This window comes from Meles meles, chromosome 4, assembly GCF_922984935.1.
Source record: "Meles meles chromosome 4, mMelMel3.1 paternal haplotype, whole genome shotgun sequence".
Taxonomy (NCBI): domain Eukaryota; kingdom Metazoa; phylum Chordata; class Mammalia; order Carnivora; family Mustelidae; genus Meles; species Meles meles.
Window position 1 is genome coordinate 161,255,096 of NC_060069.1, and position 135,121 is coordinate 161,390,216.

General features: G+C 56.9%; 2 protein-coding genes across 2 annotated transcripts; one reads left to right on the forward strand and one right to left on the reverse strand.

The window, feature by feature from the left end:
- The first annotated feature begins 30,395 nt into the window (after window positions 1-30,395).
- On the forward strand, window positions 30,396-87,448 carry UMODL1 (uromodulin like 1). Its single transcript, XM_046002702.1, has 22 exons — window positions 30,396-30,471; window positions 33,821-34,063; window positions 39,597-39,758; window positions 40,677-40,795; window positions 42,661-42,847; window positions 44,666-44,806; window positions 54,414-54,668; window positions 56,966-57,078; window positions 58,399-58,618; window positions 62,445-62,576; window positions 63,026-63,571; window positions 64,709-64,966; window positions 66,743-66,855; window positions 69,295-69,508; window positions 71,668-71,805; window positions 73,172-73,509; window positions 77,742-77,887; window positions 78,402-78,638; window positions 78,869-79,028; window positions 80,796-80,880; window positions 86,694-86,894; window positions 87,422-87,448. Exons 1-21 carry the CDS (start codon window positions 30,396-30,398, stop codon window positions 86,873-86,875), a joined length of 4,065 nt encoding a protein of 1,354 aa, XP_045858658.1. The 3' UTR covers window positions 86,876-86,894; window positions 87,422-87,448.
- Window positions 50,822-51,478, reverse strand: LOC123940178 (60S ribosomal protein L10a-like). Its single transcript, XM_046002703.1, has one exon. It carries the CDS (start codon window positions 51,476-51,478, stop codon window positions 50,837-50,839), a length of 642 nt encoding a protein of 213 aa, XP_045858659.1. The 3' UTR covers window positions 50,822-50,836.
- Window positions 87,449-135,121: the final 47,673 nt, after the last annotated feature.

A 135,121-nucleotide genomic window follows, 5' to 3' on the forward strand; every position in this document is an offset into this window, starting at 1 on the left:
GGGCTTGCCCCTGTCCTGGCCCAGATGCTGCTCCTACCACCTTCTGGATCTTTCTTTGGGAGGTGGAGCCAGGCTGTCCTTGCTCGGGCCAGGAGATGCTGTTCCCGGGGGGCTGGTTGACTCCCTTGATCTGCAGATGCCTGTGAGCAAGCAAGTCTGGGATTTGGGTCTGGGAGGGGGTGGGGGTCCCAGCCAGGGCTCAGAACCCAGTCTTCCGAGAGCACCCCACGTGCAGCAACACTTTCCCAATGTGACGTGGGCTCCCTGCACACAGGTCCCACCGCCAGGGCGTTTCTGCCCATCGCAGCGCCTCCCTACCACACGACCCCGGCCCGGGGACCCCGCGCTGGGGGACACCCACGGTGCCATTTGTCGGGGAGAACCTGGGCTCCCCAGAAGCTGATATGCTGGTGCGCCATGGCGAGAGCGAGTGCTGGACGACGGCCCTGGGTCCCAACGAGGGGGGCTCTTGGGATCCTCAGCTGAATGTCACACCGGCTCAGTTGCTGCTAATCTTTTTTTCTTTTCTTTTTCTTTTTTTTTTTTTTTGACTGTTTTTTTGGAACAGTTTTAGGATCACAGCAAAATTGAGGGGAATGTTCCGAGAGCTCCCATCCCTCCCACGCCCGCACGTGCACAGCCTCCCCCGCTGTCAGCAACCGTCCTCCCCGGAGCCACGCACCTGTTACAGGGCGAGAACCTGCGTTGACCCGCCTTCGGCACCCAGAGTCCACAGCTGACGGCGGGGATCCCCCCTCATCGCTCCCTCTGTGGGTCTGGGCGGGTGTGTAATGCCCTGCACCCGTCACTACACTGTCACAGACTAGCTTCACGGCCCGAAAATGCCCTGTTCTTCCCTCCGTTCTCCCCAAACCCTGGCAACCACTGATCTCGTTACTGTCTCCATGGTTTGCCTTTAGCTTCCACTTTAAAATAGCAGTTTTGATGGAAATCACTTGAACCGAAGAGGAAAGTTGCAAGTGACAGGAAGAGTACAATGCTACCCCCGTAGCTCAGACCCCGACCACCTGCCGTCAGGCTTGCCCTGTCTGCTTGAGCCCTCGCCCTCCTGCCCTACATACACGCGTACACATGGATCTGAATCACTGGAGAGTAAGTCGCATACGTTTTGAACTTCGTGTGTGTATTTCCTAAAAATAAGAATATGCTCTCGCATAAACACTGGGTGAGATTCCTGGTGAGAGACACTGGAAAGCTCCTCCCAGGGAAGGGCATGCTTCCCTTCTTCTCCATTCTGCTCCTTTTCTCCAGGAATCTTGTCCCATTCCCAACTACTTTTTCTGGGGTCTACTCCAGTTCCCTGTCCTGTGCCTCTGAATTCTCACAGTTGGGTGGCTCCTCAGTCTCTAGTCCTGCAGAACAGCCCTGTACTGTTGTGCAGTCTGTGCACTGCATAAAAGTACCTGGATGAAGGGATCTGCCTCACTCTGCTCTGAAGGGGGCTGGATGCTCATGGAGCTTCCTCTGCCCAGAGTGGTCGGTTTCTCTAATCCACAATGTTTGAGAGAGTCATCCTATGGGCCAGAAGTGATCAGCAACCAAGTGTCTAGAAGGTGAGAGTGATCCATGGTGTCCCATGCTGTAGAGTCCAGAAAGAGGCCTGCCTGGCTATCTCTGTTGGTAGAGTACGTGACTTTTGATATCAGGGTTGTCACTGGTGATCTTAAGATTTGCTTTGGGGCAGTGATGGAGGGGGCAGCCTCCCCAAAATTGGTCGAAGAATTCAAGGAAAGAAATTTGAACAGCAAGACTCTGTGTGTGTGTGTGTGTGTGTGTGTAGTGTGGCTGGGGAACAGAGAAGGCAGGATGGTGTCCAGACGGTATGTGAAAGTTAAGGGTTTTGTGGTTTTGCATGGGGAAGGAGTCTAACTGTTGGGCGATTATTTTTTATCTTTTATTAATTTTTTGTAAAGATTTTATTTATTTGCTTGAGAGAGAGGGAGCACAAGCAGGACGAGGGGCAGAAGGAGAGGGAGAAGCCCACGCCCCTCTGTCCCAGGACTCTGAGACTGTGACTGGAGCGGAAGGCAGACGCTTCACCAACTGAACCGGCCAGGTGCTCCGGGTGATTGTTCTTCATATTTGAACAACAACACATGGAAAAGCACTTAGCAGTGTGCTTGGCACAAGTCAAGGCTTCGTTACCATGAGCTCCTACTATTACAAGCACAGCAGCAGAAACGCGGGCAGCTCCTTTGTGCCTACGCGCCGCGGAGACCCAGAGGCGCTCCCCCACGCTCCCCCTCCCTCGCTCACCAACAGCGGTGGCACGGCCGGCTGGTGGCCAGGCAACCTTTCCTTTGGCCGACAGCCGTCGCCTGTGGCTTTTAGCATCGAGGAGAGCAGCTTTGTTCTTCCAGAACGGGCCTAGGTCTGGGTTGGGGGAAGCAGAGGCCCAGACCTGGGAGAGGTGGGTGGGAGGACCTGGGCAGTCTGCCGCAGGCAGTCTCCACGGGGCCCAAGAGACGCGGGGGCCCCCACGGACGCGTGGTGCTTTGAGTTGAGAATTTAAGTATCATGAGAAGGTGCCAAAGTCTGTAGAACGTGGACTTTCCTCCCCGTCTCCACCCCCGCCCCTGCCTCTGTGGCTGGACATCTGGGGTGACCGTGAACTCCAGGCGCATCTTTTACAGGTTGAAATTGTCCTTGGCGACATTCTCTCTCCTCACCATCTGTTTCCAGACATGACAAGCGCCCCGTGCACAATGGCGTGGAGAGCATGACTACTGGGGTTATTTTTGTCTCCTTATTCATTGTTAAACATCTTTTACCCTCTTAACTGCGCAGACGTAAAATCCTTTTTCATGTAATAACTGTCTGCGCTCAGAACAGCCAGTGGTGTTACTCACCGCCACCAAAACCCAGACGGTATGTTTGTTCCACACTCAAATTGGCTCCGGCATTTCTTTCCAGGCCCTGAACGCGCCTTAAAATTTCCACGGATCGGGTCAAGCTGTTCTTTAATCAACCAGAAAATGCAGGGCACGTGTATGTCTCGCTTCTTCCAAAGCGAGATGGATACAGATTTTTTTTTTAAAGCATAAGTATTTATATACATTTTAAGAAGAGGAAAGAAAAGAGTCCTCCCCTCCCACTCTCACCGCAGGTCTGCAGATGACCGAGGAAGACGACGGCCTGTGCTGCCCCTCCTCAGGTCCAGACCAGAGCTGCATGTCCCCACGCGGCGTCCCCATCCCGTGGGGGACAGCGCTGGGGGGCTGGGGCCTGGGGGCCCAGGGGGTAGCGCTGCGGCTGTGGAACTCCAGGGTTGAAGGGCATGGTTGCACCCTGCAAGGCCCGTTAGCAAACCTGGGGAGAAAAGTCACAGGACTTTGGAGATGGAGAGAACGTGCGTCCTTTCTTTGCCCTTTGCTCGTGTTCAGACGGGAGCTGGGCGCGGGAGCCCGCCTACCTGGGGCAGTCCGGAGACTCAGCTGTCGGGCCTTTGCCCCCAGGGCTCCCGGCTTCAGGGGTAAGAAGAGAGAGAGCACTGTCCACCGCTGGTGTTCCGGGAAGAGCCCTCTTCTGCCCCGCGATGAGGCTGTTCGTGACAGGTTTGAAGCACAGGAAGGTGATTCCGAGTGAGACGTGGCGACGCCAGGTTTAGGGCGTGGGCTGACCTCATCCTGAACTTGGCATCTCCTTCTCCTGCCCTGGATGTCTTTCCAGATGCTGGTCTTGGTGCCACCCGGCCCCCAACATTTGCCTTCAATGATAAGTCCTACCAGTGAGCTTCAAGCCCCGGGCTTCATGCCCCGAGTAAGCGCGGCCAGACACCTGCTCCTTACCGCCTGGTCAGCAGACGGGACCATGGATGCAGAGGCTGAGCAGCAAGGAGACGAGTCACAGCTCTCAAGGCTCCTCCCGGCCTCCTCTTGCTCTTATTGATGCCCTCATCTCCCTCAGAAACAGTGCTGTTGTCACCAACGTCCCCAACATCACCAACGTCCCCAACAACCGTGGACTCTCCCCTCAGGACAGCTGTGCAATAGAGGAGACACACACGGATGACCATCTGGAAAGACTTTCTTTCCTATAGGACAGTAAGTGCCTTCGAGAGACTGCTGGAACCCACCCGACATCCACCATCCCCTTCCTTCTGAGGAATGGAAGTGCGATTTTATCTGGGGCAGCATGGTATCCAGTTAAAGGACTCCCTTTTCCAGCCTCTCGATTCTCCTGGCTCTCATGTGATGCTCTGCCAAGACATATCCATGGAAATAGGCTTTGGGGATTCTGGGAAGTCTGCCGAAGGGGGAGGGGTCAATTTTCTCACATCCCTCTGCCTCTTTCTTTCCATTGCCTAGAATGCAGATGTGAGGGCTGGAGCTCTGGCAGCCATAATGCTCCAACAGCTGACTCTGAGAAGAGAAGCCACATGTGGCCAAACAGAAACACAGAAGCATGGCATTCAGATGACCTCATGAAGCGGCCCTATCTGACCCAGAACGCTCGCATTCAGGCTTCCTTGATGCTCAAGAATTAAACTTTTCTGGTGTCAGATTTTTGCTAGATTCAGCTGAACCTAATCAAGATCACATGAATTCAAGATCACATGAAGACATCTTGTCTTGGTACAGAGGTTGCAACACGAGTATCCATTTGGTGACTACAAATTCCTCTTCTTTTTCTGCTAGCTCTGTGGGGCCCGAGAACCATTGAATTCTACTGGCCTTGTGAGCTGAGATCAGTGGGTGCCCTTCCTTTCCCACATTCATGTCTAGAATTCTTCCCCGTCCCCGGTGGGAAGGGAAACCCTGAAGGAGGGTCCCCAGTTGCCACTCAGAGAAGCCCCTTTAATCCCAGGCAGCCCCACATCCCCCCAGAGCAGTAAGGGACATGACAAGTAAGTTTTCCTTTCCTTGTGTTCTCTTTTCTTGGCTTTCTCCCTGCCAATCCAGGTTGCATGTCTGTGTGTTTTCTCTGTAAAATGAGTGACTGGAGGTCAGTTGCCGCTTGGTGGTTTGAAGTGGGATGAAGAAGAGGTGGGCAGGGGCTCACACCAGACCTGTGAGTGGTCCTGGACTGGGGTCTTCAGCACTAGCCCCTGCTCCCCGCAGGCACATGCAAGCCCTGGGGGGTGGGGGCAGAGAAACCCCCAGGGGACCCAGAGTGTTGGCTGTGCAGAGGCTCCCCGCGGGTTCAGACCGGGAAATCTGGCCCACTTACAAGTAGGAAGGGCTCCTGGGCTACGGATAAAGATGGGGGGAGGCAGGAGCCCGGAGCCCAGTGGGCACTCAGGAACATGCTGTTTGTTGATTGACTGATGGGGTTTGTGGGCAGTCTGTATGACTTCTTTCTTTTTTTTTTTTTAAGATTTTATTTATTTATTTAACAGACAGAGAACACAGGTAGGCAGAGAGGCAGCCAGAGAGAGAGGAAGGGAAGCAGGCTCCCTGCTGAGCAGAGAGTCCGATGCAGGGCTCGATGCGGGGCTCGATCCCAGGACCCTGGGATCATGACCTGAGCTGAAGACAGAGGCTTTAACCCACTGAGCCACCCAGGCGCCCCATGGATGACTTCTTTCAAAACAGCAAATTGACAGGCACAGCTGGGCTTTTCATCCTTGGTCTGTCCCCCTCTCTGAGGGGTAAAATCCCTTCAGATCGGAGGGAGCTGGAGGCTGAGTTCAGCAGGTGGTTTGTAGGGACTGCTCTAGTCTGACCATTGCCCCCCAGGAGTGGGGATTGGAGAGGTAAGGTCCGGAGCAGGAGCCCCTGGGCTCAGGCTTTCCTCTGGGGATCTCTGTCCTGGTTTCGGTTTAGTGCTGGGGGGCTGGCTCCGTGCCCCACCCTCTCATCCAGTCCAGAGCAAATTAACTCTCACGGCCCGCCCAGCAGGGCCCCAGAGGAAAGCTCTCTGCTCTTGGGCATTCCCGGGACTGGCCTGACCTGACAGGCAGGTGCCGCGCCTTCCTGGGGAGTGGCTCACCCCAAACCTGCCTTCTGTCCCCAGCAGGGTGGTTGGCACCCGCCTCTCCCCACGCCCCACCCCTTTCTCCCCAGCTTCAGACCAAGCACCTGGGCCTTCCGTCTCAAAGGTCATCTGAAAACACAGCATCCTACAGATGACCAGATGTCACTGGTTTGCAGAGGTCAAATATTTAAAATACGTCCTGCCCAGTTGGCCAGCAGCCTGCAGAGCAGCGTCTTGAACCCGCCTGGCCTACGAGCGTGGGAGCGGTGCCCTGAAGAGAGCAGGTCTTAGCCTCATCCTGGCAGGGGACAGAAAGGCCCAGGGAGCTTTCCCAACACCCGATGACCAGACCTCACCCGATCTGGGGTCTCCACTTATAAGCAAGCCTGGGCAAGTCCTTGCTCTGAGCCGATGTTCTCACTGATCCCGGGAGGACAGGACAGGCCCCCTTGAAGGCTAACTGTGAAGGCCGAGCGTGAGAGCAGCAGGTGGGCACGCAGACCCGCTTCTGTTGCGTAGTCTGCGCTGGCTTCTGGGTGGGTCGCAGGTGCCCTTGGGGGGTGAAGGTCCCCAGGCCCCCTCCCCTTCTATCTTCTGGTTTTTCCGTGGACTCCCTGGCTCCTGGTGGATTGCTGTCTCTCTGAAGGCCGTGCTCTCCTTGCAGGCTCGGCGCCTCCCAGCGTGCCCTGAGACGTGGAGGGGTGTCTGCCGCGCTCCCCCTCTCTGCCTTTTCTCCCTGCTGACGTTCCACATTTCGAGAACTTGGGTTTTCTGCTTCCTTGCAGGGGCTTTCCCTGGTCTGTGCCCCTGTGCTCCTGTCCTGCCGCAGCAGCTGGCTCATTTATTACCCCCGCTTCCTCCTTGGCTCCTTCCAGACTGTTCTCCACTCACTAGACCTTGTCCTCCCCACTTCCAGAACTCCAGCTCACGTGACCTTGGTTTTTCTCCCTGCATGGTTCCATCTGTGGGTCTGATGTACGATCGTGGCTGTGACCTGGTGGGTCATTTCATGGAATGGTCCCCGGGACGACCCCCCACCCCAACCATCCCTTCCTTCTGCCATTACCCCAGGGGCCCTTTGGAGGACCAGACAGACAAGGCTGTGCCACACACGTGCATGCCTGTGTGTGTGCACGCCTCTATGTGTGTGTGCATGCCTCTGTGTGTGTGCACGCCTCTGTGTGTGTGCACGCCTCTGTGTGTGTGCACGCCTCTGTGTGTGTGCATGCCTCTGTGTGTGTGTGTGCATGCCTCTGTGTGTGTGCACGCCTGTGTGTGTGTGCATGCCTCTGTGTGTGTGTGCATGCCTCTGTGGGTGTGCATGCCTCTGTGTGTGTGCACGCTTCTGTGTGTGTGCACGCCTCTGTGTGTGCACGCCTGTGTGTGTGCACGCCTGTGTGTGCCTGCCTCTGTGTGTGTGCACGCCTCTGTGTTTGTGCATGCCTGTGCATGCCTGTGCATCTGTGTGTGCCTGCCTGTGTGTGTCTGTGCCTGTGTGCACGTCTGTGTGTGTGCCTGCCTGTGCGCATGTGCGCCCCTGGGGGCGTGTGCGTGCCTGTGCGTACACAGGCCGATGTGCACACATGCGTGTGTGCACGTGTGTATGGGCACGTGCGTTGCAACCTGACATTTGAGCCCCATGGCTCGCTTCTCCCCTGTCGCCCGCCCCCCGTTCCCTCGCGGTGGGCGCCGATGTAGGTTAAGACGCCCACTGATTTCCCAGCAAATGAACAGAAACAGTAATACCTTGATTTCAGTGGGTTTGGTCCAATGAAAGGAAGCCCAAGTGAGAATTTCACGTTACTCTGCTCCAAGGGAGGGAGAGATTTACTCCAGGAGTTTTATAACGATGGTGTCTGGGTGTGGGCATCGCACCCGGCAGCATAAATCACGGTGCTGTGACTGGGGCTTACACACCAGTTCTTGAGTTTACAGACGTTAAAAACTCCATCCTGTGGGGGCCCTGGGCTGGTAGCTGGCGGCGAGGCGGGCTGGGTCACTTCCCTGAGGGCCGTCCGGGCCTGCGAGACAGGGTTCATGGTTAGGCCCCCGAGGAAGAGCGGGCGTGCACGGGGTTTGGACTGACGCCCAGGCCCACATATCCTCCGACCGCAGTAAGAGGACAGTAACGGCCAGTTTCCAAGAGATGCGAGCCTTAGGCTGCTTCGCGGGGAGCGGGGTGCTTCCTGTAGCTCTTGCTGAGGGAGACAAGGGAGGGATCCCCTAGGGCAGCACCCTAGAGGTGGTGGTGGGTGAGGCAACCGTGCTTGCCCTGCCGCAACCAGACACCGTTCCCTGGTGAGAACGAGGAACTCAAGCAATGGAGCCGTAGCGCCGGTCGCAACGAGGCAGGGACACCCACGTGGCCGTCCACAGACGGACGGGAGGCCCAGGGTGCTCCCCCGCACGGCAGAACACCGCTCAGCCGTAAAAGGAATGCATACGTACCTGCGTTAGCAGGGACGACGCTTGGCAACTTCCGTTAAGTCAGAGAAGCCAGACACAAAGACCACATGTCGTGAGATCCCGTTTCCACGAAAACATCCAGAAGAGGCAAATCCACAGAAAGAGAAAGTGGATTCGTGGTGGCCCAGGGCTGGAGGGCTTGGGGGAGCCCGGGGAGGGCGGGGAAGCTGACGGCGGAGCAGCGTCTTCTGGGGCGATGAAAGGTTCCCGACGTGACCTTGGTGGTGGCACAACGCTGCAGGTGTGCTAGGAAGGACTGAGCCTCACGCTTGAAACGGGCCAATTGTACGGCACGGGAAAAAGATCTCCTAACAGCAGAGCTATTACCAGCACAACAAAAACAAACGGGCAGGCTCAGGGGCCCGGCCGGGTGTCACCGACGCTGACCCGGGAGGCCCCCCACTTCTTGGACCTGCCGGCGCGCCCCTCTTGCCCCATCTGTTCTATGTAGGACGTGTTAGCCGGCTAAGTTCTCATGCTGCGCTTTCGTCCTGCTGTTGGCTTCCAAGCCCTCGGTCCGAGGCTTCCCCTCCTCGGGGCTCTGTCCTGGACATGGTGATGGCGTCCGCTTGGGTTTGCCTGCTGAGCCCGCTCCCGGCGACCCCGTGGTTCTTCACAACAGGGACATAACCCCTTTTCGTGCTCAAGGGCTGTGGTAGACAGAATCGTGTCCCCCCAGAGAGGCCCACATCCTAATCCCCAGAGCCCGTGAATACGTTCCCTTACGTGGCAAAAGGAACTTGGCGTTACATGATCAAGTTCAAGGTCTTTGGAGGAGACTATCCTGGACTGTCCAGGTGAGCCCTGCATGTGACCTCCAGGGCCCGGGCGAGGAAAGGGGGAGGAGGGAGGATCAGGGAAGGCGGTGTGGTGAACAGAGCAGAGGTCAGGGAGGAGAAGTCCCGCGCGGTGGGCCTGGAAGGTGGAGGGTCCGCGAGCCACGGAGGGCAGGCCCTCGAGACACAGCAGAGGACGAGGAAACAGGCTGTCTCCAGGTTGCTTCTGGAGGGAATGCGGCCCCACGGACGCGCTGATTTTAAACTTCGGACCTCCAGAACTTTGGAGGTCGCAAATCGGTGCTGTTTGAATCCATGATGTTTGGAGCAATTGTGGCAGACGCGACTGGAAACTGATACGCAGGTTTTACTATGGACCGAAGCAGGAAGCAGGCACAGGGGACCTGTCAGAAATCCCAAGTTTCGGTTTCTGCTGGACGCTGGCCTTCCCCAGCGGCTGCAGGCCCTGGGCGGCTTCCCGGGGCTGCTTCCCGGCTCCGAGCTACAGCCCGACTAAGAGTTCCCGACTCCCGCCTGCGCCAGCCTTGCCAAACCCCACCCAGGCCAGAGCTGGGGCCAGGTGACCTGCTTCCTTGAAGGAGATTCTCACACTTGGCAGGACCTGTCCTGAGCGTGACCCCTGTGCCCTGTCCTGAGATCCTGGGATCCCCCACGCCTTCCCAGGGCGTCACAGCTCCTGCCCCTGGTGGCCCACCGGGCCCCTTGGGTTTCCTCTTTGGCTGGTCTTGGGCGGCTCCGCGGTGACCTGTGGCTTTGGCCTCTGAGAGGGTCCCTCCCTCCTCCTGCTTCTGTTTGTTTGGGTTTGCTTATTGGCGGCCTAAGGAGGCTGGCCGTTTCCTTAGCTAAGTCTCAGCTCTGTCGTCTGTCCTAAGCTGATGTCTTGTCAAAGCCACCGTTCCTGGCCCACGGGAGGGAGAGCGGGAGCCAAGCGCCCGTGTCCAGCTGCCTGGAAACCCGTCTGGCCAGCCCTACAGACTCCTGTCCCTTGTCACCCGGAGCTGGTGCATCCAGGTCTGTGCTCCACACGGGGCAGTGTCTGCGAGCTCCCAGGTCCTGTGAACACCCAAGTCTGACGAGAGCCAGACAGGGAGCTCCCAGCTCAGAGGGGTGTCAGCCGTGACCTCCGCAAATCCCGTCTAACCTGTCCTTGGGCTGTTTGCCTGGTGCTTTGTCCACCGGTGCTTGGAACCAGGGGCTGGGGAGTCTGGCTCTTCCGGCCTTTGGGGTGTGCACGGTGAACCCCAGATGGGTTTGAAAGGATTGGCATTCATTCACTCATTCATTGATTCACTTGGGAAGTACAGAGCGCCCAGGCATCAGGATAAGGGATGGAGTGTTTGGTGCCTGGCTGCCACGTGGTGCGTGGACCACGGGGGCTGCAGATGCTGGCAAGACTGGAGGAAAGACTGCCTTCGTGGCTTGGGCCACAGTGGTGACAGGGAGAACAGAGGCTGGTCGGAAGAGGGTTCAAGAGGCCGCTCGCCCAGCACTGGGAGCTGACGGATGATGAGGGGTGAGGGTTTGGGGAGGGTCATGGTGACCCCCGTCCCTGGCATGAACACCCAGTCGATGGCAGGGTCCTTCCAGGAGGGCAGTGGGCACAGAGAAGAAGCTGTTGGGAGTGGGGAACTGTGGGTCCTCTTCGGACACGCACACCCGTGTGTGCGCAGGGCCCCAGAGCTGGGATGAGAGCGCCTAGGGGAGGGAGGGGAGGCAGCGGAGAGAGGAAGGTTCCAAGCCTTTCTGGAGAATTCTGATGGGATCGTTTGTCGGCCCTGAAGCTCTAAAACCCACAGACAAATGAAAGCTCTAGAGCGAACCGAGCGAGCTCCTCCCTGGTAGGCTGTCCGTACCCAGCCGCCTCCCGCGGCCCCTCCCCCAGAGATGCCCGGTGGCCGCTGCTTGGCCAGTGGAGGGGGGCTCCCATGCACGCCAGCAGGATCCCACTCCTGTGTGTGTCCCATAAGCACACGCTCCGAGCTCCGGCGTGAGTCTGTCCCGCTCACAGGACATGCCGAGGATGGTGAGTTGAGGCCCCAGGAGTGACCCCGACCAGTGGGGACAACAGTTGCTGGAGAAATGCCTCAGCTCCCTCTTGCCTGCTTGGGACAGTTCTCAGGTGTGTCCTGCTTGTTCTCTCAGTGGGCCCCGAGAGGACTGACATCGGTAAAAGTCCCCGTCGTGTCCTCGCTCCTGCCCTGGGCTTCCTGGGACGCCGCCCAAAACACCTCCTACTCGCAGATCTCGGGCGTTGAGGACAATCCTGCGTACCGAGGTCAGTTACGCCCACCGGGAAGATGAATCAGGGCACCACAGTATATGTGTTCTGTGCGCTTAGCTGAGAAGTTCACAAGGGCACATGGTGTCTTAGAACGAGAAGACGCCGTCCCAGCCGTCGTCCTGTCACGAGGAGCCAGTGTATTCACCGCGGTCTTTGGGGACAGCAAGACGTCTGGAGCTAGGATTTTCCTGACACGTAACAACTCATTTCTAAATTACCTCCCCGTGGAACGGTGCAAAGCTCAGACTGCCCTCCTACTCAAGGAGTGTAGGGGGAAGAGGACATCAGCCCAGCCCGGATCTATCCAAGGTGGGGGCCTCCTACCGTGTCGGAGTCACAGTGTGGAAGCCACGGCCAGCTGTGTTGGCACCAGAAGCCGCTCTGACCTTCAGCGTGGACATGACCCTCTGTTGCACCCAGCTGGTGTCTCCTGCAGGGTGAGAGCCGAAGCTGGTTCAGACCCAAAGGGAGCCGCTCGTGTGGGAAGGCAGCTGCCTGCCAGGACCGTCTACCCCAGAGCCCGGGGCTGGCCGCCCACGCGTGTCGGGCCTCCGCAGCGGTGATGAGGCCAGAAGGCAGGGCCTCTGCTGGAAGCCCGCTCAGAGCCGAGGACGGGCAAAGGCTCTGTTCTTAGCCAGCCTCCCTGCTGACGTTCGGGTCATGACGTCACCGCAGCCCCAGAGCAGAATGAACCGTAGGTGGCCGGACACAACGTGATTCACTGCGTTTTGACTGGTGCCGGCTTGCCTGGCTCGCTCCGACAGGTGGCAGGTGGGTCCCTGTCGGCCCGCTGGTCCTCGTTGTTCTGATCCCCCAGCAACCATTTGGCACCAAGCTATCTGGTTACACCATTAGTCGTGTATCCGACCACATGAAGAACAATAGGGATAATTAAAAGCACTTACCTTTATGCCGTCTTCTCAGGCTGCGGTCCCTGGATGCGACCGTGACGGTGGGGTGGCGTGGTGGGGGGGGCCGCTAGGTGTCATCCCTACATCCTCATTTGGCCTGAGACGCAGCAGAAGCTCCCAGAAGTGAACCATTTCATTAAAGGCTCACAGAAGCCCCAGGTCCTCCTCCCTTTCAGCGGGGAGACGCCTGCCGGCCGTGTGTCCCGTCCCATTTTCCTTTCCCTCTTACGCAGCGTCGTCTTTCAGCCTTGGCTCCCCCCGATGTCCCCTGGGCTGTGGCTTTGACCCCTGGCATTCCGCAGCATCGGAGGTGTTCTGAAGAAGCTGGACCCCCCAAGTCTATCATCGTACAGCTTCTTCCCGGCTTCAAGGTCTGGACTGGATGCAAACACGTGCAGGCCCCCGTCGCACTCTGTCCTCATCTGCCTCCTCGAGCCTCCTTCCCGGCTCAGCAGCACCCCCCCCCTCCATTTCTACTCAGTTCTGTCTCTGTCTCATCAGCCGGGGACCACTGAAGACCCTCTCTTGTCCACCTTGGGCCATCTCCACGCTTCCCGGGGCCGTCCGAGGGCTTGTTCCTGCCTGTTTTGGGGTTCGTGGGTACAGAGGTCCCTCAGGGGCTGGCTGGGCAGGGGAAGTGGGGAGGTGGCTGTGGACAGGGTAAAGGACACACCCAGGAGACAGAGCGTCCGTCCTGACCCCCTCAGTCCTCCAAGCCCAGGACGGGCCGCCAGACGCACCCCAACCCCTGTAGTTCCTGTAGCTTCCCCAGAAGGAGCCGCCCTGCCTGCTGTGTGCGCGGGCGGGCCCGATACCAGGCATTTTCCCACCTAAAGGCTTTGAGACCCCTGGATCCCGCGCATCCTGGCCTTGACTGTCCTCCCCTCTCCAACCCCCTGTGTCCGCCTCGGGAAATGCCTCTTGCCGGCATGTCTGCTCCAGAACCTCGATATCCCTGCGGTCCCTAGAGTCTGCCCTTGAGCGCGGTGTCTGCCGGGAAGCAGAAAGAGCCCAGGGCCTGTAGGAACGCAGGCCAGAGTGGTGGGATGACTGGCTGGGAAAACAGAATCAGCTTTGTTGGAGTCGAGAATGAGATGCAAATCCAGCCGGCTCTCGGTTGTCGGAATCGATGGCCGAGAGTAGAGCCCAGGGAGGTAATGGTGTGTGTTTGTGGGCAGCCCTTCCCCCCGCCCAGCAGCCCCACATTGCCAACTCCGGGCTGCGATGGGCCCGTCTGGCCTCCGCAACACCCCCAGGAAGGCACGGTCCGAAGACGGAGGTGTGATGGGGGGTGGGGAGGGTCGTCAGTTCAGCCTGTGACGTGGGGTGCGGGGCAGAGGCAGCTGACTTGGAAGCAGACTGGGGAGAGCCGCCTCCAACGGGTTAGGAGTGAGCAAATACGACAACCATGGGTTCCCATGAGGATGGGAAGCGGCCGGTCCGGCGAGGGAAGTAAGGAAGCTCGTAGACGTACATGAGCGAAAAAACATCAAATGGCATTGGAGATGTTGCTTTCTCTGTAAACCTTGATTATGTGTCGTGCTCATTCCCTCTGACTGCCCTAGTTTCCCAGAGGATTCTGGGAGCCTCCATTGTCAAGGTCACTGGACCCGGCAGGTGACCTTGGGGAGGTGTGGGGGCCCCTCGCCCCATCCCCGACTGCGGCCTCCAGATCCCTCTTTGCCGGAAGCACACAGAGGCCGGCTGCGCGGCCAGTCTGAGACGTTGTCCTAGTCCCCTGCTCATCGCCCCAGAGCCGAGGCCAGCCCTCCGCTCGGCGGCCACCGCTTCTTCCTGCCAGGGCCGGGGGTGACTCAGGAAGAAGTCGTGCTTCCTGGAGGTCAGCACCATTTTGGGACAAAGACCGTCACCTATGACTCTCCTCTTTCTGTGCCTCCAAGTGCGGAGGAAGAGGGCCGGCCACTTGGGCAGCTTCTGGGCAAAGGCCGCGGGTGGGTGGAAATCACAGCCGTGAACATTTGTTTTTCAAACAATGAGGCAGGATTTGGGGATTGGCAGCCGCCCATTCCATGTTTATTTAAACGTGGTGGAATCTTTAAAGCAGGATTTGTTTAAAACCTGTCTCTGTTGGGGGAGAGAAAATAATTTGGTTTACCAGGGGCTGTGCTGGGGGAGGGAGAATGCTGGGAAACCACAGCTGGGTGAAGGCATCTCTAGTCCAAACAGTTGGGGAGCCATTGGTTTGGGCGTCTGTCGGGGACTGTGTGACCTCACCCTGCTAGATGCGGCGTGACCACGCGGCAGGGGACCCAGGCCACCATTTCTTGGTCCACGGGGACCAGACCCACCATGCAACGTAGAATGCAGACACGGAGGGAAGCGATACCGAGGCGGGTGCAAGCCGTTTGGAAATTCAGTGTCTACGAATGGAATGTATTTTAAGCCTCGGAATTCACCAGCACCGTCCTTTGCTTCCAGAGTGTCCTGTGCTCGCTGCCCTGGAGACAGAGAGAGCTCGCTGCCCCTCCAGCCACCACCACAAAGCCCAGACAAAGCCAGGTGTGAAGGCACTGGCTGGCCGCTGCCCAGGGCGGGTTTGCGACCCAGATCGGTCACCCGGCTGCATGGCCACCCTTCTGGATCTCAGGCTGATGCTTCTAGTGTGTCGGGAGCTGGGCCGTGAGGGGTTCGGGGAGGACCGGGGGTTGGAGCCGTGAAAGTCACGGCCAGATGGGGCCGTTCTGTCCTGCGGGTTCATGAAAGCAACCTCATTGCTTTCTTTCTCCTGCAGTGACCCTGGGGGGTTGGGCTGCTCTGGACCCACCGGCCAGCTGCCTGATGGATGTCCCATGGGCAGGAGTTTGGGTGGGAACCTTGGCAATCAGACCTGAGTCCGACCTTCTCCCGGCTCCCAGGCTGCCTTTCTTGCTTAAAACTTCCATCGCCTCCCTTCCCCGTAGCAAACATGCCCTAAACCCATCCCTTCTCCTACACTCCCGTGCACGTGGGACTCCGGACGTCTTCAGAAACCACAGCGGGCCCTGGAGTCCGAGCCGCCCGGGAGCTCTCTGGATGCTGCTACCGGTCCGGGGACCACACGTGGAGCAGCCAGGCCCTATGCCTTCTAGGACTGCAGGAGACTTCTAGAGCTGGTTCCCGATACTGTTTCCTCTGTAGCATTGTGCTGTCCCCACATTGGGTTAACTTCCCGTGTTATCTGACAGGTCAGCACATAGACATCACGGCCCCGGGCTAGGGAACCGCCGCGATGCAGGAAGGTCAAGTCCGAGGGCCCAGAGGGGGCCCTGCGGGACTGGCCAAACTCCAGCCGGGAGGGAATGAGAGCAGAAGTTATCAAAGCTGCATGGAGACAACAGACACAGACAGACCAACAGATGGTCTAGGAGACTCGGAAAGGAAAGGGAGAGCGTGTCTCCCCTTTGTTTGGGGCCTGGGGTCTTTATTGAGGATGTGACCTGGTGTGCATGTCCTCTTAGGCATCCAGGAACTGGGTAGAGCAGGGGCAAGGGTCCAGGTGTCCTTCAGGAGTCACTTAGTCCTTGGAGCCAGGGCCCTTGGCGTAGAGGTGTGCAGCGCTGGTGACCTGGGGTGAGTGTATGATGGTTGCGTCCGGTCGTTCCCCTAGAAGTCTGCTGTGTGAGAAGCTCTAAGGGGGTCCTTCAGTCCTTGTCCCTTACAAGGAGGACGCACGTTGCATGACGAGGTGTGTGTGAGATGGACTGCAGGTCCTCGCAAGAACAGAAGCAGGTCTTTCTGTTTCCCTGTCTCAGCAGAAACATGGATGGACAGCAAGGTCCTATGTGCAAGAAGGAAAGGAAAGATGGACTGACCCGTCAGCCAGGAAGGAGACTGTGGCAGCGGGAGGAGAGAAGCCACGGAGGGGAAGTGAGACTCAACAGAGTGAGGAGCTCCGGGCACGGAGGTGGCCGGGGGAGGGGGACAGCCGGGTCCAGCTGGGAAGGGAGGAGGAAGGATGCTTGGCTTGGGGAGCCGAGTGGGGCCCGGACCAGCTCAAGGCCGAGCTGCGGAGCACCAAGCGGAAAAAACTGTCTTTCCTTGAGGACCCTGCGGAGTCCTGATCTGAGCCGTCACCACTGTGACGCAGGGGCTGGGGGCTCACGGCCGCTTCTCAGTCACAGTGTCTTGAACTCACGGAGTGGAAGCCGGGCAGGAACACAACAGGAGTCAGAGCGACTGGGTGGCGAGCGGGAGCCCATGTACACTGATGGGACGCCTGATGGCTTTTCCTCCTGCTGGAGTTCTGCTCCCAAGTAGGGCATTTGTAGGATGCCTGGTGGGGAGAAGGACCGTGGGAAATGGGCTCAGAGAGTCTGGGTCTCTGGGGGGAGCAATGGTGGGGGCTTGGTGCAGGTGCTGGGGGTTATCGCTGTGGGACCTGGGCCCTTGTTGTGGCTTTGGGGGGTCGTGCTGCTCCGGGCTCTGACGCGGTTGGCCGGCCCCACCTGGGTGTGCGACTGCAGGCCCTTGGTCTGAGCAGCTGCTCGGATGGGCCGGGTCACCGCGTCCCCTGGAAGCGTCATAAACTGAAGCACCGTCACGTTCTGCTGCGGCATCTGATGTCACGAATCTGCCCCGGCCACGGAACGAAAGAACGGCACGAAGAAATTCCTGGACCCTTCAAGTGACTCACCGACGGTTAGGATTTCATCCATTTGCTCGACAGCTTTCTCTCTTGGGCATAATCTCTCTATACAGATGCTTTTCACATACATTTCATAAAACACCTATCTTTGTATGTATCTTACAGGCATGGGATGACCTCTATCTCTCTCTCTGTCTTCCGTATATGGAGAGTATAATTTCCGTCTATGCATATGGGTCTTTCTTAGATATGCGATACGAGCTTTCTATGTGTTTCTATATATATTATGTACTTACAGTATAATCTCTATGTACATGTCCTTATATATACATACATATATAGAGAGAATAATATGTCTTTATATCTTTTCATACACTGGTGTCCGCTACGCTATGGCTTGAAGGTTTCTGTCCTCCCCAGATTCCTATGTTGAACCCTGACGCCCCACGTGATGGTGTTTGGAGGTGAGGAGTCAGGAGGGTAGAGCCCCCCTAGCGGCATTAGCCCCCAAATGAAAGAGATCTCACAGAGCTCCCTGGTCCCATGTGAGGACACAGTGAGGGGATGGCTGGCTGTGGACCAGGAGGCGGGCTCTCCGCGGACGTCCAACCCGCCAGCTCCTTGATCTGGACCCCCAGCCTCCAGAAATGTGGCAGACACATTCTATTGTTTATGCTGTTGGCCGGAACGGACTCAGATACTCCGTCTCCGTGCATCTCCACGTGTGTATGACATGTCTCTTTCTCTGCATACAGCCTCGCATAAGCGGGTAATGTCTCTATGTCTCTGTGTTCTCACTCTCTTACTTCAGCACCGGGCGCTCATCAAAATCAGGAGACTTGACATGACTGCAAGCTCGTCTCTAACCCGCTGCCCGTATTGGAATTTCAAGCCCCTTTTTAAAGCTGAAAGCAGGTCGACGCGGTTAACCTTTAGCATGGCTAGAAGTCAAATTAGAACCTTCACCACCAGCACGTTGGTTCAAATGCAGACGGCAGCAGGGAGTCCCAGGAACAGGAGGACACGACGTGGCCAGGTTCGCTGCGACCCCTCCCGCCGCGTCCGTGGCTGCTGCCCGTGTGGTCCATGGTCACCGTCCTCACGGATTCCCGTCCCAGGACGAGTGCGGGAGGCTCGTTTCCCGTGTCTTCTCCATCGCAGAGGTCTGGAAGGTTTGAAAGACTGAAATAATTTCTTGTCCGGAGATTACTTCCTTTGGGGAACAGAAGGATGCTTCTGGCGGGGGGAGAGGCAGCCACCGATGTGAGTGAAATAATCAAGCCCCGCAAATGAGCAGAGCTTTCTCGTCGTTTCTATAACGCCCTTTATGCTTACTTCGTTACGCAGTCCAGGCTCTCTTCCAGGAACACGGAATTCAGTTGTCCCGACTGCGGTGATATGGAGGAAGGCGTTCTTTTCGCTTTCTTCTGTGAAATGTAAAACGAGACCCAGCCTCCGGCATGATGTTGGCGGACTCGGAATCCACAGCCCCTTCCATCGCTCAGCAAACAAAATCAAACCCAACCGACCTGGGCGGGTGGCACGTGGCCGACACGTGGCCAGAGCCTGTTTTCGGGTCTGTCCTTATGAAGCTCCATGGTCTGGACCCAAGCCTGCCCTGAGTCCGTTATTCTGACTGTGGTGCCCCGTTCTCAGCTCCCAGAGCCGGTTCCAGACTCTGCTCAGGTGTTGAAAGGCGGATTTCTGGCCAGGCTCTTCGACTGTGAATTTAATGGCCAATCTCGCCCTAGCCGTGAAGGAATGAAAGCTTCCCGGCTCAATGGAAGTCATGTTTGCCTGGGTCGGCCTGTCCTCCCACAACTGAAGAATAAGCCTTTGTCCAGAGCCATGCTGGTCACCCCCAACCTTGGTGCCCTTGTGGGGGGCTCCTGCGACCAGTGTGGGGTGGACAGGGCCCGAGAGGCGAGGGGGCGCTGGCCACGTGCTCTGGGCCCCGAGCCAGGGTGGGATTTAGACAGAGCCTCCTGCTTGACTCAGGCTGAGGGCTCCTGTGTCCCTCCAGCTACGGACCACGAGCCCCCTGGAGATGCGTTTTTACGCTGCCTTTTATCTGAAAAACAGCTTTTTAGCATTTATTACACTCTGTCTCACAGCAAAAGGACACAGGTGCTTTGGAAGTAGCTGGAGGACACTCGCAGCTTGGCTAGGTCTGGCTTGGGTCCCCCACTCGATTTTTTGCCGGACCCACCTTGCTGAACGTGCGTTGCCAACGCCTCGTGCGCACGACAAGAAGACGGAGCTCACAGTGCGGGGGACGCTGGTCTCAGGTGACCCCGCTGGCGAGGGGCAGAGCCAGGCTGCCTCAGGTCCCCACCTCAGATCAGAGGTCGGCACGCCAGCATGGGGGCGTCTTTTTAAAGATTTTATTTATTTATTTGACGGAGACCACAAGTAGGCAGAGAGGCAGGCGGTGGGGGGGGGGGAGCAGGCTCCCCGCTGAGCAGAGAGCCCGATGCAGGGCTTGATCCTGGGCCCCTGAGATCATGATCTGAGCCGAAGACAGAGGCTTAACCCACTGAGCCACCAGGCGCCCCCCGCCATGTTCTCATTTTTTATTTCCTTCCGCATACGTCTGTGCTTTGTCCCCGTGACAGACTTTTCAAATGCTTGGCATTGGCCACCGTGCCTGCTTCCGTTCCTCCTCCCATACATGGGTTCCGGAACCCTCCGCACGCCCCTCTCGAGCACGTCCACGTTCCATCAGTGTGTTGCCTCTCGGTGGGGACGTCCACGAGGGTCACTATGGGCCCAGGAGGATCCGAACTCTAGCTGGTGTCAGCCAGAGCGCAGTGGGGTGTCCTGGGTGGCGGGTGGGCGGCCGAAGGTGCCCAGTCTGCGGTGCCCTCGCCCCACAGCCCAGCCACACACGGACAGACCTGGCGCCCCAGGTCTCGAGGGGTCGGTGAGGGGTGGTGGGGGTTGTGCAGGCAGGAAGACGCTGGAGAGTTTGGAATCGGGGGGAAGACCCCCAAGAACGGTAGAGTGAAGCTTTGGTGGCTCCCACGGCCCTGGACTGCCCACGGACACGGGTAGAACCACAGGGAATGCCACCGGACAGAGTGTCCCCCCACTCGGATCCTCCATGCGGGGAAAGGAGGGCGAAGGGGGCCAGATGCAGCCCCTCCTCCCCTCCCCTTCGTCTTGGGGCTCCGGGGACTGGTCGTGGAAGGGTCTCTTTCTGGTTCCTCCCCGTAGACAGTGATCTGGAGCTCGGGCGGCCGTCAGCCTTCTCCGCTGGGCTCCCCACGGGGCCCCAACAGGCCCGCAGGTCTGAGGCCGGAGCCGGACCCCCTCACGGAGCATAGTGTGGGAGGAAGGCCTGGCCCGGAGGAGGGAGCCGACTTTCTGGGGCAGCCCCCCTCGGCCTCCTGCCTCCCCCCTGCCTCCTTTCTGCTCACCTAAGGGATGGCGTTTCCAAGAGGGTGTATTGGACGACCCAAAGGCCGTTTTATTCTGTTTCATAAGAACCGAGAAAAGGAGACTTTGAAATTCTCGTGCCTCGCTGGGTGTCAGCTCGTGGAGGAAGGCCCCAGAGGCCGGGGCCGAGTCGGTGGCTGCCCGGTGGACAGGCGGGCCCGCTGTGGGTGTGTCGCCGACGTCATGCCCTGCGTGTGGCCCTGCAAGACCTCGCCTGGCGTGGTCCTGCCCAGGCCTGCAGCCCTCCTCCGGACGCTTCTCGACCAAGTGCCGTCTCGCCTGTGTGGCCGAGAGGCTCCGGGCGAGACAGACGGAGAAGGCAGCACCTCGCCTGGGACCCTGCGTCCTCGCGGGCGGGCCCCACAGGGCTCCTTGGGACCTTCTCAAAGACTTTGGAAGTCTTGGGAGCGATTTTCTGAAATAATCTGCCCCCGGAGGGGGACAGGGGGGAACTGGGTGGCTCACTGGGTTCAGCGTCCGACCCTTGTTTTCGGTCTCAGGTTGTGATCTCCAGGTCGTGGGATCGAGCCCAGCCCTGGGCTCTGAACTTCGCACGTGGTCTCTCTCTTGCAAAATAAATAAATAAGATCTTTTTAAAAAAAAAAGGCGGTCAGCAGCCCCAGAAGTAGCAGACGCCGCCAAGGAGCCTGCCTGAGCCCCGTGTGATCCTTCCTTTCCATTTGCAACGGCGTCCTTTGGTGGCTGCTGGCCGGGACAAATTACCACCATATTTGTGGCTTCAAACAACAGCAATGCATTGTCTCTCCGTGTCTGGAGGCCAGAAGTCTGAGGCGAAGGTGGGGGCAGGGCCGGCTTGCCCCGAGGGCTCCCGGGGGAGGGTCTCTCCTGCCCTGTGGCTGCTGGGGTCCCCCGGGCCCGGCTGGTGCTCTCGGGGAGCCGGCTCTGCCTCCTCTGTGTGTTGGGGGGTGGCTGGCGGTGGATTCGCCCCCCGATCTGGGGTGTTCTCATTCCGGAGTCCTATCGTCAGCACATCTGCCAAGACCCTATTTCCAAAAAGTGACCTTCTGAGCTGCTGAGCGGACCTGAACCTGGGCGACTGCAAGTCCTCTCAGGGCACCTCCTGCCCTTGGCCGTCATCTATTTCTCCTCAGGGTGCCCCCGACTGGTTGGAACTTGTTGGAACCCTCTGTCGCGATGATCACATGAGGCAGACGCTGCGAATACCGTTTCTCTCTAATGCATTCGGCAGCAGCCCTGGAAACCGCGCTGGAAACACGGCACTATCTGTCTCCTTCTGGGACGGAAAACTGCCCTCCGTGGCCCGCCCCCCGCCAGTGGGACATTCCAAGCTGGTCTTTCCACTTGGACTTTCTCATCTGTCTGTCTTTTATTTATACAAGCCCCAAACCACAGAATCCTGCTTGGTAAACACTCGGTTATTTGCTCCGCAAATGCTGGGATTGGAACGCCAGTCCCCCCCCACCCCACCCCTTCCCTGGAAAAGCCTGGGCAGAGCCTTTGGGAAATAGAAAAAGACTTAGTCATCTGGAAGGAAGTTCCCAGTTTTGAGAACCCATTACCAATCCCCGCAGGGGTGGCTCGCCGCCTGCTTTCCAGTCCCTGGGAAGCCAGGACTCCACCTCGAGGCTGAGTGTCTGGTGACTTCTGCCCCATTATGCTGCTTAAATGCTCGCCCACGGTTTCCCAGGGCGGGGTGTTGGGGGGTCGCCTTGCTGGCCCGAAGGAGCCGCCCTATGGGGCCAGCCTGAGTCAGGTCCTCCCCAGGCCAGCTGGCCGCTCGCTTGGGCGAGCAGAGCATCCGGGGAGATGAAGGTGAGCGGCCGGCTTCCAGCTACTCTCTGTTCTGGAAGGCAGCCCGGCCGCTTTTCCTGGATTTGGGATTGTAAAGTGGTGGAGGGAAGGGAGAGGTAGTGTGGAGGACTTGAGAATTTAAAATACATAGTAAGAGGGGCGCCTGGGTGGCTCAGTGGGTTGAGCTTCTGCCTTCGGCTCAGGTCATGATCTCAGGGTCCTGGGATCGAGCCCCACATCGGGCTCTCTGCTCAGCAGGGAGCCTGCTTCCCCCTCTCTCTGCCTGCCTCTCTGCCTGCTTGTGATCTCTCTCTGTCAAATAAATAAATAAAATCTTAAAATAAATAAAATAAAATACATCGTAAGATTACATTTCAGTCTATTTCTAAGACCGGTGCCCCCCTGAGCTTTGGTTTCCCAGCCGGGAGGGACTCCGTTCACTCTTGGACCCCCTTGCCAGCAAGCTGGTGAGGAGCGCTGCTGGGAAGGGGCCTCCCCTCTGGGGTCTCCCAGGGACGGGGACGGACGCCCGAAGCGCCACAGCAGAGTCTGTGTGCCATAGTGCTCCTGTCTGTTGCGGGGACCGCGGCTGTCGGGGTATCCGAAAATCCGTCGCCCTCGGAAATGGAGGCAGGGGAAGGCCACGTCTCTTCTGACGATCCCCTCATGTCCAGGAGGACTGACCCAAGCCACTTAGTCACCAAGCACTTATTGAGCTCCTATTGTATGCTTGACACTGGGCCGGGGACCAGGAGGAGGTAGTCTTGGCCACAATGTCCCCCGTGGTGTTGGCACCGTCTCTCAAGGCAGGTATAAGGAATACGCACATGGAGACAAAGGACAGAGGGGCCAAAACCCAGAGGGAAAGGGATGGGGCCAGCTCGGAGGCAGGGCAGGAAGGCGAGGCAGGAATTTGCTTTTTACCCGGGGCCAGTTGGACCGATGTTTGCTTCCTTGTCGGTCCAACGCTGACCTGATGGCCCCCCCAGGCCTGGCCCCAATTGTGAGACCTGACCTTGGCTTCCTACCTCAGGCGGCTGGCTTGGACCCTGGACCCAGTTCCTGCCGCGCGGCTCTGCGTCTGTCTGTGCTCTGGTCGTGACCGTCTACTCAACGGCCCACGCTCTCCCCCGACAGCCCTTGTCACTTCCCTCTCAGGGTCAGCAGGTTCTGGGCCCAGCGCCAGCCCTGCCTCCACTGGCTGACCTCCCTGGGGCCAGCCACCCGTCCCCCGGGCCCAGCGCAGGCCAAGCCTTCCCTGCTTGCTTCCCTAGTGGGGACGGACGGCTTCCTAGCGCTGGCCGGCTCCCATCTGGTGCAGCGTGGCCCCTGGGCCTGCCTGCCTGTCCCCAGATGACCTGTGCAAGGAGTCCGTTCGGCCAGTGGGTCCCCCACATGGAGATTGACTAGAATTGACACTCACGGTCACTTTTGTTCTTAAGCTTCGTAAGGAGGGAGCGAGGACCAGCCTCGACGAGGCACACAGTCCTGTGTTCAGGGCCGTTGTGAGGGGGCAGGGCTCCCTGTGTGCAGACGGAGACACAGCCCAGGGAAGGGGGTAGAGTCCGGGGGTGGAGCTGGATCACGAGCCCAGGGGTCCCCGAAAGTCTTCCTTTTCTTCTAGACCGGCACCCATTCCCTCTGGTCCGCATGCTGCTGTCCGGAGCTGAAGCCACGCGCTGGTGAGGCCGTGCTCAGACCCCGCGGCTGGCGGTGTGCACGGGGGGCCTGTGGGTGTGCCTCCGGGGGGGTGGCATGGGCGTGGGGAGGGCACCCCACCTCCTCAGGCCGGTCCCCTTGGTGCCAGCCGTGCCTCGTCACAGCCTCTAGATAAGGCATTCCGGGGCTTAACAGGCCTCATTATCTGACCCAGATACCTGCTGAAACCAACCCGCCCAGAGGGACACGGAGGCCCCAGCTCGCAGCCCTGAGGGGTCAGCCCCTCGCCACAGGTGCAGGGGAGACGCTCACTGGAAGGGGGGATGTGGCCGCACCTGCTCCCTCAGGGCCTCGGGGACTGTCCCTCCCCCACCCCCAGATAGGTCCTTGCAGGAAGCCAGCTCTGCACCCAGAGCCTTCCCAGGCTGCGCCCGCTCCCCACGGGTCTGAGCTCTCGACCGTGGGGACACAACGTGTCATGAGCTTGTTCAGGGTCTGTCCTCGGCATCGTAGACCTCGGGAGCTGCCCGGGAAAGCGCCGCACGCTGGGGGCTCAGACCAATACAAGTGGGTCCTCTCGCTCCCTGGAGGCCCGAAGCCCCACATCCGGGCGTCACAGGCCGCGCTCCCTTCTGTGGTGGCTGCTGTCCTGCCGTCCCTGGGCCCGCACTGTCAACCTTCCAGTCCATGCCTCTGCGGGGACACAGCCTTCCCTCTGCATGTGGCTGGGTGTGCGCGGTTCTCTTTTAGGAGGACACGGTCCGTCTGGATTGAGGTCCCCCCAAGTTATAGCCTCCCCCTAACTCAGCGACATCCGCTACGACCTTATCTCACACCTACCTGGGTAGGCTTGAACATTTCCCTTTGGGGACAAGATGGAACCACAGCAGACTGGGAGGCTTTCCGAGTCTGGGTCAGCCCTGGCCACGGCTGTGTTCCTGCCGGGGGGGGGGGGGGGGGCTGGAGGGCGCACGTGGACGGCCCGGGAATGAGTGCGCGAGCAGGTGGAAAGCTGATTCTGCAAGCAGGTGTCCCTGCGAAGAGCCAGTACTTAGGACAGTGTGATGCCGTCGACTTCTGTCTTGTCCTCTCCTTCTCCTGTAGCTTTGAGTCTCTGCACGCAAGCAGCCCTCTCCCGTCCCCATTCCCCGTTTCCTGCCTCCGGCTGAGCGCTTCCAGAAGTCACAGCAGCACCCACACCACCACACCCCTGGACCCCCCCCGGGGGAGAAGGCACGGGGCTGCCCTGGTAAGAGACAGTGACCGTGCTTTCTCCTGCCCCCCCTGCCGCCCCACACGTGTCCCCAGCGGCTTCCTGGGTCCCCCAGGGCTACTGGCATCCTGGGCCCTGAGCGGCTCGTGGGGAGAGAGAGAGTGGGACGCTCCCACAGTGGCTGGCGGGTTGTGCTCGTGGCCCCTCGGAGGCTGTCTCTGGCTTTGATCTTGGGAACTTCCTCCTCCACCCCAGAGGCTCTGAGCGCAACGCTGGCTGCCTCTGACCGAGGGCACGGGTGTTTCCTGTCACCAGACTCACTTGCTCCTTAAATCACTCCGTCTTACTTGGCTGCGGGCTGCAGTGACAAAAGGCCACGGCCCAAGGGACCCAAGGAACAGAAAGGTGCCATCTCTAGGGTCTGGAGTCTGGGCATCTGAGTTCAGGGTCCTGCAGGCTTGGTTTCTAGTGAGGACTCCTCTTGGCCGGCCGAGGGCCACCTTCTCGCTGTGTCCTGGTGTGACGGAGAGACAGGGGGAGAGATCCGCTCCTGTGGGATCAGGGCCACACCCACACGACCTCACGACTTCCGACTCTAAATGCAGCCCCCGGCGGGGAGGGGTGAGGACTTGCACAGCCGGTCCTCCCCGTGCATGCTAGTTTTTTTTCGGGACAGAAATGCTATTGTCTTTGACCTGCGACCTTTAGGGGCTGCGGCAGGCAGGGAGGCAGGGAGGCTGGGGCAGGGTCGGGGCTGGCTGCCCCACGCTGGGCATTCTTAGGCCCTGCTCAGGCTGCTGTGCTGAACCCACACCCTCCATCTGGGAGGAAGGCCGCAGGACAAGGACGGCTCTCTCTGAAAGTGCTCACGGTAGAGGTAAGGCAGAGCCAGAGAACGTGAGAGGTTTTACAAGTGAAAGCCGGGAAGCTTTGTGGAGAAGCCTTGCGGGCAGGCCCAGTGCCCGTGACCCTGTGGGGAACCCCCTGAGAGTAAAGCACATAGTGCTTCCACACAGAGGTGGGCCTCATCCAATCAGTAGAAGGTTTGCATAGAACAAGGGCTGACCCTCCCCTAAGTAAGAGAGAATTTCTCCTGCCTGACTACATTTGGATTGAGACACAGTTTCTCCTGCCTTTGAACTCAGACTGAAATATGGCTTTTCCTGGGTCTGGGGCCTGAGGAGCCTCCGACGGAAACTCCATCCTTGCCTCTCCCAGGTCTCAGACCTTCAGAATCAGACTGGGGTTCTGGAAGGCTTTTCTGTACCCCGTTTTTCCATACGCTGCTTTCCCATACATTAGTACTGACCAAATCAGAAGACATTCATGCACTCTAAATGGGAAGGCACAGTTATTCCCATTCTGCAGATGGGGAAGCTGAGGCCCAGAGACGCACTGATGATAAAGCCATCTGGTTGTTGGGAAACAGGGATGGACCTGGGACGTCTGGCTGTTGCCCTCATCATGCCACTATGAATACCCCAGGCCATGGCACCCAGCTGAGATGGGCACGGTCGTTGGCCTTCCCAGTCTTCTGTGGACCTCTGACAGCCGGGGCCTGGCCCGTCGCACCCGGCCCCACAGAGCCCCCTGCAGCCACATCCCCAATGGCTCAGGGTGCCTACGTGGGGCAGGCCTGCTTCTCCCTAGTCCAACCTGCTCTGGCTCGAAGTCAAAGGAGCCGTGTGTCCCACACGCTCCTGGGGGCTTGGGGACAGCCTCCCGATGCTGTGCTAGACTCTCCCTTCCCAACCAAGCCTGCTTGGAGGGCAACAGTGACCACAGCGGAATGTGGAAAAGGGCCCCCAAATCTTCTGTGCCGTGATTTTATGATGTTGAGGGTTTGCAAAGCTACACATTACAGGAAGAAAAGACGACGATAAAAATCATGCATGTCTGGGGCGCCTGGGTGGCTCAGTGGGTTAAGCCTCTGCCTTCAGCTCAGGTCATGATCCCAGGGTCCTGGGATGGAGCCCTGCATCGGGCTCTCCACTCGGCAGGGAGCCTGCTTCCCCCTCTCTCTCTGCCTGCCTCTCTGCCTACTTGGGATCTGTCTCTCCGTATCAAATAAATAAATAAAATCTTTAAAAAAAAACCCAAACCAAAAACAAAACATGCACGCCTGTGTGTAGATCGGAGACCGTGGAGAGAAATCACACCAGTGACAAGGGAGAGCTCCCCCGCCAGCCAGGACTCTGGGCAAAGTTCTCACCGTGGGTCCCCACGCCCCGGGACAGCCCTGCCCCTGTGCCTCTCGCTGCGCTCACACCCCACCCGAGGCCAGGCAAGGCGCCTCCCGGCCAGGTCACGTGCTGGATGGTCATTGCCAAGGCTGCGCGTCGAGCAGGGTTCCAGGAAGGGGGCTGCGAGCAGTGAGTGATGCCACAGGCGTCATCCCTGCCCTAGACCACCATCGTGAGCCCCTTTTCTATGGCCGCTCACATCCGTCCCTTGGGACACAATTGCCATGTCCCAGGACAGTGCTGAGGCACATACGTTTTGGCTGTAGGATAACGACAGACGCGATTTTGCTGTGGCACCTGCTTTTCGCGGGACCACGGATCTCAGAACCCTTCTGAGGTCAGCTCGTCCCCATCTTCCTGCCAGTGGACAGAGCCCAGGGGCCACACCGCCACCGAGGGCAGAGACGGGGTCATGTCCTCGGAGACACGCTCTGGGGACGGACGCGCAGCCTCGTCCCGTGTGCTTGTGTACGGCTGTGTGCGTGCATACATGAGTGTGCACGCAGCAGAGCACGTCTGCATTTGCATGCCTGAGAGCGTGAGCGCAAGCATGTGTGTGTGCGTGCACGCGTGAGGGTGTGAGCGTGCAAGCAGCCGAGTATGTCTGTACTTGCACACACGAGAGTGGGAGTTGCAAGCACTTGTGAGTGTCTACATATACACACGAGTGCATGAGTGTGCAAGCAGCCAAGCACGCGTGTACTCACTCGCACACGTGAGTGTGAGCTGCAAACACGTGTGCGTGCACGCAGGTGAGAACATATGTAGGCATGTGAACATCCGCACTATGCATGCACACCGAGTGTGAGTGAGTGTGCACACAGGACAACAAATGCGTGCACACAACTCATGCACACGTGAGTGAGTGAGTGAGTGCGTGTGAATGAGCGCCACCGCACCCGCGCCTGCCCCCAGATCCCTGGTCCTTGGAGACCGTGTTGGGCGGACGCCGGGTTTTCTGCACGGAGACCCCGCGTGAGGAGAGGGGACTGCAGGGCTCTTTGCCGGACGGACAGGCCACCGACACTCCTTGGAAGTGATGAACGTGACACCCGGGAGGGCCACCCCTCTCCGCGCTGGGTTACAGTGCAGGGTTATTTTCTCCTCAGAGCGTTTACATGGAGAAGGAGCATGTGGAAAACCCCTGCGGCCGCCATACAGAAACGTGCGCATCCGTAAGAACCGGAGGGAAGACCTGTCGTGGTGAAGGGGAAACAACACACATGGTTTTCCTGGTGCACCTGCAAGGGAAGGCGGTGGAGGGAGGACCCAGCGAGCAACAGATGGTCAATTTTGAGAGCTTTTTTTAACCATGTGAGTTTTAATATTAAGGGAAAGCGTGTTATGACGATGTTTTATGGATGATTCCGAGTGAACGTGACGTGCTGTGCTGGAAAGATGTCCGCCCTGGCCGCGCTCTCTCGTGCATCTGGCTGGACGCTCTCTTGATTGGAACTGCGACCAGACGGTGGTCGTCGGGGGGTGGAGTGCGAAGAATTCAGGCTTCGGAATTGAATGTCCCGGTCACAGACTCGGCAGCCTCTCTGACCCTCAGTTTCTTCATCTGAACAATGGGCACAAGGGACCTACTTCCTAGACTGGTTCTAAAGATGAGAGAAAACGGGGCACAGAACCGATTTCAACTGAATGATATAACCCTTAACTGCACCTTCAGACTTCATAGGAGCATTCATGTGCTTCTATGATAGCCAAAGTTCTAAGAAATAAGATCATGGAATGTTGCAATACGGATTCATGTCATATTCCTAAATGTTCAGGCTGACCTAAATTACAATACTTTCCTGTTTATTGTTAGTGTTGATTAAAGCCTATTTTCTTGAATATTATGTTATAGCTTCAAAATGCATTCTTCTCTCATTGAATTTTTTTTTTTTTTTTTTTAATCACGACATAGTCTATGAGTCAATCCTGCCTTACGGACTTTCCAAGACCCTCGTGAGAGCCCCTCGGCTGAGTGACGATTTGCCCCTCCTTGTTTTTTTCCTCTCATCCTGGCGTCTCTCGTTTAACCACTAACCATGCAAATGCATGGTTCATCCGCTCACAGGTCACTCCACGGAGGAGGAAAGACGCAGCTGCTGGAGGTCCCTTTGGGGGGGCTGTTTTGCTTCTGGAGCACAGGGCATAACTCTCAGGAACCCCGCAGCCACGATGGGTCTTCGTTACCGCATTTGAAAGCTTTCTCGGCAGAACTCACGAGGTCTTCATCTCACGGTGGAAATGCGCTCCGGCTCTGAGCCCCGAGCCGTGAGATACGACCCAGCGGGGGAGCAGGGCAGCACCACCGACTAGAGATGTACAGACCCATTTCACCGGTGATGTGCGGGCCCCTGATATCAAACATAAAGCGCTCGTCCCCCCGTCACCTGCACGGTTCCCTTTTACTCCCATGGCCCTCTCTGGACGGTGCCCGTGTTCACGGAGCCACCCAGAGTCATCGCTTGTGGAGATGGGGTTTACGAGGGAATGTGTTGACTTTAAATTGTCTCCCCGACTGCGTGACGTGGCGTCTGGGGCTCTGCGAAGCTCTGCGCTCCCATCCCTGAGATGGCTCGCTTTGACGCTCCTCCGTGTCAGACGCTGACGGGGAACGGACCCCTCCGAAACCCCGGCGGGGGTGGGGGCTGGAGGAGTCTGAACACTTGGATGGCTTTGATCTGTATTGTCCAGCCGGCTGAAGGGTGCTTTTCGGAACCCACTTTGATGTGGCGCCGTTCTCCTGCCAGGTGGCCCCGATAAGGAAAGAGAATACTTTGTCCTTGATGGAGGGAGTCAGATTTGGGTCTGAAACGGGTTTTCTGCGTAACAGCGAGATGGGACCTGGCGATGCTGGCTGCTGGTCAGGTGCCATCTGTCTGGAGAGAGAATGGGCTGTGCCCCGCGGGTTTCCCGAGGGACACGGCCATGGTGGCGGCAGGTGTCAGCCAGCAGGCATAAGGGACTGTTCGTTCCCTCGGAGCACACGCCCTGAAGCCATCGCCTCCGGGCGCACCGGGAACAGCAAGGCCCTTTCTCCAGGCCCCTCTGCGGGGCTGCTCAGGGGAGACCCAGAGCCCTACCCTGGTCCGACCATGCTCAGGACCCTGCGGCTGGCCCTGCTGGCTCTGGTCAGCGCGGCGGGCCTGAGCCAGGCCAGTGGCTTCACAGGTGAGGGCTCGGAGCTTGGCGTGGGTGATGCCGGAGAAACGGGGGGTCCGGGGCACGGTTCAAGCACAGACTGTGAGTCAGAGGGTCTGGGGTGGCACCCAGAGCTCTGCATTTCTGCCGCCGGCACGGGCCGTGCCGAGGAGCGAGTTCCTAGAGAGTCCCAGTCAAAGTCTGCCAAGTCTCAGGTCTCGGAGCGTTGTGTCCCCAGCTGCGGGTAAGGGGAGGGAGACCCAGAGCGGGAAGGGACTCGCCCCAGGCCACACAGCCGGCAGCGGGCGGAATTTCCACCAGGGTGACCCTTGCCATGGGCCCTGGCTCCACCCTGCTTCCCCTGCCAGGGAGGCTCGGGGTCGCAAAGTGGACCCCAAGGGAGGGTCCCACCTCCCGTGTCCTCTTTGGTGCATGAAGGTGAAAAGTGGCCACCGGGGCGGTGAGGGACCCCGCGAGGTCGCCTGCCCAGACCGTCTGCCAGGCCCACGGTCCTGCTGAGAGCACGGCCGGTTTCTGAAGCCCCAGACTGCAGAGACCTGAGACCTTTACCATCATGTCCCTTTGAAATCTGTCCTACTCCGCTGGGAATTCGCACAAATCCACTCGGCTTCTACTGTTGGCTCAGTGAAGCCCGGTTTCACGTTTTTCCCGCGGCAAGCAGAATTCTGGTTGTGATTTCTTCCCTTTGCTTTTTCCTGCGCGATGGGTTCCATGTAAACCGTACAGCCTCGAGGAGCTCCAGCGGTCGGGAGGTCCCCCTCGAGCCCCTCGCTGTGCCCGTGGGGACCCGGGGAGCAGGGGCTCAGGGCGCTATTGGCGTCACCCAGCTTCCTGCCCTTCGTGCCGGGGACTGCCTTTCCAGGCACTGTTTCATTTACTGAATTCCAGGACGTAGTCAGCGTTTGACAGATGACAAGATGGGGTCGCCGGGAGGGCATGAAACGTGCTCAGAATCACACAGCCAGTAACTGGGGAGCCGGTGTGAATGGGGATCTTCTGACCCCAGGTCGCCCTCCCTCCTTACGGTTATTTCCCCCTCTGAGACCAGAGCCCAGGACCCCTGACTCCCACGCTGTGGGCTCCCTGAAGGACCCATAGAAAGGGAAGCTCTCCTCTGGGCTCCGCCGAGAAGCCAGGCTCGGAGAGGAACCGGTAGCCTCCCGAGCAATGCAAAAAACCAAAACGCACGGGTCCCAAACGCAGTTTCAGAGGAGGTACACGTGTGCCTGTGTGTGCACACGCGTGTGTGCGTGTGCGTGCAGCACTTTTGTGAGCAGGAGGGCTCTGCTGGCGCTCACTGGGGGGCCTTGTCGTGATCGGATGGAGACAGCAGCTCCCCAGGGCTGGGAACGTAACCTGCCTTCCTGGTTAGCAGCTCCTCTTGGTGAAGACGAGAACCACAGTCCAGAGCCTCCTTCTTAAATTCTCGGAGCAGGAAGCCTCGGGCTTTTTCTGTCCCACCCGCCTGCAGTGAGGGGCCATGCTCATGGAGTCCACTTCTCCAGTCCCTTCCCCACGTGACATCCAAGCTCCAGGCCGTTACCCGCTCCTCCCCACCCCGGTATGAGGGCCTCCCCATGTCTGGACGCAGCACCCCTTTGGTGAGGAGGGGAAGCCACCCATCTCCTCTCCTGGCAGCACTGCGCAGGGAGGCGGCCACGCGGCTCCCGTGGCTCCCGGGTGGCCTTGCTCTGCACGCCGGGATCCAGTTCCGTGTTCTGCGCAGAGTAAGGCTGTAGACCACTCCCCCCTTGTCAGCCCGGGCTGGGGGCTGGCTCCGCCCCACTTCTCCCTGGGGTCACCCACCAGCCCCCAGTCTTGCTCTCTGCATGCTCGGGGGAGGCTGTGAGGCCGAGGAAGGGGGTCCTCGGGGCGCCGTGCTGGAGTTGGCGATGCAGGTGATTTCTGCGGCCTGTCTCATAGCTCCTTCCAGAAGCCCAGCTTCTCCCGGGGTACACACTTCTCCCTGGGGTAACACAGTGCGTCCCCCGGGATGGCATCGTTTCAAAAAGCCGAGAGCTCAGAAGTTCCATATCTGATGGAACAAAGGACAGTCATACCATCCCTTCATCCAACACCAAGAGCCCACGAGTGCGCGGAGTCCCGGGGTGGCGGGGAAGCCTGACTTCCCTGGGGGTTTCCTGGGGCTTCCCTGACTCAGCACCACCAACTGGGGCTTTGGGGGCAGAGATCTGTCTCCTCCCAGCCCCAGAGCCCAGAAGTCTGAGATCGAGGCAGGGCTGGTTTCTCCTGAGGCTGGGACGGGGAATCAGCTCCGTCCTCTCCCTCAGCTTCTGGGGGTTTGCTGGCAATCTGGGTGCTCCTTGGTTGGGGGCGTTATCTCTCCGATCTCTGCCTTACGCCCTCCCTGCCTGCCTGTCTCTGTGTCTGAATTTCCCCATTTGTAAGGATGCCAGGCATAACAGATTGGGGCTCTACCCTAACGAGCTTTAAACTCATCTCAACTAATGATATCTGCAAACGCCTCCTTCCAGAACTTCAGCCCATGAGTTTTGGAAGCCTGGGTGGGGACGCAATTCTGCCCACGACAATCCCTGCTACACGAGGTGATGGAGGCTCTGTGGACAGACGGGATGCCCTAGGCCCCGGGCTGGTGAAGGGAGGGGGTGCCCCGGGGTCTTGAAAACCCAGTGATCAGACTGACAAAGGGCTGGGGGCCATGGGCGTCTGTGCACAGCAGCGGGGCTCCAGGTGAGAGACAGACCCAGTGGGCAGGTGGATGCTGTCCTCGGCGGGGCACCGTGCTCTCATCTCTGTCCATGGCTGCACGCGGCCGAGCTTTATCGTCTAGGAACTTCTCGTGTGTGTTTCAGGTGTTGCTTGTTCCACAAAAGGCTGCCGTTCCTGTCTGAGCCTGGCATGGGGCAGCCCTTCCCATTGCGTACTGAGGGGGTGGACGTATGTTCATTTCACGAGGACAGGCCCGAGGCTGGGGGAGATTCAGAGCTGCAGCCGGTGGGATGGGGGCACACAGAGCAGGAAGCGGGGATGCGAGCCCCAGAGGCTTTGTCCCTTTCCGCCACGTCTCTGGTGCACAGTCAGCGCCCGGGTGGTGGGAAGCATGGATGACCCCGGGGTTGGGGGCGAGCTCTGGGCTCTGCACAGGGACTTCTGAGCATGCAGGTCCCCGTTTACCCATGACTCCTCCAAGTTCATGCGATTGTCTGGTCTCTCAGCCGGCCGGTAGGCAGACACTGGTGGGGAGAAATTCGGGGGGGGAGGTCTCGTCTCCCTTCTCTTGCAGAACTAGAGGACGGGCCCAGAACCCCTTCTCTCGATTTGATTCCGGCGTTTTCTTCTTGGTTGTTTCCTCCATCCCTCCCCCACCCCCTCCTAGAAAAAGGCCTTTCCCTGCTGAGTTTCCAGCTGTGCAACTCCAGCGTGACCCGAATCGTCCAGAAGGTGGAGACCGTCCAGACATTGCACGTGACCTACGCCCCCTGCGGCGGGTGGATCCCGTGGAGACGATGCCCCAAGACGGTCTACAGGACCCGGTACCTGACCGTGGCTGTCCCCGAGGCCAGGAACCTGACCGACTGCTGTGTGGGCTACGAGCAGCTGGGCCTCTACTGCGTCCTGCGTGAGTCTGGGGTGGCCAGGGGGCGGGGGCAGGGGGCTCTCCCCTGGTGAGACTCCGGATGGGCACGGTTGGCACCTTGGAGCCCTTCGAGAACAATGATTCCCCAGCTAGAGCGAGCATCAGGGTCGCCTGGAGGGCTTGTCCCCGCGCAGGTCACTGGCCCAGCCCCTAATCCTGGGACCAGCGGCTCGGGGTGGAGTCCAAGTTCCCAGCGGGTCCTGAGGCTCTGGGGGTCCCCCCCGGGACCCCTGTTTTGGAGCAGTGGCTCTCAGGCCTGACTGCACACCGGAGGGCCCTGGGCAGCTTTAAAAACACAAACGTGCGGATGCGGTCCTCAGAGAAGGGGATGGAATTGGTCTGGGACAAAGGCGATCACTGGGCTTTGTTTTAAAGGTCTCGAGCGATGGGAACTTTAGCTGTTTGAGAACCAGCAGGCGGACTCTTCTGTACTGGGGAAGGTCTTTTCTTTTTAAAAGCTGAACGCTTCCTTCAACGGAAGTCCTCATCCGGGCGCCCATGGGTGAAAGAGGGAAAGGTCCCCGAGGCCCCTCCCACCGACCGTCCGGGGGCCCTGAGTCCTCTTTGGAAGATGCTTGGAGCAGGTGCCTGGGAGACCCGTGCGGCTGTGCCCAGCCAGAGTGTGAGGTCAGAGGGCTGGACTTTTTGCAACATTCAGGGCTCAGCCTCTCGCTATGGAGAGAACTTTCCAGAAGACCTCTTTCAGGGGAAAGGGTGCCTGTGTGTAGGCGTGGGTGGTGGTAGTGGTTAAATTTGAGTCAATATGAGATCAAAAATGAGTTTCTGAGCCGCCAAGAAGGTCTCCCTGCCCCCACCCCTGTCGCAGAGGGGAAGTAGGAAGGGTGTGGCTCCAGCTGAGTTTCCAGGGCCACCCCTAGAAAGGAGGGCTGCTGCTCCAGAGTGCACGAAGCACCGTCCGGTGGTCCAGGAGGGGCATCCCACGTGACCCATGCCCAGGCGGCCCGAGGCCAGGACACGGCACCCCAGCGCTGGCTGTCCTCTCCCCACCAGGCGGCTGCAGGATGCAGCGGTGCGGGCCCTGCAGAGGGCTGTGTGGGCTTGGCACACTGAGTCATCCCGAGCACAGCTTTCTCGGGCCCCCGAAGTGGCGTCACGGAGGACAGACGGCTGGCAGGTCCCACTGACCCCGCTCCGGGGGCTACACACAGGGATGAGCCATAAAATGACACCACTCTCACCAAGGCCACCACTGCCAATAAGAACCTCAGGGCTCACAGCCTGAGGCCAGCTCCGTGTCCCCACTGGTTCCCTGAGGGCACCCTTTCGGGGGGAGCTGTCCCCTGGGGTCCTGCCAGGGACTGGATCTAAGGTGTCCCTTCCTCTGCAGACACTGGCCTCCCTTTCCACTTTCCTCGTCTCCAAGGGCCATGTGCACCAAGGAAGGGCTGCCTGGGGGCTCCTCTCTTCCTAAGGGTGGTGGGGAGGACTCAGGCCACAGCACCGAGGTGTGGAGGGTCCAGACCCAGGGGTAGAAGGAGGGGGCTGCCCGGTCCTGTCCATTGGCCCCTGTGACGGCCGCTCGCTGCTGCTGTGAGGTCCCCTGTCCAGAGGAGCCCCCTGGAGCTCCTCACCAGCCCCCGCCCTGGAGCTCCTCACCAGCCCCCCCCCTGGAGCTCCTCACCAGCCCCCCCCCCCCCCCCGCCCCATGCTGACCGGTGCCTTTTGGTCCGGCCGCTGCCCTGTTGTGTGAAACCAGGGAATTCTCATGTGATGGGGAGGGTGAGTGTCCCCTCCCTGCCACCTGCTGCTCCTCTGTCCTGCCTTCCACAAGCCAGTCCCCAGGAAATGCCTCTTGGGGGACGTCATCTCCACTGTGGAGCATTGGCACCTTTAATGAGGAACTCACCAGGTGTGGAGAGGCCAGAACATTCTAGTTAGCGTCCCATGGGCGGGGCTCTCGGTGGGGGGGGTAGCTGAGGGGGATGGTGTGGCTGGTGACAGGAGGGCACGGCTGCGGCGAGGACCCCCTGGAGGACGACTGGCCCCCCCAGGGTGGCTAAGTGGTGTGGGGGACCTCCCTGGGCCTTAGAGAGTCATTCTAGTAGCCAGCTGTGTGGAGAGGAGGCGGCCAGGAGCCGGGAGGGAAGGAGGAAGGGATCTTTACTGACGACAGGCCAGCCAGGCGGGTTCCTGGTCCCTGATGGCCGGGAGCCGCCCACCACCACCCCGTGCAGACGGGGTCACAGATCAGGGGGCAGTGGGCAAGGACCTTGACCAAGGCGGCACAGACTCGGGCTGGGTCTCCCCAACCCATCTCAGATTCGGTTTGTGGCATTTGAGGAGGGGGGTGGGGGAGGGACCGCGGTGGGCGGGGCCCGGAGCTCGAGCCTCCTCCCCCAGGAAGGCCGCTGCTTGGTGCTGCCACAGGCCCTCACACGGGGCAGCACCAGCCTCTTCTCGCCCGTGCTCCTTAGATCAAAGCCCGTTTGTTCGCAGGTGCCCCGCGGGGGAAGTGTCTTTCAGGGCCCCGTCACCCGCTGCAGAATGAGACAGGGGCCAGTGCCTGTGGTAGCCACGGGCCACAGCCTGGGAATGTGGGGAGGACCGGAGGGCACAGGGCACTCTTCCCTGCCAGTGGGGGGTGAGCGGCGTCTCGGCAACGGTTTTCTGGTCTTCTCGGCTCCGAGTCTCATCCCAGGCAGCGCAGACCCGCAGACTGGCTGGCTTCTGTCCCCTCCCACTCGGCCACCGACCTCCTAAAAGCGGAAGGCAGTTACGAGCACCCATGTGATGTGCTCTGCAGTCTAGAGAGACGACTTTTTCCATTTTTTTTTTTTTTTAAGTCCACCACTGGGGAAACAATGACAAGTCATACGTTTACGTTACTTCAATGTCTCATCAGTACGATTACAAAAGTGAGTACATGAGCCCGGCAGGAAATCTGGAAACAGAAAAGAACGAAGAGAAATCAGCCGTAGGCCCGTGGCCCACGCACAACCCGTTGACATTCTCCTGAGCCCTGGGCAGAGGCAGGCGTTTCTAGAAACGCCTGCTCGCCCGGCCCGGGATTCCCGGCACCGTAGTCATCTGGAACGCGGTTCCTGCCGCTAGATGCTGTGCGCCGCGTGATTTAGCGGCCATATGCACTATGTCATCCGCGCGGATGCGGAAGCGTTGATGAGACGAGCCGCTCCCACTGGACGTCTAGCCGCTTCCAACTTTCCGTTAGAACAAGTACCGCCGTGATGAGGTCCGTGTGGGACACACATGGGGGGCACGCCAGGATGAGTCACTCGCGATGAGTTCCTAGGAGCATCTCAGCCGACACCCACCCACGGGGCTGACAGCCCTGGTTTCCGCGGGCTCCTCAGCTGGGCGAGCCCGGGACCCCACGGGGCCGGGAAGCTCCCCAAGCTGGTGACCAGGACCCCTCTGGGGCGGGAACGATGATCCCAGAGCCGGTCGGATTCCCAGCCCCGGGGACAGACGTCAGCTCCCGCCATCCGGACAGAAACCTCTGGGCCGTCGCGTTGACCTGGGACTGACCTTGGGTTGCCAGGCTGCTTCACTGTTTGTGCTGAGTTCGTGGAAGGAGAAGCAGATTTTTGACTTTCCACCAAGTTGGAACTGTCGGTTCTCTTGGGCTCTCAGTAAGCCGTCGGGCTCCAGGCACGCAGAGGACGCGCCAGCAGGCTCCACGTGAGGATGAACTTGAACTGGAAATTACTGCTGTTGTGATCGGGTGACCATTTTTGGAAGCCAGTTTTTCTCCGTGGCCTGTATTTTCATTGCACTGAAGTAAACCTCGTTTAGAGCAGTTGCAGATTTACGGAGAGGTGACAGGGAGGGCAGACGGTCCCTAAACGCCCTCCCCTCGCCCCAGCTGCGGGCACCTTTGCTTGCCATGACGCATCGCGCATCACCGTTAACTCAGCCTCACACTTTATTTGGATTTTACGTTTATTAAAAAAAATTTAAAAATTTAAAAATTTATTTATTTGACAGAGAGAGGCAGTGAGAGACAGAACACAAGCAGGGAGAGGGAGAGAGGGAAGCAGGCTTCCCGCCGAGTAGGGAGCCCGATTCAGGGCTCGATCCCAGGACCCTGAGATCATGACCTGAGCCAAAGGCAGATGCTTAACCCACTGAGCCACCCAGGCGCCCCTGGACTTGACTTTTCTCCCCCGAGTGTCATTTTTCTGTCCCGGGAGCCCATCTTATGTCTCATCTCATGTCTCCTTAGCCTGCTGGTTTTTGCGATGAGAAGGAAGGCCATGACCTTGAGGTCCTTGAGCGGTGGCCTTATAGGGAAGCTGGTGTTTCCCCCGCACGGGCTGCCCCCCACACCCATGCTCTATGCCCCAGAGCCAACCCCCACGTGGCAACGTCTCCAGGACTTCAGACGCTGGACCAGGCACCTGACTGGGAAGCGGCGAGGGGGCCACGGACAGCATAGAGAGGAGACGGCGTTGAGGCTGAAGGTCAAGCCCTCGCTCAGCAGGGTGGGCCACGCGGCAGGAGCTGGCCTGGCTCCGTGAGAAGAGTGAGGGCAGAGTCTCTGCCTCAGGGTGGTTTTGGCTTTCTTCTCCCTTCCTCTGTTGGAAGCAGTGAAGTCAGCTGCCCGGGCAACGTGTGCCCACACTAGCAGGGGCCCCACCTTCTGTCTGTCTGCGGAGACCTTGGGGGCCCCAGGGGGCAGTCTCTGGGACCGCAGCCCCTGCGGCTTCCCTTCCCCGTGGGACCCCACACATCCCCCCAGGGCCAACCTTTCGCACCCCTGCGGGATGTTTGCAGAGCGTGGTCCCCTGCCGACCTCTTCTGCTTTCCCTGGAGTCTGGAGAACCTGGAACGCTCTTCCAAAGGTCCGGCAGGGTGTGGAGCTTTACACCCCGGCTTCCCTAGGGTCCGTTTCTTCTCCTTGATCTTGAACTTTCCACCGACCTGAGCGCCAGCCCCATGCCTCCCGGCCAGTTTCCTTCAGCCCATGGATTCTCGGTATTTTCGCTGCATCTCAGTCCCCGAAAGCCCTTTTCTTCAAAAGCCCTTTTCTTCGAAAGCCCATCATGTCTCCGCCATCCCCAGGCCTAGTTTCTATAGGTCTGTGTGCATACTGGCCTCGTCCACTGGAATCTAAGTGCCCTGGAGGCGGGGACTTTGCCTCGGGACCACTGCTGGGTGCTGGGCACCTGGTGTGTACCCGGATCATAGTAGGTGCTCAATAAACACGGATTGAGTGAGCTAGCTATTGGGATACAGGGCCACAAAGTGGTCTCTAAGAGGGGAGCCCCTGCATCCGGCCTAGAAAGAAGGGGATCCCCAGCCCCCCAGCTCACACGGTCCTCCATCCGGGCAAGACGGTTAGACGACGTGAAAGTCAGAGCACACGGCCCCCGGGTGGCTGCTCTGCAGGACGTGCCAAGACGATGCCCAGCCCAGGACACGGCCCGTGAGCAGGTCATGCTGCGCGTCTCCAGGAGCCGCAGCTGGAATCCAGGGTCGGGAACACCGGGGCTTGCGGCCAGCATCACTGATTGCTAATCACTTCCCCCTCCAGCCCTGAATCGGTCCAGAGAGTTTGCCTCGAGACCTGGGGTCTGCCCGGTGGTGGGCACGGAAGCCCCTGCCTCGCCGTGCATGCTGGACACGGACTGCCCGGGACTTCGGAAGTGTTGCCCTTCGTCCCGGGGCCGCCACTGTGTGGCCCCCGCCCCCCGAGGTAGGGCTGAAGCCCTGGTGTGGGGGAAGGGCAGGGCGGGGGGTTTCCAGAAGCAGCAGCTCTGTTTTACAGAGAACCTGCAGCCGTGTGCCCGGGCGCCTCCCGCTCCTGGGAGATGTCTTTGTCCAAATCCGCCTTCTGACACTTCGATGGGGAGGACTGCTCGCGGGGCCTCCAAGGGAGGAGGACCTTCTTGGAAGAGCCGTGACTCCCATCTCCCCAGGGTGCCAGAGAAGCCCGGGGCTCGGGCTGGTGCCTGTCGGAACCTGAGCTGTGTCAGAGAGGGGAGATGTAAAGTTGGTGGCTGGGGCTTCCGCAGAGCCCCAGTTTGGCCCAGGAGCCTGGCCCTCGCTAGGCACCCGTCTGGTCTGGAAAGTTCTGCTCCTGACTCTGGGCTGCTCCCGGGAGAACGGGTTGGTCCAGGTGCAGAATGAGGGAAATATATATAAATATTGCAAATATATGTGATATATGTTATAAGGCTACGGTATCAATGTAGCGTACATTAGTATAGTATGAAGCCGCAGTATACACAATACAAAATATTACACTATGCATAATATATAATGTATAATTATATTATGTAAGATATTATTTATGTACAATATAGTACATATAATATGATGCATATGTATACTATAAATGTACAGTATGTTATGGATAATAATAACATAATATAATATACGCTATATACGTAGTATATACTATACGTACTATATACAGTAGTATCTGATGTGCGTTACACACAGTAATGTATCACACAGCGTGTGTAGGGTTACATATATTGTAAGAGAAGGGAGGGGGGCTGGTGGGGGAAGTGTCCCACGCTGTCCCCGGTGGCAGATTCCTGTAGGTGAGCCTCAGTTGGCCCCCGCCTGCCCCAGATCCGTAGCTCACCAGAAGCATGTCCTCGTGCAGATCCGGACAGCCCAGTGACCTTCTGGTACCAGGTGACTGTCCTGGTGAAAATGGACTTCAGGGAGCTCGAGAAGGTGGACCCCAGGCTTCTGGACCACGTGCGGCTTCTACACTCCATGGTAGGTGAGGAGGACAGGCACTGGGCGGGAACCGAGGGTCGGGTGACCCCAACACGGCTGACTCTGAACCAGACGTGAATTCTTACTTTATAAAAACCAGCCTGAAAGGGGCAGGGTTTATGTGCAGTAGAACGGACAGACGGCGGCTGACGGCGCGCTGTGTTCCGAGGTGGTGGCGTTCTGAGCTAGCCCGTTGCCCTGCGGGGTGCGGCACCCGTCATCTCTGTTTCAAGAGAAGGGTGCCGCGGTGTAGACGGCGCAGGCCGCAGCGCTGTGCCTTCCCTAACCTCCCTCGAGCCCCCACCGCATGGAGGTCGGCGGGCCTCATGGATGTGCCGGGCGGAGGCCTCTCGCTGCTGGGGTTTCTACGCTTTGGCACGAGCCGCATTTGGGTTTGGGGGCTCTTCCCTGTGGGGGCTGCCGTCATCACAGGATTTCCACGCACAGGAAGCCAGAAACACGGCCGCTGTGACCACCAGAACTGTCTGTAGATGTGGCCGCACGTCCCCAGAGGAGCCACACCAGGCCTGGGGGAGCGGCCCCGCAGTGGACATGGCCCCGCAGGACCTTCCATGGGAGCCTCCCCGCGCTGCCCAGAGACCCCTGGGCTGGGAGCCCTGCGGCGGTCGGGGCTTGGCTCCTCGTCACCGCCCGGTGGCTTTCCCGGGGACAGTCTGGCCTCAGGGCCCGCTTTGTGGGCGTGTGACCTGTGCTGTCACCCCGCGATAGAAAGGCCTCACCCTGGGCTGTCTGCGTGGCCCACGGGCGGGCACAGCCCCAGTACAGACGGCACTCACGTTCCCTGTGTCTGGGCCGTCTGGGACAGCAGCTAGCCTGGGGTTCCTACACGTCACCTTCCCCTGGCAGCCTCCTTAACTGTCCCGGCTGGGAGGGGTTTGTCTTTTTTGGCTTGCTGAGGGGCTGGGGCTGCCCGGCTGGCCGGTGAGAACATGGTTCTAACGACTGCCTGGCAAATCCCGACACGGCCGCTCGTCGCTGTGTGACCTGGGGCGAGTTGCTTCACCTCTCTGGGCCTCAGACACCTCCATGAAATCAGAGTCATCATCCTCCTGCCTGAGACGGGGGCTCTGGGGTTCACGTAAGGAGCTTACAGCGGTGCCCACGATGTAGGGTCTGAGTTGTGGTTGTTGGTATTTCAAATTGTATCATCCGGGTTCCCCCCTTTCCCCTTCATGAGTGTGGGTGTTGCTCCTGCAGGGGTCCTGCCTCCCATGGGCTCCCGCTTTGGCTGGCGCTGGGCACCCCGACTCCGGGATTCCCACGAGGCCGGAGCCAGGGGCGCGCTGTTCTGCCTCCTGCAGGACCAGCCTTGTCTCCGCGTCCCCCCCACCCCCCAGGAGAAGGGGGGAAGCGAGGTGTGGCCAGGGCGGGCTCCTGCCGAGGCCTGCGAGGGAAGGTCTGTCCCGGACCCAGTTCCTGAGCGTGTGGGGTCTCTGTCTGTGGCTGGGGTTCTTCTTTGTGGCAGGACACGAGTCGTCCTGGACAGGGGCCCACCCCAATGACCGCCCGGTAACTAACAACACTGGCAATGACCAAATAAGGTCCCATTCCGAGGTTCTGGGGATCGGGACTTCAACACCGGGTTCTTTGAAGGGACCGGAATTCAACCCACGACAGTGCGTTTGCAGAAGTGTTCATGGCCTGGGCTGTAGGACTTTTACTGGGATGACGACCAGTAGAGGCACGAGGCAGAGGGTCTTTCCCGAGGAGCAGCACGGCGTGCGCTCGCGTGTGCGTGTGCGAGTGTGTGTGTGTGCACCTGTGTGTGCTTCTCCGGGCCTCAGTCTCCCCGTCTGTCGGATGGGCGCCCGTCCACGAGTGACGCTCTGACTCTGGCCTCCCAGGTCACCAGTGCCTTGCAGCCGCTGCGTCCCGCTGTCCACCACCTGCAGTCAGCCCGCGGGGACACCTCGCTCACGGTGTCGCAGCTGCTCCTGGGCCTGCCGCGGCCGGTGCCCGTGGCCCGGGTCTCCGCGATGCTGGACGAGGTCGTGAAGCGCGTCTATGAAGTGGTTGACATCCAGGCGCAAGGTGCCATTTCCCCTCCGTCCTCTCCGGGGTGGTGGGGGCGGGGCAGTGGGGGCGGGGGCGCGGCCCTGCAGGAAGGACAGGCAGGTGAGGGGAGGTCTGACCTGGACTCAGCTCATTTGGGCCCAAACCAAGTCGAAACTCTGAGCTCCAAGGTGAAGGTTTGAGGGGTTTTTTGGTTTTTGTTTTCCTTTTTAAAGATTTATTTATTTATTAGAGAGCGAGCGAGCACAAGCAGGGTTGGGGGCAGAGGGAGGGGGGTTCTTTAAGCCGACTCTCCTCTGAGCAGGGAGCCCGACACGGGGCTTGACCCCACAACCCTGAGATCATGGCCTGAGCCCAAACCAAGAGTCAGACGCTCCACCGACTGCGCCACCCAGGCACCCCGAGAAGGGTTTTGCACCCACATCAGCCTTCCCTTGGCTCGCTCCCTCCGGGTCCCCTCCACACCCTGCAGCACCGGTGAGCAGGTCCCGGAACAACTGAGTCATGGCTATCGCTTCTGCTCTTGGGGTGCTCACCTGCCCTCTTGCCGTCCTCCACCTTCACCAAAGACTCCCTCGGTCCTGGGAGGTCGGTTCAGCAGAACCGCACAGTACGAACTTGGTAAACCACACAGAGCTGGAGTCCTTTCTGGAAGGAGTTACCTGGTCCTCTTCTTTGTTGGGGGTCAGCAAACTTCTTCTGGAAAGGGCCACACAGGATGGGGCTTTGGCCGCAGGCCGCACGGCCTCGGTCTCCACGGCTCAGCTCTGCCCTTGCACTGAGCTGCCGTGGACAGCGCGTGAGCGGAGGGCTGGGCCCCGTGGAACGTTCTGGCCCACAGCGGGAGCCAGATGCCCCTGCCGCTCCCTGGGCTGAGGGGGGCGGCTTCTCTTGCTGGGGGGGCTTCTGTGACACTGAAAGTCACATATAAGTGGGGTGCGGGGTCTGGAGCCCAGGAAAAGCTCCAGCGATTGCATTTTACTCCCTTCACAATCCAAAATGTTCTTAGAGACCCGACTGAGCCGCGCCCGTAAGGGAAGGCACCTGCAGTGAGCAAGTCAGGTTTACCACCCGAGGCGGCCAGAGAGTTTCCAGCAGGGGCACCTGGGCCATCTCATAGTGGCGTCTGGAGTCTACTAGGGGACAGTTGGGGGAGGTCCAAGGGAATGGGGCTTGGCTTTAGGTTGGACCGTCCCAGAGAGCGGGCACAGAGCCGAGACTGGGCGTCTCAGCACATCTTGTTGGAAAGGAGGGGACCCGCAGCTCACAGATAAGCCACAATCGGTAGAGAGGAACAGTCACTTGTTCCGGCCAAGCGAGGTGGTGGTTTGCAGGTGACTTGGCGTCCGTGTGTCCCGTCTGGCTGGGATAGAATTGTGACGCGGCCTCGCTCTGTCCCGCTTTATCCGGGTCGTGGAGCGGACTTGTCCGGGCCCGTGTTCTGCCGGAGCGTCCAGCTGTCAGAGGAGGAGGACAGGCCTCTTCTGGACGCCAGGGGCAGCTCCATTCTCTTTCTGGTCCGGGGAACTACCTGGCCACAAGGTTTATTCCGGGGTGGGAGTTTCAGATCCCATCACTTCAGGACACTTCAGACTCGCTGGTGGCAACCCCACGGGGCTGCATGTGGCCTGCGACGTGGGCCACCCTCGTGCAGGAAGGCGCCTGGCGGGCCCCAGAGCTCTTTAAGACAGGGCTCCAGAAGTTACCCCGAGACCGCTGCCCACACCACTTCTTCAGCCCTCGCGATGCCCGTCTGGAGGTTAATGCGAATGACGAGGTGGTTAGGGCTGTGACAAGGGCTATGACCAGTGTCCCACCTACTCCTCTTGTCAACAGATGTCGACGAATGCTTCGTCGATGAACTCAGTGCCTGCTCCGGGAGGGACCAGTGTTTGAACGTGGAGGGCTCGTCCCAGTGCCCCTGTCACCCGGAGCCGCTGGCCTCGGGTTCCCAGAAGCTGGACCGCACGTGCAGAGGTGAGCGACCCGGCCCTCCCGACTCGGGGAGGCGTGGCCGAGGGAATCTGCTCAGGCTAACCAGTCTGCAGCCCACAGCGTCCCTCCGCTCTTGCAGAGAGGGAATGACCAGCTTGTGCTCTGAGGACAGTTGCTTAGTTCCTTCCAGCATGCTGGGTCCCACAGTGGGCCAGTCCTGTGTTCGTCCTCGGGGCCTGTGATGTTTGTTTATGTGCCGGCCACCATGCTGCATGCTGCTGATAGAAACACGTGCAAAGGGGCGCCTGGGTGGCTCAGTCGGTTAAGCATCTGCCTTCGGCTCAGGTCATGAGCCCGGGGTCCTGGCATCGAGCCCCATGTCCGGCTCTCTGCTCAGCGGGCAGCCTGCTTCTCCCTCTCCTGCTACCTGCCATTCACCCTGTGTGTGCTCCCTCTCTCTCTCTCTCTCAAATAAATACATAAAATCTTAAAAAAGAAAAAAAAGAAACACATGCAAGTAGGTCACAACCTTTGCTCCCGGGAAACTCAGAAGAGAACACACCAGACGCTTGGGCGGCGGGGCAGGCTGGGAAGATTCGTCTCTCGCTTACTGCTTAAGTCGCCACCCTTCCGAGAGTGAAGGGGACATGATCCATACTTACACTGAGACCACAGGTGTGACCTTGACTGTCCTGTGACCGCAGGGTCAGCCTGGACGACACTGCCCAGCACGGGTCTAGCTCTGGTCCAGGCAGGTCCGGGGACGCGACAGGTGTACACATGCTGGGTGTGTGTGATCGGCTCCTGCCGTCGGGGGCTTCTAGTAAGACGCGGCTGCGTGTTGAAAGTGCCACGGCGCCGGTCAGCCCCGGAGTCTGGGGGCGGAAGGCAGTGTGGAGGGGTGGAATGGAGGCATCGGTGGGAGAGAAGCCTCGGGACTTCCTGATTAGTTCGAAGCAGGAGAGGAAGCGGGATACGGCAGCCCACAACCTCGTTGAGCCGCGAATTGTGGTGATTTCTGGGGGGACCGGGATGGCCCGGGTGGTCAGCAGCGTCTTTGATTATAGTCGTCATATGAGACGGCAGTGAAGCCAGGTCCACGCCAGGGGCCGGCCGAGCTGGACATTTGGTGCTGGCACTCCGTAGGGGACGGAGGCCTTGGCCCGGAGTCTGTGCGCGATGAGGCGCGGACACATGGCCAGGGCGAGGCAGGAAGCGCAGCCTCCGACAGTCCAGAGGGAACCATACCGCACGGACGGGTACCCAAAGAGGCTCAGAGAAACGAGCAGACTCGGAGGAGGTGTGGCTCCCAGGAGGGCCTTTTGAAAAGGCCGGAGATGCCCGAGCACATGTGTGTGCTGGTGAGGAGAGACCCTGGCTAATTTGGGCAGCTCTGGGACCCAGGTCCAGCTCTTCCCTCCTCCAGGAGGCTGCCCTTGGAATGTCTTCTCCCCCTCCCCGCAGGCCGTCCCCAGCTGGGATGACGGTCACCTGCAGCTGCTCTGGTGTGCGGCTCAGGGCAGGCCTGGTGCCCGTAGGCTGTCTGTGGGATGGTGAGGGGGAGGCCGGCCACTGCCAGCCCACGTGGAGGGAGCGGTGAAGGTCATGGTGAAGGTCATGTTCCTCTTCATTCATTCATCCACTCATCCATCCATCTACTCATTCATTCATCCATCCATTCTAGATCCTTCCTTCCTCCTTCCCTCCCATCCATCATTCCATCCATCCACTCCTCCACTGCGTCTACAACACACTTTAGTGAGTGTCTGCACTGCGCCAGGTGCTGTCCTGATGGTTTCTTCAGTGTCCAAGAGCCCTCGCTCCCTCGGCTCCCATTTCAGCGAGGAAGACCACACAGATGTGGACAAATACCAAATGTGGGGCAGTGGTCGGCTTCCAAGGCAAAGCAGAGTGATGGGAGGGGTGCGGCCCGGGGCCGTGGTCTCAGGTGTGGTGGCCAGGGCAGGCCCCTGGACAGGGTGACCTTTGGGCAGAGACCAGGTGAAGCTGGGCATGAGGACGCGAGGCAGGATTGTGCTAACACGCTCCAAAGCCGCTGGCGTGTGGACCCAGGGCCTGCGGCTGCCCCTCTCACCACAGGAGGCACTTTCTGGATTCCCTAAGGGTCTCGGGCTGGGGATCGGTGGTGGATTATTTGGGGGGGCCGGGTCACCACAAGGTCCTTGTAAGAGGGAGGCAGGAGGCTCAGAAGCGGGGAGAGGAGACGGTCAAGGGAAGTGGAGGGGGCACAGGGGCTGCTCGTGGCTTTGAAGGTGAAGGGACCGCTGTCCGCGGAGCGGGTGAAAGGCAGGTCTGGCTTCTCCCCCGGAGTCTCCAGAAGGAGCACAGCACAGCCCACGCCTGCGTCTTCGACTTCCGAGCTCCAGGGCAGTAAGAGTGAATTTCTCTTGTTTTATGTTACGGCAGCTTCGGGAAACTCGGGCATAGAGTGAGGTCCGGCCCCAGCGGGGGTGCGTGCCTGATGGAGTCCAGGAACCAGCAGGTGGCGGGGACGGAGTGCGGAGGAGGGGACGGGGACGGGGGCAGGACCGGGCAGGACCCAGCCTGCCCAGGGGTGATAAGACCACGGAGATTCTTAAGTGTTTATTCTGGAAACTTGTGGACAAATAGAAGCCCAGAGAGGAGTGTCACGAACGTGGGCTGACCCTCGAGACCCTCCTTGCCCCTCTGTCCCCGTCTGCTGCCTGCCCCTGGCCTCGTTATTCCGAACCTCCTTCAACGTCTCACTCCGTCTTTCGCGCTCCACGATGCAGCTCTAGGAGATGAGAGAGAGATTGAAAAAAAAAACACCCAAATACCAGATCATATCTTCCCTTAAAAACCCCAACCCGCAGTTCCTTCGTCTCATCAAACATCCAGTCTGTTGAGGTCTCTCCCTGTCCCGTCACCATCATAACTCTCGGACGGTTTGTTCGAATTGCAACCTGGGGGTTTCCCTCCACCTCTCTGTTTCTCCTCATAATCATTGGAGGACGCGGCACCCCTTCCCCCGGCTGCGTTTCCCATAAGCTGGGATCTGCCGACTGCCCTCCAGGGCCCCATCCTCTGGATTTTCTAAGCCACAATTGGCTCTTCCTTTGGTGCGCCCGGATCCCTGCACATCGATGAAGCCAGTGGACCTCTTCCTAAAACGTTCCCAAGTGCATCAAACACACGGGATGCCAGAGCAGACTGACAGCAACGAGACAAGTTCCCAGGGAGACTGTCGAGATCTCAAACCCCCAGATGGTGACTCCGCTGTCCCAAGCACGCTGTCCCCTCCCATCCATTCGGTCAACCGTCCTTTGCTGGACTCGGCTGCTCTGTCTCCCCACAAGAAGCCTTCGGGGAAGGCGGCAGGCGTGCGCCATCAGGTCCCAGAGATTCCTGATGGAACCGGGTGCACTCACCTGCTCTGGCCCCGACGTCAAGGAAGACCCTTCCCGGCCACCTTCCTTTCCCCGTGTCCCCCCTTCGCTGCCCAGGTTTCCCGAAGCACCTGCTTGAGAGTCCTAGTCTCAGGGGGAGCCCAAACGGACTTGTAGGCCAGGCCTGTCTTCATGCGTTGATTGAATCATGGGGTTCAGCTGTGGGAGCAAGGAGCTCGGGGATGCTCAGAGAGTGAGCAGGGGATGCTCGGAGAGACCACACTGTCCTGTGGTACGAGATTCGGGGGTTCCTGCAAGCACCAAACTCACGACCGAAGGAAACTCTACATTCTAGGTAGAGGCGAGTGAGAATTAAGATTCTCTTTCTCCTCTATATTGGACCCCCGACGTCTGCCTATGATCCCCGTCCGGGTTAAGAATCCCTAACTCGGCAATGGGCATTAAGGAGGGCTGTGATGTGACGGGCACGGGGCGTTACACGCAACAGATGAGTCACTGACTTCTGCCTCTGAAACCAACGATGCCCTCTTTGTTGGCTAATTGGGTTTGAATAAACTGAAAAAAGCCAAGAACCCCTAATGCAGAAGAAGTACCATCAGACTCAGACTCACATTTGACCTTTGCTTGGCAGGACTCGTTCATACGCCGTAGGTGCTGTCCTGTTCTTCCTGTCTCTGCGGGCTTAGTGGCAGTGGGGAGCAAGTGGGACTTTTTGGGGACCGTCCTCTGAGGAAGACCCGACTGTGGAGAGCGCCCAGCAGCGGACTGGATGACCTGTGTTCAGGTGCTGGGCAGAGAACAGACCAGGGGGGTCATGGCAGACCCCGGATCCCAGCTCTCTTTCCTTAGTGACAAAACTGGGAGTTTTACATGGCGATGTGCCCCGCAGCAAAGACTACGTTTCTTACCTCCTTAGTGACTCACCGTAGCCGAGGAGAGAGGCCAGAAGTCTCCCTGGGAGCCGGGAAGGCTCTGCAAGGGCCATGGCTTTGCTGAGACCAGGGTGGGCATGGCCCCATGAGGGCCAAGGCCCTGTTCGCCATCTGAGCCACATGGTGACCTTGAGGTTAGACCCTAGCGATGGAGGAGCGAAGATGGAGAAGGAGCCTGGGCCTGAGTGGCCACAGATGTTCTCCATGTGAGGGTACCCCTGTGGGTTGGAGCCCGGTCCTGTGGGCTTTCCTCTCCTGCGCAGCCCCTGATCCCACTCGAACGAGGATGGGGCAGGACTCGAAGCAGGGAGCCTGCAGGTTGAGTACCTGGGAGTGGTGGTTGACGACAGGACAGTAGACGTGGCGGGGACGGGCCTCCCCAGGACAACGGGGCACAAACGACAGGCCAGGCTTGCAGGAGAGAAGGCTGCAGGTCAGGGCTGTACCTTGTGATGGCCGGAACCTTCTCTCCGATGACACAGACTAGGGGCAGAGACAGCCCACTGCCTGCGGCTGTGGAAACTTGGTCTTTCTGGAACCTGGTTTATTACTTTAACGACCGGCACCAACAGTGGAAGGTAGGGGCCCGCCTTGGCGGCCCAGCACCCTGTGTTTATTTCCTCTGCTCCCTGCCCAGTTTTTTACGCTCTTGAAATCCTGCTGTTGATATAGTCTTGTATCCTGATTTCTTCACTCACCATCACGTCATATAAAGTTTTCTGGGAAGCCAACCTGTCGTCGTCCTTAGGATTTTCGATGGTTGAGCAACAGAGTGGGCCCCCTTATACGCAGTTTTGCTTTCCACAGGGTCATTTGTCCGAGGTCCACTGTGGCCTTATGGTCTGAAGGTCAATGTATGGTCTGAAAGTCAACAGTAGCCTAACGCCAGGTCACAACATCTCTGTGTCTCACCCCCATTCGCCTTGTCCCACGGGCATCTTGCCGTCTCCTGTCATCACAAGAAGGGCGCACGCAGGGCACTGAGATAGTTTGAGAGAGAGCGAGCGAGCACATTCACGTAACTTTTACTATAGCATATTGCTAGAATTCCTCTTTCATTTCTCGTTACTCTTGCTAATCTCTTCCTGTGCCTGGTTTGTAAGTTGAATCCTATCATAGGAATGTAGATAGGCCAGCACGTGGTCTAGAAGAGGGTACGTTTCTATTTGCGGCTCAGGCACCCGCCGCCTTGAGATGCCTCCCCCACGGACAAGGCCATCGTCTTCTACAGCAGTGACATGAGGCTCTTTGCTGTTTCGCTTCAGGGGGTGCATTTAGCCTGTTTCCAACATTCTGCCACAAGAACTGCAACTTTCATTCACATTGTTACGGAGCACATTGTAATCACGGAGTCTGAATGAATCTCTTAATTCACAACCCCTTTGAAAGGGACAGAACAGTGAGGACCATCCCTTTGTTCATAACAGAGGAGAGCTACTTAGCACTTGACTCTCCCCTGGCTTTTTTTTTTTCCCCTCTCTTTTTATTTATTTATTTATTTGACAGAGACAGAGATCACAAGTAGGCAGAGAGGCAGGTGGGGCGGGGGTGAAGAGGAGCAGGTCCCCTGCTGAGCAGAGAGCCCGATGCGGGACTCTATCCAGGACCCTGGGATCATGACCAGAGCTGAAGGCAGAGGCTTAACCCACTGAGCCACCCAGGTGCCCCTCCACACCCCCGCCCCGGCTTTTTTTTTTTTTTTTTTTAAACGGTAGCACTAGGATTTATTGAACTGTGCCTTAGTACAGGCGCTAGGGCTTGCCCATGGTGCTCTTGATGTACAAGGCCCGGATGTTCTGCCAGTTCTTCTTGAGCAAGGACACCAGGAAATTGACTGCTAAGTGGATGTTGTCCACAAGCTCATCACCTGTCATCTTCACGCGGCCAACAGCCACTGCTAGACACAGCACCTTCTTCATCTGGAATTTGATGGTGGACTTCACTTCTTCCACTGTGGCCACCATGTTCTCATTGTGGCTTAGCAAGGAAGGAAACTTGCCAGCCTTATTCAGGCCTGGGCCCAGTATTTGTGGGATCTGCTTGATCAGAGATTCTGAAGCCAAAAAGGCATCATACTTCTCGGCCAGCTTCTTGACTAACTTCTTATTCTTGTTGAGTTTCTTCAGTGCCTCAATGTCCATGTGGGGAATATCCACTGCCTTGGCCTCATCACAGTGCTGCTGGTCCCCCAAAACACACACGGAGAACTTGGGGCGGGGAGTGGACTTAAGGCTGACGGTGCCCGAGAAGCGTTTGTCCTTCTGAGGGTCGTAGTTCTTCAGGCTGATCTGCAGCTCCACCGTCTCCAAAAACTTCCCGCGCTTGCGCTGGTTCCCGCGCAGAACTTCCCGCACCACCCCGTACAGGGTGTCCCATGACACTTTGCTGCTCATGATTCTCGCGCCGCAGTCCTGCCCCAGCTTTTTAATAAGTGATTTATGGTCTCACCTCATTTAGCCTTTAGAACGCCCCCCGGAGGCACCTGCCGGTGCTGCGCTCATCTTCAGAGGAGAAAGGCCAGGTGAGAGACGGTAATTGTTGGTACGAGGTCTCTAAGCCAGTTCTAATGGACGATGGGGACTCGGGTCCATCCCCCGAGGCCACCTTTCCTAGCGCGCTCTGGAGGGAGGGCCCTGCTCCGATCTTGGGTTGTCTGTGGGTCACGATGATACTTCTCATGGGGACAGCTGTGACAGGGTTCGTGTGGCCAGTGGCCACGTCCGTTCCTCCCCCATCCGTGTGTAGGACCAGGAGCTGACCAGCTCTCTAGGGCAATGGGGTTTTTTTCTTTGCCGTTGCAGAGCCTGACTGGCGTGATGATTTAAGGTTCCTGTCACTGACTCCTCCCGCTCTGCTGTGGGGAAGGGGCAGAGGCCCCGAGCTGATGCTGGGAGGCGGGCTGGTCCCCTGCAGCACCGAGGAGCGGGGGTGCCCAGGGTCAGTCTCCTGCCCCGGAATGTTCCATCTCACAGCACGTGCAGCTGTACGGAGCGAGAAGTCCTGTCTCCCGGTCACTGCCAGTGAGTCTCTGTACTTGGTAAACAGTAGGCGCTCAACCAACATTGGTTGTCAATGAACGGAAAGGCAGGAGGGATGGCGGCTACTCCAGGGGTTCTTGGGTGTTAAAGACATGCACCTGCCAGCCCCACCCCTGGCAACGGAACCCTCCTCCGCATCAGCACTACCTTCCCTGCGCCAGCGTGCCCACACGGAACCCCCGCAGGCCGGCCTTCCTCTCCCGCACCGCGGCCTCCGGGGGAGCGTGCGGAACAGTCAGCGAGCCGAGAAGGCAGGAGTACAGTAACCGAGAGTGCTCTGGCTCGCGATCTGAGACAGCATCAGACTCTCATTACAGCGGGGAGCGTTGCCGGCCACTCTGTGCTGCGTCACTCGACGTCCTGGGTTGCAAGTCTCCTTCGAGATAAAGGGCCGCTCGGGAGCAAGACCTCACGGGGAGAAGCTGCACTCCCCGACCTCTCCTCTAACAGGCAGAAAAGACCAACGCAGGTTCCAGCTCCGAATGTCAGAGTGAATCCCGGTGGCTATGGGGGGCAGCATATGGTTTCCAGTGTGGAGGCCAGTGTGACTGAGCTGCCTGCTGTCAGGGGCTGGAGGTCCGAGCCCGTGGAAAACACAGCACGAGTTTCAGCTGCGTGTCTTGGGAAATTAGTCATCCAATTAATGACACGCAGGGCAGCTGGATCCTCGCACAAAACAAAACCGTCAGAAATCCCTCATGGCTCCCGCCTGCTATTCCGGGAACACGGTCTGTTTTTAGGATCAGGTGGAACTGGGTTCAAGGTCACCCGCACTCCCTCTGACGCGGTCTCCTTCCCAGCGGGAGCCTAACAGCTACTTGGCTCCATGAAGAAATGTCTCCTGAACCCGGGGCTTGGCAAGGGCAGGGCTGCTGGTGGGAGAGGCAGCCAGGGCTGGCGAGAAGCAGCCATTGGGGTTCACCCGAGCCGGGACTCCTCACCGGCCGTCAGGGTTCTGACCGTGGGATGCTCAGAATCTTGGCTCGAATCCTCAGCATTTCTACCTTCACAAGCTCCAGGTGTCAAGCTGACTGGCCCGAGGGAAGAGAGGAGAAGAGGTCGCCCTGGGTGATCACAGGAAAGGCGGGACCCCCAGGGGCTCCAGACATGGGTCAAGGTTGCCCGGGAGACATGAGGGCCCAGACCCACGGACGCAGGGATGCCCGTCACCCCGGCAAACATCAGGTCCTGGGTGTGGCTCACGGCCACAGGACGGGGGAGGCCTCCGGTTGGCCGTTCTCTCGGATCGGGCAGGGCCGAGAATTGAGCATTATTTTTGGGGGCCGCATTTTAAGAGGAAGTCAGAAAACCAGCGGGCGATGAGAAGGTGCCCTGCGACCGAAGGACGAAAATCCATGTCAGAGGGAAGACGGAGGGAAGGGGATGAAGGATGGTTTCCTCCGGGTCACAGGTGGGATCGGCCTTGCAGTGTTGAAAGGCGGCCAGTGGGCAGTGCCATCAAGTCTCTGGCATGTGGCACGGTCCTGCCCGTCGAGACCTTGACGACTCTCGGAGGAAGAGCTCAGTTCCTGGACGGCGGTGACAGGGCAGCACAGGGCCGGGTGCTGGAAACCGCGGCACCCAGCCCTGTCCCAGCTCTGGGGACAGAAGTCCAGAGCCGGTGTCCCCAGGGCCCAGAGGGGGGCGGCGGCAGGCATCCCTCCGAAGGTGGGCAGAGTCCACGCTGTGCAGGCGAATGCTTGTGAGGGCTCTTTCCCTGTGGCTATGCCGGGCGGAGGGAGTGCGGGACCCTACGGCCGTCCGAGTTTGAATGTTTTGAGGACCCTCCTCACCGTTTCCAGGGTCTCTGGGCCGCCTTCCCACCAACGGCGCGGACAGAGGCTCCCCTCTGTCCACGCCTGGCCAGCGTCTTATCGCTTGCGGCTTTGATTTTAGCTGTTCGGACGGATGCGAGGTGGGATCTCGCTGCGGTTTTGATCTGCATTTCCCTGATGACCAGGGACGGTGAGCACGTTTTCGTGTGTCTGTCGGCCACCCGGATGTCTTCTTTGGAGAGAGGTCTGTTCGGATCCTTGGCCTGTATTTTAATTGGGTTGTGTAGGGTTTTTTGGTTTTCTTGCTGTTGGATTGTAGGAGTTCTTCCTGCGTCTTGGATATCGGCCTTTCTCAGATGTGTGATCGGTGAATGTCGTCTCCCATCCCGGAGCCCGTCTCCTCGCCTTGTGGATGGTCTCCCTTGCTGCGCCGAAGTGTTTGGTCTGAGTTTCCCGTTTTCCCACTGGTGAATGTCGCGTTGGTCGGCTGATCTCGCTTGCTCCGTGTTTCACAGACTGCCCTCCCGTCCGGGACTACGCCATCCTCAATGTCACCAGCAGCAGCTTTCGGGTGTCTTGGAGTTTAAATTCTACCCGGCGCCGCCCTCTCCACGTGTGGGTCTACAAGGGGGAGGAGCTCGTCTGGAGCGCCAGGACGGCGGGGAGGACCCTGCAGGTGGCCGGGCTGGAGGCCGGAGAGCTGTACACGGTGAAGACCAGCCACCAGGCGTGCGGGGCCGATGCCACCGCCGCGCTGACCGTCAGAACAGGTGAGTGCCCTCGCACGCGCCCCGCTGGCCACCTGTGGGTCTTGGTCCCACCTCCGTTCTGTTGGCCGCGAGATTCACATCCTCCTTCACCCGGTTCTCAGGGCAGGACAGGGCGGGGCGTCGCCTTCCTGGCGGGGCTGTGGGGGTCCCACATCCTCGGGGTGGGGCTGTGGGGCTGTCTGTGCTCTCCGCGGCTCCCCTTGCGCCCCTACATCTCGCCCTGTCCCGGGGGCTCACTCTCACACCTGAGCGGACGCGGGACCGTGGGGAGCCCACCTTCTGGTTAGAAGGACTTAGAAAGCAATCAGAGAGCACAGAGACAAAAACGTAATAAAGCAAAAACGGCAACGATCTCCATGACCTGAAAGAGCTTTCGTGACACTGAGTCCCCAGGACTGAGTCCCCAAACAGAGCAAGTTTCACGTGAAATCCTAACGGACCTGCGTCCTCTCCTGCGTGACGCACCCGACGAGCTAACGCTGTCCCCACTAGGGGGTCCGCGAGGCAGCCTGCTTTCACCCAAACAAACACGTTACAGGTGGGAACCAGGGATTCCGTTCCGGAGAGGGCGGCTGGGATGGCCGAGGGGGCTCTGTCGGCGGCTGACCCTGGCCCAATCCATGACTCCCTCTCCTCTTGGCCTGGCCCTGGCAGTCCCTGGCTGGGGCAGGTCTGGGTCAGGTCCAGCACGCGGGGGCAGTGTCCTAGGCCGGCCCCTGGCTGGGAACTGGTGGGGCTCCCGGACATGCTGGTCCAGGGACAGTCGCAGAAATCGCTGCGTGGGAGACCCTGTGGGTGTGTCTCTCATAGAGACGAGTGCCAATGACCGTAGCAGTGAATTGGAGAGGGATGGAATGAGCAGGACTTCAGGACACGACCTTACGCCCTTTGTGAGCCGATCTGGGGGCTGACCCTTGCTAAATTGCCATAGCTCATAGCACGGGCACCCAGAGGACACCCCGCCAGCTTCAGGCAAGAAACACATAAACCGTGGCAAATGAGGCTTCTGATTTCGGGTCAGGGAGCAGCTCATCTGCTCACTCCCTCTTCCAAGGGCTGTGGGGAGTAAGTGGAGGGAGCCCTCTGCTCCCTGGGTCATCCCAGGAATGAGGGCGCACCCCAGTGCTCCCCAACCGCAGCTCGCCACTGTCCCTCCTGCCCTGCTCCCTCCCGGCTCCTCTCAGGACCATGTACAGAGCAACTTCATGTCCAGCAGGACGTGCCCTGGGAATGGACCCACCTGTGCCCTCAGGAAAGTTCCAGAAGACTCCTGAGATGCCAGCCCCTTCTCTCCTCAGCCTTGGTTTTCTTCTCCATCTCCGTATTGTCAAAATGCCATCGTGGGCACACCGCCCTTCTAGGGAGCTTGGTTCACCTTCAAGGCTCTCTGGCGCATCAGTTCGGCCGTGCTAGGAGCCGGCCGCCTTGGGAGCCGGTGGCATGATGGCCATAGGTTTCCAGGAAACCCAGGTTTCCTGGGCACGGGTGGACATGCCCTTCCGGGGTGCCACGTGTTGTGGGCAGGGTCGAGGCTGACATCACAGGGACTCAGGCTGCCCTGAGCTAGAAACACACGGTACACAAGCTGGGGACATTTCCGTGGCCCATCGAGGCGGGTGACACCGTGGGGATAAACAGCGCCTCCGGCCCGGGCTTGCTCGTCTGGGGGGAGCGGCTGGTCGGTCGTCGGAGAAGCAGAGACGCGGCAGGACCTGCCGTGGATGTGGGTCTCACTCCGGTGATGAAGGAGACACGTGTCCCCTGTCCCGTCGTAGTTTCCAGCTTTGCTTATGTCCAAGCGAACGGTGGCTCCCTCTCAGGGTGACCGCCCCCATGGTTTGCGGGGACAGAGTAGGTTCCCCAGGTGGGACTTCGGTGCACACCCCTGGAAAGGTCTGGGTGAATGGGGCCATTGGTCACCGAGGGCCAGGGCCTGGGTGGGGTCCGGCGTGAGGGCCTGGCTGGCCGTGCGTGTGAATGGGGCGGGAAGGTGGGGGTGACGGCTGGCGGGAGGGGCCTTCAGACCCCACCTGTGGTGGCTGAGTGCCGGTCCCCACTGGCAGGGGACAGCGGCTCCTGTCCCCCCCACCCCTGCTCTGACTGAGAAGTGGCGAGTGTCGGGGGGCTCCTTCCTCCCGTGTCCTCCACCACGGCTTCCCGTGTAGGACTCCTGCCTCCGTCTGTCACGGAGGACATAACAAACGTCCCCCAGAAGAAGAGCCTTTCTGGGGGACAGGGACCGCACAGCGTGTGATAGCACATCACCGACTGTGGCTCGTGTGTTCCCGCCGTTGCAGACGCCCGCGTCTTCCAGGTCACCATCAGGGTCCTCAACCGCACGGCGACGGAGGAGCTGCGCAGCCGTAGCGGCCCCGAGTACCGGGACTTCTCTCGACAGCTGCTCGGCGAGGTAAAGCCAGAACGCAGACACGGTGCCCCGTGGGGGCGTCCGAGGGAGACACCCGCCCGCTCCAGCCCCCGGGCCGAGCCCCTTCTCCGCACCCGCACTGCTGCAGTCCAGACCCGGCTCTAATTACCCAGGAGCTCCCTGCTACGGGCCCTGGATCTGGGTTTGGGGCAGCCGCCTTTGGAACCATGCTTTGGTTCAAATGGGCTCTTGCTGGTGTGCGCCTTCCCTCCGGGGGGCCCTGGGCGTCGATCTGTCTCCCGGCGCAGGAGCCGCTTCTCTGGGGAGGCATTCACCAGGGGTCACGGCCTCCGTCCCTCCCTGTGCCTCCCCGGGGACAGCGGCAAGCAGCCCGGGAGCACCAGGCCAGCGGCCAACGCTGTCTACCCTGGGGTGATGGGCCAATTAGGAAGCAGAGGGACTTGCTACACCGCCGAGAACTCTCGGAATGGTCTGAGAGTTTATCCTTCTGCAAACTGACAAGTTAGTCGGCTCCTGCCGGGGTTCTGGGGTCAGAGACGGAGGACTTTATCCCCCCAGCAGGGCGGGCGGCGGGAGCATCGCGCCCACGACAGCTCCCTCTGGCTTGCAAGTCCCACCGGGCTGACGTGGAGGGGTGCGGGGATGGGGCGCACACCGTGGGTCTGCGTCACAGCCAAGGAACCCCGAGCTCAGGGAAACTGAATCTCGTAAAAGGCTGAAGGCAAATCTGCCTAAATGTTGCCCCAGAACGAGACACTATCTTTGCGGCGGCTGACATGAAACGATAACCCCACAAACGTCTTGGAAGGAGACTTTGGATGTTAACACTTCTGCCGGCAAGATGCGTAGCCGTGGGGCAGACGGAAAGCGAGTGTCTCTCCACATTCACCTGCCTGGTGATCCTCGCGTGTGCGCAGGCATGGTGTGGGGGCAGGGCAAGGCTGGCCTCCCGTGCTGGGCACCTGCTTGCCCACGTGTCTCCCCGGGGACCCAGCCAGTAAGGGGGGGGGCAGCTCCAAGTAGCCACTCACCGTCGGTCTGGCTCACACACGTTACCTGCACACCGATTTCCGGGCACGCGGAGGGGACGGTGCGTCTCCTGCTCTGTGGTGGGGAACCCAGTTGTCGGTTTCCATGGATTCTCACAAAGCCGGACCTGGCCCGGCCCGGCTGTCCCGGGGGAGGCCCGGCTGGGGTGCGGGGAGCCGGGGCATCTCTGTTTGCCCCAAGAGGCTGGTGGCTGGGCACCTCCTCTCGGTCGCGAAGGGGACAGATTCTGCGCCCCGACCGTCGGACATGGGAGGACGCTGCTGGAGACATCTGTCGTCTCTTCCTGGCCAGGTTGAAAACTCCCTCCCGCCGGCACTGTCCGACCTGCACAGGAGAGGGAAACTGAGGCTGCGGGTCATCTCTCTCCGGGCCGGAAGCGTGGTGGTGACGCTCAGGCTGACGGTTCAGGACCCCGAGTTCCCCGTGGGAGTCTCCACGCTCGTCCCCATGCTCCCACCTCTGCTGGCCAGCACGGTGTTCCAGATCGACCCGCGGGGGACACGTGTGGAAGGTCCGTTTCCCGCCACACCCAGGCCAGGCCCGTTCAGGTGCACGTTTACTGTAAAAGGTCGATCAGGGGCATGAACTCGTCTCCTTATTCCGCGTTCCCGCACGGGATCTGGAAGCCCGCCCATGTCCCACACCTCCTTGCTCGGGGTGGGAGAGGGACCCCAGTGCCCGGTGAGCTCGATCCACAGATGGCCCGGGACGCAAGGTGGGACGGACCCAGAGGACCCTGGGGGGGATCGGCTCTGGGGGCTGTGTCAGGGCCCAGCTCCACCGCCACCATGCCACCTGCTCACGCGGGCATCTCATTCCTTGGCCCAAACGTTATGTAATTTTACCTGATGTTGCCTTGAGGCAGGAAGTCAAAGATCAGGGGAGAGAGAGAGACCCAGAGACGGAGAGACAGGAGGGTGGGCGGAGACCGGGAGGAGAGAGAGTCAGAGATAGAGGGAGACAAGGGAGAAACAGAGATAGAGACAGGGAGAGACAGAGATAGGGACAGAGATATGGAAAGAGACAGAGAGATAGGGGTAGAGACAGAAAGACAGAGACAGACAGAGACACAGAGAGAGGCAGAGACAGAGAAACAGTGAGATAGAGATAGAGAGAGACAGAGAGTCAGAGAGATGGAGATAGAGGCATGGAAAGAGACAGAGAGAGAGACAGAGAAAGACAGAGACATGGAGAGAGACAGAGACAGAGAGAGAGACAGTGAGAGACAGAGCAACACAGACACAGAGAGAGCCTGCTGACATGTAAGGAAGTTCTTGCCACTCAGACCTGGGGGTGAAGCTCCGCGCAGCGAGAACTCCGGCAGCCTGCCTGGGACCCTGGGGGTCCGAGAGTGAGCTGTCCTTTCCTTCGAGCTCGGTCGCCTTCCGGCTTGCTGTTCCAACCTCCCCCTGGCCGGAGGATGCAGGGAAGGCCGTGGGACGGTCACATCAGAAGTCAGGCCTGGAAGACCCCTGCCCGCTTAGCCTGGGGTCACTCTGTCACTCACTCTCAGGGACGGAGATGCCAGCGGTCCCCTGCACAGGGGACGCCTGCTTCCCTGGGCTCAGGGACATTGTGCAGGGAGGCATGGGGCACTCCCTGGGTGGATCCTCACCGGGCACCCCAGGAGCCCCCTGAGACCAGGTCCGAGCCATCTCCCGGTGACCCAGCCATCCCTACGTGCCGTTTCCCAGCCCCATCCCTGTGCACCAGGCACTGGGTGACCCTAGACCTTAGCCAGCGTGTTGAGCGGTAGCTCCCAAAAGAAACGTCCACCAGAACCTCAGACTTTGTTTGGAAGAGGGTCTTTGCAGATGAAATTAAGGTACGGATCTGAGACCGTCCCGGATCAGGGGTTTCCAGTCCATCCGGAGGCTTGCGGGGTCTGAGAAGTGACGCAGAGAGACAGGAGGCATCTTTGTCCCTCGTGTTCCAGGGCTGTTAGCGGGTCATGTTCCGTGTCCCCGTGAGGTCCGGAGGCCTGTCCACAGTTAGGAGCCCCCCAGGCGCTCGCCCTGCAGGCTCCCTGCCGCACGGTGGGCTGTTCGCTGAGGGGCCGTTGTGGGAGGCCCTCCAGGGTCGGGACCCCTCTTCTGCCCAGCGACTGGGGCGGGGGAATGCCAGACCCCATGCAGGGTCCTCTGACCCAGTGACTGCTGGCGGCTGTCACCAGGGCTGGCAGGCAGGCACCGCCCCCCCGCTCTGGCAGGTAGCCCAGGCCCGGGTCCTCCCCAGGAGCGCCCCAGCCCCGCGGGCGGGGGGACTAGAGGAGAAGCACAACGAAGCGGTTGGTGGGAGCGCCGAGCCACAGGCCAGAAAGTGCCCTTCCTCTGTGGTTCGCCCAGAAATGCGGCTGTTGGCGGCCTCCGAGCATTCCTGCTGACTGGGGGCTCTCGCCTGCCATGAGTCAACACGTCCCAGCAGCGTGGGGGGTCACATTGTCATGACTTCAGCTTCTCCCCGAGGCCCGTCTGTTGGCGGGGGAGTCACTGGGTGGCCACGTGTCCTTGGTCTTGCTCCAGGAGGGCGTTTCTCTCCCTGAGCTGCACCCGTGGCTAGGAACCGCACCCTCTGGGAGCCCGCCCACCCTCGCCCCTGCAGCAGGGCGGGTGGGAGCAGGGCGCGGCCCCATGCTCGGCGCCCCTGCCCGCGAGCTCAGTGGGCATGTCCAGAAGGAGCCGATGCCACCTGGCAGCTCTCACCGCAGACCCGCCTCCTCGCTCTGAGCTCCAGAACCACTGGGCCTCGGGCTTTCATGCAGGACCCAGCAAAGCCGCCCGAGCTGGACGCTGGGCTTGCCTGCCGGCTGCGGGCCGGGGAGCCAAGGCTCGGTGAATGACCGCCACTGAAAATAGCCACCAGCTGTTCAGTGCTGGGAGCTCCGGTCTGGGCCGTGGGACCTGTGGTCTCCTCGGGTCCCGCCGCCCGGCCAGTCTGGGCTTCATCCCCGAACCTGCTCGAGCTGCCTGCAGGCTGGCGGGGGGGGGGGGGGGGGGGGGGGGGGGGGCAGGGCTCCAGGGCGACCGGTCCGTGAAGGAGCCCCGGGCAGGGGTGGGGCGTGGGGGGGAGTGACTGTCGCATTAGCTGCTGTGTCTGCTGGTCTCAGGGAGCTGTTTCCGTGAGCTTCCGGGAAGATCGCGTGAAGCAAAACCGGGAGCCACAACCAGAGTGTGCAGGCAGAGTTTTCTCTGTGCGAAGCTGAACTCGTGCCCTGTCTTGACTTCAATCCGGGCCACGTCCGGGCTCCTCTGGCTCACCGAGCACGGGTGGGGCACTTCCGCCCACAGCTCTGGGGGGACCTGGTACAGAAGGGTGCATGCATGGGCCGCCCAGCCCAGCCTGGGGGCGTGACCGGCCTGCTCCACCAGCCGAGGTGACTCCGTTCCCTGCCACCTGCTCCCCTGGGGCGCATGGGACAGGCAGTGACCTGAATGGTGGACTCTGGGGCGTGGGAGATCCGTTCCCCCAGCTGGAGATATTTATTCCTTAAGGGTTATCACGCGCATTACACATAGCCCCTCGTCAGTCAGTGTCAGAACGCAGGAGACCATCCCGTGCTTCCTTACGAGCGTGGGGGTGGCAGTCCCCGGGGACTGGAAGAGGGGATTGGAGAAGGCGGGAGAAGGAAGGGAATGGGGGTCCCCGTGAGCCTAGTCTCAGGGTTTGGCTGATGCTGGTCCTGGCGGCTGCTGGTTGGAAATTCCCGGGCTGTTTCGTGAGTGAGTGGGTAGGAGGGTGGGGGGGCCTTGGTTGACTCACTTACCTAACCCTCTTCTTCCTCAGCTCAGAAGGGTTCCCAGGGACATGAGGCCTTTGGGATTCTCAGTGTCCCAGACCGGGGAGGAGGTGTTCAAGGACCATTCCTATCTGTGTCGCTGAAAGTCCGCGTTACACTTAACCAGACTCCCGCGGGCTCGGTCGCTTTTCTTTGCTGAAGCGCTAAGCGTTAGGGGTGTTGGTGCGTCACGGAAAAGGGCAAGTGTCCCTCTTTGGGGGCCTGGGCACAAAGAATAAAGAGAGGACTATATTCACACTTTTGGGTGCTAATTGCTCCAAAAGGAACCAAGAGTCCCTCATCTTTGCCCGCGAACCAGCCAGCCGGCAGTGAGGGTTGGCAAGGGCAGGTGGGCTGTCTTGGGTCAGGGACGGGCTTCCGCCGATGGCTCTGCCCAAGGCCTGTCTCCTGGGGCCCCCGGAGGCCAAGGGCACGCCCCTGACTGCCACCTTCATCCCTTCGACTATTTGCTGTTTGGGAAGAGCTCTGCCCCGTTGCTGCTCTGTTTTCCGAGTAGCCCCCGACGTTTCTCACCGGCTTCTGTTTCTCGCCCGCCTGGCAGATTGGGATGAGTGTGCAGAGGGACACGACTGCTCCCCGGCCGCCCAGTGCATCAACCTGGAGGGCTCCTACACCTGTCGGTGCCCGACGGCCAGGGACGCCGACCCCTCCCGCGCTGGCCGGGCCTGCGAGGGTGCGCCCCTGCCTGGGGACCTGATATCCCCGAGCCTTTCTAATGCCCACAGGCCGCTGTCCTGCACGCTTTCCTTAGTCATGTAATGTCCAGCAGGCTGGGAACGGTGCTCAGCACCAAGCCTTACGCTGAGCACAGATCTAGAGAAACGGCCCCGTTTGCACAAGGGCCCGATGGGTTTATCTGGGGTTCGGCAGCCTCCCCGCTGGCGCTCACTCTTGGCCCATCAGACGGGTCTCCTTTATCAAATGGAAAGGCCCTGCCTCCCCCTCCGAGAGCACGCGGGGTCTGCGGACAGGGGCCCTGCTACACGTTCATGATCCCATAACCCCAACGAGACAGCTCACGTCCCCACTTGGGGCCCATCTGGGGAGCCCTCACCTGTGGGTGGCATCGGGAGGGTTTTTGGACCAGAGGTCCCCTCTGAGAGTGGATGTGTGTCTCGGCAGGTGATGTGGTGAATGCTGCGGGAGGTGTCCTGCCTCCGGCAACAGGAGGAACAGCCCTTGGCTGGGAGACTCCCGCCTTGTGGCCCAGCCCTGGTCACCCCTGGGGCACCCCTGCCGCAGGCCAGACCCAGACCCCAGGGCCCCCACCCAGGAGAGGGGGCAGCGGCGTGGTCAAGCAGGACAGGAACAGCACAGGGCAAGGCATGGACGAGGAGTTGTCCAGCGTGGCCCTAGGCCTGGCGAGCGGCCAGTGGACAGCCAGCAGGACTCTTGGGACAATCCCCAGCTCCCCTCCTAGGACCATGAAGGGCTTGCTGGACACCACGGGATGGTTAGCAAGAAACTCCAGCACGGAACCGTCCTTCCGGCCCACCCCTCGCGAGGGCCCCACAGACCACACAGAGTGGCACGCCAGTGTCCCCTCTTGGAACATGCCACCAGCGCCTCCGGGCCCCACAGAGCCACGCGACTTGGACCCTGGGTCCTCCATTCCCCCAGACCTGCCCTCAGCCCGCACTGCTGAGTCTCTGAAGCTTGTGGCCTGTGGTGAGTGCCTCGGGTGGCGCGTCCTGGGGCACGCGGGCCCTGAGCCCCCAGCACGACGGGAACTGTTGAGTTCCGGTTGGCAAAGGCTCACCCATCATAGAGTCAAAGACCTTTGTGAAGTGTCAGGGGCGTGGCTCCATGGACGGCCAGGCCAAGCGGGGCACGGCACAGCCGCGTCCCTGCCGGTGGCTTCTGTCCTGTTAGGATGGGAACCTGGTCCCCGTGCGTTCTCCAGGCCTCTCCTCCCTGTCCCCAAGGCTTCTGGCCGTCCACAGCAGAAGCAGGAAGTCGGGCATCGGGAGGGGACTGGAGGGGGGCGGGGGTCCTATCAAGCACTGTGGGACGCCCCCAGAAGTGTTGGACACCCCGACATCTCCACACCTCCCCTTGAGCACCGTCTCCCTGAGCCCGGTGCAAGCCCCGCGCTGTATCGACCCCCAACAGTTGCGCTTACACCACACGGAGGGCTTAGCCCGTTGCCAAGGTCCTGGGGCAGCAATGTGGGAGACGGTCCTGTGTAGGAAAGGGCCCTGGCCGTGCGGCTCCCACAGAGGAGGCCACGCTTGGCATCTCCGTGAGGCCACTGCGCCGGCCCAACCCTGCCGCGTGCAGACAGACCTGATGGTCGGATGTCGCTCGTCAGTGTGTTCCCTCTGCTGAGCGGTGTGGCTCCCAGGACAAGACTTTAAAGCCCCAGTAAGCCAGTGCCGTTGGGCACCCCGGGATCACCCTGCAGGAACGACCCTGTAGCCAGCAGGAGCCACTTCTGCTGACCCCTGCATGCGTCCGCTCGGGGCTGGAGGGGCACCCCTTCTGGGAGAGCCACCCAGAATCTGCTCAGGAGGTTTCCTTTGGGGGAAGACCAGGGACCTCAGCGGCAGAGAGGACTCCATACCGGAAGGGGCAGGAGTGCCATCCCAGCGAGTCTGGGGCTCAGGAGGGCCATTGGGGAGCTGGCACCGCACGCACGGCTGGCAGGAGGGGATGTCGTTGGACTTCCCCGGGCTGGCGTCCCCAGATGCCCGCTCCTGGCCCCGAGCGGTGTATCTGACGTTTGCTTTGGTGAGGCTTCTCCGGTCCTCTCTCCTCGGAACTGGATTAATTTCCGTCTTCTTGGTGCTTATGTCCCCTTCGCAGCTCCCGCCCCCATCGAAAGGGTCACCGTCTCCACTGTGACCAGCACCGGCTTCCACGTGGCGTGGGCGGCGGATCTCACCCTGCACCCCACCTTCCGGCTCACCCTGATCCCCGCGCGGAGCCCCGCGGTGCAGCTGGAGACCCGGAACGCGAGCCTGACGCTGTCGGGACTGGAGCCGGGCGTCCTGCACCTGGTGGAGATCGTGGCCCAGGCCTGTGGGAAAGCAAGTGCCCGGGCCCGCCTGAAAGTGAGGACAGGTAACCGGTTCCAGAAACGCTTGTTGCTGCTTGTTCTTAAAAGGAGGGAACGAGCGTGAGAACGGCTTTCAGCCGCATGTTCAGTACGGAAGAGCTGCACTCCTTTGCCAGGGGCTGGGGTCCTACTCTCTCGTCGGTCCGGGAGTGCCTGACTCTGGTCCCACGGGGCTGGCTCGTGAAGCCCAGCCAGGAGGCGGCGCATTTCAGGGAAAGGCGTGGGGCAGACTCTGGGCAAGGTGGGGACGCAAAGAGCTCAGGACTGTGCCGGCGGAGGCGGCCGCCGCGGGAGCCTCGGGCGGTGCCGGTGTGCTGAGCCTTCGGCAAGCTCTCGGGCTGGTCCCGCTCTCTGCACACCTGGACTCGGCTTCTAGGAGGGACCGGTGGACACTGAGGAGTCAGACTGTTGGACAGCTCGGCTCTCACGGTCCTGATCGCTGCGCCTCAGGAGAAATCCCCCGTTTCTCCTCCTTTGCTCCCACTGTCCAGATGCTTTCCGGACTGTCTGACTTGCTCGGACAGCCACCGGCGGGCTGATGTGACAGATGGGTCCTCAGACCCTGGGCAGCGGCCTCAGGGCTGATGGCAACGTTCTCCAAGGTGGGGGGTGCAGCCCTTGGGGATGCCAGTCAGAAGCGCGTAGGGCTTCTGTGTGTGCCTTAAAGTACGGGTTCGCTGTGGGCTGGGAGACCAGAGGGAGGACGCTGTGCAAGGGCGTCCTCTGGCAGGTTCACGTGAGCCTCCGGAGAAGGGGCGGTCAGTGTCAGCCACCGGGCGGGTAGAGCCCGTGCTGGGCTGTCAGCTTCGCTGTGGCCTCGGACTGTCTCACCCGCTGCAGGGAGGAGCCCCCTGTGGGCGTGAGACTCATGCCTGGAGCGGGTCCGTGTCCCTTCTCATCTGGACACCTGTGCACCTGTCCTGCTCCTGGGGCTTTTAGACCAGGCTGCACACCCGTGACAGCAGGAATCCCAAGGACGTGGCTTTGGGGGTCATCCAGCAATCGTCATGGGATGGCTTTGTGGTTTGTCCTAGGCCTGGGCGACAAGATGTGGGGGCAGGACTCGGCCCTTGCCAGGAGAACCTTGGCCTTCCCTCCACTGCCCAGAACACTGGGCACGTAGCAGGTGCTTCACAGGTATCTGGTGAAGGACTGAACGAGGTGGATGCCGTGCCGGACCCCAGGATTTGGCCTGGCAATGTCCCTGGACCATGTTCTTGTCCCACAGCCTCCTGGAAGCCCCGCGTGGAGGGGACAGATGCGAATGGAACAGGGACGGTCCTCAACGCCACAGAGAGACAGAGCTCTCGGGGGAGGGAGAAGAGGATCAGGACCTCTGGGCAGTCTGCTGTGGGCCGCGGGCTCTGACCGTGGCGGGGCAGGGCCACCCCACGGCTTGGTTTGCCCAGGACAGCCAGGGAAACATACACCTGTAGCGTCTGTAAAATTAACGGATAGTGGCTCCTTTCACTGTCGAAGTCGTCCCTGCTGGTAAATCACCTGGACAGCATGTGTGCAGGGGGCAGGGAGGAGCGCGGGGGGGCTGGCCTAGTTCCATAACCTCCAGAAGGTTCCGCCTCTGGACACAGACAGTGGGCCAGCATCCTTGGGGGTCGGTGGGCTCCGTCTGTGCGTGCCGGGTGCCGTCTGCCTCGATGTGACCCTCTCTCTGGCCGCCACGAAAATGTCGCTACGGAGATGAGTCCCCGAATATATGACCCAACGCTTTTCCCGTCCCCTGATCTTCACTGCCACAGACGTGTTTGTTCTCCGTCCCGCAGCGGCCCAGAAACTCAGAGGCCGGGTGAGAGTGGCAGACGTCAGCTACGTGGATGCCTTCCGTGACCCGAGCAGCCAGGAGTACCAGGACTTCCATGAGCAATTCCTGAGGACGGTGAGTCGGGAAACTGCCCCCTCCTTTTGGGACTGCCGAGGGAGCGGGCGGAATCCCAGTCACAGTCAAGCAGGACCTAGACCTGTAGGTGCTCAGGACCCCTCCCCTCCCGAGGAGGCTGGGTGTCCCCGGGGTCCGCCACGAGCCGCCTCAGCAGCGGGGAGCCATGCCCTGCCCCCTGCTATGTCCTCCTTGGCCCTGGTAGCTGGGGAGCGAGACTCCTTCATCGACGGGGGACCCTGTGGGGCAGGAAGCCTCATGAAGGAAATGTTTTAAAAAATTGACATCTTTTTCACACACCCTAAAATTCACGCTTCTGGCTTGGTGTCGTGGTTGAGGTCTTACTTGTGAAATTGTGCAATGGACACTGCTCATTCCAGAACGTCCCCATCACCCCCAAAAGGAGGCCCTGCCCGTTCGCGGCGACCCTCCCTGCCCCCCGACCCCGGCATCCCTGACCACGGCTCCTGCGCTTTGTCTGTGGCTCTGTCCGCCCTGCCCTCTCCTGCGCCCAGAATCCCGCAGGAAGGGACCCTCTGTGTCGGGCTTCTACCTCCGAGCGGGCGTCGGGGCACGTCCACGGCTCGGCGGGACTTCGCCAGCGCTCTGGGCGGGCTAGCCCCACCGTGTGGACGCACACATTCCCTCGCGGGGTGCATCGGGTGCTCAGGGTGCTTGCGGTCCCGGCCAGCGCGAGCGGGGCTGCTGCGAGCCTCCCTCGTCCTTCTGGGGCTGCCCACGCCCCACGCACGCTCCCAGAGAGGCGGCCCTGCCACAGGCAGTCCGGGCAGCCGTCCCCGTGTTCCTTGCAGCTGGAGGTCGGGTTCCCCTTCGACGCACGGAGGGTGCCCTCGTCGCCACCGTGGTCTTGTCTGGACCATGGACGTCTCAGCCGTTCCAGCCTTTCCTGGCTCCGGCGTTGAAGCCCCAGGACCGGGGCTTGGCAGTGCCACCTGGAGGCGGAGCGTGCTCATGGCAGGGCGCGGCCCCCGGAGGCCGCCCCAGCCCAAGGGTAGTACTAGCCTGTGACAGGGGTCCTACCACCTCCAGGGAGTACCCCTCTGGAGCTGGGGCCTGGGATCTGGGCCCTGGGATCTGGGATCTGGGCCCTGGGATCTGGGATCTGGGATCTGGGATCTGGGATCCTGCCTTACTTGTTCTGGCTGCGCTGCTCCCGGCCCAGTGTGTGGAGTCGAGTTGTGCCGGTTCCAGGCTCTGGCTTCTTGGTTTCCGCGATGGTCACGTAGAATTCACGAAGCATCCGTGCACAGAGCTCTGGGGGCGCGTGAGGCAGCCCCACGCCCACTCCACGGTCGGCATGACCCCTTCCTCTCCCAACCGCGGCCTCGCTCGCCGACCTCGGGGGGCGGTTGTCGGTTTGTCTAGAGTTCAGGAGAGCAAATAACTGTGCAACATGTCACAGAGCTAGGACTCGAGGACGCGTTTTGGGGTGTGTGGGTCCCTTGTCACTTCTTGGCGGGGGCCCGGAACTTTGCTTTGAGGCGGAAAATGCAACCCCAAATGTCTTTAGCCCAAGCCCGTAACAGAGCCCTCTCTGGAAGTCCCAGGCCGGAAAGAGAGACAGACAGAAGGACAGAGAGAGACAGACAGAGAGAGGAGAGCCAGCTATCCCTGTGTGATTCCTGTGTGACGGCCCAGGCGGCGTGGGTTACAGCGGATTTGCTCACGGCTGTCCCAACGCTGGGAGGTGAATCCATGAGCCTGTGCCTTGAGCCAGCCCCCTCCGGGGTCCAGATGAGGACGAGGTTTTCTGTGCGGCCAGACCCTGGAGGTGCGCTTTTCCACAGAAGACTCGCGCTGTGTGGACTGCTTAAAGCCACGACACAGTCGTGTGTCTCTCTGGGCGTGCTGGCCGCGAGGGGCCAGGAAAACCCCACAGCGTGCGAGGCAGGTTCTGTTCAAGGTGGCAGAGTGGAAAGCCAGGCGGGAGCTGCCTGTCCCTGCAGGAAGGCTCACAGGGACGCCGTTTCGGGGAAGGAGGGGAGAAAGGGACAGGAGCTGATCTGTAGGATCAAGAGTAGAGGGACTGTTCTAGAAAACACACCGTGAGAGAGAGGTGTCCCCCCCCCACCTGCCCAGTCCCCGCCCTCCGTGGCTGTGCGCTGAGAGTAGCCGATTCCAAATGCCGTCCAGAACCCCCTCGGGGAATGTGTCCCCCCCGGGATAGGACTGTCTCATCTTGCCTGCACCGGCCGGCAGACGTGCCCTCAGGGTGGCAGGGAGGGAACGGGACTCTCCCCAGGGCCTCAGGACCCACCGGCACTGTGCTGAGCTTGGGACACGGCGCGCCCGCCCGGACCCAGAACGGACTATCGGCTTTGGCCTTTTGCTGCCGGCCAGACTCCCGGGAGCTGCTGCTTGGGTCGGGCCCGGCGTCCTCCGGGCAGGCGGCTCTTCTCACACACAGGCTCTCCAAAGGTGCGGGCGTCCTTGCCGGCCGCCGTGCTCCGGCTCGTGGACAGCGGCGGGGTCCAGATGGAGGTGACCGGCCTCACCAACGGCAGCGTCGTGGTGGAGTTTAACCTGCTGATCACCGCAGACGTAGATGTCCGCGAGGTGTCCGCCGCGTTCCTCGAGGCCTTTCAGAATGCGTCTCTGCTGGAGGTGGCCGGAGGGGACACCTTCATCCGGGGTAGGTGGAGGCCGGGCCCCCCGGAGACTCACCGTGTCTGGAAGAGAGGTGGACAGAGCCTGCCTTCTGCTTTCCTTTGGAAGATGTCACCCCTGGTGCCTTCTCTCCGGGTCCCCAGGCGGGAGGTAAAAGCCGGGAGCAGACAGGACCCTCAGCTTTCTTACCGCTTCTGTGTAGTTTCTGAAGGTTTAGGGGCTGGAAACGTTCTGGCTCGAGGCTCTGCAGACGCCCAAAGATGCTGCCCCCTTCCAGCAGCCGTGACCTGCCCTGGGCCTCCTCGGCAGCCACGTGACCGGGCTGGGGACACCCCTGTCTCTCCCTGTCACCGCACTTCCTCCCAAGCACAGTTTCCAGAGAGAAGGTGATTTAGATTTTTCTCTCAAGTCGTAGTCGTCCTCTGGAGCTGTCGGAACCCAAGGCCACAAACGGGGCAGTTTCTGCAGCACACGTGTCGTTCTCAGCCCTGGAGTCCGGACGCCCAGGATCCAGGGACCGCCTGGTTTGTTTTCTGCGGCGAGCCTCTCTCTGCCGTGTGGACAGAGCCTCCTCGCTCTGGCCTCTCCCCTGGGTGCACACAGAGCCCTGGTGCCCCCTCTTAGAAGGGTCCCACTTTATGGGCTCATTTAGCCTCAATTACCTTCTCAACACCCCATCTGCAAATACAGTCACAGTAGCAGCTGGGGCTTCAGTGTATGCATTTTAAAAATATTTTATTGATTTATTTATTTAATGGCACAAGTGCAAGCAGGGGGAGGGGCAGAGGGAGAAGCAGGCTCCCCGCTGAGCAGGAAGCCCGACACAGGACTCAATCCCAGAACCCTGGGATCATGATCTGAGCTGAAGTCTGATGCCCAACCCACTGAGTCCCCCAGGAACCCCAACATTTTGGGGGCACGATTGAGTTCATAGCACATAGCATGCTTGAAAATAAACGACAAAAAACTTAGAGTTACGGGCACAAAAACAATCAGAGACCATATACATTACTCTTCTGGTTTGGGGGATGAGAAGGGTTTTCTAAGTTAAAAATGGAAGGCAAACAAGCCCACAGAGGCGAAGGCTAAAATAGTTGACTCCGTAAAATGTCACTTTTATATTATACAAAATAAAGGCCCCATTGTGAAGAAAGCAACACCCCAAACATCGTTTGAATGACATGAAGAGTTACATCCCCGTAGAGGGAGGGACCCCACGTGTCGATAAAAAGGGCAAGAACCGGGGTGCCTGGGTGGCTCAGTGGGTTAAGCCTTGCCTTCGGCTCAAGTCATGATCTCAGGGTCCTGGGATCGAGCCCCGCATCGGGCTCTCTGCTCCGCTTCTCTGCCTACTTGTGATCTCTGTTTGTCAAATAAATAACTAAAATCTTAAGAAAAAAAAAAATAAGGGCAAGAACCTGCGCCATCTTTAGGACGGAGATAAATGCAGGCCAGACCGAGCCGGCGACGCGGGACGGAAGAAACGCAGACGAGTGGCCGAGAGTAATAACCACGGATGTTTGCACTGAAATGGGCCACGCGTGTCCCTCCGGGGGCAGCTCCCTCTAGCCAGGAGCACTGGAGACGGCAGAGTGGGCCGAGGCGGGCTCGGCGGGGAACAGGATTTGCTCCGCTTCCTGGGAATCGGTCTGACGATGCTCACTGAGAAGATCCCAGCAGGACTTCAGCCTCCGGAAGTCGACCTCAGCTGGGACCGTAGTTGATACACAAAGACCCCCACCCTCCGTCTTGCTTGAGAAGCAGAGGTTGGCAAGCGGCTGATGGCCCCGTCATAGCGGAGAAATCAGGCAGACTGAGTCAGCGTAGCTCAGCGTAGAGCCCAAAGGAAGCAGAGGGCGGAGAGCCTTCTGCGGGGACGGGCTTGCTGCGGGGTGTCTGGGCCCGAGGTCGGAGCCTGCTCGTCCCCCGATGAGCTGCTCGGCTGCCCCGCCCAGCATCCTGGGGACCAAGAACCCTCCTTCCCCAAGCGGCCCCCACAGACGTCCAGACGCTGGCCAGAAGCAGGTGCCTCCCTGTCTCCCGAGCTCCCCGGAACCGGGCAGCTTTGCCGTCACTCCGTAATTTTCAGCTCCGCGGCCTGACATCCAGTGTGGGGGGAGCTGTGTGGCGCTCAGGCCCCACGACCCCGTGACCGTGTCCCGTCTCGGTTCTGATGTCGCGCAGATTACGACGAGTGTGAGAACCAGGAGCACGACTGTGAGCCGGGCGCGTCCTGCCGCAACACTCTGGGCTCCTTCATCTGCAGCTGCGTGGGTGGCGCCCCCCGCCCCCCTCTGGAATATTCTGGAAGACCCTGTGAAGGTGAGATTCCCACAATCCCTTTTCTGAGACCCCGCTGGGTAATCTGTTCTCATGAGGATGTTTGTTCACAAAGTGCCTCCTGTCCTAACGAGGGCTGCATGTTTTTATGACCCGGACTCGTTTTCCAACGGGTGTGCCCGTGAGTGCATGCGTGTCCGTGCACATGTGTGTGCCCCTCACGCTCTCCCGTGCGTCTCCAGCCTCCTGGGCGGCACCTCATGTCTCCAAGAGCCCCGATGAGAAAGGACACACGTAAGGTCGGCTGCGTTCTCTCCCATCCTAGAAGCTGACCTCCAGAGCCTACAGCCCGTGTGAGAAGCAACACGTGGGAAATGTTTCTGCTCGGGCCCTTCTCCCGACTCGGAGCTTTTGCTGTTAGATGGGGCCTCAGCGGATTCAATGTTGACCCTGGGGGGACCCCTGCCCTCCAGGGATCTGCAGTCTAGCTGATCGAGACAGATATTTATACAAGCAAATACCTGTCACCAGGAATATGGAATGTGTTCTGCTTGAGGCAGAAGCAGGAGGCTGGCAGCCCCATGAGTGTGGTCAGGGAGGGCTTCCTGGAAGAGGTGGCTTGGAGCCAGTCATAAAAGCCGGCTAGGACAGCACTAGGCATCGGGTGCTGGGTCCATGCAGCAGTGAGAACAGAGCTCCCGACGGTACGCCGGGCCTGGGTGCAGTCTGGGCTGGTGGAAATGTGGGCGCCCTCAGAGATGGGTGAGAGGGAGCGGGAAGCCAGCCACCAAGAAGTAGCCGAGGCCGGTTGAGATGGCGATGAGCGCCAGAGGCAGGGGTTTGGACGGCATCCTGGAGACAAGGGAGCTAGGCGAGGGGACAGAGCAGTGGGCAAGCCCCACCTTGAGAGAAGAGAAGACAGGAGCCAAGGTGGCGGGAGATGGGGCCGGGCGCAGGGAGCGGGCTGGGCTGTGGTCCAGTGGAGGTTGAAACCGTGCTTTGGGGGAAGCAGGACGCTGGACCCAGAGCTGGGGACTCGGGATCCTGAGAGTAAACGTCCTCAACCCCTCTTAGAGACTAGAGGGCTCGCCCCAGCAAGTGCAAGGGCTTGGCCCACACCTGGCATCAGCCTGGGAGAGTCCAGGGGGCAGAGGGCACCTTGGTTTCCTGGCTCACGGGAGCCCCCGGCAAGCCCAGCCTGGGTGTGCTAGAGGCTGGCAGGAACGTGCGACAGGTGCGTGTGTGCGGCTGTGGGCAGAATGTTAAGTCCTGGCACGCGATGCTCGTCCCATCTGACCTCCCCTCACCCCCCTGCGTCCCCTTCCCCCCATGCACGGCGCCCAGCCCAGGCTCGGGCAGCAGACCCCAAACACAGACCCAGCGCTGGGTTTCATCTTGTGCCTTGCAGGTGACTCTCCCGGCAACACAACCCAGGCCCCCGGCCCCTCTCTGGTCCCGGGCCTGGAGCAGCTTCCCACCCCAGCAGGAACCAGGGCTGCCTCTGTGCCAGGGACCAGCCAGGGCTCTCAGGGGCCACCACAGCGGCTGAGCCTGACCGAGGCGGTCAGGGTGCTCTGCGAGATTGAGAAGGTGGCCATCACCATCCAGAGGCGTTTCCTGCAGCAGGAGTCCATCCCCGAGTCCTCCCTCTACCTGGGACACCCATCCTGCAACGTCAGCGACCACAACAGCACGCACGTGCTCCTGGTGGCCGGGTGGAGTGAGTGCGGGACCGTCGTGCAAAGCGTAAGGGATGGGGGGCCGGGCTCGGGGGCACGTGGGCGGGGCAGTGCGCCCAGCATTAGGAGCACCAGATGGGGGGGCACAACTGTCCCAGGGGGCCAGGCAAGACTCTGCACCCTAGGGTTTCTGACTCAAAGTGGGGGACCCAAGAAAGCGGGGGGACAGGATAGGGCCAGTTCTCACCAGGGACCAGACTGTGCCCTGGAATCAGGGGGAGTTTTGAGCTCTGCCCTGCGGGATTCTGGTGCAAAGGGCCTGGGGTCAGCCTCAGGGTGTAAAGACGACTTCCAGTGACTCTTAAGCATGGGCAGGATGGATGGCCAGTGGGAGAGGAAAAAGGCAGGAAGTGCGTTCACAGGAGTCTGAGAACATGCATGTGTGTGTGTGTTCGTGCACACTGGGCAAGCGGCTGGTGTGATCAGAAGGACCTGGGCAGAGGGACTGTGGGCCTGCGAATGGTTCTCTTCACCACAGAGTCCTCGACAGGCTCGGGGTCCTCCCTCTGCCCTCACAGAGGGGAGCCCCATTAGGGCCGCCCGGCTGGTGGCGTTTCCTGTCTCCCCTGTGATCTCCCCTGGTCTGCGGCACCCCCGCACCCTGTGTGCCCCGCGGACAGGCTCCAGGCCCTGGTTCTTCCCAGCCTGGCTTGAGGCCACACTTAAAGCTCCCGCGTCTCTCTTGCCTCCCTCCTCCCTGCACCGTGTGCACTGAGCTGCGGGAGGAGGACGCCGGTGTCCTCTGGGCACCCTGCCTCACTGGACATGGGGGGACAGGGCAGCACTGGGCGTGGTGGGCCCCTGAGAAACGGGCACCCCTGGGACAGGACGCACAGAAACCGACATGGTCCCCAGATGCGTGCGGAGAGGACTGTGTGCACGGCCAGGGGACACGTGACAGTGGCTGGTGAGGGGGGCAGGAAGCTGGGGGGTGTGACCGGGTGGAAGGTGTCTATGTGGTTCTGGGAGGCAGGGCCCTGGGTTGGGGGTGTGCATGGAAGGGGCTGGTGTTGTCAGGGGGGCTGGGAGACAGTCAGCAGGGGGCTGGCGTGGCTGGGGACAGGGAGGTTATCTTCCTTAGCGAAGCTGGTCCACTGGGCAGGGACCCAGGAACCCGGGCTTCAGCCCCTAAGAACCTTGTGACAGCAGTTGGAGGCCTTGTTTCCTAGAACCAGTGGGGAAGCGCCACCCCATGGACCCGCGGGCTGGTGTCCTGAGCCCCTGGTGACAGTTAGGTCCCAGGATACACACTTCACTGATGGGATCTGGAGGCTCAGCAAGGTCAGCGGGGGGTCAGGGTGTCCCTGCCTCCAAGGACCAGCCCTGTGTCTCTGCGACTGCATTTCCAGGGGCCTTGCAGGGTACAGGGAGGGCAAAGGTCCTTGCAGTCAGATGCTTCTGTTTGGAGCCTGGTTCCTGCTCGCGCGGGGCCACGTGGGCCCCAGGGCATGGGCTGGGCCCAGTGACAGATAACACGGCAGGTGAGGGGCAGGCGAGCCGGGGGCCAGGTGCTAGGGCTGCGGGGTCATGGGCACGTGGGCCTGCGGGGGGTGGGCAGCTGCGGGGTCATGGGCACGTGGGCCTGCGGGGGGTGGGCAGCTGCGGGGTCATGGGCACGTGGACCTGCGGGGGGCCATGGCAGGGCAGTGCACTTGCACAGCGGGTCTGCTTGCTTCTCGCCAGCATGATTCCAGCCTCCTCAGGGGTCCTGGGTCGAAGGGGACACCAGGACGTCCCCAGGGACCACAGAGCCTTTGTCAGCCCCCTCCCACCCTCCAACCAGCACAACTTGAACGTGGCCCTGGGGCTTCCTTCTCTTTCTTAAGGATTCCTCAGACTCACGTGAGGTGGGCTGCGTGGACGGCGGTAGAAGCTTCTTGGGTGCTTCAGTTCAGAGCCCCAAAACCCCAAGGCAGGCACGGGCTGGAGGGCGGGCACGGGCAAGGCAGCCCCCGAGGGTCTCAGGTCCCAGTCAGGACACTGCAGGCTCTCAGGCCAGAGTGAACGGTGCAGGAAACGACGTGGTCAGCGCCGTGGGGCCGTGTCCTACCGATGGCCGGGGTCCCAGGCGAGCTGGCGCACTGGCTCTCTGCCTCTGTTTCCCCGAGCTGCACGGACACAACGGCTCCACCTGTCACCTTCGGTGGGGCTCAGGGCCCGTTCAGAGCGGAGGGATGTGCGTCTCCGGTGAGTCATCCCAGCCCCGGAATCCACAAACGTTCTTCATGTTTTTGGTACTTGCCACAACCTAAGATTCTCCAAACACGGACTTATGCGAACACGACGGAATAGGAACAGTTCGCAGGTTCTCTTTCCTTATTTTTGGGGGCAGTTAAGGAGTTAAATTGTACTGACCTTCCGATTTTTTAGAAGCTAAATCTAAGGCTTTAAGCCCCCCCAAGTCTGACATGCTGTGAGCTGACCGTGCAGACGATGCTCAGAGACATAGTGGTCCACACCCCAAAAGATTCATCAGCGTCCACGGTCATCTTCCCAAATTCTACGGAGGCAGCAGGGAGCTGGCCAGGGTGTCTGAGGCACTTCCCAAAGCAGTTTTCAAAGGCACCGAATGCCACAGCGAGCACGTACCCCGGCCGGGGTGCCCGGGGCATAGCCCATCGGACACCTGACGCCACGTCGGTTACGATCTACACCCCCAGGAGCTTCTGCTTCTGAGCTGGAAGGAGCCGCCGGACCTACAAACATCGTGTAGATAAATGTTCCAAATACGGAGGGGCAGATAGATAGAAGCAAACACAGAGACAGATGCAAACGCCAAAGTGTGTCCATGCTTCTGTCTTTGGATAATGCAGTCAAGATCGTAGGCAAGGTTGTTCCCCAAAGCGAAGGCGTCACTAGTCTCTAGCAACAAGTAAGGAGTCGGTGTGGGAGCCGGAGACGCAGAGGAGCACCGAAAACGGCTTCCCCGCAGTGACTTCAGTCCAGAACCCTCCGCCAGCAGCCACGCCCTCTTGCGCTCCTACAAACTTCACACCACCCGTGACCCGCTCCTGCCAGAGCCCAATTGGCCGCTGGACTCCACGTCTCTACCAGATCTGCGGGTCCCACCAGCACGGCTGGTCTCCCAGTGTCTATTTTCAGCCATCGTCCCCTGGCAGGCTCTCCGGGACCAGACGCTGTGCTGGCCACGCCATGTCTGTGGGCTCCTGCTTCAGTGGCCGTGTGGTTCCGTGGATGCTCCCGGATGCGGCTTCTCAGCGTGACGTTTCAGCCGCACCCCTGCCTCCTCTTCGTGGACGGTCGGCTTCTCTGTGTCGCAGTTTCCCCAGTCTCTCGTCTACTCCTGAGACGCCAAGGCCAGAGACCAGCCTGGACCACGCCACACCCACCACGATGCGCCAGCCACGGACCATCCGTAGCTGTCCTTGGCCGGCGCCGGGCCGCGTTCTAGTGACAGCATAAAGGCACGCTGATCTTGGGAAGCCCACCACGATCCAGCTCCAAGCCACGAGCGAGCAAAACGCCACGAACGAATGTCACTTCAGGTGTTTGGTCCAACGAGAGCCTTGGCTCAACTCCAGTGTAACGACGATGGTTTCCACAGACGTGTCCGTCCCCTCCTACCCGCTGTCCATGGAGCGCATCGGGCAGCTGCCCGCCCCAGGCTCTCCGTCTCTGTTCCGGGATCTGGAGAAACTCCCGAACTCTCGTGTGCTTGGTCTCTGTGCTTGGTCCACAGGCCTCACTTCAAGCACAGGAATGGGCTCAGCCTTGTTCCCTGGGGCTCGTGTGCTCCCACGCCCCGAGTCCCCGTCACGATGATCATCCCTCTCTGGAGCTTGTCCTCGGGTCCCTGGGCTCCTTGTTCTCCGCCCGGATGATGGTGCGGGGAGAGGACTCTGGTGGTCCCACGCAGACTTCCACCCCATGATTTTAGCTCGATTTCTTTGGGGAGGGTCTTGCGCTCTCACTTTCAGAAATGTGCTGGGGGATTGTCTAGGGAGGAAGCCCATCCATCATTTGGGGGTATCAGCTGGTTCGGTTTGCCTCTGGTTCTCCTCTGATGGGGAAAACGGGAAAAGGACACAGGCGGAATCAGGGGCCGGGACTTGACACGCTCTTTGGCTTTTGATGTCGGGGAAAGATGGTCAGAGTGTTCGTATTTGGGGACAAGCTTTAGGGAAGAACCCCCCCAGGCACCCAGAACCGTGATTGCTGCCATGCTGGGGGCGGGGGCTGCGGGGTCCAGGGAGCACACTGATGCCTGTTTGTGTTCAGAACATGACGAGTACGGTGGTGAGGACCATGCTGAGGAACGACCTGTCCCCCGACACCATCATCCACCACCTGAAGATCCTGAGCCCCATCCATTGTGCCTTCCAGAACGACCTCCTGACGTCCTCGGGCTACACCCCTGAGTGGGGGTGAGTGCCGAGGTCCTGCCGCCCCTCCCCAGCTCACTCTCCCCTCTAGCGCCTTCGCTTTGGATTTCCTTAGGGTTTCAATCACTTGAGGACCCTTTTGTGAGACTGACAGTGGCCAGACTTGGTTCGTAACTGCCAGCTCCCCTAATGTTCACTTGCAAACCTGGACCAACCGAAGAAAGCCAGTGTGCACCCTAGCCAGTCACAGGGGACACCCCAGTCCCCGTGAGCCCGCCCACGGCTTCCCCGTGGCCATGCCTCACCGGCCACCTGGGGCCTCTCTGTCCCACTGGGAAGCCAACCCCCACCCCTGCCTGTCCTCAAGTCTCCTCCAGACCCACGTCTGGAGGCTGACACCCCACTCCAGCCGGCTCAGAACAGGCAGCCTTTCTTTGCCCGGTCCCGCTGGGTGGTCTGCCTTTACTTCCCTCCTCCTCTGGGGTTGCTTCCTGGGGAGCAGTGGGAAGGGGCGGGGTCACGGAAGCGCACCTGCTGACCCCGCCTGCTCTGGCAGGGTTTACACCATTATCGAGGACCTCCACGGCGCTGGTAATTTTGTCACCGAGATGCAGCTGTTTATTGGGGACTCCCCTATACCCCGGAATTACACCGTGTCCGCCAGCGATGACATCAAGATCGAGGTGGGGCTCTATAACCAGAACAGCGACCTCAAGGTGGTCCTGATCGAGTGCTGGGCGACGCCGTCCAGCAACGCCAGGGACCCGGTCATGTTCGTCTTCATCAACGACAGGTGGGTGCCGGCTGCGGGCTGCCCAGGGGCCTCTGAGTTCCCAGACCCCCACGGAGAGGCGGGCCTGGGTTTTCAGTGACACCCGGGTCTCGGGGGACTGGGAGAGTTGGTGGTCCCTGCTGCCCACGCACAGCGCGGATGGAGTGTGCGCCGGGGAAGCCCCACCGGGAACGGGCTGGGGTGCGGAGGGGGCGGCTCCCGACCAGTGAGTCCCGTCCCTGGCTTCCCAGCTGCCCCATCCCCAACACGCACACGCACGTGATCGAGAACGGGGACTCCAGCAAGGCCCAGTTTAAGCTGAAGATCTTCTCCTTCATCAACAACTCCATCGTCTACCTGCACTGCCGGCTCCGCGTCTGCATGGACGCCCCCGGGACCACGTGCAAAATTGTAGGTGTTGCGCTTTCCCGAACTTGTGCCTGCACCCGCGTCCCCGCCGCTCCGAGGAGGGTCGCTCCGTTAGCTGAGGCCGAGGGCCGGGGAGGCTCGGGGGCCCGACTTTTGGGAGGAGACACGGGGCCCTACAGCCCAAGCCCCATAAAGGCCCCAAAGGAGCTGTGTGCGGCGGGCAGTGGGTGGGCGATCCTCGTGGTTGCGGCCAAGCTGCCTCCTCCCGGAGGCCGGGCTACCTGCTGGTCACCACAGCACACCCCCGGCGCCCCTGGCGCTGCTTCTCTTCTCCGTGGAGATGCATATCCGGATGTCAATGCGGTGTGAACACGGTACAAACACGGTGTTTATAATAACTTCATATTATTTTTAGCAGCACGGACAGAAGCTGTTGAATCCCAGCCACGGTGATGCTGACTAAGAGGTTTTCCCACTCTGCTTCCTCCACACCCAGATCTTGAATACTTTTATATTCTCGTTTCCTTGGATCTTTAATTGTGAATTAACCCTTTGTGGTCCAGAGGTGTGAAAGCCGTTCTTCACCCCAGACAGGTGCGTCGCGGACAGACCCACGTTGTCCGTGCCGAGGACAGTGTGGAGAGCTCTGCTGGCCCCCGGTTCAGCGGCTGCGGGTGTGTCTGTCTTCTGGGGCCGGGATCGTTCTTGTGTGGCTCCCAGAATCCTGCAGCCGCCCTCGGTGACCAGCCCCCGAGCAGCCCCAGGACATGCAGAGGAGAAGAACCGATTTTGTTGATGTTACTTTGTCTCATCCCGTGGACCTTGCAGAAAAAAGAACTGAAAGGCACACAGACCCCAGGATGACCGCCGGCTAAGGGCGGCCACGGGCATGCACCTGTCCCAAAGCCCGTCAGAAATACGAAGGGTATTAGTCATCACAATGACCTCTGGGAGGAGTTGCAAGTTCCCAGAGTTTTTATGATATGCTCCACACAGTCCCTTCCACATCCCCGGAGGAGGGCTGTTGTGCTGGTGTCCTTGGCTGTGAGCACGGAGCACCACGGGGCACCACGGGGCGGCTGAGCAGCAGGACTGCATCCTCCAAGGGGCTGGAGGCGGGAAGTCCAAGATCAGGGTGTGGCAGGACCGGTTCTCCCGGAGGCCGGAGGGAAACTCATTCCAGGCTCTGTCCTTGGCGCGGAGACACCGGCTTCTCCCTGTGTCTTCACAGCTTCCCTCTGCGCACGTCTGTGTTCAACCTCCCCTTTTCACAAGGACACAGCTGGGTAGGACTAGGATCCACCCCAATGACCTCACTTTTACTTCATCGGCAAAGACCATGTTTCCAAATAAGGTCCCATCTGTAGGGGCTGCGGGCCAGGGTGTCAACATCGTTTAGGGGGACATAGAGCAGGTGTATGGTGAGCGGGTCCCACCACGTCCCTGAAGCTGTCTGCGTGGCAGAGTGTGGAAAGGAGCAAGCGGCTGTGGCAGGCCACGGAGAAGGCCAAGGACACGCAGAGTTGTCAGAGGGCCCGAGGGACCCAGGGGTCTGGGGTTGGAGATGGTTCAGCCGGTGTTCCCTCGAACCTGGTTTCCTCCAGCCCCGGCTGCCCACCGTCCCTCCCTTTGCACCGGCAGAGCCCCGTGGTCCTGGCGGTCCAGGCTCCTCGTCCCCTTCCCTGCCTGAGCTCATCTAGCTGGTTTACAACGTCCGGATCCGACTCTTACCCCGACAGTGACTGCATTTCTCAGAGCTGATGAGTTCCGTTCAACTAACTGGAAGTTTCCTTCATTTCAAAACAACAGAATTGCGATGACATCCGGTCCCCGAGAAGCCGGGAAGCGTCTGCAACACACCAGACGTCCTGGGGACCCCTCATTCGGTCTGAAGGTGAGTCGGTGACTCGGTTGAGTCGGTTAAAGGAAAGATGGAAGTGGGTTCCGTCTCCCCCGCGTGTGAACCTGCCTGCCGCGACCAGGAGCCACGGGCCAGGATGCTCCATAGACTCATCACAGCGGACGCAGCAGCTGGGTTCACGGAGAGCCTCCGATTCCAGCCTCCGCACACAGAGTGGGGCCGGCCCCTCCAGGGAGCACCAGGCAGGAGGAGCCCTCGCGGTCCTCAGGTCCCCACACTGCTGCGGAAGGAACGGCGGGCGCTGCGGGAAGTCAGCTCGCTCTTGGGACAAAGCGGTATTTTGAGTTGTGTCCCACGAGACCGGTGAAGTTTCCTGACTTGGGATCGATACACCGTGTGGGTTGTGGGGGGGTGGGTAGGAAGGTGGGCTGCACCAGGTCGGGTTCCGTGTGTGTGCACGCGTGTATGAGTGTACCAGTGTGCGCAGGCACGAGAAAGCTGATTCTGGGCTTGGCTACAGCAGAAGATGCAAAAAAGAAAAAACAAAAAGGCATGGCTTTCTCCCTTGGTATAAAACTCCCACGAGCCCATGACATCCCGTGTGATCCCAAAGGCCACCATCACCTTTCCGGAGAAGCATTTTATTTCCTTTGAGATCCATTTTATTGTGTTGTTGTTTAATTGGATGGGGGAAATGGTGTGCTTTGGATATTAAGACAGAAACCGCTCGCTGTGTCCCAACATCTGTCCTGTCTCCTTCATAGTCGTGGAACCCCTAGGCTTTCGCTGGCAGGTGGCTGTTGGGATAAACGCTGTCATTCCCAGCCAGCCTGGCAGCCCAGTGTGGCCGTGTGAGTAAGTTCTGGCCAATGAGATGCAAACGGGAGATGGAGCGACAGTTCTCGCAGGGCTGCCCCTCACGTGTCCCTTTCTTCCTCTTGCCTGGCGGTTGCAGGTGTGGGGTGGGGATGGCTGCAGTCCTCTGCCTGGAGGACCTTGAGGGCCTTGGGGACAGGAGCTGGAAGGATTCCCATTCCCAAAGACACCGTAGAGCGAGTGTGCCAGCCCAGGCCTCCGACCTCTGAGTTCTGTGCCGGAAAGAAAGAAACTTCCATGATCTTTGTTTCTGCTAGTTTGGTTTTTTCTCCTTCTGTAGCTCCTTTTTTTTGTTGTTTTCCTCCCTGACATTGATGGCCCTTCTCGCCTCTCTGTATCTTCCTGCACAAGAACTTCGGGGTCTTGGATGTGGGGTTGGAGCCTGAGTCTGAGTCTGTTCAGGGCTTGGGAAGGAAGCCGAGAGAGCGGGGAGAGGGAAGGAGGGCCTCTTGGCTGGTGATTCCAACCGCTGGTTCTCATCCAAAGTATTTGTGAAATTTAAAAGTTTCCAGGTTGGGGGGCCTATGGATGGTGCATTTCTAGGGCTGGGCTCCAGGTTCCGGGGTCTGCACTGGTCATCAGGGGGTTACAGGGCCCATCCTAGGACTGCGTGTTTCTTCTATCCTCTTCATTTTCCCAAACTTCTAAGGAGAACTCGTTGACCAGGTGGTCCTAATATGCATTTTCATTTATAGAAATGGGACTTCTATTTATTCACAAATATTATAGATAATGTCAAAACTGCTGGAGTGGAAAAGGCACTGGGCTTACAGTTAAGAGAATATTGTGCAGTTTGAATATAGTGCTTCTGGATGTGTGGCTTGGAAAATTACTGAGTCTTCTGGATCCAAACCACCCATCCATTGTTCCTCCATCCTCCCACCAACCCACCCACCCATCCACCCACCACCCATCCACCCATCCACCCATCCACCCACCCACCCATCCATCCATCCATCCATCCACCCACCCACCCATCCACCCACCCATCCATCCATTCATCTATGTATCTACCCATCCACCCATTCATCCAGTATCCAGCATTCCTTCCTCCATCTATCTATCCACGCAGCATCCATCCATCCATCCATCCATGCACACACTGACTCATTATTCCATCTGTCTCTGTGACAGGCAAACATGCCTACTGAGTGTCCAGCACTCTCCTCTTTCTCTGCAACATTGTGCCTCATTTTCCTCATCTATAAAATGGGAACAATAATAATTTCTACTTCATACAGTGCCTTGTCCATCAAAACTACTGGACAAGTGTTCGTTGTTATCATCTGTAACCGTTAGAGCACCACACTAACAACCACTGCCGAGAACAACAAATCGAATGAGGCTAGAAATTGTCGGGCTCAAAAACAAGAACCGTAATTATTCATCTTGTCCATCATTCTTTCTTATCGTATTATTAGTTTCCATTTGCACCGTAACTGTGCCGCACAAATATATAGAAAAAGCGTTTAGAAACATGGCATCTCCCAGTTGGTGGAAACTTCATATTTTAATTGTGTACATGAACGGAAATCGCGTTGGAGACTACAGGGGTGAGAAAGACGGGCAGACAGATCCCTTCAGGATTGCCCCCCTCCCACCCTGCGCCCACACTCTGTTCCCTGTGCACCACACTCGGCCCCCACCCCTAATGCACACCCCCAGTCTATCCCCCCATGTGTGCCCATGCTGTGCCCCCCACATGCGCCACACTCTGCCCCCAACATGCATCCATACTCTGTCCCCCATGTGCACCCACACTCCAACCCCCACAAGCGCCCAAGCTCTCTCCCCCCTCACATGCGCCCACGTTCTGCATCCCCCACATGCACCCACGCTCTACCCCCGACATGCATCCACGCTCTGTCCCCCCACAGGTGCCCATGCCCTGCCCCTCAACATGCACCACATTCTACCGCCCATGCGTGCTCACGTTCTGCCCCCCACGTGCGCCCATGCTCTACCCCATGTCCCCACGCTTTGCCCCCACATGCACCTACACTCTGCTCCCCGACAGGTACCCACGCTCTGTCCCCCACATGCCTATTCTCTGCCCCCCATGTGTGCCCACACTGTACCCCCACGTGTGCCCACGCTCTGTCCCTCCACATGCGCCCCTGCTCTGCTCTCCCACGTGTGCCCACTCCCTGCCTTCCCATGCGCCCACGCTCTGTCCCCGCCACGTGCACCCAGGCTGTGTCCCCCACGGGCGCCCACGCTCTGCACTTCCTCCCATGGGCACCCACACTCTGGCTCTGCCATAACCCTGACTCCCCTAGCGGGGAAGACTGAGAATCCTTGGGGATTCCCGTGAAGGCAGCCAAGCTCACAGGTTGGTACCTGGACAGGTGGGGCTGCTCGAAGCTTCTCCCCAGCTTCTAATCCACTTGGCCTTCTTGTCCTGTGCTGCCCGGGCTCCGTTTGCCCACAAGCGCCAGCCCTCGCACCACCGGTGTTAGTTCTCTGCCGCCGGTGCTACAGGAAACTAAGTGCACGGACTGGGGGCTTTAAAACAGGAGGCCAGAAATTCAAGGTCAGGGTGTCACAGGGCTGTTCCTGCTAGGGCAGTGAGGGAGGGTCTGTTCCAGGCTCTCTCAGCTCCTGGCATTTGCTGCTCCGGCTCTCCTCGGCTTGTACGATCCCATCACCCTGTCTCTGCCTCTGTCCTCCCACGGTGCTGTCCCTCTGCCTCTGTGACTTCACGTGGCTGTCTTCTTATAACGACGGGGGTCCTGTTGGATCGGGGGCCTCTCCGGCTTCAGCGTGACCTCATCTGAAGCTAACCCACTCCATCTGCAATGACCCTATTTCCGAAGAACATCACGTGCTGCGGTACGGGGGGGTTAGGACCTCAACATATCTTTCTGGAGGACACACACGGCACCGCGCATTGGTCACGTTATGGAAGAAGCCATCTGGGCATTGTCCCCAGCTGGGTGCTGCCGACAAGCTCATAGCCGCATCACAGTTTTCCGATTTAATTTTTGGAATCCTTCCCTGGCCATTTGCTTTGCTAGATACCGCGTTATTGCTCCCTCCCTAGAGTTTCTTTGTCCGAAGAGGAGGAAGTAGTTTCAGTGATGTCTGCCCGATGCTCGAATGTTCCCTCATCCTTTTTGCCAAGGCCCTGATGGCTTCGTGTCTTTGCAGTGACCCCGGTAACCATCCTGCACGTGGGTGTGGGCTGCCCGAACTATCCCGGTGGAAGGTCAGGTTTTTATTAAAAGACTGACAGGTGGTCCGCCTGTGTGACCCATGTGCCTCTCACAACACACACTTGGTCTCTTCTGAACCCGGGACACCCACTACTGGCAAAGGTCATGTTCCAGCATGTGCTCGCTCTCCGTTTCTAGCTGTCTCACGTGCACTGGTGACCATTTCCGAGCCCCCCGGAACCGGGGGGCGGCGCTGGCTTGCGGACCCCGCCTGGAGCTGCTCTGGGTCAGTGGGTCGTTAGTAGCCTTCCGCTGCAGGGAACAGGAAACCAAACCCTTCATCCCCGGAGGCGATATTCTGGGGCTGGCTCTGGGCTCCCCTGCAGGGCAGGGGCCCAGCAGCACCCCCCAGAGGCTGGATCTGGGGACCGGCTCCGCGGTTGTTGTTGGGGAAGCTGCCTATCCCAGCTGGGTGCCTACGGAGGTTGAACCTGTTCCGGCAACTGTCGCCAGGGTCTTCCTCCTCCTGGAGGAGGGGATGACCTAAGTTCCAGGCAGCCAGGAGGGGGTCCCCAATGTCGCTGTTGGACCACCTTGCTAACTGTGCACACCCGTGCCATACCCTGGGAGACCCCGAGCAGTGTCTACACAAGCAACTGCACAGGAAACAGGACCCAGTGCCCCTTGTCCCCCAGGTGGACGTCCCATGATGGAGGAGGACGGAAGTGAAAGTGATACCGCGCCCTGTCCGTGGGTCATACTCACATGCTCGGGGCCCCACGACACCCACCTTCCTCATGGGGGTGGGCAGCTCTCTCCCCTGGGGTCTGGGGGCAAAGGCCGGAGAGCTGGCTGGTGGCCTCCTCTCTCTCTGGCCATGCGGTTTCTCCTGCCGTAGAACTGAGGGGGAAACTCACACGCCATACAGGGAACTCTCTTAAAATCAACAGCCTGGCAGCAAGTCACCCATTCCTCGTGCTCTACACTCGCCTCCTGTCTCGAGGCTCAAAACATTTCCATCACCCCGAAAGCAGCTCTGCATCAGCTTGGGGTCCCTCCCTGCCCCCCTCCCTCAGAACCTGACAACACTGTGCTTTCTGCCCCTGGTTTTGCCCATTCTGGGTAGTTCCACAAGCAGGGTCCTACTGCGTGGGGTCCTTCGTGACTGTCCTCTCTCACTCAGCGTGAGGTTTGGAGCTTCCTTCGTGTTCCTTTTTACGCCCAACAATATCCCGTTGTGCAGATGGACCCCACTTTGTTGATCGGTCCCTCCTTTGGCAAACACGGGGGTTGTGTCCAGCTTCGGATGCTGTGGGTACCACGGCTACGAACGTGGGTGTCTGGGGATGCGAGTCCCGATTTCCAGCTGTTTGGGGTCTGTGTTCTCCTCTATTGCATCGGCCCTCTGCGTGTGGGGAAGGCTCGTGGCTCTCTGTGCCGGGCGAGCCACGTGTCCACATGCCGAGCCCCCCCGGAGCCCTCTGCCTCCCCTAGCCATGGTCCAGAACGCTGGGCAGGCCGAACTGTCCTGCTCGATGCACCCTTCTCTTGGAGTTGGGACGCCTGCTTGGTCACCTTCGGGACCCCTGTGTGCACATGGGCACGTGTGCTCCAGATCAGTCAAATCCAGATGATCACGGCACAAAGCAGCCGACCCCCGTGGAGCGCTTGCTCCGTGGCTGTTCCGTCCCATGCCCCCGTTCCACCCTCACCGTGAGGTCGGAGTGCGGGGCCACAGGCGGTCCTGGGCACTCGGAGACGCGCCCCTCGGGGTTCAGGCAGACCCTCCACCTGCGCCTGTCTCACTCCCTGCAGGTGAGCGCCCAGGGGCGGAGCCAGGCCTGGGAACCGGCTACCTGGTCCTCATCGTGGTGGCCGTCTTTGCCTTGGCGGCAGGAGCCGGTGCCCTCGTCCTTGTGCACTGCCAGAGAATGACCGGCAAATACAGCTTCAGAGCCGCGGCGGACGACGTCAGCTACCAGGCGTTCTACGAATAGGAGGCCCGGCTGGCCTGAGGTGGGTGAGGAGCCTGAGGAACCGGGCGCCTCCCATGCCCGCATCCTGCCCTCACTGTGGAAAGCCACAGGACCGGTCCGGGCGGGGAAATGGACCATCTGTCGTCAGGGACCGGCTTCTGTCGATTTGCACAAGCACTAAGGCCACGGAGCCCGGGGCAGTGCGAGGGGCAGAGGGGGGGCCGGGGGGGGCCCGGGTGCGCCCCACCCCCGTGAGGTTTTTATGACCAGTTTTACAATGGGGACCTGAGGCAGGGGGTCAAGGACTGCCCTGGGAATGTAGCTGGTGGGGGACGGAGCTGGAATTCGGGTTTGGGGTCCGTTCCCTTAGCTGCTGGGCTACCGTGCCTTAGACTAGGCATGAGCGGCCCGTCCTCCTTAGACTCGTGCGCGCGACCCACGGGCCCTCCGTAGACTAGCCTGTGCGACCCACGGGCCCCTTCACCACCTGTGCTCTGGGAGCATTCCTGCAGGAACCTCTGCGTTCCTGCACGCACACTGACCCTGGTGACCTCCCTCTCCATGCAGGTAGCTGTGACTCAAACTCGGTCCTTATTTCATCAAGCATGTACCTAAGCGGCTCTGTCCCACATCCAGAGTCCGGAAGAGTCCCAGAGGTGGTGAAAACACAGACTCTGACCGACCCAGGAGACCCATCATCCATACAGGTCCCAGAGAAGCGACGCCCACCAGGAGGGTGAGAGGAGCCGTTGGAGAGGGAGGCGTGGGAGGGCGATGCCCAGAGCCTCAAACATGGGGATATTCAAACCAAGTGTGAACACGGCTCTGCCATCAGACGGATCACCTCGCCAGCTCCAGGGCTCCCGGGCTCTTCACCATCCTAACTGGTCCGAGTGGCCCTTTCCTGTTTTCTGTGACCGTTGACATCTGTCACCTGTCACCACCCACCCATCCGTCCCCTCACCCACCCACCCACCCGTCCAGCTCTCCATTCATTCATTCATTCACCCAGCACTCTGGCAAACTGACAATATCTCACATTGGCAAAGATATTTGACAGGTCACTTGCAGTTCTTTTAATAATAGGTCAGTCGTATACTGAGAAATACTGCTCGTGTTATTTCTAGTGGACTATTTTCTCTTGGACTTTCCTCCTGCGTTAGCGGTGTGTTGTTTTTATTTGCACAACAGGAACGCAAAGGACAGTCTATTAATATGAAGATCTTTATAAGTAGAAATAACATTCACACACACACACTCAATATTTAATATTTTTCCAAGTAGGAGGGGCCATTTACCCACTACACAAAGAGAAACCAGAGAAGAAATGGGCGAGTCATTTACATAAGGTCACAAGATAACCGAATAAGGAAATGGGTGTAGAATCTGAATTTTTATTTTAGAATATTTTCCGTGACCCACACTGACTGCGCTTCTCACTTTATTTAAACAAATTGAATTGTGTCTGATAGCAAACACCTGAAAGTACGGGGTTTTCCCTGATGGACTTAGAATTTAACAGGGTCATAGTTTTTAATTCATGAGATTAACTTTGTTGACTGTAACTCATGGCTACTAATGCAGAGGGCTGGAGAGTGTGACTGGTTTGATGTAGTGGATACCCTCAGAATCAGTAAAGAATTACAAGACGTAGTGCGTGCGTCTAAGCTGATTGGGAGCAGGAAGAATAAATTTCGTGTGATATTGAAACCTGACCGCGCTGGCTTGTCTGTTTGGTTCCGTCACATGCCACGTTTATGCGCAACCACTGAGGGCAGGTGCGGTGCTGGGCCTGTTGGGGACACCAGGAATGTGTGTCTGGCTTTTCCATGTGTTCTGATAATTGGCTCAGGACCTGTCACTTGTCTCTCTTGAAAAGAGGCAATAAATGTTCAGTAGATCCGGGTTTCAGGACCCATGACTCTGTGGGCCCCACGTGATCATTCTCACGTTACAGCTGCAGAATTAGAGATATTATGGGGCGCGCCCACAGTGGGACAGCGAGAAGGTGTGGGAGCTGGAGTTAGACCCGGGCCTGTCCGGTTGCAAGGTCCCTGCTCCTGCTGGGCTCCTGCGGCAGGCTGAGGTGGGACACTGAGCACGACCTTGAACCTCCTCCCCTTGCTCACCTAACTGTCGCAACAGCCCTATGAGGCTGAAGTCGCTGATCCCATGTTACAGATAAGCAAACTGAGGCTAAAATTTTAAGTTAGTGCTCTAAGCCGCTCACAGTGGAAACCCAGATCTTGTCCCTCCTAGGTCAGGCTCTTGCTGCTACTTCAGAGCAGACCTGTTTGGTTCACTGGTGAAGAATGGGAGCCTTCCAGGACCTTAGAACCCAGAGACCCTCTAGCCTATGGATAGAGCAGCCAAGAGCTGGGCAAGGTGGTGGGCTCCGACTGGCTGAGGTTCTGGGCCCTAGCAGTTCTCACTCGGACACCCCTGGCAGACCCAAGTGCTCCCTGGCCCGGGATGTCAGGCTGATTCCGTCTGAGGGTCAGGTGGAGGAGAGAAACACCCCCGCGCTCCCTGCGCACCCTCTACGCGGGCTGCACTGCCGACCGCTGCCACTAGATGGCGCTGCAGACCAGGGCGGGAGGCCCCTTTGTTTTCCCTAAGTCACAGCCCGGTCTCCCCTATTTGCTCTTTTTTGCTCTATTTGAGACTTTTGCCTGCAAAGGACAGGGCATCTGGAATCGTTCTGCAGGTCTTTGGGGTCCTAGGATGCAAGCCTGCTGGGGCGCAGCCCAGGGGTCCCGGAAACAGCTCAGAAATGATGCCCGTCTTCCAGGGTGTGAGAGCAGCGAATTAATCCCATGAGCTGACCTGCGTCCTCGGTGGCGAGCCCCGAGTGGACGCTGCTCTCCCACCAGGACTGCCCGAGGGAGGAAGCCGCCTCTCCCCCACTCCCCCTCTGTGCCTGGGAAGGAAAGGACAGCCACACCAGGAGACAGTCTCTACCTGCAGCAGAAATCCCCAGGAATGAGCCCGCAGTCCGTCTGGGTTCCCTACATGGGGACGCCCCAGGGGGACCGCGTTCTTGGGGCTCCAGCAATGCGTTGAGATCTGGCCGGCTGGAGGATGGAGTTTGCGCCACAGAGGAGAAGTGTTTCTGGCCTGAATACGGCTTGAGCCTCTTGCTGGGTCTACATACCCAGGAGGTTATGGTTAGACGGGGCCGGGGGCGTGTCTGGTGTGCAGGTGAACCAGGGTGGCCCCAGGCTGGCCCCACGACTCAGGACACTGAGTCTCGGCTGGGTGGGGGAGGCTCATTCCCAATGCCAGGGACTGGAGGGTCTCACTTTTCCAGACACCAAAGTGGACACCAAAGTGATTCTGATGGGAAGAAATCGGTGGTAAGGTCTCAGCTGGGGGTTCCTGAGAATTTGTACCGTGCAAGGTGGCAGTGTATTGTGGGAGTCAGGGTGGCGCCGCAGTTACGGGCACTGCCTCTCCCGCATGGGGCCCGTCACCTAGTGTCTCTATGCCTCCGTTTCTTCACCTGTGAAGTGGGGTTCATGCTGACACCGGTCAGGCACTTTGGGCTACAGAGTAGTAGAAGCATCAACTCCAACAGGCTTCAGTGATAAAGACAGTCCATGACCGCTTGTGAATGAAAAGTCCAGGACAGGGCTTCAGGTAAGGCTCGCTCTAGCAGCTCTCAAGGTTTGGTCTGTCTTTTTGCCTCTCCTTCCATGATCTCAGCTTTAATCAATAATTCCCTCTTAGTCCCCCAATAACTATGAGAAGTAATCAGGACTAGGAGCTCCTTCACTCCTCTGTGGCTAAAGAAAGACAATGTCTCCCCTAACCATTGATCAAAGGAATCATCTTGGTTGAAACATCCCGGGGGGCACAGCAAGGAGGATAGCATCCTTCAGGTCCGTTCCAGCTGCCAGAAGTCCCCGGAAACCACTGCGAATGGGAGAGAGACAGGCTCCCTATTCTGATCCACACCACCAGGCAAAGGGTGGAAAACTCGAGGTGATTCTGAACCAAGTTCTAAAGCTTTTGGCCTCTCCACCCCACTGTGGGGCGGCCCGTCTCCAGACTCCGTGGACTCCCATCTCCCAGGGGGTTTCTGGGGATGAGGGGAGAATGACACGGTTGTCAAGGGCATTGTCGGGACTGCTCCTAGTGGGCAGACGATGCCTTCTTACGGGATCGTTCGCATGGGAAGGGCTCCCATCTCCTCTTGGACGCCCTCCAGGGCGAAGGCTCTCAGCAGGCTCTCGGCGATGCTGGAACTTCGGAACGTTCACTGAGAGGCCACAGTGGGGAGCCGTGGTCACGGAGGTGGGTGGCCCAGGGAGGAAGGCGGCCATGGACCTTTGCTGGCAGGTGAAGGGAGCCCGTCGCTGCGGCCACCATGCAGGAAGCTGCAGCGCCGCGGCCCCGCGTGGCCCCCCACCCCCGAGGACTGGCCCGCGAGACGGTCTTCCTCGGAGCCGTCAGCTCTTTGCCCACAATAGGCTTCCCTCGTGCTCCTCCCCTGCTGTGACCAGGGCCACAGTGACCCGCTGTCCCCCGGAATGGTCCCATGCTGAGACTAACAGAGCCGGCCTCTCCAGGGCCCTGGCTGCTCGGGACAGGAAGGCAGACCCACCGGCACCCTCTCTCCTGCCCAGCAAGGCTGGTGGGTTTCTTCACTGGCTCAAGGACAGGCAAGACCCAGGCCCTGCTGGAGCCTTCTCTGCAGCCTGTCCCCTCACGGAGGCTGTTGACGGATAAGCTGGTCCTTCGGTGCCCTCCTTGGGGCAGCAGGACCTCGACTCTCTCTAGGCAGCCCTGGCGGCTGGGCTGATCCGGCTCTACAGGCCCGCACAGCGCCCTGCCTTCCCACCCCACGCGGGGAAGGAGGGGCGTTGCGATCAAGGTCACTGTCCCAGGGCGTGTCCACTGTCCTCCTCCTCAGGCTCGGGCTTCTCGGCCCTCAGCTCCCAGGGCTTCCGAGCTCTGCACCCGCCTGGTGCTGACCAGTGCCCAGCAGGGGCTACTCTGCACAGGGAACGGAGGGTCCGGGAGAGAGAGACCCGGTCGGCATTCCCCTCCACACCCGCCCCAGCCCTGTCCTGGGAATGTCCAAAGGCAAATCCCTTTCTCCCATGAAGGGCGGGAATCATCTTAATCCTGTTCAATACAGGCTCCAGTCAGGGACATTTTTGGGGGGAAGAGTGTGCGTCCAGGCTCCCCAAGACCACCTTTAGGTTCAGTGACCTTCTAGAAAGACTCACAGGACACAGAGGTTTAGTTTATCTGCGGATGGAAATCAGCAAAGGAGATGCACACGGAGAAGCCCAGGAGAGACCCGAGCGGGGAATCACACCCCAGGCAGAGCGGGGTTAGGGGGTTGGGGGGAGCTTGGCAGGGGGCTCTGAGCCCCCGCTGTGGAAAACCACCAGCCCTGGCCAGTGGGGCCGGGAAGAACTCCCCTCGGCCCTCTGGCTGCCTCGTACTTTGCACATCCCTCCGAGTGTTTATAAATACTCTCTTCAGAGTAGCAGAAGTTGCCATCGGCTCAGGAAAATAAACACTCCGGTAACCATGGTGATCCGAGTACTTCGCGCTGGGCAGAAACCGCTTGAGGTGGACATGGGGTTTAATCCGTTTATCCAGGGGTTTGAGTCAAGGCAGCACTGACCTGATTGAAAACCTTTGGTCTCTGGGGACCAGCATCTCTCATCTTCCCGCGGGTGTGTGTCCCCGTTTCGCAGGCTTCGGAGCCCTTTGGAGCTGCTGGAGCCCAGGCCCGGCTCCCGAGGCCCTGGGGCGGGGGTGGGGGCGTTGCCTGGGCTTAAGAGCTTTCGCCGCACCCCGGGGTCCTGTGAACCGCGCTCCGGGCTCCCTGGGTGATGGCCTGGACCCACCAAAGGTTGAGTTTCTTTCTCATGGAGCTGGTGCCAAGAAGCCCAAATATTGCAAAGTTCATCGGCCAACTCCAGTCTTACCTCTGTGGATTTTGTGATTACAGGAAGGGGGGTTTGGTGGGGAGGGGGCCACAAAACCCCAAGGAATAAGAATGAGACAAAACATCATCAGCTTGCAGAATTTTCAGTGGAAAACTGCCCCAAATCACCAACAGCGCACACCTCGAGCTTGGAGCTGTGTTTACAGTCACCTGGAGAAGCTCCGACTGGATCCCGCCCGCGTGGCATCTGCGTGAGGTTGGGTAGCGGATCCCTGTGCCGCAACGGGCCCCTTTCCGAGCGGGGGGCCCCGTCTACGTTCAGAGGCCAGGAAAGGGATGCAAGTTCGGGTCTTCTACACCCTGTAAGGGGAGATGGGTGAGGAGTACAGGAAAACCGTGGGACAGACAGCAGGACAAAGGCTGGGAGGACCCTCCCATCCCCCAGGTGTCCCGACACCTCCGTCCTCAGTGGAGAGGCGGGCAGGGCACGGCCCGCGGCTGGCCCCAGGCTTCCGGTCCCGCCTGGGCACGTTGTTGCTAGGGGCTCGGCTATGGCTGGTAGCATTGGAAACGTCTTGTGAAAACCGTGTTAGCATACCTAGAAAATCCAGAAAAGACCCTATAGTCTCCTACCCGTGGCTCTTCCCGCCTCATCCACTGGAGTCCAGGAGGTTTTCTGGCCCCTGATGAACAGACGAGGCGGAGACAAGAGGCTGCGTGTCTGGAGACTGGACACACTGAGACTGAGCCCAAGAGGGTCAGGGACCTTGGCTGCTCCCTGGGGGCTGGGACGAGGTCAGGCCTGAGCGACAAGGGCCTGGAGGAAAGTCCCAGGGCACCGGTGCGCCCTTCTGTGGTGAAGTGAGCTCACAGGCGGGGGGAGACTGAACTTGAAGCTCAGGGCCCAGCAGGGAGCTGGGGTGGGTGGCGGGCCCTAGGCGGGTGGGTGGGAGGAAGACTTCACCGGGGCTGGAGTCTGGGGGAGGCACAAAGGCTGCCGCTGGGCCGGACCCCCTTTCTTTCAAGCCTGTTTTCACAAGCTGTAGCTGGCCCTCCCTCCCACCATAGGCTGGGCGCCACCGCCGGCAGCCCCTCGACTTAGCCAGTCCTTCCCTGCCCGTCTGACCCGAGAGCCCACGAGCCCCTGGCCTTCCTCCCTCCTCAGCCCATGGGCATGGGGGGGGGTGCCGTCTCCGAAAGGGCAGTTTCGTGTCTCCCCGCTGCCCGTAGTTCCGATCCCACGACAGGTGTCACGACAAGGAGGCTGTCTCTCCTTCCCGGCACCGAGCTTCTGTCCCGTCTGCAGGGCTGAAGACAGGAGCGGCCTTGGGTGTGTCTGGGATTCTGGAGGACTTGGACACTGTGTGTGGGGTCCCCCGAGTGCCCCCCAAGCCCTGTTCCCGATGCCACACCGTCTGGTACTCAGGTGGTACCACCCGGTCCTTGGCCACCAGGGTCGGACTTCCCATAGGAGCCACACAGGTGGTCTCTGCCCTGGAGCCTCACCCCTGCCCTGGCCCTAACCCTCCCCGGTGCCCAGTCCGCAGCCCCTCACTCCCGGGGTCTCGGCGTTTGCGTTCCCTTCCTCCCGTGGGCCCAATCTGGAGATGCTGAAGGCACGGGGGGAGGCTGCTGCTGGAGACACCAGCCAGGGCAGGAGGACGAAGGTGGGGAGCCCCAGCGGAAAGGGGACCCTGACACCCCAGTGTCACCCCCATTTTGTCCCCAGGCAACAAGTCCATCATGGGGAGTTTTCCAGACTTCAAAGCCAACACCCTTGAATCTGGAAGGGTTCAGGGGCCTCCAGGTGGTCTGGGATGCTGCTGAGAACTGGGGTTTTGGGGGAACCTCTGTGGCAGGAAGCAGTCCTGGTCTCTGACCCCTCCGTCTCTGCGTGGCTGCTTTGGTGAAGATGCACCTGCTTGTCCATGTCCCAGACCCCGATGGCCCTTGCCCGCCTCCCTGCACCTGCTCTCAGGGGAGACACAGTGGGCTGGAGGCAGAAGGTCGCCCCTCAAACCTGAGCCACATGCTCCAAAAATGGGGAGGCGGGGCGTTGGGGGTTAAGGGCCCACTCCCCCAGCCCAGCTGTGCCCGAGAAAAGAGGCATTTTTCTGCTTTGCTGATCTGTCTGAAGGACACAACACCCAAAGATGGCTCCCTCCCAAGTCAGTAAAGGACAAAGGCAAACAGAAACACGCGGTCTTGCTGGCCCGGGGCCGCACTGCGGTCAGGAATTCAGCGCTTTCTGCAGCTGAATCTGTTGGGGGACAAGGCACAGCAGCCCTTGTCCTGGGGAAGCGGGTTCACGTCCAGCCACGGCTGCTCCTGGGAAGAGAGAACCCAGTCCTCCCCGGGAAGCTGGCCACGCAAGGACTCAGCTGTCCTCCGCTTGCCGTGGCGGCCACGGCCAAGGCAGGCCACGCGGTGGCACCAGCTGAAGCGCTTGGAGTTCATTATCCTGATTAGTCCTCATCAAGACCTGATAGGATCAACTCTGCTGCCCTCCTTCCTCTTGAGTGAAGCTGGGTGACTGCCCAGGGCCCCCCCACGGCCGGTCCCCCGCCAAGAAGGGGGCGGGGAAAGCCGTGGCAGGTGCGCTCCCTACTCTCCCGTGGCAGCCGCGACAAATTCCCTCAAACTCTGTGGTTTAAAGCAACACGAATGTATCACCTTAGGCTTCTGGAGGCTGCAAGTCTGACATGGGCTCCCTGGGCTGAATCCAGGTGTCTGCAGGGGGGGCTCCTCCGGGAGGCTCTGGGGGGTCGGGAAGACGTCCAGCTTCCCGAGGCCACCCTGCTTCCTGGCTCGTGGACTTTCCTCCATCTCTGTGCCCGCATCCCTCTGAGCTGCTCTCCTGCCTCTCTCTGCCCCACTGAAGGGTCCCTGTGACTCCTTTGGGGGCCCCCGGTAATCCAGAATAATCTCCCTATTTTGAGGCCCCCTGACCAGCAGCTTCGGTTCCATCTGTTACCTCAATCCCTTCGCACTGTAAGATAGCACGTTCGCTCCGGGCTCCGGGGTGGGGACCTGGAAATGCGCTCGGCGGGGGAGGGGGGCGTGTTCACGTCTGCGCCCTCCGTGGCCCCCCTTTCCCACGTACCTTGGACTGGCCATCCCTGCCCCCAGTCTCCACCTCTCCCTGCAGGGTGGCCGGCGCGGTCTCATGCTGGCTCTGGGAGCTGGTTATTCCTAAGTCCCATCCACGTCCGAGTAATACATGAGAACAAAGATAACAAGCGCTCCAAACTCATCACTTGGTAATTTTTTTTTAATTTTTATTTATTTATTTGACAGAAAGAGAGATCACAGGTAGGCAGAGAGGCAGGCGGAGAGGGGAAGCAGACTCCCTGCTGAGCAGAGAGCCCGATGCGGGGCTCGATCCCAGGACCCTGAGATCATGACCTGAGCCGAAGGCAGAGGCTTTAACCCACTGAGCCACCCAGGTGCCCCACTTGGTAATTATTTTATTACAACTTCCTGTCACCTGTGCTCCACGGTTATTGGTGTCTGTTGGACCCAAATGGCAGAAATCCTGACGCTTTCCCTGTCACGGGTCCGGTCCCAGCTCTGCGCTCGGCGATGTCCTGCGGGCAGCTCGCGATGGGACAGACTGGACGGTGGGCAGCACGGACACGAGAAAGCGCTTCCCCTCGGCGCTGGGCTGACACCTGTGTAGGTTATTTGGAGTTAAGAAAGAAATGGGGAAATTATTAATAATGCAGATGAACTCGTTTGCAAAGGCCGCGTGGGGAAAAGCACAAAAAACCGTCAAGTCGTTACTGAACCGCGACTGTAAGTTGGCGACCAGCACAAGAATTGGGCAAAATGATTGAGAGTGCTCTGGGCAAATTCATCGGCTCGATGGAGTTTACAGTAAAAAGGACCACGTATTTTGTTATTATTTGCGCACCGCACGCTACACTCCCTTTACAGCAACAGACGGAGAGTTCACGGACCCGCACGTGCGCGCACACGTCGCGGATGGCTGCTTGTGCATCCCTCACCAGCGCACCGCTGCCCCCCACCTCGCCTCCCCTCCCGGCCCCCGGGCGCTGCGGGCTCACCCTCTGAACCACTCACACTCTCCAGAAGTTTCCCCGCTGGTACGCATGCTGTTTGCTCAGTTAGGTGGGGCCCACCGCACACATCCATTGCCCAGCTGTTCCTGCTGGTCCCTGGGGCATACCCCAGAGGTCATCTCCCCCAGGAGGCTGTCCTGGCCCCAGGGGGCTGAGTGTCCTCATCGCTAGTCCCTGATGGCAGGTGCTCAAGAGCGGTCACTCCATAGAACGGTAGAACCTTCCCATAAGGGGCTGGAGAAATTCCTGACTCAGGGGAGGTCTTCCTGTTTCTCCCAGGACGGAAGGAAACGGGAAGGAAGACCAGATGCTGATGTACACAGAGTTCCGAAGCCAGCCCTCCCCCTGCTCCCTCCCAGAGTTCAGGGTGGGGAGGGCTGGGGGTGTCTGGAGGAAGGACCCACACCTCCTTCAAAGCCTGCCATCCTGACAAAGGGTTCCCTTATGCAGATCTGCAGGGGAGCCCAGGATTTAGGGCGGATTAGCTGCCTCCCCAGGGGGGATCCTGGGATCCGAGATCATGCCCAGGTGTGCTCAGAGGATAAGCAGGAATGAGGGTGAGGCAGCTCCCAGGGAAGCAGCTCCCAGAGGAGGCCCTGGGCACAGTCGGTCAGCCGAGGTGTGGAGGCTGTCCGCGTGCCCCCACCCCCGCCCTGCCACCCTCACTGGGGCTCAGGGGCAAAGAGTGGGCGGCGCGGGAGACAATGCAGCCTCCCCGATGTCATGCTGCCGCACCGCTCCCCATGGCGGGGGCAGCGGGGTGGGGTGGAGGGGAGCCCAGCTGGGATCCGGAAGAGATGCCAAGTCAGGGAGTCACCAGTGATGGCTCGCGCTCCGCCAGCTGCTGGGTCAGGATCTTCCCACACGCACACGTCCACGGGGGTGGCACTCAGGACCACCCTGTGTTACAGAGGGGAGACCGAGGCCTGCACCCGGCGAACCTCAGCTCCGGGACAGCCTCTGGGATCCAAGCCCCGAGACCACCGCCCAATACTTCCTGACTGGCCTTCAGACACCCGGTGCCCGGCCAGGGGGCTCCTGGCCTCCCCCGGGGCACCTGTTCCGGCCTCTGTCCTCCCCTGTCCCTGCCGGACCTCAGCTGGGCTCAGCGGAAAGCACCAGGAGCCCCCAGGAATACTCACGGGCTCGGGCGCGGAGGAAGGACAGGTGGGGAGGGATGGCCCAGCCCCAGAAGCAGCAGCCGCCCCAGGCCAGGCAGCAGAGCCGCCCCGCCCCACGCTCGCCGCGGCTGCAGGCCTCCCTCAGAGTGTCCTGGGTGTGGCCGGGTGGCTGTGGCCACTGGGAGCCACGTTCTCCTACAAAATACAGGACACAACAACAACAACAACAACAACAACAATCCAGGACAACACAACAGGGCCAGGAGCGGCTGCGAACATCACCGGATCTTCCAGTGACCTCGCGATCAGGGAGAGAGCAGTGGACTTCAGGGAGACAACAGGCTCGGGAAAAGGCTACCTGGGCTGTTTGTTTATTCTGCCCCAGCTGGTCTCACACACACACACACACACACACGCACACACGCACACACGCAGGGACACACAGACACACGGGGCTCACGCAGCGCCCCCAGTGGCCACGATGGGGATGCGCTGCCCCTGCCCGCACAGGCTGGTGTCCAAATGTAACCCCTTCGAGTCTGTTAAGTACTTGCTGCCCTAATACCCTCCCCCCCCCAACCTCTTCCGGAGGCTCTGTCCCTCTCCGTTCACGTTCTGGAGGCGATCCCTGCGAGGAGGGGCCGGGTAAGGAGGGGTCGAGGCGAGGGGATGCGCAGAGAGGAGGAGAGGGCTGGGGCCGTGGCGGGAGGCAGGCGGCCCCGAGCTTGGGGAGCCGGTGCAGGTGGGCTCGGGGCGATGAGGACACGAGGCCAAGAGGGCCTTGTTTCTAGGGAACCCGGCAGGGGAAGGCCCGAAATGGAGGGGAGTGCGGAGACACGGGGATTCAGTTGGGGTAGTGTGGTGCCACGGGGAGGAGTAGAAAGCGGGCGGCCTGCTTCCCGGTAAGGTAGGAGGCGACGCCATGAGCTCGGGGCGAGAGGCTGGGCGGTGCGATGAGCCGGGGCCTGGGGACTTTCTGCCACCCTAAACATGTTCTGTTTCAAGATCGCCGCAGGTTCATGAGCCGTCCTGGGAGACCATTCCGAGATCTGATCTCTCTCCGTTCCCGCCTCGAGCTCCGCGAGGACTCGGTGGTCTGCCATGTCTGTTGGCACCTGGGCTCGCCCGGCCCCTCCCCCGCACTCCCTCTCCCCATGGTGGCCCTGATGCTCTTGTCCTCGGCTTCTAAATCCGTCTTTTACCTGTGACGAAGACCTAGCCGCCCACCTGTGGACTCACCTGGGAGGACTCCCGATGGCCAGTCCTCGTGCTTGTGGTGGGTCTCGGGGACTAGCATGCAGCTAGCCAACAGCCAGGTTAGGCAGGTGTTTTTGGTTGCAGCCGCAGAATGTGGCCCCGGCTGGGAAGGCAGGTTAGAGGACTCACAGACTGGTGGAACAGCCGAGAAGAAAGTTAGGAGGGCAGTCTCCAGGCAGCTCCGGGGGTCTAGGTAACTGCCGCTGGGAGGAGATGCCCCCCGCCCCAGCGTCACAGGATCAGGGTTCCGGGTGAGAGAGTTCCATTGACCAGGCTCGTGTCCAAGCCCCACCCTTGGCCAAGGGGTAGGAGCTTTGTGGCTGATGGCCCTCTAAGACTGCAGCGGTGGCCATCGGTCAAGGGCAGCCCTCCAAAGTCAGGGAGCTGCGGCCGGAGGAAGGGGAAGGGACAGACTGATCTTTGATTGCACAGACCACAGTTCAGCTGTGCAGAATTATAGGTGGAAACAGAGGCCACACGTTCCAGTGACACTCACAGGACAAGCTTGGGGTGAAGAGTGGCCGGACACCCGTGTGTTTGAGACCGTCCTGGGGTGCCGCCCATCTGACGCTGTGTAGACAAGGTCCGAGTTTGATATGCGTGATGCTGACAGGGAACTGCAGTTCCCTGGGATCCTACTTAAAATCAAACCGACACTAGTCTGTGTCGGGCTGTGGGGAAACTGAGTCACGACCAGCAAGAGGCTTCCCCGTGAGATTCTTCCTAAACCGTGGCGGTTCCTTTTCTACAACTGTCAGCCGGGAGACCCGGTGTTCTTTTCACTTATTTGTGCTGAGAAGCCGTTTTCTTCCCATCTCCTTCCCGGTGGGAAACTGGACTTATCACCCACCCCACAGTTAACCCAGAGACTCTCCCGTTTTAGTAACACAAGCAGCGACGTAAAACAATGGTTTGGGATTTTCTCTTAATCGGGGTCGTCTCTGGCTCTGCTCTTACGGAGACAACAGCGCAGTGAAAATGCAACCGGCGATCAGAGCCGATAGATGGCTAAACTGCACTTGCACGACTCCGCATTTAAAACCCGGCGGTTCCAGGCAGCTCCCGCTCCGCCTTGAGGAAGACGCGCGGAGAGCTGGCGCGGTGAGGCTGGAAGCACCGAGTGTCCCCCTGATAAGGGGGACAGGGGAGGCCGGTGGAAGGCACCCGGAGAGCAGGCGCAGCTGGGGTGGGGAAAGGGTCCCGCAGCGGCCGGTCATAGAAAAGGCACGGAGAGAGCGCGGCCAAGGGGGGCTGTCTGGAGTGGACAGGGCAGGCGAGGCCAGTGCGCAAGCGCCGGAGCTCCCCAAGCCCGCGCTGGTTCTGGGCAGCAGAGCGCACGGGGCTGGATGAGGAATTACGCGGAGGTCGTGCATGGATGCGGCGCCTTGTTGCGAAGAGAGGGAGAGTAACCTACAGAAATCCGAGGGGAGGGAGGTCAGGTGCATGTCAGGTCCCCAACGTCCGTAAACCAGACAGACCTGATAGCTGAAGCCCCAGGTCTGTGCCGTGTCTAGAAGGCACTCCGAATCCCGTGGCACGGACGGAAGTTGAAAACCTAAGGCACAGGGAAGGCGCAGGTGGTTACTGTCGGGGAGTGGAGTTCAGGGGCAAATACGCAGAGCAAGGCCGGGGAGGGCTCTTTAGAATAATGAAGAATGCGGTTTATGACCGCCCATCCCAGCTCGGGATACTTAGGCACCCAGCATGTTTCAACACCTACAGAGCAAAAGCTGCAGGAGAGGGGATGGTGTGCGCCCAGGTCACAGTATTAACCGAGGCATTTAAGAAAATAACTGTTACGGTTTATTTGTTAAATTTTGGGGGGTATTTTCCCCAATATTTTACTGTGAGAAAGCTTCAAATACAGTTGATCCTTGAACAACCCAGGGGTTTGGGGCGGCCAACCCCCTGCATGGTCAAAAGTGCATGTAGAGGTCCCCCAAATCTTAACTACTAAGAGCTCACTGTGGTTGGCAAGCTTTACTGATAACCTAACACTCAATCACGAACTCCGTCCTATGTTGTCTGTACTGTATGCTGGATTCTCAGTACAGTCAGGTACGGAAAAGAAGCTATTATTAAGAAAACCAGGGACACCTGTGTGGCTGAGACAATTGGGCATCTGCCTTGGGCTGGGAGCAGGATCCCGGGGTCCCAGGATCGAGTCCCACATCAGGCTCCGTGCTCAGTGGGGGGTCTGCTTCTCCCTCTGCCCTTTCCCCTGCTCGTGCTCTGTATCTCTCTGTGACAAATGAGTAAAATCTTAAAAATAAAAAGAAAAGAAAATCATAAGGAAGAGAAAATGCATTTACAGAGCCGTACTGTATTTAAGAAAGAAAATCTCAGGGGCGCCCAGGTGGCTCAGTCGGTTACGAAAGAAAATCTGTTTCTAGGTGGACCCGCGAAGTTCACATCCACGTGGCTCACGGGTCAGCAGCACAGAAAAAAGTTGAAAGAAGGGTACGGTGAACACTCAGAGAGCCACCCTCCACGTCGGAGGACAGCCCACCGGAGTCTGTGGGCTCCACGCCCCCACTGCCTGCTTTCCATGTTTTCCGACAGTTGGAAAACAATCAAAAGAGAACCACTTTGGGCCCCTGGGTGGCTCAGTGGGTTAAAGCCTCTGCCTTCGGCTCAGGTCATGATCCCAGAGTCCTGGGATCGAGCCCCACATCAGGCTCTCTGCTGGGCACGGAGCCTGCTTCCCTTCCTCTCTCTCTGCCTGCCTCTCTGCCTGGTTGTGATTTCTCTCTGTCAAATAAATAAAATATTAAAAAAAATTTTAAATAAATAAAATCTTTAAAAAAAAAGAGAGAACCACTTTGTGACCCATGAAGTTTATGTGAAATTCAAATTTCCGCATCCATGAACACAAAGCCACTGTATTTATTCACATGTGGTCTAGGCTGGTTTCCTGCACCAGTGGACAAGGTAAAGTGGCCGGATAGAGACTGTGTGGCCGGATAGAGACTGTGTGGCCGGATAGAGACTGTATGGCCCATAAAGTCGAAAATATTTACTATCTGGCCCTCTACAGAAGAAGTTGAACAGACCCCTGTCCTAGATGCTAAAATTAACATTTTTCTATAATTGCTTTATCACACATCTGCCCATCCCTCTACCCGGCATCAATCCAGACAGCCTTCCGGTGCATTTTTGAAGCGGTAGACACGAGTGCATTTCACTCACTCAGTGCTCCAGCACGCGCATCATGGATTAGAGGTCACTGTTAGTTAGTGAGGTTTTTTTTTTCTTTTTTTTTTTTTAAGATTTTATTTATTTATTTGATAGATAGAGAGAGAGAGATCACAAGTAGTCAGAGAGGCAGGCGGGGTGGGGAGTGGTGGAAGCAGGCTCCCGGCTGAGCAGAGAGCCCGATGTGGGGCTCGAACCCAGGACCCTGAGATCATGACCTGAGCCGAAGGCAGAGGCTTTAACCCACTGAGCCACCCAGGCGCCCCTAGTGGGTTTTCCTTAAATTTACCAGTAGCACAAGGTATAAAACTGAGGTCTGATCCAAACTTCTATTGAGACAGAGAAAGTTCCCATGACCTTCCCCAGGCCCTGTGACCCCGCTGGGATGACCACCGTTCCGACTTCGGTTCGCTGTAGGTTGGTTCTGCCAGTTTGAGGCTTGCAGAGAACGGACTTGCATGCTACATACTCTCACACGTACGGGTCCACAGACTTGCACACTACATACTCTCACATGTACGGTGCGTTCACGCTACGTAACATGTTGGGAATCACACCGTCTTGTGTCATGGGAGTGCTGATTTTTCTATCCACGGGTAGCGATCTACGGTTATTCTCCTGATATCCTCCCAAGCTGACTTCAATATCTGGCCGGCATGGAGAAAGTGCCCTTTCTTGCACAATCCTTCTGATGCTCCTACTTCTCTTGGTCAAGTACTTACTCATGGAGGGCCTGCTCGTGGGGTGGACGGACGTATGTTCAGTTTTATAAGCCACTGCCGGACGTTTCTCCAAAGTGGCTGCCCCATTCCCTCCCGGTGCATGAGATTCCGGTTGTCCCATGTCCTGACCAACAATTGGTGTTGCCAGTCTTTTCACTTCAGTCACGCTGGCGGGGCGGGCCATGACATCTTGTGATTGATTTGGGTTTTCCTGATTAGTGATGATGTTGAACGTTTTGGTGTGTGTGCCCTTCAAACATTTACCTGTGTTCGTTTGACAAGTAAAAAATTAGATGGATTTTTGCCAGGTAAATATTTCTGTATCAACATTTATTTGCTCCCAGATGAACATTATAAGACTAAAGATTCAGGATTATGGATAGTTTCTGACCCCAACACAATCAGCTATAAATAAATAGCTTTTTGAAAATTTAACTTTGGGTCGCCTGGGTGGCTCAGTCGGTCAAGTGTCCAACTCTTGATTTCGACTCAGGTCATGATCTCAGGGCCGTGAGATCCAGCCCTGCTTTGGGCGCAGAGCTCAGTGTGGAGTCTGCTTGAGTTTCTCTCCCCCTCTTTCTCTCCCTTCCCTCTGCCCCTCCCCCTACTTTCATGCTCTCTCTCAAATAAATAAAATCTTTTAAAAATGTTAACTACTAATAATTTATATAGCTAACAATGCATCCGGTTTAAATGTATATCTAATGAACATTAGGTTCATTTTTCCCCTCATCTGGGCATCCTGTTCTAGCACCACTTGCTGGAATTACCTTTGTTGGGATCTTTGTGGGAAACCGACTATGTGTGAGGTTATTGCCAGATGATCCATTCTGTTCCATGAACCTCTGTGTCTGTCTTGACATCGGACTACAAGGTCTGGATCACAGTGGCTTTCTTGCAAATCTTAAAATCAAGTATCATAAGTACACTAATTTCATTCATTTTCAAGAAAATCTGGCTGTGCTCAGTCCTTTGCATTGCCTTACGAAGTGTTATAATCAGCTTGTTAATTTCTACAAAAAAAACATCGCCAGGATTTGGGGGAAGAATTTCTGTTGGATCAACATGATTTCTTCCTAAAGTGTTTAGTAGAATTCTCCAGTGAAGCCATCTGGGATCAGATTTCTCTTTGAGGAACGTTTGTGTTGTTGTTTTTGCTGTTTTTAAGATTTTTGCTTATTTATTTGAGAACGGGGGAAGGGGCAGAGGGAGAGGGAGAGAATCTCAAGGAGACTGCCCACAGAGCATGGAGCCCAACACAGGGCTCGAGTTCATGATCTTGAGATCGTGACCTGAGTCGAAATCAAGAGTCGGATGCCTAACAGACTGAGCCACCCAGATGTCCCCTTTAATTGATAGCACAAGTAAGCGAGCTGCAGGCAGAGAGAGAGGGGGAAGCAGGCTCTCTGCTTACCAGGGAGCCTGATGTGGGGCTCGATCCCAGGACTCTGGAATCATAACCTGAGCCAAAGGCAGTCGCTTAACCCACTGAGCCACCCTTGCTCCCTGAGGCATATTTTTATCTACAAATTCAATTTCTTTAATAGATAAAGTGATATTCAGGTTATTATTTGTTCTTGAGTGAGCTTTGATATAATTTGCATTTTTAAGATAATTGTTCACTTTAAGTAACTTGTCAAATGTATTGGCATAATTTGCTCATAATATTCCTTTGTTATTTTTCTAGTTTTTATAGTATGTATAGTCATGTCTTCTTTATACTTTCTAACATTCATTTCCGTCTTTCTTCTTTTTAAATTTCTGATTTTTCTGGCTAGAGATCCCTCAAATATATCGATCTCGTCAGAGAACTTAGTTCCACCTTCATTGAATTCTCTGTTCTTTTTCTATTTCCCATTTCATTGATTTCCACCTATTATTTCCTTCCATCTTAATCTGGCTTGACTCACTGTTGTCTTTCTGGCTTCTGAACTTGCAAAATGACATTGCTCATTTAAAGCCTTTATTCTTTTCTTAGGCACCTATGTATCGAAAGCCTCACATATACTTTTTTAAAGATTTTATTTACTTGATAGAAAGAGACACAGTGAGAGAGGGAACACAACAGGGGGAGTGGGAGAGGGAGAAGCAGGCGTCCAGCTGAGCAGGGAGCCAGATGTGGGACTTGATCCTAGGACTCTGGGATCATGACCTGAGCCAAAGACAGACGCTTAATGACTGAGCCATCCGGGTGCCCCCTTTCTTTCCTTGCCTTACATATCCTTTTAAGCACAAATTCTGATATGTTGTGATTTCATTTTCATTCCGTTCAAAATATTTTCTAATTTCTTCTTCAGGCCTTGCGTGATCTAAAACTGTGTTATTTAATTTCCAAACATTTAGGAGATGTTCTACATACTTGTCTGTTAACTGAATCCTAGTTTAATTCTTTTATGCTCCAAGAAGAGACATTACATAATTTGAACCAGTTTACTTGGTTGATGGCCTGACACATGGTCTCCCTTGGCGAATGTCCCACCTCTACTTGGCAAGAACGTATTTTGCAGCTGTCAGGTGGAATATCCACAGTTTCAAATCGGGCAAGTGGGCTGATACAGTGTGCCTGAGTAAAGGTGATACTGTTACCAGATGTACTGAGAGAGTAACCCTGAAATCTCCAAATACAAAGGCTGATTTGTCTGTTTCTCCTTTTAGGTCTGTCAGCTTTTCCTTTATGCATTCTTAAGTTCTTTAATTAGTTAACATTTAGGACGGTTACATCTTCTTTTAAAAAAGATTTTTTTTATTTATTTGACAGAGAGAGATCACAAGTAGGCAGAGAGTCAGGCAAAGGTGGGGGGTGGGGGAAGCAGGCTCCATGCTGAGCAGAGAGCCCGATGCGGGGCTTGATCCAAGGACCCCAAGACCATGACCTGAGCCTAAGGCAGAGGCTTAACCCACTGAGCCACCCAGGATCTCCAGGACTGTTATATCTTCATGATGAACTGATTCACTTGTAATTCTGAAATCTTCTTCTTCATCCTGGGTGATATTTCTTGTTCTGAAGTCTACTTTGTCTGATACCTACAGCACCCTAGTCCAGCAACCCTCGTGCCTCATACCTACACGTCTATCTTCTCCTGTTCCTTTACCTTTTAATCAAATCTATGTCGCTATATTTAGAACAGGTGTCTCGTAGAAAACATACATTTAGGTCCACTTTTTGGTTCACCTCCATCATCTCTGCCTTTTAACTGGCCTGCTTGGCCCATTTATGTCTGCGATGATTTGGGTTTATCTTTGGGTTTGCATCTATCATCTCGTTCCTTTTTCCATTTTTTCATCCCATGTTTTAATCAATGGAGCATTGATTATTTTTATTGTTGTGGTGGTAGAATATGCATAAACACACATTTCAAACTGAGTACTTTCTTGTACTTCACACATCTCCACTTCGAGGTCTTGTTAGCTGTTCTTCGTTGCTTGTCTCTCCTGCTAGGCTCTACTGGGGCCCCTGAGGGGCCACAGTCCCCAGCCAGTGACACTGTGCCACTTCACCGGGAGAGCCAAGCCCTTGCAACTGAAACTGTTACTTGTGTTTCCCCCATCCCGTCTTTTGTCGTATCATTTTCACGCATTCTACTTTTACACGCATTAGGAATCCCACAGTTCATGGCAATCATGTTTTAAAGTGGGTCTTTGAAAACCACAATTTGATGGAAAAATAATTTTCAGATAAAAATAGTCACATAAAATGCTCCAAACACACGATTTTGTGGAAGTGCATCGCCCTTCCTCTAGCTTCCAGAGCAGACTGTCTGTACTGTGCCTGTAGCATTTTCGTGCTGTTATTATTTATTTGTCTTTCTCACACATTAGACAATAAAGTCCTTGAGAGCAGAAACAGTATCTATTCATCCGGCAGCCTCTGCACAGTGCCTGGGGCTTCCAACAAACGTTGTAGGACTCGCTGATTTCCTGACTGACTTACTCACTGAGGGATGCCCAGACGGCTGAGATGCTTCTGCTGGGCACAGGTGGACTGCCCCCCAGCCGGCAGATGACATCTTCGCTCCCTCCTAATTGCTTTTATATACATTTTGTCTCCTTCCACCCCACCGTCACAGCCTGGCAGGTGAGCAGTAGAAAACAGGGGCCTCGGAGAGACCTGAACTTCAAAGTTCACAGATCAGGACTCAGGTCACAGTACAGGCGTGACTTTGGCCACCTTCCAGGAGCTGCCGGGCGCGGCCCCATTGGGTACGTCATTGTGTCTGGTGGCCTGAGAGATGCTTATGTTGTGAACAAATGAGACCCTGGGTGCGGTCTGGGAATGGAGTCGGCCACTCCAGACCGTGCTGTGGCTGGTCAGGACGCGGCGTGAGTCCCGGGTCTGCTGCTTGACTTGGGACCTGACTGCTTCTGATCTCACTGGGGAAACAGAGGCCACTGAGCAGCTGCATGAAAGGTCAAGATTTCTCTGCAGCTGCACGAGACCCTCGAGGGCTCGGTGGTGTAGATGGAATGAATCATGGGGTATGGACCTTTCACGCGCACAGCTGCGAACTTGGATCCCAGATGCCCCCTACAGCAGCTGGGCGGCTCAGGGAGGGTTAAAGCCGGCTCACAATGGGCAACAGTCAGTCCTTCTGAAACTGTGGATGTGAAAATATTTCTCTTCTAGCATTTTGAATTCAGAACAATCAGAGCATTATAGATTTTACCCTGCTTTGCTGACCTTTCTCTAATTTTCTAATCCTTGAAATGTTGAGAGGATTATAAAACGTTCCCAATGTGCTTTTAAAAAAATTCTACATTAATAAGTAGAAAACCAAAAAATAATATTTCTCCCTTTCAGCTGGTTTTAGCCTTCTATTAGAGGGGAGAACTTATTTCACAGAGCGATCTTTAATCCTTACGTAGAGGTTTTTAAAAACTCAAGTGTTAAATTAAACCTAAGTTCAACAATCTTCTTGTTTCATATTTTATTCACTTACCAATACGTAGTGAACACTTACTGACAGGATGAGGAGGGGACCAGGTATGTGTTATTTCTCTGCTGGAAGGAAGTCAGTGTTTCATGGCCAAAGCGGGGCATGGGGCTGTTCCCCCCAAATGACCATCCATTCTCTCCAGGTTTCTCTTTGGTCTTCTGGTGCATTTACGGAGGAGCCATTGGTTTCCCTGCTCACTGCATCCCGGAACTAGAAAGCCTTTCAGGATAGCGGACTAAGGTGGACTTCATGCCTCTCTGTCCTGAGCCACGGGAGCCCGCTCTTCAGTGACTCGGAGGGAGCCGGAACTGCCCGCATTTGGAGGGGATGGGACACTCCCGGCTCCGCCCCGTCCGCACCAGCCCCACCGCCAGGCTCAAGCCTTGGGCCATGGACAGTGGGAAACACTGACCTTGTCCAATCCGTTCACTTATACATAAGGAAGCTGTGGCCCAGAGAGGCTCAGTGACTTGCCCAAGGCCTCACATTCCTGTACCAGAACTGTCCTGGGTTACGGGGTCTTGTGACTCCTGGGCCCGCGTTGTCACATTCTCAGGGCTTCGTCTCTCTGGGGAGACCCGGGGAGTGGGTGGGGAGATGATGGGCTGCTCTGGGAAGTGGCTGACACCTGTGGGCACCTGGACGGTGGCCTGGTGAGATGCAGCAGTGGGGACTGGCCTGAGTCCGCGGCCAGGACTCCCAGCATCCAGGGGGCCTGGGAAGCAGGGACCTCTCTGAGACTTAAGGCCAGGCCAGGATTTGACGAAAAGCCCATTCTGGGGTGATCTGTGTCCTGCTCAAGTGTGGAAAGCTGCCGGGTGTGTCTGGCAGGGGCACAGAGAGGTCAGTGAATCCAGACCCCCTCCAAGGTGAACCAGTGTGGGGCCATTTCCTCAAGAGACGTTCTGTGTGGCCCATCAGGGAGCTCCAGGAGAACTGTCCAGATTCTCAAGTGAGACCCCCAGCAGCTCTACCCCACCAGACAGCGCCCATGTCTTTGCATTTAAAAATGTCCGACTATGGCTGGGGCTTAGAATTTTATGAAAGTGGCCAGCCTGATTCCACCGATTCAAAAACTGCTCTGAGAAAGTGAGCCAGGTGTTGTTTTAGAAATTCCATTAGCCCTTCCAGAGTGATCAAGTGCCATTTGGTAAATTACGGCCCTCTGGTACTTAGCGACATCCTAGCACCTGGGAAAACTGATTTCATCCCTTACACTTATGAAGGGTGTGTGTGTGCGTGCGTGTGCCTGTGAAAGAGAGACAGAGAGAGAGGGAGAGAGAGAAATGGAGGGGGGAGGGAGAGGGAGGGTTTCGGGAAATAGCGCATACACACAAAGGCTTATCTGCACCTCTAAACTGTAGATCATTTCTCTCTCAATGGCCTCCGTGAACAGCCGGTTCTGTTTCTATTTTGGGCAATTATTAGCTGTAATTTCCTAAAGATGGTCCTTTAAAAACCATTATCATAAAAGGCTGTGTTAGGAGTCTTTCTAAGTGGCAGCCACCCCAAACTAGACGAAGAAAAACAGGGCGCTTAGGGGTTCACGCAGGTGGGGGGCCCTGGTGCGCCCCTGCCAGGCCCCGGGGGGCTGGGACACCGCGGGCCTCGGAGACGCGCTCCGGGCGGGCCGGGCTCAGCACCAGGATGCGCGCCGCGTTCCCACGGGCTCAGGCTGCGGCTGGGCAGGACTCTGGCCCAGCCCAGGTCACATAAGCAGGCCCAACCCTGTCCCCGTGGCTGGGAAGCAGGCGCTCCGACGGGTCGGGGCTGAACCTCGAGGTCGACAGGATGGCAGCCCCTCCTGGGCCAAGGGGAGAGGTTGTCCTGGCGCGACACAGGACCAGTCGATTGCAGTCGGCGGGAGAAGGGCCGGCTGCACCCGCCCCAGCGGATGGGACCCTGCCTTCCCGCAGTCTGTGTCTCGGGCTCCCGTCACCGGCAGCCCGCGGCTGAGTCCGGGGGTCCAGCCGGGCCTTCCCGGGAGAGGCCGACGCCCGCGCGCACCGCGTCTCCGTCCGGGACCTGCGGCAAGTGCGGGGCTTCCCTCGCGCCCCGCAGACAGCCCGTCCGCGCTGGAGGCGCACTTCGGCCCGGTTCCCGGAGCTCGGAGATGGGGCGTCATCCCCGGCTCGGGGGCTTCTAGCCCGGCGTGGCTCTGCGAGCGGCGTCTCCGGCTGCTACTGTGGCCTCTCGGACTCCCAGCCCCTGGCCTTCCCCTGCCGACCGCCTTCGGACGAGGGTCCCTGCGTCTTGCTCTCTCGGGCAGCGGGCAGCGTTCTCTGAAATGTCGGTGTGCCCTGACGGCCTCTCTCCAGCGCCCGCTTGCGCACCTTCACCCAGGCCGCTGGCTGGCGGCGGAGGCCTGGTGAGCAGCTCGGTGCCCGCTACGGCTTCATGGCTCCTCGTGCCATCTCTTAGCTGCCGTGTCTGCATTGTAGCCTGAGGGATTATCAGAGCTGACCCCAGACGGCAGGTTGGAAGTTGGCTTTATAAAGTGGCGAAGACGTGCTCTAGGTCCTCAAAGCCATGGACCCCATCCGAGGTCACTGGGCAATGCCCCTCGGGGGCTTCTTCCCTGCACACAGCAGGTGTATAATTAATGCTGGTGACCTTAACTCCACTGCACACCGGACACTTCCGGCTCTTTCCAGAAGTCATCCCGCTGCTCCGCCTCACAGGACCTATGTTCTTCTTCAGGCTCCTACAAATCCTTGGTCGATTTGATCAGATACTGCTTAGACATTAATATGTTCTGGATGTGTGTGTGCGTTCACGTGTGCATTCGTGCATTCACAGAACTTAGGTTGTGAAGACTGAGCTGGGGACCGAGTGCCCCACAGCTCCAGACTCCTCCCAGGGTCTGCCTTGCACGACGACTTGCATCATAGCGGATGTCCAGGAAATGCTTTCAAATCAACCGAAGAACTATTTCCACATTTACAGACGTGGCTTCTTGGTGTTCTCCCCAGCTCTGCACATGGCCCTAACACATCATTGCACAGTATCCCACGCCGGTCAGGCCATGCCTATGTACCCTTGGCCCCCGGGCCCACCCAGTTGCTGTTGGGGGGGTGCTATGGAACTGCTTTCCCATTTCTTTCTGGAACCTCAAAGCAGAACCTGCTTTAAGGTTCAACATTGGAATGTACAAAACCCAACACTGAGGTATCTGTGCATCTCCCAGGGGAGCTCAGGCCTACGGGTGCTTTCCCACTGGAAAGCTATGCTCCCCCAAAGGTGAGAAAGATCACCAGGTAGTTGGGAAGACACACCACGGTCTCCGTAAGAAATGCTTTATGATGTTCATCATCTGTCAAATAAGGAGCTCGGCGTGATGGTCCCCATGTTCCTTGTGGCTGAAAAGCCCAACTTAGAAGCCCAGTATATGCGTGCAAAGTTGGAGAGGACCAGTTCCTAAAGGCAGTCTCTTTCAAGACGTGATTCCTTCAAAATCCAATTCAACTTCTTGGAAACATGGATCTGCTCCAGCAAAATACCCTTGGTTTCCTTTTAGAAAACAGGCCATTTTTCGAGTGGTTGAATGTTCTGGGAAACATTTTCACACAATCACACTGGATGCTTCATGTTAGCTTTTAAGTTAAAAATACACCCACTGCTTTTTTTCCTCCGTTGGCAATTTTGACATCACTTACACTGACACATTCAAGGAACTGACATTTGACGGTTTGATCTTTTATTTGGATTAAACACTTTGGAAGTTTTTCTTTTTTTTTTTTAAATTATAAGACAATCGTTCAAGTGAAAAAAAAATCTCGATTTATTAAAATGTTCAAATGCCACTAAGAGATGAATCACCGTATATGTGATGGTTCTCCTTATTTGAGAGGCGGCCGCCGGAGGGACAGAGCCGTGACTGCCGGCTTCTGACCGTGTGAGCGGGGCTGCACGCGCCCTTCCCTCCAGCTTTGAAAGAATCAGATTGTAAAGAATAGGAACAGGGGTTTTTAACTTCACTAAATGCTGCCCAATTGCCCTCCAAAGTAGTTGTACCATTTCATGCCGCCCACTGAAGGTACGAGAAGTCTTGAGCCTCCACACACGTGGGGACACTCGTTATCGATAGATTTCAACGATCTGCTCATCTGAGAAGCGTGAGGTGGGAGGTCCCGGCTTTCATTTCCAGCTCCTTGCTTACCGACAACTTTGAGCACCTTTTCACGTGTCTGTTAGACGCTTGAGTTTCTCCCATGAATTTCCTGTTCATCTGCTCTGCACATTTTAAATGATAGAGTCTTTTGTGCTGTTAATTTGTAGGATTTCTTTAGTCTAGATATTAAGATTTGGGGTTGAGTGGCGCACACGTATCTTTGCGTCCAGTTTTCTTGTCGAACCTACACTAGCTTGTCACCACGAATTGCGTAACTCTCTCTTTTTCTGTCCTTTGAAATAATTCGAATAAGATGAAAGTGATCCCGTTCTTGAAGATTTGATCAAGTTCACCTGCAACTCAGTCTGGGATGCCCAGGGAGGTAGGAGGATTTTGGCTACTGATTCTATTTCTATAAGGGTTAAGATTTATTTGGGCTTTTGTTCTCTTCTTGATTCAATTTTAGTGGCTTTCCCTTTTCTGAAGATCATCTGTTTCATTGCTGTTTCGAGATTCATTGTATAAAGTTATTCATAGGATCTCTTAAGTGTGTTTTTAATTTCCTCTGTAATTAGGTCCCACTTTTCATTCCTATTAGTCATAATCTGTTGCCTCCCTCTCTCCCTCCCCCTGCCCCTTGCCGCCCCCTCTCTTCTGCATCTTTCAGGCTAGAGGTTGGTCTCTTTTCTGAGTTTTATGAAGAACTCGCTTTTAGGTTTGTTGATCTTTGTCGTCACTTCTGGGGCTGGCATTTAGCTGTTAGAGAATCCTGTGTTCTCGCTGGCCAGCCCTTGGGCAGGGGCGGCGCCTCATGATTTCTATTGTGATTTCCTAACTCCAGAGTCATTTAGCAGAATGTTTACATTTTCTCAGTGTGCTTTTGAAGTGTTTGTGTTGTTAATTTGTAATGTAATTGCACCAAGGTCTAAGACCGTGCTCTGGATAATGGTGATTTTTTTTAAATGTGCTGAAACTTTTTAGAAAAACAAAAACCAAAAAACAAAAACCTTCTCTTGTGGTTAACTGGCCTAGTGCCAGGCGCCCTTGAAAGAGTGCACGTTTCCTACCTTTCAGACCCTAGATACTGGCCACTGCTGTGAGCAACTGGGGCTTGATCAAGCGGGGATCTACTGGGAAGGGCGTAGAACTTTCCAGATTTCTTTGTCCAGGGAAGAAAGGTTGGGGCTCCCGCCTTCTGACTGGTGACATTATTCCACGAGCCAGTTCACCTCCTGTGTTTCTGGGCAACTCAGGGCTGAGCAGTGGGTAAGGTCCTGCAGGCAACCTCTTTCCAAGGCATCGGAAGGGCGGGGGCGGGGAGGGGGACAGGACGTGAGAGACTCGGGGCTGGACAAGCGGGAGTTGAGAGGCCTCCACCGGGCGCGAGCCCAGCCTGCGTGCACCTGTTTGCCGCGGCCACAGCTGGAACCAGGTGGATCTGACTGCAGGCAGGACATCTGGAGCAAATCGTTTCCTAATTTGTTAGCGTCTGGTGGGCATCGATGCCTTCCTGCCATTTTCTTTGGGCTTATTTGCTTGTTCTTTCTTCTGACTTCTTACATTTGGAAATCCAGTTCGTTATTACCTTAGCCTGAGATCTTGGACCTGAGCCCAGGGCAGGTGCTTCACCGACTGAGCCCCCTGGGCGCCCTCTCTTTGCATTTTAATATAAACACTTCTAAGCATGAGAGCAGAGAGAGTAGTACGACAAACCGTCGTGTGTCCTCCCCCTGGCTTTAAGACCCATCGACAAACCTGTTTCTATCTTCAGACAGAGGGGCTGGGTTGGGAGCAGAGTGGGAGCGGTCGGCACGGAGGCATAGAAGTGTCGGGGGCGGGGCAGTGATGCCCAGTCAGGGCAGGAGTGTGTCCCCCAAGGGACTGAACAGTGCGGCTGATGTCCTGTCGAGCCTGCCCCACTTTCTGTTCTTACGTCTTTGGGATTAATTTAAGGCTTGGAAAGGGACCTTCTCATCACACTCTCAGTTTGTGATTAGACCATTAAGAAAGGTGTTTTGAGGGGTGCCCGGGTGGCTTGGTGGGTTAAGTGTCTGCCTCCGGCTCAGGTCATAATCCCAGAGTCCTGGGGTCAAGCCCCACATCAGACTCCTTGCTGGGTGGGGAGCCTGCTTCCCCCTCTCTCTCTGCCTGCTGCTCCCCCTACTTGTCATCTCTCTCTGTCCAGTAAATAATAAATAAAATCTTTTTAAAAAAGATGTTTTGATAGTTCTGTATGAAAAAAACACTCAGAGATAAGCCATGGGGGAATGGCCTGGACTCGGAACCAGCAGGCCTGGGATCGGGCCGCCTCACTCTCTCTGCGCCCTGGACAAGCTGCGGAGTTCTCTGGGCCTCAGTTGCATCATCTGCAAAGTGGGGATATGATCGGGTGACGGATTCATCCCGGTTTTAGCAACGAAAGTCCCACATCCCGGGGACTCCCGTCGCAGCTGCCCCCAGTCCTGGGAAAACCAGGACAACCGGTCACCGGAAATAAGTCCTCCCCCTCCTGGCTGTCCTAAGCAGTAAAGCGCACGGAGTATGTAAACAGCTGAGCAAGGCGCTGGGCATGCGGCAGGCACTTGCTTTCACAATCACGGGAACAGTTACATCTTCCACTTGGGACAAAGTGTGACATATTTAAATTTGGTGTACAAAACAGATTAGCGGTTGTCAACAAGCCGGCTTAAGTGGTTTGGGTCAGAAGAGCCCTATTTCTCTCCTCCTTCACTCTGCAGCCCAGCGCTGGCCAAAGGGATGGCTGGATGCTGGCTGCCAGGAGGGCACACCCGTCCTCTGCCGGCAGGACCGACACCTTGAGGCCTGTCACATGCTGGCAGTGGCTCATGGGACACGGCGGTGATTAGTGCCTCAGAGACGATACTCCAGGAGGCTCGCCTGCCCGGCCAGCCACAGGCTCCGGCAGCGGCCTATAGAGGGTAGAGGGGTCTGACTGCCGTCCCCTGGTCCTCTCCGGGTGGGGAGGTGTAGCAGGAGCGTTGGCAATGACAAGGTCAAAAGGGCATTTACTGTGATGAAATGTCACCGCTGAGGCCCATGACAGCCAGGCAGGTTGGGGGGAGTCAGCCAGCCCGTTGTTAACAGAGATGGCTCTGGAAGGTTGAGCAAACCAGCAGCCAGGGGCTTTGGCCTCCCAGACCAAAGCAGGGATGTCAAATACAGACCAGCAAGAAGGCCTAGGCCAGGCATTTACTCCTCTAACATCTATCATCTTCAGGGCGCCTGAGGGGCTCAGTCAGTGAAGTGTCTGCCTTTGGCTTTGGCCATGATGTCAAGGTCCTGGGATCGAGTCCCGCCTTGGACTCCCTGCTCAGTGGGGAGTCTGCTTCTTCCTCTCCCACTCTGCCTGCTCATGCTCTCTCTTGCTCACTCACTCTTCTTGGATAAATAAATAAAATCTAAACAAAATAAAATCTATCATCACCCATCTATCATGTAAATCTATCTATCCGTCATCCATCCATCCGTCTGTCATTCACTCACTCAAAAGGACCTCCTAACTGTGGTTGCTTCACTATGTTAATAACAAGACATCTTTTTTATTTAAAAAACCTGAAAGATTTGCAGTGGGCTTCAGGGGAGACTTGACCTCTGCAGGGATTGGGGAACCAGCCAGTTCTTCCCACCGGAGGCTGCAGACCCAACATGAGCTCTGCTGGAAAGCTGGGTTATAGGTCCTGTGGACGCCTTTGGGTCCACAGTCCCCTGTCTTGGTTCTGAGCTGGGCTGCAGGAAACAAAATTTTCAGTGGGGTGTCAGGAATTCTGCTGTTTCTTTTTTTTTTTTTTAAAGATTTTATTTATTTATTTGACAGATAGAGATCACAAGTAGGGAGAGAGGCAGGCATAGAGAGAGAGAGAGAGAGAAGGAAGCAGGCTCCCTGCCAAGCAGAGAGCCCGATGCGGGGCTCGATCCCAGGACGCTGGGATCATGACCTGAGCGAAAGGCAGAGGCTTAACCCACTGAGCCACCCAGGCGCCCCAATTTTGCTGTTTCTGCTATGTAAAGATACCCCTCTCCCACAGCGTTCATGGTGTGCTGCCCCTGGTCCTGGAGTGCCTGGTCGCACCTTGGGAACCGTCTCAGGAGAAGGCCCCATTGGAACAGAGAGCCTGAGGGTGTAGCTGTCCATGAAAAACACGTTTACATGACAATAATGGAATTTTAGCATCTTAGAGAAAGCATCTTCATGTTACATTATAAATCAATCACCAAAATACGATTTTATTTCCCCCAAATCCATTAATGTACAATTACGAAGACACGTGAAGTATGGTAAGATAAAATGCCAGTAAGAATTCAGGGGCAGTGCGTAGTGGCTACACAGGTCGTAGGGAGCTCTGTTTTTCCGGATGCCGAATCAAGAGATAGGACCTTGTCAACAGCAATTTCAGCGATCCAGGAAATAGGAATGTTGTGCATAAGAAAGCCTTTCCCCCAGAACACTATCACATTCTTTCCCCCTGCAACACCTAGACATCATTGGGCCCACAATAGTTCCAGATTTCTGTGCCCAACTGTGGAATCCTTAACAAGTACCTCTTCTGTGAAGGACTTCTGGAAATTATCCAAGTGTCTTCTTGCATATAAGAGCACGTCTTTCCTCGGGGAATTCTAAAAATATGGCAGGTACTGACTTTCCCGGTGAGGGTGTAGCCAGGGTTGGCAAACACTCTCAGACTGCCCTGCCCCTTCCCTTGGCAGACATCACTAATCACAGACTGCCTATTCCCTTTCCTTGGCAGACATCACTAATCGATCCGGGCACCATGTTCTGCTGAGTCCTGTGGTGGCCTGCTGGGGATGAAGGCAAGGACAGTCATCCTGACTGATCCAACTTGGCCTGGAGGAGGAACCAAGGTTAGATCCTTTGTCCTGATGGGGAGCTCTGGCTGGTTCATCTCCTCTGCTCTTGCTTGGGAGGGGGGTCCACAAGTCAGCCTAGGACTCCAGGCTCTGCTCTCAGAAGCGACTAGAATCTTTACCAGGAGACACTGAGTCAGCCTGGGGCTCAGCTCTTTCCACCAGTCCCCTGCTTTGTCTCATGGCCCTGGCCTTGCCCCCTCTGGGCCACCATGACCCACGACCCCAGCCCCACTTGGAGGCCGGTGGGAGTCCCAGGGCCTGTGTCCCCAAAGATGGGTCTTGTGCAGGAAGGAGGACCCAGCGCATACCCGGCGTCCTGGAGGTCGGAGGCTGAGCTGGGGATATTTTCCAACGAGCAGAGTGCCGTAGGGTTCTCTCTAATGAGTTCCCCGACTCCGTGTGGCGAAGAATTGCAGTAATGCAGGGTGTCTACAAGGGAAACAAGAATGGGCTTTTATGGCTCTGCCTGGGAACCTAACCCCTGTGTCGATGGGAAAACGCACCCTTGATTCTCCACAATAAGCCGGAGAAAGGGCTGGCACGTCCTGGACGGGGAATGCCAGCACCCCGGAGGCAGCGCGTCCCTCCCCCCACCCCCGGGGCCTGGGAGCAGCCGAGGTGCGGAGGTGACACCGACAGACCCCCCCCCCCTGCATCCTGCGCTCCACGGGGGGCGGGGCTGGGGAGGGTCCTTTCTGCTGTGCTCCCCGCGCATTTTGTAAAGCGCTTCTAGAGCCCCAGTCTGCAAGTTGGGATTTCTAGGATTCTAAAAGCAAAGCCCTTGGCAGTTGGTGTCCGGATACCAAGGACGTGGCCTTGGTTCTGGGTGGGCCTGGCCTAAAGAGCGGGTCGGGAGGCGGGGAGGCCTTAATGGAGCTCGTGCTCTGCTCTGGCCCTGCAGGACCGCTACTGCCCAGATGGAATTTTCTTAGACTCTCACCGGTCAAGGCTGGTTCTCACGGGTTCTAGACGTTCGGTGATGTCTCTGTGGCCCTGTCCACCAGCTGCTCCGCGCTCAAGGGCAGCACGTAAAACCCACCCACTCAGCTTAGCCCAGACACCTGACGGCGACCAGCACCTGTCCGCGGTTGACGGCGGCCGCGGGGGGAGCGGCTGTGCGCCAGACGAGCTCTGGTGCGGACCCGCAGCCGTCCTTGCCGCCTTCCAGGCCCTCTGACCGCGCTCAGGCACTTGGCTCCCTTGGCTTTTGTCTCTCCTCTAGGATCCCTCCTCTCAGCCTTCCCCATGGCTACTGCGACTGTCCCCAGGTGTGAGCCGACCCGAGGTTTTGCCAGCATCCTCGTGACGTCTATCAAATGGTGCATGTGTGTTTTCCAGTCCCAACCTTGTGAGATGTTCTCCCTGCTTCTCCCGCGTCCGTGCCCTGAATTTAGCCAACTGGAAGGGGTGGTTGCGGGAATCTGCTGCTGTCCGCGGGGAACATCTTCGGGCCCCTTTTCCGGTGTTGGGGACAAAAGGCTCTGCCGCCAACTTCCTGCTTTTTTGTTGTTGTTGTTGTTGTTGCCATTTTGGTGCCTGTTTTTCTCAAGCCCGTTTAACCTTTGGCATAGCAAGAAAATGTTCCAGGACTTTTTGGGAAGAGCAAATAAGATCGTTGACTTGGACTCGTGCTTTACTTCCCATTTCTTAACCTGTGGTTCATCAGGAAAGCCCCACCCTCTCCTCGTGTCCTCAAGGGCCTCAGTCTGTGTGCCATAGTCTTGCCCCACAGAGACCTCAGACGGCACCACCCTGCAGGACGGGCCGGAGGGTGTGGGCCGCTGCACAGACGCAGATCAGCAGGCCGACTTAGAAAAGAGAATCAGCCACTTGCAGCCCTGGGTGCAGAGCTCCTGGGAGTGTGGGCGGGTTGGCAGCCAAGGGTTGTAAAAGAAATGGGGACACCTAGCCCTCAGCCTGGGCCACCTCCATTGTCCCAGGAGCGGCTCCAAGGCATGGCTCTGGACCTCCTTCCTGGCTCCCCTGGCCGTGCTGATGCACATTCTACGGGTGAAGGGAGGTGTTGATATCCTTGAAGAGCCCCCTCTCCCAGAAGGTTCTGCCTAGAAACTCGATTTTGGAACATTTCACTCCAAATGTGGGTCATACATGGGGGAACTGGCAAGCTTCCATATGGATGGTCCAGTTCAGGGAAAATGGTGAAAGTGATTTCTATCTGTAGACCTGGTGTTGCCAAGACAATGGGGTGTTGTTGGTGGCAGGGACAGACGCCTCCTGATTTCCAGTGACAACATAGCTTGGGTTCTTGCCTGGGTGTTATTACTAAGGGAGTATTGCAACATTCATCCCCTGACCAGTTCCTGGGCGTACGGCAAGAGCACCCACCCCAAACAGCCGCAAGCTGTAGGTGAGAAGTAAGGCATCATTTCCTCTGTGGAAATGGCTTGCGTGTATAGAGGTCAAACTTCAGAGACTGACTCAGAGAAAGCATTAGCAGGGCCTGATTTCAGAATAACCGTGATAAATCTGTGAAAAAGAGAGTAAAAGAGAGATAAAAATCGATGCAAAGAGGAGGGCATTTCACGGGGGAGTCGGAATCTACAAAACTCATGAAATGGACATTTTAGATGCACAAATAAATATCTTGAATGAGAGTATTTCAGATGGCCGTAACAGCAGACAGGATACAGCAGAACCCAAGAAAATAAATTTGAGGACAGATCAGTAGAAAATATCCAAAGCAAATCACGGAGAGAAGAAAACTTATGAACACAGAATAATGTGTAAGACACGTAGGGAGGACGTGACCGAGAGCAAGACAGGTGTAACTGACACCCTGGAAAAAGAGGGGAGAGACGGGGAGGAAAGCGGGGAGAGAAGGAGTATTTGAAGAAATAACAGCTAAATATTTTCCAAATCCTTTGAAAGTAGTAACCTATGGGTCCAAGAAACTAAATCTAGCTAGGATGAATAATTTTTTAAAAATCCAATTTAGGCACATCATAGTAAAATTATCTAATACATCAATTTATACAGTATTATCAGTCATAGGTGATTTGGGGAAATTCACTAATATGTGGAAATTAAACCACATGCTCCTGAATAGACAATACTTCAAAGAAGGGAAGGGAAATTAGAATATGCTTTGCTCTGAGTGAAAATGAAAATGAAATGGGTGAAAATGACGAATACAACATACTGGAATTTGCAGGGGCAGAGGAAACGGTGCCCAGAGGGGAGTTCAGAACCGTATGTGCCAATAGCAAATGAGGAGATCTCCAGATCAATAGCCTGATCTTCCGTCTTGAGAACCCAGACAAAGCAGAGCGAACTCAACCCAAAGCCAGCAGAAAGAAGGAGATCTTTCAGCAGAAAGATCAGAGGTTATTATTGGAGGAAATAAATAATTGGTTTTAGCAAGGTTGCAACATGCGGAAGCCTCCATATAGAAAAATCCATTTTTGTTTCCATACTGTAGCCAGAAACAGCTGGACGGTGGAGTTCGAACGTACCATTTACAATAACATGAAAATATGAAATAGAAGAAAGCTAACGATAAAGACTTATTCAGTGGACAAGAACTATGCACTGGAAACTTTATAGCGCCGCTGAGAAAAACCCAGGGGGACAAGTGGATGGAGAGGTCGTCCACAGCCGTGGGTGAGGACACTCTGTCGTAAGATGTCCATTCTCCTCGAAGGGATCCGTAGATCAGGGCAACCCTCGTCGAAACTCTGATGCGTTTGCTTTCTTCTCTTCTCCCGTCTGATGATAACTGACAAGCTGAGTCCAAAATTTATGTGGAAATACAAAGGGTCTTGATCACTGTCGTATTTCGGGACTTACTTGAAAATTGCGGTAATGGGGGTGCTGTGGTGTTGGTGTAAGGACAGACAGACGGACCAATGGAACAGAATAGACATCCAGGAATGTACCTTCCTCCACGTACGGCTACTTGATTGTATCAAAGCGCCGGTCCAGTTTGATGGAGAGAGGATGGTGTTCTCAGCAAGTTGGCACTGGGACCATCGAGCGAGCATATGGAAATGTGCCCCTGGACCTCTGCCTTTCACAGAGAAATTAATTTAAGATGGATCACGAGCTTAGATGTGGAAACTGGACCAGTGGGGCTTCTAGAAGAACATGTAAGAAACTATTTTCATATTCTTGTGGTGGACAGAGATTTCTTAGAGAAGACGAGCATACAAAGACAGCCCCAACCCATAACCATAAAGGAAATTAGTGATAAATTGGATTTTTTAAAACAAGGAACTCCTATCATGAAAAAACATTGAGAAACTGAATGGCGAGCTCAGATTGGGAGAACGCATTTGTGGGGTATCCATGTGAGGGAAGATGCCTATCTAGAACAAATCAAGAAATCCTACAGATCGATCCTAAAAGCAAAACAATGCAATTTTAAAAGGAGGGGGAAACTGAATGGGCACATCATTAGTCAGGACAGAAAAAGCAAGTTCAAACCTTGGTGGTACAATCATCGCACACCTATCAGGGTGGTCATATTAAAAAAAACCTGAAAATTCCACGTAGGGGGCAAAGGTATGAAGCGGCAGGGGTGTTTCCTTACTGGTGGGAGTACGAACTGGTAGAAAGGTGGAAAGCTGACGGTGGTAGTTATTAATGTCAAACATTCTTACCCCGTAACCCGGAGATTTCACTGCTGGGGATGTCCTCAAGGGAAATGGAAGTCTGGGTCCACCAGGAGACCCGAGCAAGAAGACGGACAGTCGCTTTACTGAGGATGGGTGAAAACCGGGCACAACTCACGTGTCCATCCGTAGTAGCAGAAAGGAAAGTCAGCAATAGACAGAGAAACTGTGGGTGCCCACAAGAGCATGGATGAGTTTCAGAAACATACTGCTGAGTGGAAGAATCCAGACTTGAAGCAGGACGTCCTGTACGCCCAGCCTATGAAGGTCAAGAATAAACAAAACTAATCTATGGCGATTGAAGCCAGGGAAGTGCTTATCTTTACAGATGGGGATGGCTTGGGATCGGGCACAAGGAGCCTTTCCCATGGTGGGAGTGTTCTAGATGGAAATGCTTCACTCATGGTCTGGTGGTATACAAGTGTACACAAGTGTAGAGATACGTAGACTTCACCAAGCCCTATGCTACAATTTTTGTGCTTGCTTTAAAGAAGAAAAAAAGAGTCCTTCTCCCAGGGAAAAAGTTTTGCGATCTCTGGAGCCAGACTTGACTGTTTTGGGTCTGAGATTGGATACAGTCTTGCTGTGTGACCTCAGGCAGGTGATGTTACCTCTCTGTGCCTTACTTCCCCATTGTGGATAAGAACAGTGGTCAGGCTCTTGGGGTTGGGATAAGCATTCAATGAATTAGTGGCTGTAATGTTCAGAGCACGGTCTGGAACCCACCACGGCCTCTGAGGCTGTCAGTTTCTGTTGTCAGGTGATGGCTGGTCTCCTCTAACGCCGTGAGGTCTCAGACGCTCCCCCAGCTCACTTTGCCCCCCACTTTGCAGCAACAGTCGCTGGCCAGGGCTGTCAAGAGACGATGTTATTGAAGTTATGCTAGCCCTTCCGCGAGGAAATACTCCGTTTATCCTTAACGATTACCCTAGAGGCCCTGATGCTTTTTCCTCTTCGCCAGAGTTGTTTTCAACCTGCGTTACAAAAAAGTGAATAAACTCCACAGTGTTCACAAATGTGAAATCTCTCATCTCACCCGGAGTGGGAAATGAGTAGATTTCACACTTGGCCTCTCTGTGGACAGACAGATAGTGGGTGCTATTTTACGCCAGTGACCTTGGAGGGAGCCGACTGACCTCCAGTAACCTCACGGGCTTCCTGTTTGCCGCAGCAACAGTGACACGGGCCCTGTAATTTCACATATGATTGCATGAGGCCTATTTTAAAACCATTCGTCTTGTAGGTGCCGAGAGCAGAAACTGAAATCATTGCCTGTGGTTTGGGGGTTTTCACATGTCTGCAGTGATGAAAACTGAAATGCTGTCCTACAGGGCAGGGTCTTCTTCCCTTTATTAATTGCAGAATAAATACATCTCCCTGCAGAAAGGTCTGCTTTGCAGCAGAAGGGCTCCTCGGGAGGTGTTTACATCTCAGCTGGTGGGTAAGTCACTGACAAAGTGAAAATGTTTCAATATAAATGTATAGAGTAAATGTCATTAGTCGTCGGTCAAAGCAAATATGTCGTGTGTGTTAGTGTAAGCACAAACAATAATTTATATTTGAGCTGAGATGTAGAGTGTCTCTGATTTAAATCGCTGAGTCAGCACATATTAGGGAGCCAGATAGGAGGCAGGTGTCTCTGCTGGGTGCTGGGGCTCAGTGAGAAGGAGCCAAACCTCGCACAGACCAGTGAGGGAAACACGACACATCTGTAAATTGGGATGGTTGCCTCTCAATGAAAAGCGAGAAGCCTTCATTTTTTTCTCCAGTTTTATTGAGAAACAATTGACCATATAATGTTGTACTTGTCCGAAGGTGTACAATAGAATGATGTGATAATGTTGATATCACAAAACAACCACACTCAGTAAGCTAATTAACACCCATCACTGCACGTTATTATAGTTTTTTTCTTGTGATGAGAACGTTTAAGATTCTTCTCTTCGCAGTTTTCAGATACACGATACAATAGTGCTCACCGTGCTGCCTGTTATGGTCTCCAGGACGCATTTGTCTTAGAACTAGAACTTTTAAACTTTGGACCACCGTATCAATGCCTTCACATCGGACATTGGACTGTCGTCACTCTGAACTGGGAGGCCCTTTGTACATTAATCCATCCACTTTTCCTTGCAGAACGTCCCGCGCGGAACGGTTCATCACAGGAGGGAAAGAAGAGTAAGCCGTTTGGGAAGATGGTGAGCGGCAGCAACACTGGGGTGGGGCAGGGAAGGTCGTGGTCTCAGAACCCAGAGGATAAGCTCAGATGCCCACGACCCTTCTGCTCTTTCCCCTTCTCGGCTCCAGGCACCGTAACTACCCTATCTTCCTCAACCATCACCATGGTACTCTTAGTACTCCCATTTTACTGACGAAGATGGAGGCTTTGAGGGGTGAAGACCAGCCCAGCACCACAGGTGGCTAACGATGGGCTGGCATGCCTTCCGTCACTGTCCTTGCAGGTGCCTGGGCACTTGAGCACGCACACACAGGAGTTCTAGTAAGGAGGAAGAGAATCGTCCCGTCCATTCTCACCTCCTCAAGTTGACAGTTGACCAAGAATGATCACAAGTGCTTCCTTGTCCAGCAGCCCACTGTGTGGTCCTGAGCGACCTGGTACCCTCTGGTTTCATGTCCTCTCCCTGTTCATCCCCAAAACTCTGCCACCTGCATCCTCATCCCCCAGTCCAAGTGACATCTGCTCAGTGCCACAGGTGGGTATGAGGCCACCTCGTCTGGAGTGGCCTCACTCAGGACAGTCCTGTGACTTAAAAGAAAATTGACCTTTGGAATTTGAGATAATTGTAGGTTCCCACAGAGTTGTAAGGGAGAACCCAGAGGGATCCTATGTGCTCCTGGCCCAGCTCCCCTCTTGGTCACATCTTGCAAAACGAGTACAACATCACATCCCTGATGTTGATACTGATAAAGTCCAGACACAGATGCCACCCGCGCGAGGCTCCCTCATACCACCCTCCCGCACCCCCACTCTCTTTCTTTCCACTCCATCCCCTCCGTAACCCCGACAATCGCAAGTCTGTCCCCATTTGTGTAGTCATGTCATTTCAAGAACTTCACATGAACGTGGTTGTACAATGTCTAACCTCTTCAGTTCGGCTTTTTCCGGGAGAATTCTCTGGAGATCGACCCAGGCTGTTGGATGTTGAGTAGTTCGTCACTTTGTCTGTTGAGTGGTGTGCCATAGTGTAGACCACAGTTCACTATTTCCTTATTGATGGACTTCTGTGCTGTTTGTAGGGTTTGGCTAATCACAGACAAAGCTGCTGTTCATGTTTGTGTACTAATTTTTGTCTGAAAGTGATTTTTCATTTCTCTGGAACAAATGTCCAGGAGTGCACTGGTTAGAAGTTGAGGAAATTGCCCTCTATTTCTATTTTTCTAAGTTAAAAAAAAAAAAAAAAACAACAACCACGAATAGGTGTTCAATTTTGTCAAGGGCTTTGTCCTTATCAATTGGCATGATTTTGTGATTTTTCTTCTTTAGTCTGTTAACATGGTGAACTTCATGGCTGTGCAAATGTTGAACTAGACTTGCTTGGGATAAGCCCCACGTGGATGTAGTGTATCATTTTAAATGTATATTGCTGAATTCTGTTTGCTACTATTTTGTTGGTGACTTTTGCTTTTATATTTATGAGAGATTTTGATCTGTAGGGTTTTTAAAGATATTGTCTTTATCTGATACCAAGGCTATGCTCATTAAATAAGATGAATTGTGAAGTGTTCCCTCTTTTTTTATTTCTGGAAGAGATTGTAGAGAGTTGTTGTGAATTCTTTAAACACTTGGTAGAATTCTCCAGGGAAGCTGCCTGGGTGTGAAGAGTTCTCTTCCTTCCTTCCTTCCTTTCTTCTTCCTTTCCTCCCTTCCTCATTTCCTCCCTCCCTCCCTCCCTTTCCTTTTCCTTCCTTCCTTCCTTCCCTTTCAGTTTTAAAATGATTAATTCAGTTTCTTTTGTAGTTATAGGGCTATTCAAATAACCTGTTTTATATTCAGTGAGTTGTTGTAATTTGTGCTTTTGAGGAATTCGTTCATTTCATCTGGATTGTCCAATTTAAATGTGCAGAGTTGTTTGTAGTGTTGACTCATTGTCCTTTGGATGTCTGTGGGATCTGTAATGATATCTCCTGCTCCATCTCTAATATTGGTACTTTGTGTCTTGTATGTTTTTCCTTTGTCAGACATGTTGGAGGATTTTTCATTTTTAATCATCATTTCTAAATGATCAGTCAAGCTTTGTGTTCCAATGACTTTCTTTATTCTCCTACTTTTAATTTCATTGATTTCTTGTCTTTATTATTTCCTTTATTTTGGTTTATTTTGTTCTTCTTTTTCTATATTCTTGAGGTGATTAGATTAGATTTTGAATGAGACTTTTCCTAATTTTTTTTTACTTTTCCTAATTTTTAATTTATATGATTTTAGCATTGTAAATTTCTGCTCTGCACGGATGTGGCTCTCACATGTGTACTTTCATTTTAATTCAGTTAACTATATTTTGTTTGCCATTAAGATCCAAGGGTTCAGGGATTGTTTGGAAGCATGTTGCTTAGATTCCAAGTGTTTGGAGATTTTCCCATTATCTTTCTTTTATTGATTTCTAGTTTGACTCCATTTGGGTCAAAGAACACACTCTGCGTAATTTCAGTTCTTTAAATTTAATTTGAATTTGTGGAGGTCTGTTCAACGGCCCAGGCTATGATCTATGGTAGTACCTGTTCCATGAACATTTGAGAAGAATGTGTATTCTTCTGTCATTGGCTGGAGTGGAGTGTTCTATAAATACTAATTGGGTCCTGTTGGTCAGTGGTCAGTCCTGTTGGGTTCTGTGGTCAGTCCTGTTGGGTTCTGTATTCTTGCTAAATTTTCTGTCTAGTTCTAGCAGTTGTTGAGAGAAGCAATGAAGTATCCAACTGTAATTAGGAATTTATCTATTTCTGTTTTGGTTCTATCAAGTTCTGCTTCCCATAGTTTGTAGTTCTGTTGTTTGGTTCATTTACATTTAATGTAAGTATTGACATGTTGGGCTTAAGCACACATTTTATTTTTTTATTTTCTGTGTTCTCAGTTTTTCCTTTACCTGTTTTCTTTTTCCTCCCTGCCTAGGAGTCACTTGAACATTTTTAAGAATTGCTTTTTTGACTTCTCTGTAATGTTTTTAAGAGTATCTCTTTGTATTGCTTTTTTTAGTGGTTTCTCTGGGTATTACATTACATATACATGACATCAGTCTTTTTGTGTCATGTTTTATAAGTCGGAGTGCCATGTACAAATATTGTACATCTCTTTACTCTCCTCTGTTTATAGCATAATTGTCTTTTTTTTTAAGATTTTATTTATTTATTTGACAGAGATCACAAGTAGTCAGAGAGGCAGGCAGAGAGAGAGAGAAAGGAAAAAGCAGGCTCTTTGCAGAGCAGAGCCTGATGTGGGACTCGATCCCAGGACTCCGAGATCATGACCTGAGTTGAAAGCAGAGGCTTAACCCACTGAGCCACCCAGGCGCCCAATAGCATAATTGTCTTCAACATTTACTTCGCACACATTTAGAAGCACATTAGACAATATTACGATTTTTGCTTTAACCATAAAACACAATTTGAAAAACTCAATAGCAGAAGGAAAAGTTTATTTTGCTTATTCATATTTTTGCTTACAGTGCTCTCTTTTTTGATACAATAACATTTCCTTCTTTTCCCATTTTCTTTATGTTTGAGAGAACTTCCTTGTGCCATTCTTTCAGGATAGGTCTCCTGGTAACAAATTTTCTTAAATGTGTCTTGATTTCCCTCTCATTCTTGGATATTTTTCCTGGACATAAGAATCCTGGTTGTTAGTTCTTTCCTTTCGGCAAGTGAAAAGTGTTGTACCAATTCTTTCTGACCACTATTGTTTTCAACAAGAAATCTGCTGTAGTTTGAATTGCTTTTTCTTTCCTGGTAAGATGTCATGTCTCTTTCACTGCTTTCGAGATCTCTTCTTTGCCTTTAGTATCAGAAATTTGACTATGATGTGTGTTATTGTAGATTATTTTGGATTTATTCTATGTGGAGTTACTCAGCTTCTTGAATCCTTTGAACTTGGAGGTTTCTCTCTTTTGCCAAATTTGGGAAGCTTTAGCTATTATTTCTTTGAGCATTTTCTTTTTTCTTAAAGATTTTATTTTTTTTTTTAAATGAGAGAGAGCATGCATGAGTAGGGGGAGGAGGAGAGGAGGAAGGAGAGAGAGAATCTCAAGCAGACTCTACGCTGAGTGTGGAGCCTGTCTCAGGGTTCAATCTCATGACCCCAAGATCATGGCCTGAGCCAAAGTCAAGATTCATATGCTCAATGGACTGAGCCACCCAGGCACCTCTCTTTGAGAATTTTCAACCTCTAATCACCCTTCTGAAACTCTCGATTTGCCATTAGATCTTCTGTTATAGTCCCATATGTCCCTTAGCTTCTGCTCATGTTTCGTACATCCTCTATTCTCTCTGTGTCCAGACTGGGTAATTTTGTTGTTCTTTTGTCCAGCCCATTGATTCTTTCCCTTCTGCTCTCCATTCTGCTGTTGAGCCCATCTGCTGAGTTTTCCAATTTAGGTATCACATTTTTTAGTTCTAAAATTCCTTTTTTTTTTTTTTTGCTATCTTTTATTCCTTTGTTGAGAGTTTCTGTCTTTTCATTTGTTTCACATGTGTTTGTAATTGTTCACTGAAGCATTTTGATAGTGCCTGCTTTTAAATCTTTGTTAGGTGATTATAACATTTTTGTCATCTTGGTGTTAGCATCTAGTTATTGGTTTTTTAAATTGTGGATTTCTTGGTTCTTGGGTAATGAAAGACTTTTGATGGAAACCTAAATATTTTTGGTATTGTGTTATGAGACTTTAGATCTCATTTAAGCTTTCTGTTTAGTTGACTTCCTCTGACATCATTCAAGTAGGAGAAGTGGGAAGGCACTGCCTCCTTACTGCCAGGTGAGGATAGACGTCCAGGTTCCCTGTTTGCTGACATTCAAGGGAGGAGCTCCTCGTTATTGCTGGAAGGGTTGGCCACCACCCACACCTCCCTGGCCAGGAGAGGTAGGAGACCTTATTATTGTTCCTCACTTGATCTCCACTGACACCATGATTTGGGGAGAGTGTAATGTCCTTGTTAACACCATGTGGTAGTGAAAGTCCTGAATCTGCTGAGTCTCTTCTCCCACCACTCCAGTGAGGGAAGGAGGGGCTCCTCATTACCACCTGGTGGGCATGGTTCCAGCCTCTGTATATGGCCTTCTCTGACACCATTTTGAAGAGGGATGGGGGCAGTTTGGGGTGCTTACACCCTGAGGAGGGTGGAAACATAGGATCCCCACTCACCTTTATTAGTGTAGGTGGGGTGTGGTGTTTGACTGGAGTAGAGCAACAATTGTCTAAAAAATTTCTATATTTCTAGGGTGCCCCTTTTCTGTTCTTCAGTCAGAGAGAGTAGCCTTTTGTTGGGGCTTCTTTGTGTGTGTCCCTGGGTATTTCCAGGTTGTTGGTTTCTTCAAATGAAGGTCTGGGATATATGAGGCACAAAGAAAACCCAGGGACCTCACCAAAGTGTGGTTCCTTGGGTCCTAAGGTCCCCGGGCCATCTGGCTTGTGCTCCCCACCTTTCAGGGTCTCCTCACGTCCTTTGCACAATGTCCAGTGTTTTTAGTTGTGCTCAGGCTGGGGGAAGAGAGAAAAGCATATATCTCTATCTCTCCACTAGCCTGCCTGTGATTTTTAACAGATTGAGTGTGGGCTTCTTGAGATCTCTGTCCCTGTTTGAGAGAGCTGTGATTCTCAAATGCAAGGGGTGTTTAGCAGGAGTCAGGAGACCTGGGGCTTTTCAAACCTTAAGGAATCTCAATCTCCTTACTTCCAAGTGGCAAGATCATTTCCTGAGATCATTTCTGAGGCTAAGTTCCTTACTGTAGCTCATTTCACCTCCCCTCCCTTAAAAAGTAGCCAAGTCTTTTTTTTTTTTTAATTAAATTGTTTTTCTTTTGCTTTGGGGACTTTTGAGTTGCAGGGACTGATTAGAAGTTTCCAAACATACAGAAGATAATCTCTCCCAACCAAATTTTTGCTTTCAAAAGCCCAAGTTTAAGTAGGTGATTGCCCAGGTCTTCCTGGGAGGTAGGAGAAGGGGAGTTGGAGACCTGGAGAAGAAAGGCAGGAGACTCAGGGTGAACATCCCAGGCCTGCAGAAGGGGAAAGGTAGGGTTTTCAAACTACAGAAGAGCTCAGGCATCCCAGGGAGTCAAGAGGGCTTCAGGGCACTGGACTCACAGGGCTTCAGCTGTGGTCTTTGGAGCCAGGAGGAATAGATCTGTGCCTGAGCTGGCATGGCATGGAGACACTGCCTTCCAGGGACCAGGGACATATTATTTGACTGCTAAGGAAAGTAAAACGTGGCCTGTCCTGGACCTGGGGCTGGGGTGTTGGATTCACATGTGATCCAGTGATGGTATCTGCCCCCCTTTGCCTGCAGGGGCATCCCGAGTGTCCCATGGGATCATGCATGGTTCAGTACTTTCCGAAACATCGGACGTTATTCAACATAGCTCTTGATATTTATCAAGTGCCTACTCTGGCTAGAAGACATGCTAAGAATGATGTTGGAGGCAAAGATACATTCCAGAGACACTGGGATTTATGATTTCCTGAGGGAGATAAGGCAAGTGCCCAGATGAACAGAGACCAAGGCAACCAAGCATTATGGGGTTGACCTATAAACTATTTGTGAGGATTTCCCCATAAACTGGCTTAGGCGCCCCGACTTTTAATAGCCTATTTGTCCTAATCAGGATTTTTAGGCTGCAAGGGAAGGAAACCTAATTTATGCTGATTCAAGGTCAAAGGGAGAGTACTGGTTCTCATAATGAGGGTGACCAACATTTGCGTCCAAGACGCACACGGTGAGCGGGACGTGATTATCACAGAATTGACTCATTCAATCCTCCCAACAATCCTGGGATGGGCACAGCTGTCAGTCACTCTGTAGCTGCGGTCATGGAGGTACCGGGAGACACAAGCTTGTTCCAGGGGATGAGCACTTCCTGTCATACAGCACAGCCTCTGTGTCTCCGTGGTCTCCCTTCCCAGCTGGCTGGTCTCCGCAGGCAGGGAAGGTGGCCACCATATGGGGCTGTCAACCCCCAAAGGAAAGGAAAGACTCTCCTTCTCAGGGCCCGGGTAAGTCCCAGGGGGAACTCTGATGCGTCCCCTACCCCCAGGCTGGTAAATCCTCTCCAGGACAAACGCTGTGGCCTTAGGGATGGAATGTTCTGACTGGTTCCGGGTGGGGCTTGCGTATTCGGATTGATACAGGCAGTTAGGGCAGGGCAGCTCTGCAGAGGAAACTTGGGGCGCACCCCCCAAACTACCAGTTGTTTTTTTTTTTTTCCCAACTGGGCCCTTGAATGGGAATGGTGGGAGGCTTTTATTTCTGTGTGGGAGGCGGCGTCCAGTAATTTTCCGGTGTCTGTCTCTTCGACTTCTGTCCTGGTCTTCAGCTTGGAGGTCATTTCATCGCCAGATGGTACTTCCTCTTTCTTCACTTGTGGAAATTGTTTCCTAGAACTTTCTTGCCGCTCTCTGCTCTATGCTAATGGAAGAAAACAGGAATCATCGCCACACGAACTTTTTCCTGACTTAGCTTATGAGTATTGGCTTGCATTTTTCTTTCCCCGAAAACGTCCCTCACTAACCTCATCCTTCCATCTTTGGCACTCCCCCTCTCCCGACCTCCACCCTGCATGCACCTACCTCCCCTCCTCTGCCCCCACCTCCTGAAAGGTGAGGAGGGAGGGGTCCCCTTTGGAGCTGGGATGCTGGAGACAGAACACGACAGGGGGCAGGAGGGCCAGCTGAGGAGGAATCCGGCAAACGGAAGAGGCAAAACAATGTTGCTTTAAAATGAACCAGCTACAGAGTTTCCATTTGGTTGTCAGACGCAGCGTTAGGCCGCCACCCTCCCTCCCTGATACACTGTGTCCGCTGCCTTTTCCCATCTCTGCCCACAAGGGCTGGGACACGGTTGTCCTCTGCACTCCCCCCTACCTCCGAATAGTCTTTCTTCCTTCCTTGCGTCCCCTCCCCTCCTGCCTTCGCTCTTTCTCCTTCTCTCTCACTCACCCAAATTCTTCTTTTCTTTTCCTCATTCTTGCACTCTCTTCCTTGTTTTGTTTTTTGTTTGTTTTTTGTTTGTTTGTTTGTTTAAGTGGAGGCATTTGCTTTTATGGCAACAGAGGTAGAAAAGGCCCAATGGTCCTAATTCCCTGTTAACACGACAGGAAACGGATCAGAGAAGCCCACAAATCAGGGGCCCCTAGCGGAGGTAGATCTCTAGCCCAGCACAAGGGGGGTTTCCCACAGGGACGCCTCCAGGCATGCACACACCCCTGCTGAATACGGTCCTAGATGCGGGATACAGCAGGGGTGGGGTTCGTCCCCGCTGGCCAAGCTCCAGGAGTCCCTGTCACATCTCCCCACTCTGTCTGCCAAGAGAAGGGATGAGCCCCCTTCCCGGCTGCCTGGTGCAGCACCAACATTTTGCTTTTATTTGTCTGAAAACATTTACCTTCAGAGCCAGAGCTTTGGGTGGTGGAAAGCAAGCAAGTCAACACCTCCTACACCGTCCCCTCCAGAATCGAGTTCCCTGGAGGCTCTGGGGAAAGCAATCTCATGGTCACTGTGCAGCCCTTAATGTGGTGGAAGGGGGGCTGGGGAAGGGCCAGGGGGACCCGCCTTCTTGAGCTTCTTGTTTTCCTCCACGAAATGGTGATTTGTCAAGTGAGGGAGACGTTCCCCTGGCGGAATATGGGTGGGGCAGGCACTTCTCTGCAGTGGGGTCTCGAGCGTCTGGGAACTGCCTGATGGATTGACTGAGAAAGGGGCAGGGCCGCCCAAGACCAGGAGGCCCGTTGTCCCCATTTGGTCCCTCCCCTAAACGACATAGCAAGGCCTCCTCCAGCTTTAGGGAAAGAATTACCCCTCAAGTGTGACGCTCACAGAACGACTTAGAAACATACCCAGTCCAGGGGCGCCTGGGGGCCTCAGTGGGTTAAGCCTCTGCCTTCAGCTCAGGTCATGATCTCAGGGTCCTGGGATCGAGCCCCACGTTGGGGGTGGGGTCCCTGCTCAGTGGGGAGCCTGCTTCTCCCTCTACCTCTCCTCTACCTCCCACCCCTGCTCGTGCTTGCTTGCTCACTCTCTTTCAAATAAATAAATAAAATCTTTAAAAATTAAAGGAAAAAAAAAAGAAATGTACCCAATCTTGATGAGAACCGCAGCTCTCCCGTCTCCCCATTACTGCCTGATGATACTTCAGGGGACGGTTTTTCTCCATCTTGCACCCGGCCATCCCCAGCCCGTGTTCCAATGTGGAGATCAGCTTTGGGCAGAGCAGGAAATCTTTTTTTTTTTTTTTAAGATTTATTTATTTATTAGAGAGGGGGGGGGTGCACGTGTGAGTCAGGGGAGAGGCAGAGGGAGAGGGAGAGAGAGAATCCCAAGCAGATTCTGTGCTGAGCTCAGAGCCCGACATGGGTTTGATCCCAGGACCACAAGATCATGACCTGAGCTGAAACCAAGAGTCCGACACTCAACAACCTGAGCCACCTGGATGCCCCCAGAACATGCAATCTCTGAGTGTCCTCTGAACGTGGGGCGAAAGTCAACCTAGTAAATGAAGTTCAGGTTGGTGTTGTTCTGTGGTTGAGCAGAACAAAGTCAGTTGATGGGGTCCACCTAGGTGAATGCAGAGTCAGCCCCCCTGTCATCAAAGAAGGCTCAAGGTCAAAACTGTTGAAAGCCAAATTACCAAAATACGAAAAATATTCTCTTAATAAAGAATATGTTCATTATATTTCTTCCTAGCCAGCTGGGAGCAGGGAGGCTGGGAAGCCACAGGGTGTCCCTGAAGGTTTCTCTGGAGGGATCTCGAGTTTGGGACCTGCAGGGGTGAGACAGCCCAAGACGGCAAGCCCAGCCTCACCCCCTTGCAGACCGTGCCTCATGTCAGTCCCCAGGCCCACAGTGATCCCATCTGGATGTCTGACCTACCCCTCCCTCACTTCACCCCCCTTCAATGGGCACCAAGAGCAGGACCCCTGCAACAGAGACCGGGTGCCTGGGGTGTCCCCATTGCCCCGCCATTTCCCAGCCTCAGTGGCTAGAAGTCTGGCAGAGATAAATTGGACAGTCCTTCAAATGGAATTGAGGGGATAAAGGGCAAACCAGGCAACTGGAATGACATAATTATAAGGAAAGTGAAATCAGTCCCTGGTGGTGGAGTCCACTGACCTGCTTGTCCTGGGATATCGGGGGGCCGGTTCTGCAGCTGGGAAGTGTGTCCTTACCAGTAGTCTGAGTGGAGCCTGGGGCCACTGTCTCCTCAGCAAGGGGAGGGAGTGTCTTGAATAGGTGGTCAGTGGGTCCCCCCAAGGTTCACAAGGGACACTGAGTCATGGGACCCATGAAGAGAAAGGTAAGCAGGAAGAAGGCCATGGTCTAAGAAGCAATATTGGGGAGAGGGGGGTTTTCTGGGGTGTTTGGCCCAGAGAAGTGAAGGTCTAGAGAGAAATAGGGTTTCTTGGTTGAATAACTCAAGGCCTACTGTGGGGAGGAGGGCCTGCCTGGCTCTGTGACTTGATGTCGTAGCAGAAATCTCCATCGGCTTTGGGGTCTGTACTGGACAGTCCTTTGATGAGTTCCTCTTGTGTTTGCCTGCTCTGCACATACACTTCTGCTCAGAGCGCCCCTAGACGACCTTGTGAAGCACCCATGTCCCAATCTTTCTGCATGGTTGCAGTGAGGCTGCTCTTCCCTTTGGCCTACTTGGCCCAGCGAATCGGTGTTTGGCAATGCCACCCCAGCGGGGGACAGTGACTGGCTACTGGCTAATAGGGGGCAAGCCGGGAGCGGCTGGGGAGGGGGGCTTTCCAGAGACAGCCTTGCTGAGGGGGAAGCCAGCCCATGGAAAGTAGAGGCATGGAAAGAGCTGGAGTCCAAGAGCTGAGGACACAGTATGGGTCCTTGGTCCCAGCAGGCTTGAAACCAGCACACCCTGAACCTCTCCGTTACCTGACAATGCACTGCCTTCAGCGTAAGCCCAGCTGGGATCGGGTTTCTGTTACTTACAACCAGGAGTGCTGTTGCAAATGCCGCAGGTCCAACTTATTCTACCGCTTGCTTATTCCCTAAGTTGGCACAAGACGGATGATACCAGGGAGGCTTGCTTGCTAGGTGCCATGCATGGTGGAATGTGCTAGACGTGCACTATTTCCCACACGACTGAGAGTCATCTTATCCAGCATGCAGATGTACAAGTAAGGAGTCCTTCAGCGCCTATAATGGAAAAGCCAGCAGCTTGTGCTCTGCCAGCAAGGACTCCCTT

What these genes read in the sequence shown, in the direction of transcription:
- UMODL1 (XM_046002702.1), top strand. Translation starts at nt 30,396, where the DNA reads ATGCTCAGGACCCTGCGGCTGGCCCTGCTGGCTCTGGTCAGCGCGGCG. An exon ending in TCTGAAGCTTGTGGCCTGTG is followed by an intron (nt 63,572 to 64,708) that starts GTGAGTGCCTCG and finishes TCCCCTTCGCAG; the next exon opens with CTCCCGCCCCCATCGAAAGG. An exon ending in AGGGGACACCTTCATCCGGG is followed by an intron (nt 69,509 to 71,667) that starts GTAGGTGGAGGC and finishes GATGTCGCGCAG; the next exon opens with ATTACGACGAGTGTGAGAAC.
- LOC123940178 (XM_046002703.1), bottom strand. Translation starts at nt 51,478, where the DNA reads ATGAGCAGCAAAGTGTCATGGGACACCCTGTACGGGGTGGTGCGGGAA.